We start from the raw sequence: 144179 nt of genomic DNA on the forward strand, positions 1-144179 counted from the left end.
TGAAGACGAAGGTTGCAGCGAAAAATGTGGATTGGCAGAAGATTGATCGAACTGCCCAAGAGGCTAAAGAGTCGATTCATGGTTACTATGAGAGGTTGTTGAAGGCGTTCAAGAACTACAGTGGCACGGAAACAATAGAGGTGAGGGACATGCTTCATTTTGTGTTTAGATTTGTGGAAGGGCTGAGACCAGAGATAAGTCAGATGATAAAGACGCATTTGATTTGTTGGCAGTCGAAACCGATTGATGAGGTGTTGAATTATGCGAAATACTGTAGCGACGAAATTGAAGTGAAACAGAAAAGGTTGAAAGAGAAAGTGATGGTGATGCAACTTAAAGCAGCTCAGACAGGTTTGCAAGGGTTGCAGGGGTTCCAACAGCAGATACCGCAGCCGCAGCCGCAGGGAAACATGGAGTTTCAGCCACAGGCGAGAGGCAGAGGCAGAGGAGGCTTTGGGAGTAATGGTCCGGATTTGAACACTGTTGCGATTCCGAATGGTGTGCAGGCAATGAAAAGGGTGATGCCGTGTCACGTGTGCGGAATCGTCGGACATTGGAAACGCGAGTGCCCGATGGTGGTGCAGGAAGGTGCAGGTGTTGGTCAGCAAAACAATGATGTCAATGCATTCCAGACAATGAGGGGACCGAAAATGAGAGGTCCAAACCCAAATTTTCAGACCATAAATCAGCTGCAGGGATTACAGCCCATGCAGCCGCAGCAGATGCAGATGCCCCATACGCAGATGACGCAAATGCAGCCAATGCAACAGCAGTTTCCCATGGTACCTAATCAGCAAATGCAAATACCTTTGGCACCAATGAGTCAGCAGCAAGTGATGGTTCCTCCACAGGTCTCGGGTCAGGTGATGAATACAAATGGCACAGTACAACAGTTCCCACTACACAGTGAGAATGGAATAAACAATGTATGGGAGAGTGAAAGTTCAGATGAGGAGGGGAATTGTGTGCTTGCAGCATCCTTGGAAGTTGATCAAAAGGGTCCATATGTGGAGGGAAGAGTTATGGGTCATCGTGTTTCATTCTTGGTTGACACAGGAGCCACACGTTCAACTGTTAGGAGCATTGAAGTACCAAATTTGCCACTCTCAGGGAGAACAGTTCAAGTAGTGGGAGTAGCAAACAGGCACCTGACGAACCCAATCACAGATCCAGTACAAGTCAGAATTGGTAACTATCAAGGGTTACATAATTTTGTGGTATGTGACTCAAGCCCGATAGCACTGTTAGGGAGAGACCTATTGTGCAAATTGGGATGTTCGATTATGTGTTCGAACGATGGAATTCGAATTCAGACGAGCAGTGATGGGGAAGAAGAGGACAGTGTAGAAGGGGATGAGATGGAAACTGTCGATGAAGAATATCCTCTGATTAACCTTTTTCCGATGATAACTGAAGAGGATATTCCAGCTGAATTACGGGAAACAGTCGGAAAGGAAGTGTGGGATATGACAGGAAAAGAGGTGGGATTGGTGAAAGGAGTGGAACCAGTGAAAGTGACCGTAAAACCCAATGTAACCTTTCCCCAGACCCCACAATACCACATGGCACAAGACACCCTCATGAAAGTCGCCCAACTCATTGACGAGTTTGTAAAACAGGGAGTATTGAAAGAAGTGTTAAGCAGTCCATGTAATTCACCAATCATGGGACTAATAAAGCCGAGTGGAAAGGCCCGAATAGTGCAGGACTTGAGGAAAATAAATGACATCGTAATTAAATGCTGCCCTGTAGTACCGAATCCAGCTGTGATAATGTTTCAAATCCCTTGCGATGCCGAGTGGTTCTCAGTCATTGACTTGTCACAAGCATTCTTTTCGGTGCCTCTTCATGAGGACAGCCAATTTCTCTTTTGTTTCAAATTCTTAGACAGAGTTTACAGTTGGTGTCGAATTCCTCAAGGGTTTTCGGAGTCACCGTCAATTTTCAATCAGATTCTAAAGAAAGACTTGGAAGCGTTAGAATTGCCATTCGAGTCAACCCTAGTACAGTACATTGATGACCTACTGATTGCATCTAAGACAGAAAGTGGCTGCACAGCCGACACCATTGCTCTACTGAACCATTTGGGAAGGAATGGACACAAGGTGTCTCCTTCAAAGTTGCAGTTCTGTCAGAAGAAAGTGAAATACTTGGGTCATCAAATAGAGAAAGGGTCACGGAGAATAATGAAGGAAAGAATAACAAGTGTACTTCAAATGAGTCCACCAAAGACGAGGAGGGAGGTGAGGAAGTTTTTGGGGATGGTGAGCTACTGTCGCCAGTGGATTCCCAACTTCTCAACTCTAGCAAAGCCTTTACTGAAACTGACCCAGAAGGATGCATTGGATGAAATTGAGCTGAAAGGAGATGAGATGGATGCTTTTATTGAATTGAAAGAATGCATGTGCAGGGCTCCAGCTTTAGGTATGCCTGATTACACAAAGCCTTTCACATTGTTTTGTCATGAACGTGATGCATGTTCTTTGTCTGTCTTGACCCAAGCCCATGGTGGCATAAACAGACCAGTAGCGTATTTTTCAGCTACTTTGGATCCGGTCGCAGCAGCACTTCCAGGGTGTTTGCGTGCCGTAGCAGCAGTTGGTATCAGCCTCACTCAGAGTGAAGGAATAGTGATGGGACATCCATTAACAGTCATGGTCCCTCACTCAGTTGAGATACTTTTGACCCGCTCCCGAACGCAACACATGACTGGAGCAAGACTCACAAGGTATGAAACAATAAATCTGGGCTCACCGAATGTGCAGCTGAAAAGGTGCACTACGTTGAATCCAGCAACCTTGCTTCCCGGTGAAAATGCTGAAATTGAGAACGCTGAAGACGTCGAGCACGACTGCCTTCAGGTGACTGAATTTTGCACAAAACCCCGACCTGACATTAAGGATACTAAGCTTGATGAAAATGACCAAATTGTTTTTGTTGATGGGTCATGTTTAAGAGATGCATTGGGAGTATTGAAAGCAGGATATGCTGTATGTACTGTAACAGGTGTCTTGGAAGCGTCCTGGCTTCAAGGAGTCTATTCCGCACAAGTAGCAGAGCTTGTGGCCCTTACAAGAGCATGCCAACTGTCTACATTGATGAAGGTTACCATTTACACTGACAGTCAGTACGGGTTTGGAATTGTGCACGACTTTGGGCAACTATGGTCACAGAGAGGTTTCCTGACCTCTTCAGGGTCCCCAGTGAAAAACGGGGAGAGAATAAGGGAATTGTTACACGCCATTCAGATGCCAGCCGAAATTGCAGTGGTAAAGTGTAGTGCTCATACAAAAGGACAGGACTACGTTTCCCTGGGAAATGCATATGCGGATCAGGTCGCAAGATTTTGTGCCTTGAACTGTATATTGCTCAGGGATGAATGGAATTTGATAAGTGAGCCAGAGCTCGAACCAGCTGAAGCCTTTGCCTTGAAGGTCGTAGATACAATAGATGAACTAAAAGCATTACAGAATAGCGTCAGGGAGGATGAGAGAGTTTCCTGGATTAAGTCACAATGTACAAAGAGAGAAGATGAGTTATGGGTTTCAAATGAAGGAAAATTTGTTTTACCAAATTGTCTCTTATCGCAGCTAGCGCGGTTCTATCATGGGCAGGCTCACCTAGGGAGAGATGCCATGAAAAGATTGTTCAAAACTGATTGGTTTAACCCCAGATTCCGTCAAGTCGCAGAAGCAGTTTGCCATCGTTGTGTCATTTGTCAGCAGGTGAACCCAGGAAAGGGAACGGTTGTGAACGTGAGCCACATTGGTAGGGCGGGTGGCCCGTTCAGCAGAATGCAGATGGACTTTATTGAGATGCCTGTGCATGGAGGTCTGAAGTATGTGTTGGTGATTGTGTGCATTTTTAGTTACTGGATTGAAGCATACCCCACACGTAGAAATGACAGCCTTACAGTTGCAAAACTATTGTTGAGGGAGTTGATACCACGTTTCGGATTCCCGATCTCTTTAGAATCAGATAGAGGAAGTCACTTCAATAACGAGGTGATAAAGTTACTTTGCGCAGCGCTGAACATTGAGCAAAAACTGCATTGTAGCTATCGCCCAGAGGCCTCAGGACTGGTGGAACAAATGAATGGTACACTGAAATCAAGAATGGCGAAAATATGTGCATCGACAAATTTGAAATGGCCTGACGCATTGCCTTTGGTGTTAATGTCAATGAGAAACACCCCTGACAGAAAGACTGGATTGTCCCCGCACGAAATTCTCATGGGCAGGGCCATGAGACTTCCTGCAGTTCCCGCAAACGCGCTTTTGAATATTACAGATGATATGGTGTTAGACTACTGCAAAGGTCTGGCTGACGTGGTTCGCTCTTTCTCTCACCAGGTGGAAGCAACCACCTTGTCACCGATCCAAGGTCCAGGACACACACTGAAAGCAGGTGACTGGGTCGTGGTAAAGAAGCACGTGAGGAAGTTGTGTCTGGAACCCCGTTGGAAAGGCCCTTTCCAAGTGATCCTGACGACCACTACCGCTGTGAAGTGTGCGGGAGTTCCCAACTGGATCCACGCCAGTCATACAAAGAAAGTGTTGTGTCCCACAGATGAGGAAGTTGAAGCGCTGAAACTGCCAGTACCTGATAACAAAGTGCCGAGCGCTGAGACAGAGCAAAACAGAACTAAGAGTGAACAAGCAGAAATAGAAGAGAGAGAAATATTATCTGAGGACGAAACAATCGATTCACTTGGGGAAGACCAAGGAGAAACCTCAGACAGCGACGAAGCAGCTGAAGGTAACAAAGAGCCTGAAGCAGCTGAAGGTAAGAAAGAGCCTGAAGCAGCTGAAGGTAACAAAGAGCCTGAAGCAGCTGAAAGTGACAAAGAGCCTGAAGAAAGTAACGGTGACAAAGGGCTCGAAAGAGGTGAAGAAGCCGGAGAGCCTGATCAGAGGAGGGCTTTCCCAGAAGGAGACGGTACAGAAAAAGAAAAGGAAAACCAGATTGACTCCCCAGAAAGAGGGGACAAGGCAGAACAGAACGAAACTGTTCAAACTTCCTCAGAAGAGATCGCAGGTCCATCAAGTGGACACAGTGCAAAGAGAAGACCAAGTATATCACCAGTAAAACTAAGAACTAGAGAAACGTTGAACGACAGTGAAGGGCCAAGAGTGAAAGAGAAAAGAAAGGGAGTGTCTGTCGTGGTACCAACATCAAGTGAAGAAAAAGACTTGGCCAAAGAGGAAAGTACCAGTGAGGCAGAATCAAAGAGAGATGCAAAATTGAAAAGGAAAAGGATACCAAACAGGAGATATTCCGGTCCAGAATGGGCATATGTAGTCAATGACGATTGGACCGACAAATTTGTATCTCTTAGCCTCGAGAACGAAGAAGAAGAGATACCAATAGAAAAGAAAAGTTTTATGGACACTATTGATTGAAAAAAAAAAACTGATAAATGACATTGCTTGCTATAATCTAACGTGATACAACCAGCTGAGACATTGCTAAACCGGATGAGACATTTGCTAACTTGATAAGACTTTGATAACCTGATTGACTCTTAAATCCGATTTGAGACAACGTTGCTAACTGATAAAAGACTGAGTTATTGCCGAATTGAGACAAATGCTGCTAACCGATAAGTGACTGGGCTCCTGAAGAAAACTGTGTGAACATTGCGCTCGTTCAGCTTTGTAACTAATTGCTAAATCGTTTCTTTATAGGTGCTTCTAGCTCTCTGATTCTATACAGATCATGACACAACACAGTAGAGTGAAATATTGTAAATATGCGTGTATAGGCTTGATAACTGCATGTGTACTAATAATAATGGCAATAGTGCTTGCAACGCGTGGTAAGGGTGAGAATGAGAAAATTGATGCTTCTACTTCTGCTCCTGTTACTGTCACTGAACTAACCACATTGAAAAGACTAGAATTAGATGAGAGACACTTGCATGATAAGAAGGAACTTTCGTATAATGTTTTCTATCGCCTACTAACAGAATATGTTGAGACTATGGATGCGAAAGATTGTTATGTGTGTACACAGGTACCGACATCGGTAACGGAAGGGGTGACTTATCACCACATGCCTCTTACATATGGGATTACATGTAGTTTAGTAACTTCTAGATTTTATGGTCAAACTAACATACAGTATTTTTACTCAAATTATGATGTTACCTTTGCATATGTTCCTATAATAACGCAACTAAGCCAGATTGCTAAAGATTGGGATGCTAAAATAATGAGGGAATTTTTCGAGCCAATGCAACCTTTTGAAACAGCTCACGCTCATAGGGAAAATCTTACCTGCTCGCTCTCTGCAGTAGAAATAAGCTTTTTAGATCGCACAGATGATAGAAGGGCACAAATGAATGCGAAATTAGAAAAGGAGCTAAGTAAGAGGACTTCAGTAGATAATTATGCTTTTGCCGCAATAAAAACACAAGGGAAAATAGCTTTAGATGCTTGGCATGTAGGGAAATTTTGTATATATCGTGGTGAATCTTATTATGATAACATTTTCGTGGGAGCGAGTGAATGTAAACATACGTTTATCTTTAAGGCCAAATGGACATTCATGCTGAACGGACTTGACCCTGTCATACCTGGTGTATATTACATTTGTGGGCATAATGCCTATTATCGTCTTCCAAAGGGATGGTGGGGGAGATGTTATTTGGGTATAGTGTTCCCAAAGGTTTATCAACTGGATGACCTATCGGTGATTCCAAAGACGTCTGGATCTCATCGTATCCAGAAAAGAGAGACCGCAGCTGCTGTGGTAGGAGATATATTTGGAGCCATGATTCCTTCATTGGGAGTTGTGTTGAATTCCATCAAAATAAGAAAGTTGTCTACTATAGTGGATAACATGTTGACAAAGTTTTCAGGTGCTATAATCCTGATGGATGCTGAACTTGCAGCAGAAAGAGCTATGACTCTTCAAAACAGGCTTGCCCTAGACATTCTTTTAGCAAAGGATGGCGGCGTTTGCAAAATGCTTGGTGCGCGTCACTGTTGCACGTATATACCAGACAACAGTGTGAAGATTAAAACAATGCTTGCAAATCTAACAAAAGAGAGTGCAGACTTGAAGGAATTGAAAGAACCAGGAGTTTGGGAGAAGGTTGGAAAGGGAATTGCTTCAGTGGGAAATTGGCTTGGTGGCATTTGGAATGGAATATTACTAAAAATAATACAGGGAATACTAATAGTACTAATTTGCATCTTTGGGATTTGGGGAATAAAGAGAGGAATACTAATGATCATGGCAAGAATTAAGAGAAGGAAGGAAGAGAAAATGATGAAAAGAATGGCAGAAGAATACAAGGCAAGAACAAGGGGAACTAAAAGGCAAAGAGAACTGACAGAATTTTAATGGAATAAAATTTGTGGGAATAGTTTTGTGTGATGACAAGTAGTCATCAGAGGAGGGATTGATGACGCAGAAATGAAGGTTTTACATTTATTAGCGCATAAACGTAGTGCCGCAATAATCAAGTGTGACTTTAACCGAACTAATAAAGATTGTACGGGGACAAATGTGCCCTCAGAGTAGTTCGCCAACATTTATAAGCGTGCTTTATATAACGTGATGTATTAGAATTGTACTAATCTGACATAACCGTAAACGTGTGCCATGATTTGCTTGTTTGAAATGTTTTAACTTAGCATAACTTTAGTGGAGGCTTCGGCCTAGTTGCCTTGTCTCACGGTTTAGATGCTCGTGTTTTTCTAATGTGTTAATAAAACGTGTATTCTTGCTTGAAGCTGTACTTTTCCAGTGAGATCGGTTCACATGCTTATCTTTAAGGTTTCGTGCCAGCCTGGCATCTTCTTCTTTGCTCCAAGGTCAATCTGCAGGTGCAGACAATGGAAGCTCTGAAAGTGAGTTAATTGGTAAAATATGTTGCAACTTACGTTCCCGACTCCAAGGATAATGTATGCCTAGGTAGAAGCTTGTGAATTGTTGTTTTTGATTGGACAATTTGAAGCCAACCTATGAACCCTCCAATGGAAGACCCTACTGGATTTGAACTGTTGTTTATAAAAACTTGGTGCACAGGAAGAAAGCAGCCATTACCCGCCATTTGCAGGACATTGAGACATTAGACATTAGCCATTAGCCATTACCCATTGCACCCATCGAGGACATTAGCCCATTGCAGCCATTATGGCCCATCTTGCCGACCTCGTCATTTTGCCATCTTCTACGATGCCAATTGATGTTCGACGCCCTTTTGAATGAGACTTTGATGCTTTCTCTAATCGAGAGAAAGAGACTTTAAGTAATTCTCGCCCTAGAGACTTTAATTTAGATTTGTCCCTTTGCATGAAGTAGTAGTTTTGTCCTTTTATCTTGCCGCTGTGAGGCAATTGCCCCGTCCACCCTGCCCTTTGCCCCGTCCCATGCTGATCGAAAACCGGTACCTGTGAGACGAAGACTTCCTTGAATGCTGATTGAATTTGGTAAATATGAAAGGAAAATGTACAATTGCATTGTGTTTCTTTTTAGGTAACCAACTGCTGATTTTTGATGAGAGCCCTAGTTAGGAGTTTTCCAAATTAATGTTGCTAAATTGTTTTTGCATGAAGTCCCACATGCAGATGCTAATTTGATGATAGATGAGGATTCATTTGTTGCACGATGCAATTTGAGACCTTGTTATACTGACTAATGTATGCAATTAGCCCATCACAGATTATAATTTTAGTGGTTTGCGTTGCTATTATCGAATGCATTGTTGTTCAAATGCTGCATAGATTGCATCTTTTTCGCTGTTATGGACAGCTATTAATGTTCATTTACATATATCATTTGGTGTTGAGACACATTTATATCATGCTAGCTTTGTTAATATAGGGAAATAAATTCATTAACTTTGAATGAACTGGTGTGGTTATTCATGGCCGAAAGGTCATGGTTCGCCGAAATGTTTTCTGGATTAATTGTGAAGTGTTATGTTGATCAGGGCATTGCTTATGTTCGTTATTGATTATTGATTTGATTAAATTGATTAATCTCGGGTGAAGAGAGCCCCACTTGGTCAAAAGATTCATCGACCCAAGAGCGTCCAGATACAGGTAATTTATTAGGACGGAACGCTCTATCACGTACATGAAACAATTCAGAGTATTTCCATCGGGCCCGCCCAGCTGCGTGGCCTTAAACTTCATGTTGTTTTTTCAGACCCCACAGGAAGGCTAAGCTAAGCCGAAAGCTTGATGTTTGCCACCTTGGCTGCTTTAGGTGAGCAGCAAAAAGGGTAGATGGGACCCCGGGAAGGAACAGAAAACACCGGCGGGGTCCATCCTGTGAAATGAAAGGAAAGCAGCGGTGTGACGCAGGTTCGCGGCACGCAGAAGAGCAGGTAATTCAGCTTTGGGGGTGTGTGTGTGAGGGAGTGTAAGGGCGTGCCTCCTCCTCCGGGGATGCTGTAGAAGGGGTGGTTACAAAGACCGAGTCCTCGGCTGGTGTGGGCGGCAGACCCCCCTCCTCCCGGGTTCTTGGTGGGGGGTGCCTCCGAGTGAAGCCCGCCCCTGGGGAGGGGGCCTGCACTCTTCCTGCTGGGTTTAGATGGACAGTGTGCAGCGGGAAACCCCAGTCCCATAAAGGAGGAGGTGTCTGATCACCAGGGGGTGCCAACGAGCTCGCTACAAACTCACTGGACGGGAAGTTCGCGGGACGAGGAAGTGCTGGCTGAGTGCACAGACAGCCTTCGCCGACTGACCGAGCAAGGAGGTAAGCGGAATTATTTGGTTATTCATTCTCGCAAGGTTTTCTGGAAGAGAAATGGCCCGGCCAACTATCTTTGGAATTGCTCTTGATATGTGACTGTACTCGGGAACTCCTATGAGGGAATTTTGTCAGAAGAGGGGTGAAGACGTGAAAGGGAGAAAAGTCGGAAGGTGTTGGCACGTTGAAATAAACCAGAAGAGCAACGTCTCTTAGGTATGTCAAGTATGGCCAGACAGTTTGTTTCGAATTGCGTGTAAGCAGACACCCACAGTATAAACACATTATTTTGTTGATGTGTCTGTTCAGTGCGCTGGGCGAAAGGTGGTGGTTTTGTGTTGCAGGCATTCAACGGTGCCAGTGCAGACAAAAGTTTTACCACCATGTGATAGTGGCGTCCAATATCAAATATTTCACCGTGCGACTGTAACCAGCCCATGAAAGTGTGACATCTTAGGTCTTTCTTAAGGAGAGGGACACTCACAATTGCGTCACATTGTGGCATGTACCATCCATTACATTTAATAGAGTGACATCACATCTGAGGGAGAGGGGTGTGACTCATTTTAAAGGTTAAAGTGTGGTACGTTGCGACCGTGTGAGTGTGACCTGCGTATCACTGGAGATAGGGTCATCCAACTAAACTAAAAATTAACCTTGCAACCTTGTGTAGTGTACTAGAGGGCAGTATACTAAGTTAAAGGATCCCTAGTTCCATTCCACGGCTTTCAACGAAACTAATCATCAGAAATTCAACATAGCGAAACCACACACCAGAGCCTCGACACACTTCATGGCTTCAGCATTTTCTCTCAATACCGCATTTACTTTCAGAAATTCTTAGATTTTTAGTAACAGATCGATCAGGACCAAAGATCAAAATGCTTCTTTATTAATTTACAGGAATAACAGTTAACTATGTCTACGCCTCCTGGCTGGTGAGAAGAAATTATTCAAGAACATAGCATTAACCCTCAAGCAAGTATCACATTAAAACATTCTTAACAATACCCAAACCCATCCGTTTTACATCCACAGTGTCCGTGTGGTAATTAACAGAAGTAGCTCTTCAACCATTTTTAAAAATACTTCTCTCCTTCATTGCCCTTAAATATCCGTGGCTGCTTTTCCTTAGTCTTACCTCTGTGACTTGGCGCTCTGCTCCGTTTGAAGTCGAGTACCACAAGAAGCCTTTAGGTTTTAAAAATCCTTAGGTTTTAGATACATTGGGCAAAACAGTGTGTTTCCTTTTAGGCTCCTCAGTGAGGGTCCGATTCACAAAGGTAAAGTTAGGCTTTTGGCCTAAGTTTAGACCAAAAGTCTAAATGTACCTTTGTGAATCGGGCAATAAATGTTCTGAAAAACACAGTCATTTGTGTGGAATGACTTTCTTAACAATGTGAATGCAAGGTAGCCTTGCTTACAATTGACCACGTAGCCATTCTTGTCCCTGAAAGTACCTATACTACAGGTATTGGTACGCACGATTTTTCAGATCCCTGCGAGTGAGCCCCCGAGAAATGAGGATTAATTTTCTGAGATCAGTGTTTTTGCACCACATAGATGTTTCGCCTGCCTTGAGCTCATGAAAAGTTGTGAGACCCGTACTCCCATTATACCTGCAATTCCTGAATGTTCCAATAATGAGACAGGGGCAGTCATTCATTTTCCTGTTGCAGCCTGTGATTTGGGGGCAACATGAAAAGGGACAGCTGCCCCTCTCCTCACACCTGAGTCTGTAAGTAAAATGTAAATTTAAATTTTGGACAGACAATATCAGTGGAAGACTTTGCTTCTCTATCTTCCACTAAGTTTGCAGAACTTTGGCCACATGAAATCCTATAAGCCCACTTCTTCCATGGTAATTTTGTTGGACTACTGTAGCAGTTTCAATTCAATAACAGTGTCCTATCTGACACATTAGGGAGCAAATTCAGGCATCCTCCTACCCTCTGTCCTGGTGAAGGCCCCATATTGATTACTGGTAGGGTTTGAAATGTCCACAAACATTATATCCAGAGATGTCATTATGGACCAGACAATAGACTAGATCACTGCAATCTGTCGATCTACTGCAGCATTATTGTGTAATGACCCTATATGACCCTATATCAACTATGTGTTGATCACTTTGCACTCAATTCCTTTACAGTTTTTACAAGCCAGAGACTGCACTGTCACGTTATCCAACATAGTAACAGCTTCTTTTTATAAAAACGAAATTTCTGAATATTTTGAAAACGAATTTGAGATAATCAAATCTTAATATGTATGTTATGATCCAGTCTGTTCTTTTCATTGTTTCATCAAAATATTGAGGTCAACTTTTTTTCACAACCTTTTGGTACAAGTGGTCTGATTGTTTACAGGATTACAAAAGATTCCACAGGAACCATTAATTTATATGTGTGTGTCTGTATTTGCCCATATTCAACACCAGCCAGGTAATATATAGCCATTCCTCTACCACAAATGCCTGTATCCAGAGCAAGCCTCAGATTGCCTGAAGTCATCCACCATGATTGATTGTATCACCCGTTCCCAGTGGGTCAGTGTCTTCAGGCCCTAATATTTAAATTAGACCTTCCACCAGGACTGCTTGTAACCAGTGCATACCATGGACAGCTCCACCCTCGTCAATGGATGAATAGCCAAGTGCAACCAGGAAGTCAATAATAAATTAATGTAAAACACGTCCTACCAGTCATGCCTCGGCACATCAATCTGAGACAAGATAGCAGCATCACTTTGGTCACTTATGCGCAGCATTAAAGAGCTTCCCAGGTAGGCCACCCTGGCGTTTCAAATTCAAAACTCTTAGAACGAACACTCCCCATCCATTAAGGCACTTTAGAGCCACTTTAGGGGTATGAAGCATTATATACATACAACACAATACTTATCTCTATCAGTAATTAATTCAAGTCTTTCACAACCCTTTCAATACCCTCAGAAAGTGGAAACATCATCTGGATGTCATTGCTGTACATATGGAAACCTGTGGTCGCTAGTAGGACATGAAGTGGTTTTAAGTACCAGGTACAGCAGTGCAGTAAGGCAGATGTTTCAGGGCAAGCCAATCATCATGTGCTCAATGTAATATTTCTTAGCTTTTGTGGTTGAAAGCTTGTGACTAAGTGAAAAAGACAGAAACAGAGCCACATATATTCCGGGATTTCGACATGCAGACAATTTATCTTATACTAATTGAGAAAGGCGTGAAAAATATATTTTTTGCTTTATCTAAATTTGAATGCCAATGTCTGCATTGTGCATCAAACCAGTCATGTACATAGTAAAGCTTTTTAAAGTTTTAATAGTTGTTCCTTCATTAGTCACATCCAGTGTATCAAGTGAGCTATAATCAATTTTATATCACACTCGGCTTCTGATCGAAAGCAGTCGAGCCAGAGCTGGATCTGAATAAAATGGCACTTTTTGATGTCCTTAAAAATATGTTCAATCTACCTATTCATTTAAGCCCCTCAGGAAATGGCTGGCAATCTCATTAAAATAATGCATTTCCCTTTCTTTATATTTTAAGATGTGGTTTCCGCCTATTGGTACCATCATGTGAACTCTAAGGGTAATTGAAGAACAGTACAATGGTGGGAGATAGAGTAATTTACTCCTGCCTCTTGAAAGGTGTTATTTCAATTTTTGACCATAAGTTATGCAGTGGTGCCTGTTTACTCTGTCAACAGGCATGTTTGAGAATCAAGATTTTTACAAGTTGACTAGCCAACAGATCCTTAAATTCTTACCTTATTGGTATGCAAGAAGCCAGTAACAAACTCAATAGTGATGACACCTATTCATCATCGTTCCCAAAGTTCCCAAATAATTTTCAACTAATATTTTTTTGTTACTTTTGATTTCAATAGTGATGATAAATGAAGATGATTTGACATTTTAGACCGAATGGTTATCCAAAATATGCCATCACCTTATATACTTAGCACAATTAGGCAGAAAAGGTCAATCTAAACCCATTCTTTGAAAAAAAAGATGATTTTAGACAAATTAGAAAAATAAAATTTGGATGAAAAGAACAGATCAGTCTTTTTTCTTTAATATTTTGTAAGTAACTCTATTTGTGGCATAAATAAGATCTCACTCATCACATTATTCCCAGTATATGCACAATTACGCCTGCTAGAAAACTTCCTGACCACTTCTTGTGGGCGTATTTTTAGTATCCCCTCTAGGGTGATTATCCATCAAAAGCATGTTTTGTTCAAATTGATTCCATGAACAGGTTCACCTAGTTCAAGGCCTTTTTCAGATGTCTCACTGTCTCTGTCCTTTGCCGTTTTCTATAGATAGTGTTCTTGAAATATAACAAATGTCCCATTATTCATGATCAGTGTTTGTTGGGTTAATAAAAATTCATAATGCACTGAAACAACTTCATCCCTAGACAGTCTCTCTCTGATAGTAGTATACCCTCATTGTTTTGTACATGACAGCACATTATCAGTATATTGAATGTAGCTAGAATTAAATTGCCTACGAGTATTATTAAACCAGCTATGAAATGTGCTGTGTCCTATCTGCAAGGGTATGTTGTTGGACTGTTGATTTTAAAAAATAACCTTTCATTTCCTTTCACAGTTTTTTACTGCCTAGTCCTGGGTATTGTCTCTGTTTATTTTCTGAGGAGTTTGTTGAGTAGGTGTTATGGCATAAGACCCTAATAAAAATAAATTTATACTTTCATTTTCCATTAGTCTACCAATGCAAAATCAGCCAACCATTTTTTTAATACATTGAATAGTTAGATCCGATTTGAGAGATTAATTTACTAAGTTTGGATACGTGGAATGTTTTATCATCCTGAACAAATGCAGCTCCATTATCAATGGGTTTAAATGATAGGGTGTCATTGCTGTATAGATTCCTTAACATCTTCCACGCGTAAAAAAGGTGTTAGGGTTTCTATGCTTATTTCTAAAAGTTATTATAGACTCCTTGCTTCTCCTAAAAACGTTTGTCATCTTTTTGGTGCAGAGCAGCGTGAAGGTTGACTTATTTTGAAATTCAGTCATTTCTGCAAGCTACATTGAAGCATCTGGTGGTTTCGAAAAATATTTCAGATTGCTTCTTAAAAAAGGTAAGCAATTCAATCTACGCACTGAACAGAGTTAACCGTTGCAAATTATAAACTTTGGTTCAAAACTTTCAATTTGTTGGCATGCAAAGTTTTGTCATAAATATGTAACTTCTATGTTTTCGTCATTGTCGACAGATACTTCTCCGTACACCTTTTTAGGTCGAGGGTGCAAGCACTTTGACCTGTTGTAAGTAGTGTGGGCTTTTAACCACGCTCACTGCACGCCCATCATTTTCACTTGTTCGTGGGCTTGCCTTTAAAAAAACCTTTTTATAATTGGTAAATTCTTTACGTTTGTCCCTCCTTGGGGCGGTTTTGTTACCGTCTTGCAGGCTGCCCCTATTACATGGATAGTAAGATCGCCGATACGTTTGACTGCAAGCCCAACTTCTTTTTCTTTTTGTGTCTCTCCTTTGCGTTCATACTCATGGTGGCCATGGTGCTTTGAATCAGCTCGCTTATGTTAACTGTTTTACTTTTCATTTTCAATTTAAGTGGCAAGAAAAGTCCACTTAGGAATTTACAACGCTAATAGCTCTGACTCAAGCAAATGCAGGACCTATTGTATTGCAAATACTTGTTTGTCTTTGTGACCCGCCTTCATCCCTGTAGAAAAGTCTTGGTGGACCGTCTCCAAATATCTGACTAGAATGTCCATTACATTTTTATGGACTTAGCAAGTTCAAGGGGTTGTGCGTTTCTAGTTTGGATCTATGCTGCTCACTAAAAATAAATTAAATAAAACCTTTTAATCTAATTTAAAAAATACATAAATCCCTTTTGAAGGCTTAGCATAGTGACTAAAAAACAAATTGACGAAAAAGTTTACAAAAAAATGCAGGGGCCAGGAGTGTGCTCCTTCCCCCCAAATGCTGCAGCCACACTGACTGCATGAGTCAGATGTTCTTTTTTTTTTTAAAGGAGTGTGCTGGAATGGAAACTTCCTGTTAGTTTATTTTACTGTAGACAGACTGCTTATTTCTGTCTGTTTGTGGCTGAATGGCGGAGGAGGAAAAGCTTTCGCGGAGTAGCTCAAAGAAAGCTCTACTATTTTGCTGCCAGCTGGGAAACTTGAATATATGTTCTTTTTCCTAATGAGTTTTTGTGAACCGGAAATGTAAAAATAGTTTGTAGCTTCCTTGCATAGGCAGGCCGCCACAGTAAAATTACTGCAAACGTTTTCCCAAATGCTTGTATTTATATGAAAGCACATAAACGCGGCCGTCGATTTATCAGTCTTAGAAATTAGTACTCATGTAAGTTTTTATAATGTGGTAGCAAAATGCAAGCCAGGGACACGCACCCAGTGCCGTTTTTATCATTCTTACTCAACTAAAATAAACGTAACCATGTGTGTTATTTCCAGTTTATGTTTAGCACTTAATATTGGCACGAGCCCTTGTCTAAGATTTCTTTCTTTGGCAGCTCTTGCAAAGCTTCTGCAATGAGATTCCCAGGATCATACAGTTTGATCCAGAGGGTAAGCTAGGACGACAGGTCTAGGTAACTCCAATTACAGTAATTGCATAAGTAACATTGCTCAACTTTTCGAAAACTTAATTCGTTTTGTCTAGATAAAATACAAATCATATAAAGGAGCATACTACGAACGCTTTCTTGCACATTTACATCATGATGCATTTATAGGTACTTTGTTACGTTATGTGTTATGAAAAGCGCTTTACGCATAAATATCTCAGAGGTCAAAGCACTTATAGTTGATGATCATCCGTAGCTTAACTGTCAGGTCTCGGATTCCTATCAGGGGCATTGGAGTTTATGGTAATGAATAATGGTTATGTTGTCTTTTAGTATAGTTGTTGGCACCAGATTATAAAGATTGGTAGTGGAAAGCAGATGATGCTACCACCCAACTCAGAGGGATCAAAGGTTGGGTGGGCCAGCCGTGATTCAAGCCTGAGCTGCCCAGGTATCAAAGTTTGAGTGGGCCAGGCGTCAAACATTAGGCGTGCAAAAGAGTCAAAGGATGAGTGGACCAGCAAGGATTCAAGTCAAACCTGAGGTGTGAAAGGGTCAAAGTTGAGTGGGCCAGACATGATCTGAAATCAAACCAGACGTCTGCAGGTTAATCATACATCTCTACAGTGGATGCATTTACCTCACGAGTGACCATGCAATAAACTTACTTTTCTACCTTCCACATCACTGTTATTAAACAGCTGGGAAGATTTTTTATTGTATCTGTATTTCATTTATATAGGTGAAACTTCATCCATCATGGTGTCAGAGTGATGTATAATGGAGTGGTGTGAGAACTGAGGCAGGGGTCAAGCTTGTATTGACTGGCGATATAACAAAGAAAATACGTTTTATTATTTTGGTGGATAGGGGTTTGTGGTATTGTCCTTACATGAGATGATACCATGTCACAGCCCTAGTGAGGGGACATAGTCAGAAGCTTTCCCGTGTGCGTATGTTATGTGAATCAGCCTGTGCATAAGTCCATTACAGGGATAACAATTGCGCCTGGTAAGCAGGCAGGGTATTGGTAATTAAGAGTTATTTAGCAACTACAACCAGGCTTGTTGTGCCTCCTTTGCAGCGCCAGCGCACCACAACACTGGTGACAAAAAGGCTGCCTGTTTGACACACATGCTTCTCTCTCACCTTGGCAGCCCGGTTAAGTGCACTTTTGCACCCCATCTCACAGCCGGACATCGCAGACTGCCTCCTTCCAAGACCCGGCACCCCAGCCACCCGACCGTGTGCACCTGCCTTTCACTCACAGCCTTTCAGCAGCCCGGCCACCACCGCCTGCCCCCAGTGTCAGTGCGGCTGCCGCCCATCGCTAGAGGCCTACTCACCCCAAAGCGGGAACCTTTATCAGGCTCAGGAGCATCCTTCTGCATCACACCCACAACCGTCTGAATCCTGCTAGCCTGCCTCCCGATGGCCCTCAAGAGCATTGCAGGCTATACATACTCACTGGCAACATCAGGCCTCACTTAACTCTGGCCACATCCTTGCTGGCAACGACAGGCCTTTCTGAACTTTGGCCAAGCTGGCACCCAGTCTCTCTACCTTGCATGTGCCTGACTCTTATGCACTGTTTCCCACCAACCAGGTTCACGTCCGGCTCCTACAGCCCAGTCTCACAGTCTAGGCCCAAGTTGTCACGACCAACTCCTCCAGATTAGCCTCACTGTCAGGGCACCCGATCTTCGCCAAGACAAAGAGCACACCTGCCGGACAATAACGCCACCTCAGAGGAGTCTCTGCAATCTGGGAGACAGGCCTCACGATAACCTAGCAACCATCTCTGCGATATAGGGAAAGCCATTACATGGACCACCTAACTCTCATCTAGCACCTGAAATAAATAACTGTCACCATGTCAACCATCCCAGCCCTTGAACCATTCACAATTACAGGAGCCCCGCCAACACAAGCTGCCCGGTGGAAAGTATGGGTTGAATGCCTAGAGACCTACTTTGATGCCTTTAACGTTGCTGCTGAAAAGAAGCAGCCCCTGCTTCTGCATCTGGGAGGGGCAGACATCCACAAAATATCCAAGATGGTCGTCGAAGCAGGATTTCCACAAATGTACACAACTCTAAAAATTGCCATAACTGCACACTTTCAGCCTTACTCCATCTGGGAATATGAATGCTTCCTGCTGCAGCAGGCATGCCAAAGGTCAGATGAATCAGTCAATGTCTTCTATAGTCACCTGAAAGAGCTAGTGTGCACCTGTACACTTCCAGCAGAGGAGGATGAAATAAGAGCACAATTCATGTAAGGACGTGCATCGTCCAAACTCTGTGAACTCATTCTCCAAGAACTAAACATGACCATGAGAGACATCTTGACCCTTGCGTGATTCAAGTAATTGTCCAAAGTGAGTGCCACCCACATGGACCTGGTGCAGCCACCTCCCCCGTCGAGGTTGAACCAACCAAGGCGATTCTTAAAGACAGTAACTAGTCTAAACCCAACCGTCCTAGGAAAAAAACAGAAACTGGCCATGCAGATGGTGTGTGGGCTCCCTTCCCCATGCTGGTGACTGCCCTGCATATAGAAAAACTTCCAGTGCCTGTGGCAGGCTAAACCACCTTTTCAAAGATTGCCATTCCATGCTAAAACCATTGTCAACAGCCTCGGAAACTCAATCAAGGTCCTCATCGCTCACCCTATGACTCAGACAGCGACATGGACAGTGATAACTAGGAGGTAGTCAATGGTCTGAGCACTAAACCCCAGCAGCAACACCCACCGTCTTCTTCCAACATGCCTAGTAGCCATGCGAGGCCCACCTGTGTCAGCCTTCAAAGACGCTGGAGTCTCCATAAACCTCATGCTGCCGAAATATATTGCAACCTGCCAGCCCTGAGAACTACAAGGGTCCAAGTCTATGCCTTCGGCAAACAATTACCCCTCCAGCTGGCAGGTGTGTTCACTGCAAACATATTCCATGACTCCAAATAGGATGTCCAGCTGCCCAGCCTGTCCGCCTACACGTCAACGACTTGGTGGCCCCTGTTTCAGTTCGACACCAGCGTGTAGCCTTCCACTTATGCCCCATAGTTGAGCGTGAGCTTCAACTCCTGGAACAAGCAGGAATTATTGAGAGAGTGACTGGCCCTATCCCCTGGGTCTCCCCAATCGTAGTCACCAAGATGTCAAAACAACCAGATGTGATATGCATCTACGTCAACATGTGGCTACCAAACCTGGTCATCAAGAGACAACGGCATCTAACTCTGACAATAGATGACATCTTTGGTGAACTCTCAGGCTCAAAGTGGTTTTCTAAAATGGAGCTTTGTTCTGGCTACCACCAGATCCCACTGTATCAGGACTCCAGGCCTATCACAACCTTTTCACGCATTTTGGCATCTAGAGATACACTCTGCCGAACTTAGGCATTTCAAGGGCTGTCAAATTATTCCAGCATGTAAATAAAGAAGTCGTGAGTGGCCTCCCGGGTGTGCTTAACGTCAGCGATGATATCCTGGTGCATGCCCTGACACTGGAGTGTCATCTCACTCGTCTCTGAGCTGTATTCGCCCAACTAAAAGAAAATGGCCTGACCCTTCATAGACAGAAATGTGAGTTCCTGAGAAACTAAATCTGTTTTTTCGACTGTTGGTTCTCAGACTGAGGAATTGGCCCCGACTTGGCAAAAGTCAGAGGTATCCAAGATGCGCCCTCCCCCTCCTCTGTATACGATGTCTGCAGCATCCTGGGAATAGTGTCATACTGTGGGCACTTCATAAAGAACTTGTCAGACTTCACTGGTCCCCTCCATGAATTGACCGAGAGCACCAGCTCCTGGGTGTTAGGCTAGGATCAAATGCAAGCATTCAAGAGAACCAAGGAGTCCTGTCTAGTCAACGTGGCGCTTGTATACTTCGACCCCAAGCGAGAATCCCAACTACCAGTGTACACCAGGCACACGGGCTTAGGAGCTGTGCTGGCCGAACGACAACATTGAGGTGAACTGGCGCCAGTCCCCTACGCCAGTAGAACTCTCATGCCTAGGAAACAAAGATACTCCCAAATCGACTGAGAGACCATCGCGATTCACTGTGGATGTCTACACTTTCGCATCTAATTATATGGCCAGCCTTCACGGTCCTCACGGATCACAAACCTCTGATACCACTGTTTAGAGGGTCTTCATCTAAACCACCCCCATAAATCAAAAAATGGATCCTGCAGCTGCAGGAATTCAATTTCAAAGTCGAATACCAACCAGGCATGCAAAGCCGAGGCGATTTACTGTTGTGGCACGCCCGCCCTGTCACTCCATCAGATGCCCAAGACACAGAGGAATATGCCTGTTCATGCTGGACAGAGTGAGTCCCATTCCTATCTTGCTCTTGGATGTAGTAGAAACAATCAAACACAGTGACTGATTGCAACTCGCCATTCAAGATCTCCTCTCAAGAGACTGGTGACACCTCCAGCGCCCTGTAGCATACCGCAGAGGCCAAGCTAACTCTCCAGTCATTCCACACACATCTGACACAAGTTGCCTGCCACAGAAGAAGGCTGCCTTATGTATGGTCCATGCCTCGTCCTCTACTCCAGCCTGAGCCGTCCTATTAGCACATGCCATCCATCAAGAAGTAGTTAAGTCTAAGAACAGGCTCTGGAGCAAAGTATGGTGTCCCAGCCTTGACCAACACATAGAAGACGTTGTTAAAAGCTGCTGTGCCTGTCAAGCTAATAGTCAGCCTGACCCACTGGAACCAGTCATCAATTAAGACTGCCCCACAGCCCCTTGGCAATGTGTCAGCGCGGATTTCTGGAGTTTTCCAGACTGCTCGCACATGCTCATTGTGATTGACGATTTCTCTAGTTATGCAGAAGTGGAAATTGTCCCAACTACCTCTGCGCTGGAAGTCATCCCAAAGATAGAAAAAATGATGGCCACCCATTGTCTGTTTGAAGAAATTCTTACAGACAATTGGCCCCCCATCAATAGCCATGAGTGGGGTGAGTACCTCCAATCTCACAAAATAAAACATCATTGCATCACACCCCAATGGCCCCAAACCAATGAGGAAGTTGAGTTTTTTTGTGTAAACTCTCACAAAAGTCCTCAACATTGCAGTGACAGAAGCCCACAACGTTGAAAGAGCCCTCCTCAACTTCCTTCAAGAGTATCACCTTACACCTCATCCCACCACTAATATTGCCCCAGGCAGTTATGTTTTGGGAGAGCTGTGACTGGCTCCATCCCACACCATCCCTTCTGTGCTATCCAGCCATAACATTGAATATGCTTTGCGGCATCGAATGGTGAAGGGGAGTGCCATACAGATCAGCGATGCCATACTTGTCAGAGATCGCCTCCCAGGAGGTAAATTCCAAACGCTCTTTGAGACAGACCCAAAGACAGTCACCACCATCAACGGCACCATGCTGACCGTGTAGAGAGAGGAATGGACATAATCTCCAGGAACATGTCCCAGGTCAAAAGAGTGCCAAGGCGACCCTCTGAGCGCTTAATAGACCCTGACCTGATAGAGGATGAAAACTGGGATAGTCCACTCGATCGTGAGAACACTCATGGCCAAATCACACCAAATGCCTTAGACATCATGAGGAGACCACCCACTCCAGAGATCCTGTCACCAACCTCCATGTCCCCATCCAAAGAGCCTCATCCTGCAGCAACAAGACCCCCTGAAGCAGACAAGGCTACAGTTGAATCTTCAGTGAGGGGTGACCAAGGGCAGTACTACCTGTGAGCCATCCCTAAACCATCCAAGCGCTAAGGTGATTCTCTGATTGACTGTACATTATTCACCAGAGGGGCTCACCCTGCAGCCATCCTTACGGTTTGCCCCGCCCCCCCATATACCCACAAGTTTCTTCACTTCAGCTGATTGTTGAGACATTAAGATTGTTCAGAAAATGTGTTCTCTGTTTCCTTTCAGTCCTATAGTATCAGAGGAATGTAGTGTTGTCCTTACATTAGGTGATACCATGTCGCAACCCTGGCGAGAGGACATATATGGGAGCTTCCCATATACGTGTGTTACGTGGTTCAGCCGGTGCCTGCGTCCGTTCCTGGGATAAAAGTTGTGCCCGTCAAGTGGGCATGATCTTGGTAATAAAGAGTTATTCAGCCAGTACAACCGGGCTCGCTTCACCTCCTTTGCAGCTCCAGCACACCACTGCATGGTTCACATATGATTTCAGGATGAAAGATACAGAGGTAAGCAGAGGTGCATCAAGTCGGTTGAAGTGCAATAACTGACAAAGCGGTTTCAAGTAGAAACGGGATACATTATAATTTATTTGTGCATAATCTGGTAAGAATTGCAGGGCAGGTAAAGTGTAGCAGTTCAAAATATGTCATAGAACAGCCAGGAATAGTGAAGAAAAGCACCAACCGTATGGCAAAAGGCACCCAGTTCCCAAATACATCCATAAGTCCACTCCCGTTGGCTCTCACTCTTGGAGCAGACTTATGCATTTGTTAAAATGAAAAGAAAGTGCAATAATACACCTGCGAATCTTTCACTGTCTTACCTTTGCAGAAGTACCCACCTGTGGAAATATTTAAACTGTGTAAGTGTACACTGTGTGCATGTGCACAATATGCTGAAGGAGGCGTGGTGTCCCCTCTCAGTGCACACCTTATGTGTTTACTTAACGCCCACACATGCCACCTGCAAATTTCCAAACGTTTCATAGTTGGAGATAGGCCATAAAAACGTTTGTGGATGGCCTAGAACTTTACATGGCATAGCCACGGCTGGGAGCAGACATACTGTATGACGTAATATTACACCATCCTTGAATAACATGTGCAAGTAAGTCAATTTATGTGCGTAACTATAATTTCCATCATAGTTTGAACTTAGGTTTGTGTATGGCTTTGTGGATTGGTTCTGTGCACGCAGGAATGCTTGCTAGGAAACCTTCACATTGGAGAGGGCATTTCCTAAGCTCCTATGTAAGTGTTCATTGGGGTCTTTCTGTCCACAGAAGGTTTGTGGAGGCAAGGAGTCTGCTTCCCAAATATTTAACTTTTAGTAACCTGAAGTGCAGATGATTGCTCGAGCTCCAGGGCGAGCTAACTTTAATCGGAGAATGACTGCTAGTGCTATGTGCTCATACTGTTGTGCATATGCAAATGATACCATCAAAGCTTTATTGGTCAGTCATGCCCTTTTCCAATATGTCCAAATCACCTTTGATTGGAACAGGCGGAGATAAGGTGATGGTGGGGTGAGCTGCATGTGTGCAGTGTATGAGAGTGGTGGATTTTTTGAGTGGATGTTGCCTGGACAGTGAGTAGATTAGTGCTGCAGCAGTTGTTCGAACAAGAAGGTTTCACATCTCTTGTGGAACATTTTCAGGGCCAGTGGTTGCTGGGGTAACAAAAGGGCCTTATTGTTGTGCCACTCAAGTTGAGGGGGTGACTTGGCCATTGTTTTTTTATTATTTCATTTTTTGAATATTATTTGAAATAGTAAGGGCAGGTGAGGGTGACGTTATTACACCCGTCCCTAAAAGTTACATTTCGTGGGCCGGTATGAGGTACTTGGAAGAAATGGGCGTTGCAGTGTGAAGATGTGCTAAAGGAGGTCTTGCGCGTTAAGAATAGGGACGGAGCTGGACTTTTCCATTAGGAAATCTTGGGATTTTCTAACTAACTTGTTACCTGGGAAGGGCAATAAAAAGACCCCAGCCCAGGGCTTTCCGCGGGGCTGGGATTTTCCAGTGCCCCCGCCAGTGTCTGTGTGGGCGTCGGGTGGCAGTGGAGATCAAAGGAAGATTTGTAGCAAACAGCCAATAGCATCAGGTGACAGAGAATACTCTTCTGGGTGGAGCCAAACCCCACTGTACGTCTCTTTTAAAGACTTGATAATAACAGGTATTGCTGAAACCTATGCTCTTTAGCCAGACCTAAACAATGGACCAGGTATGGAGCCCAATGGGGAGTAATACACATGCGCTTAGGGTGACCACCTGGCACTGAGACGAATTCTGGACAGGACTGTAAAAAATTCAGGACAAAGGGTCAAAATTCAGGACAAAAATTCAGGACAAAGGGTCAAAATTCAGGACAAAAATTCAAGAACAAACGTCAGTTTTACAGACACACGCAAGAGAGGCCATGCCTCACTATGTTGTCAGTGCATTTATTTACTCTTTTTTAACATAGCACTATTAATTCACTGTGGACCTTTTGTGATTGCCTCCTGGTGTGCTGCATTCAGGTGTCACATTACGTCCTTGTTCAGTAGTAAATTAATGCCCTTCACGGCAAGGCCATCACCCCTACCCAAATCTACCCGATCTTTCCTGAAGAGAAAATAACAGCAACATTTTGATTATGTTTCTGAACATTTCAAAACCCCTGGCAAACAGTTTGGGAAACATTAAGGTAATTAACCTTATGCTAGTTTAAACAAATTGAACAAAAACACCTGGCTTACCCCAACCGCCCATGGACTTTCAACCTAATTTTTTTTAAAGAGGCAGGGCAGATGGTGTGGGTGACAGTCTCACACCTAATGACAGGATGTGATGTACCCATAACTTGTCTGTAGTCTCACTGCACTAGAGTGTATGTTTGGGACTCTACATTTATCTCAGAAATGGGAGCCCGGACTACCAATCAAAGATAATAAAAGAGTAGGATGAAATCGAGATCAAATGGGAGATCCACAGCAAGTAATTCAAAGGGTTGTTGCGAACAACTGGATAAATAAAGAAGAGAAGAACAAGGTGGGACAATTCCTAAAATCAGACAAGATGGGTCCACCAAGGCTATTTGAAGGTATTGGGTACCTGGGGAGTTGTCTGCACACAGGAGCAAAACAGAAAGGGCACTGTCAAGTGGTTGAACAATCAACACCCATCCACCTTAGCAAACTCTTCTGGTGCAATGGTTCGCTGTTAGTGCTTGTGAAGGGTGAGCAGGGGTCAGACCCCTTGCAAGGTTGTGCAAGGCAATTGCCCACTTAGTCCATGTCTTTATATGGTTTTGAAATTGAGCAAAAGCCAAACTTGAGATCTGGGTTATCCCTAAGTGTCAAGTACACATAGAATCTTCAAAATATTTGGGATGTAAATTGCACAAACAAAATTTACAAATTTTAAAATGTAATTAGTGTTTCTTTAACATATGGCACTGTTTTCCCCTTCATACACAATTAGATCTCAGATTGAACTGGGAACCAGTTACCTTTCGATATCTAATGATTAATATCTACCATTCTTACACTGATTTCCAGGATGAAAATCTCGGCAGAGCGAACGGTCCCTCCAAGCCCAGTTTGCTTTTTGATCTTCTCTTCTGCTTTCTGTAGAGGCCATGTGGCACTAGCGAAGATGGTGTGCTACCCCAATGATAGTATTATTTTGCAAACCTTCCCCTGCTCGTCCTTCATTCCTTCTTCAGACATGCCACACATCTGATTTGGTCGCTGCGGCGCCATCTGGAGCTCTTTCCACTCTAAAGCTAACTGTGACTGCGGGTGGATTAGATCTTCTGGACTTAGAATGCTTTTATTCAGCTGCAGATGTCCAATGGGTGGCTCACTGGCTTTCTGCCCACCTCTCTGCATGAGATGGGGTTTACCAGTAAAGACTTTTAAGGAAGGCTTAATGCACTGCTCATCGTTTCCTACTGACCATTCTATGGATCACCATCCGGGGTTATCATGCATGGCTTTCTCTTGCCTTGCCAGAACCTGTAAACTCCCTGACACGAAGAAACCCTATGCTCCTGCACTACCTTTGCTAAGCCTTCCCACTCGCACAGGATGGCTGTGCTCAGAGCAACTCCATCAGTGGCATGTTGCAGGTGTCTTAAAATTGGGGACTTTGTTTCTGAACAGTGAGCTACTAAATTTCCAAACCCTTGTGGCAGACTACTATCTTCACCCGGTCAACTCCTTACTTACAACCACCTTAAATAATCATTAAATGCCCTATTTCATGTCTGCTACCTAGCCCTAACCCTACAAGAGGTGTGCCAGAAGCTCTGTACCGTAGGAAATGGTGGCAAACTGATGGAATGGGTGTACAGACCTATCCTGCAACATGGAAACCACTCCAGGTCTTCTTGTCATACTGCCTGGGTGAATGCTGTACCAAACCTCTGCAAGATATGGACTAAAATACTGGACTTTCCCCACAAAGTATCCCACAGCAGTCACTGTAAGAAAATTCATTGTGCTTCCTTGTGAATGCATTCTGCCCGTTGCTTGCCATTGGCCTTGTGGTTTCTAACTCACAATTTGTTGCTTTCAATTTGCTGGCTTTATTTGTTTTAGGCTATGCAGCTTGAATTCCTCCCTTCCCTTGCCAAAACCTTATTTACGGTATCCTGCTGAGTGCCCCCTTTCTGTAAACAGGCCTGTAAATCTTGTTCTTATCTTATCATATTTGCTGTGCATTCAAAGAACAAAGTCAAATGTCAGGCTCTGTTTTCGGTGGGAACTTAGTGTTTACTTTCCTTTCTCTGACTTCAAAGTGAGAGGATTTATGAAACAATCTTGCTGGATACTGGGGTTAGGAAAGAGTTTTTTCTATCACATGACAACATTTAAATAGACTTCAGAATATATCAGAATTTGAAGTACAAATCAAGCACATTTTTGTTAATTCTGAACTGTGCTGGAAACAAATACCTTTACATGATTAAAACAAATCATTGCATTAGGTGATGCAATTTCCACACATCATCGTCTCTGCACAATATAGTTTGATTTGAAAAACTGTATATCTGTGCAAATGTAATGGTCATTTCAATCAAAAATGTGTTGTCTGTAATGGCAGTGTGTTACCACACCATGCATGCTCCACTCCACTCTGCTCTGCTCTGCACCACTCCACACCACTGCACCCTACTCTGTATCACTCCACTTTACGCCACTCCATGCCACTGCACTCTTCTCCATTCGGAACCACTCCACATTATGCCACTGCTCTCTATGCTACTTCACACTATGCCTCTCTACTCTACTCTGTACTACTCTACTCTAAGCCACTGCACTTTACGCCTCTCTACACCACTGCGCTCTGCTCGTCTGCATGCCATACCACTCCAGTCTAGGCAACACCAATCTAATCCGCACAACTCCACTCTCTGCCACTCTGCAACGCTGCACTGTACGCCACTGCACTCTAAGCTAATACACTCTATTCTAATGCACTTTACTCTGTAACACTCAACTCTATGCCCCTGCACTCTACATCAATACACTGTACATCATTCTAATCTACTCTGCACCTCTGCACTCTATGCCCCGGCACTCTACACTACTTTACTCTATGCCATCACACTCTATGCCACTTTATGCAACTCCACTCTAACCTGCACTTCTCCACTATAAGCCACCTCACTCTACTGTGAAATAATCTACTTTATGCCACTGCATCCCATGCCACTGCACTCTACCCTGCACCTCTCCACTCTATGCAACTGCACTCTACTCTGAAACAATCTATTCTACGCCACTGTACTCTATACTACTCTGACCACTGCAATCTAGTTCAATGCACTCTACACTACTGCAAGCTGACACTCTGCAACACTGCTCTGGCCGCCACTATACTCTACACCACTCTGCTCTGTACTACTGCATTTTGCACCAATATACTCTATTCCACTGCATTCTATGCCACTCTACTCTGCCCAATACCACTCTACTCCACTGCACTCTATGTAACTCTACCCCATGCCACTCTATGCCACTGCACTCTGCGCCAATGCACTCTAAACAACTGCACGCCACTGCCCTCTACTCTGTACCACTGTACTCTACGCCACTGCTCTGTGCCACTCTACTCCACAAAACATCACTGCACTGACACTCTACTCTGCAGTATTGCACTCTCCACCACCGTACTATACACCAATGTACTATGTACTACTGCATTCTATGCCACTGCACTCTATGCCACTCTACTCTGCATCACTCCACTCTACAGCACTTTGCCCTACTCTGCACCACTCTACACTACACCACTGCACTCCCTGCAACGTGAGTCTACTCTGCAATCTATGCCACTGCACCACTCTACACTACTGCTCTCTCTTTCACTCTATTGTATGCCACTCTACTCCACTGCACTCTATGCCACTCTACTCTGTCCCATGCCACTCCATGCCACTGCACTCTAAACCACTGCACTCTACGCTAACGCACTCTAAACAACTGCACTGTACCCCACTGCTCTGTACTTTGCACCACTGGGCTCTATGCCACTGCTCCTATGCTACTCTACTCCACACCACACCACTATGCCACTAGCTTTAAGCCATGCTGAACAGTAGCTACTCTGGTGTATAACATGGCTTAAACACATTTGCAAAGCCAATAACTCTTTCGTAGATGAGACCTACTGGCTTTGCCAATGTTTGTTAGTACTATGAGGTACCCAGGTACCTGAAAGAACTGTAAAAAATACAATTACATCATAATAAAGGCTGCTACAAAATGTGCAAATACATTTCGGTTAAATAAAAAAAAAAGCGCTTCTCAAATACAGATTTGAATAATATACAGTTTCTACCTAGTGCTAAAAAAATGTTATAACACTCCATTAAAACCACAAGCTCCACAGCTCACCTTGGAAAACCATTACAATACCTCTCTGAAAGAAATATCTTTCCCACCAGAAAACTTCAAGTGGCTCCTTTTAGTAAATTCAATGCAGGTTTTCAAGCCCCTTTGTATTTGCATATTTACCAGTTGCTGACATTTGCATGTCTTTAGGGAAGGAGACCCCCTGGCAAGAAGGCCTTTTCTTATCTGTCTGCCCCCTCCCTCCCTCAGAGCACAGGAGACCCCCTGCCTTCCAGCCCAGCTGGGGAAACTCCTCTGCCCGTAATTTCGCCCTGCCTCCGCCTCCGTTGCCCTTTAGGTGAAAGGCTAAAATTACGGACAAATGCCGTCCGTTAAAGCTTTCATCACGGACAACGGACAGCAGGGCGAAATTACGGACAGTCCGTGAAATTTACGGACGGGTGGTCACCCTATGCGCTGCAGCCCCTGGGCTGCGGTAGTTCTCTCCCTCCGTGGTAGTTTTACTCACTGGTGACCATATATAGCACCAAACACTGGTCAAGCTGATTATCAGTGTGGTCTTTGCTCAGAGTGCAACATTTTACACACAGTATCATTAATCAAAGCTACATTTTTTCTGATACGGCTGCTAAGCTGTTCTGGAACACACGAGAACTTGCCTTTTTTTCTGTGTTGTCGACCGTCTATGAAAATCAAGACAAGTGCTAAACTTACTGAAATTTCCCGGAACAGGTGACGGAAAACCACGACTGTCGGTAATGGCACATTCCACATAACACCCCAGACACCAGACTAACCATCTGTACAGCTCGTGCAGGCTTGCCAACTGCGGCCTGGACTCGTAAAACCGCCAGATTCAGTCCGTGGGCTAAGAGAAGTTTCAGCACTGTACAAAACCCTTCAGTAAATCAATCGATGCCTACTTGTCTAACCAAAAACTTCAGTGTCGACGACAAAGCCTTATTTTTAACGTCTTTTTTCCTTTATTTTTTCAACTTTCGTGATGTCGACGAGGGATCAAGGAAATACTTGCCGCCCTAGTTTTTTCTCTCTTCTCTAGTCAAGCTTCATATTTAACTCTGAATACTATAGAGCCTGAGGGGTAACTGACGTTTTACTGTTTTTCCTTGACAGAGGCTTTGAAATCTTTTAAAACAAATATTGGCAAAGCCAATAGAGCGCATCTGACGTTTTACTGTTTTTCCTTGACAGAGGCATCGAAATCTTTCTAAAAAAGCATTGGCAAAGCGAACGGGCCCCTCCTTTCAAAGGCTTTACCTGCCCCTTTGACTATGCAAAATGTTTTTCAGATGCTGTTCTGCATCAGGAAAATGAAAAAAAATGCTTCTTTTCTGAGCCAAATCAGCGAAAGCCATTTTTAAAATTGCACAGGTCACAAGTTCGTCATCACACAGCTGTACACCTTATTTTTTGTGAACTCCAAAATTGAGCGAATCTTCAAAAAAATAATAGGTTACCAAAACATTGTTGTCATACTCATTTAAAAAAAAAAAATCGCCACCAAATTTATCAGATCGTATACGGCAGAGTAACCCAAGTTCATACCCCGGTTTCCTCATTGATCACTATGCGATACTTTGCAATTAGACTTATTTCTCTGACCTTCATTTCTGGTATCTTCTAAGAACAGGGTACCCTCAGAAACAGAAAAGACAATAGTATTGAATGGTATATTGAAACCAGACATTTATTTTTATATAACAAATACAAGAACTAGAATAGTATTGCCAGGACTACAGAAATTCTGCAAATATGTGGCTGCCGCATTTACCACATAATTATGGATTTTACACACTTGCCACATAATCCATCATCTGCAGCATAATTTGCAGATTTTAAAAACAGCAAAAAAATTGTATCTCGAATAGATCAAAAGCTAATTAGAGTGCTGCCACGCATGTTGCTGCTCAATGGAAGGCCCCGGTTAACTGAGCATATTTCAGTTGTTGATTGCTCCGTTTAGGTGTTAAACCTATACTAATAAGGCTAAACCTTTGCTTGGGTAGTGTTAACATGTGTAACAAGCATTTGAAATGCAACGGGTCTCGCGTTTGCTCATGTTAGAGCTGATAGCGTTGTAAACTCCTAACCCGACTTTTCCCCTATCGGCAAAAGTGCATTTATGTACGTAACCCGAAAAAGTGCAGTTAACTATGTAAAGCGCTCGACTTCTGCCAAGCGAAATCGCGCTAGTAAATTAGAGAAAAAGTAGTCCACGAGCCAGACAGAAAACAGCGAGCCTCGCATGTTTTCTGTACTTGGTCGATGCGCTCGAGGAGGGCTAGCCACCGGAAAAGGCATGACATATGCACGCCTTCGACTAATGAAAGCAAGCAGATTTTATTAGGCAAGCCCACGAACCAATCAAAAACACTAACGTGACGTCGACAGGGCTCCGAGTCATTTTCTAAACACTAAAGCGTCTCGCTGTGATACTCATGCATGAGTGCATGCAACGCAGGCTCAACCCTAAAAAGGATAAAATAATGAAGCAACACTGTTACAAATTGTGTCACAGCATATAACATAATTTGCCATTCATGCCCTGTTTCCTGCCCCACAACCCCGCTGCATAAGTTGGTCTTCCCTTACCCCATAATTCCATTGGCACTGACTATAGGTACATGCCAACCTTTCTCCTTAAAATCCCTTAAAACACCCCCCCCCAAAAAAAAATTGGGACACTCCTTTTGGAGACTTCAAACACGAAGCAAGATTACATCTTTTCCCGACATCAAATTAAACTTTTCATGTAGATGTCTGATGTCCTTTGGCACATCTAAAGTACTTCACAATAAAAACAATTTTGAAACATTTTGATAGCTTCCAGGACAGCAAATGACTCCATGGAGTCCCAACTGCAATGCATTCGTGTCTCTCTCTGCTACCAGGCTCTGACAGAAAGTACAAAAAAGTCCGACATGAAGAGAATTGCCATTATTATAAGATTGTAGTGATTTCTTTCAGACTATCCTTTTGACTGAAGTCGTATAATTGACTGGCAAAGAGGGAGTGGCTAGCCAGCAAGGGTGATTTAATGTCTGTCTGGATAATCTGCGTGGAACCGTTTGCTTGCCTCCTCTAGCTGGCTGGTGCTGGGCCTCTTCCAACACATGAACTGGTTGCCCCCATGGAGATTCCTGTGCAGCAGCCGTATTCCTCTCCTGGGTCCACCAATAAAACAGTTTAAGTTCCATCTCACTGTTTTACGTTAAAGTAGAGCTATTGCATTACCAACTCCCTTTTAATAAACTCAATTTTGAGAAATGCCCAATTACAGTTCGAAGAGTTTGAAAATGGAGGAGAGGGTATCGGATGAGCCATCCGTCTTTGGAAAGGCATAGTTCATAAAAGGCCTAGAACAATGCATAGGTATAAACTAAAGGTGTCCTCAGATGATAAGCATTACTTTGTGACACCAGCCTCCAGTAAATGTGTTGATTTACACAACCAATGTTAGAAATGGGGTCTTTGGTTGACAGTCAGGTTACCCCCTGTTCAAGCAAGGACCCTCACTCTAGTCAGGGTAAAAGAGAATCACCCTCAGCTAACCCCTGCTTACCCCCTTGGTAGCTTGGCAGAGCAGTAGGCTTAACTTCAGAGTGCTAGGTGTAAAGTATTTGTACCAACACACACAGTAACCTAATGAAAACACTACAAAATGACACACACCAGTTTAGAAAAATAGGAAATATTTATCTAAACAAAACAAGACCAAAACAACAAAAATCCGACATACACAAGTCAAGTTATGAACTTTTAAAGATTAAACTCAAAAATAGAGCTTAGAAACAAAAATGCTTCGATGAGATGTTAACCCGGCGTTGTGAAGGAGTCGTTCCCAACAAGCCGACACTAGCGGCGCCGGACACGGAGTCGTGTAGACCCCCAAGTACAGTACCTTTGGTGAAGAGTGAAAACAAGCCGATGCGCGAAGTCGGGAATCGCGGCGTCTGTGCGAAACGTTGAATCCGTGCACTTCGAGCGGCGTCGGTCACGATGTGATGCAGCGACTTCCACGGAGTCGTGGACTTCATCGGGGCTGCTGCGGCATCGGGGCTGCAAAGAGCGTCGCGTTCCAGCGAAGGTCACGGCGTCAGGTGCAGGCGGCGTTACCGGATTCAGCAGCGGCGTCGGTCCAAAGTCGTCCGAAGTCGATTTCCTTGGATTCCACCAGCTTTCCTTTCAAGGGCCCAGGGACTGGATAGGGCACCACTTGTCAGAGCAGGAGTCCCTCCAGAGACTTCAGGTGCTGGCAGAGAGAAGTCTTTGCTGTCCCTGAGACTTCAAACAACAGGAGGCAAGTTCTGAATCAAGCCCTTGGAGATTTCTTCACAAGATGGAAGGCACACAAAGTTCAGTCTTTGCCCTCTTACTCTGGCAGAAGCAGCACTGCAGGAAAGCTCCACAAAGCACAGTCACAGGCAGGGCAGCACTTCGTCCTCAGCTATCAGCTCTTCTCCAGGCAGAGGTTCCTCTTGGTTCCAGAAGTGCTTCTAAAGTCTGTAGATTTGGGTGCCCTTCTTATACCCATTTTAGTCTTTGAAGTCACCTTTCTTCAAAGGGGACTCACACCTACTTGTGAAATCCTGCCTTTTCCCAGGCAAGGCCTCAGACACACACCAGGGGGTTGGAGCCGGCATTGTCAGAGGCAGGCACAGTCCTTTCAGATGAGAGTGTCCACTCCACCCCTCCCTCCTAGCAGAGATGGCTAATCAGGAAATGCAGGTTACACCCCAGACCCCTTTGTGTCACTGTCTAGTGCGAGGTGAAAAACAACCCAACTGTCAAACTGACCCAGACAGGGAATCCACAAACAAGGCAGAGTCACAGAATGGTTTAAGCAAGAAAATGCTCACTTTCTAAAAGTGGCATTTTCAAACGCACAATCTTAAAATGAACTTTACTAAAAGATGTATTTTTTAATTGTGAGTTCAGGGACCCCAAACTCCACATGTCCATCTACTCTCTAGGGGAATCTACACTTTAATCATATTTAAAGGTAGCCCCATATTATCCTATGAGAGAGACAGGCCTTGCAACAGTGAAAAACGAAATTGGCAGTATTTCACTGTCAGGACATATAAACCAGATTACTATATGTCCTACCTTATCCATACACTGCACCCTGCCCTTGGGGCTACCTAGGGCCTACCTTAGGGGTGCCTTATATGTAAGAAAAGGGAAGGTGTAGGCCTGGCAAGTGGGTACACTTGCCAAGTCGAATTTACAGTGTAAAAATACACTTACAGACACTGCAGTGGCAGGTCTGAGACATGATTACAGGGTTACTTGGGTGGGTGGCACAACCAGTGCTGCAGGCCCACTAGCAACATTTGATTTACAGGCCCTGGGCACCTCTAGTGCACTTTACTAGGGACTTAACAGTAAAACAAATATGCCAATCATGGAGAACCAATTACGTACACATTTTAAACAGGAGCACTTGCACTTTTTAGCACTGGTTAGAAGTGGTAAAGTGCCCAGAGTAACAAAACCAGTAAAATCAGAGTCCAGCACACATCAACAACCTGGGGAACAGAGGCAAAAAGTTAAGGGAGACCACGCCAAGGATAAAAAGTCTAACACACAGGGCAAGCTAATCCTTGATGTACTCCACTTGTGGGTCTGTGTGGTTGACTCAGCATCATTGCTCTGGGCTTTCCACCAGCTGATGACAGCTGACTGAACTAATCGGGAGACGGCATGTTGATGTTCTGTGCAAGGGGTTGTTTGTTGCAAGAGTGCGGTGGGAGCACTGATGGGGGTGGGTGGAAACACAAAGAGGACAGAGTGCGAGACAGTTCTGTGGGGAAGTAGCACGAGCGGAAGGAGGAAGAAAACACATGAACTCCCTAGGAGTAATGAACAAAAAAGTAGTTCCTTAAACGTTAGCAGAGAAAGTATAGAACCCAACTAACCAGAGACACAGTGAAGAGGCTGTGCTCTAGGGAGGGAAAAACAAAAGCTGGACAAGCTAAGACAAGGACATTTATTGAATAAGCAGTGTGCTAATGAGAGTGACATTGAAGTTAACCAATGGTGAGCAGTGGGCGGGCAGTAAGGCTCTGTAAGCTCTTGTAAGTCTGCAATAAGTGTTCTACAATTATACAGCTGTACTGGCTGGTAGGCTCGGGATAATAAATGCTCCCTGTCACCAGAGTGCCGGCAGCCAAAACTTTGAACAAACACTTTTAAAGGTACTGTTATGGGATTGCCACTTGTACAGTGCTTTCAAACCTTGTTATGGCATATAGCACTTTTTCCCATCATAGTTTCCTTCCATGCTGAACAGGAGAAGCTACAGATTGTTTGTGAATGCTTTTTTGTTTGTGTTTATGTCAGTTAGGTAAAGCATTTGTTTTAAAACAATATTTTGGGATTTAGTGCGAAAATACAGCAAGTTTGATCTAGAATGACATTTTTAGTGTTTTTATGTGTAAGAGTGGGTGCAATTAGGCGGTTGAACATTGATCAACTACAGCAGAGTGTTTTCCATGTAGGCATTACATCCCAGTTCAGTGTCAAATGATGCAGTGCCGTGTGTTTCTAGGGTGTATGTTGGCAGACCTGGCTCCAGGATTTGGATCTGGGTGTGCCGTGAAGGAGCCTGGGTGAGCACCCATTTAAAGCAACAAACTTTTAGACTTTTGCTACAAGCTGTGATTTTGAGGGTGCTATGGTTAAAAAAAATGTGTCTTAGGCTATGCATCAAATTAATAAAATCCTTTTAGCAGTAGTTTCCAAGCTCATATTTCAGAGAAGTGATATACCGATGAATTTACTATTTCCGTAGTTTTCAAAACACACATTTCAAAGGAATGATATCATACCTATGAATTTAGTTTTTCCATAATTTGCAGAAATTACATTATTCCCTTTCCCACTCCCGAATTACTGATTTCAATCAATATATTGAGAAAACTGGAAAGGAGTATGGAGCGTTACCACATCCAGCATTCTTATGCAGTATAGTTTTAAGTGCTCACTAACTTGTTTTTTCAAAAACATTATACAACAAGCATTTGCAATGCAATGGGCCTCGCATTTCTGAGAGTTGGCGGTATTAGCAGCTGTAAACTCCCAACTGGAATTTTCTTGCCTCATTAAATGGAAAAAAAGAGCGCGATCGCTCTGCTACAGTTCACTCATAGTGAGACCTATCAGCAAAACTGCAATTAGCGACGTAACCAGCAAAAGTGCAATTAACTATGTAACAGGGTCGATGTCATGCAAAGCACTCGACTTCTGCCCAGCGAGATTGCGCTGCGAAAAAAGAGAAAAAGTAGCCCACAAACCGGACCGAAAACATCAAGCCTCGTATGTTTTCAGTACTTGGTCGCTGCGTTTCAGGAGGGCTAACCACCGGAAAAGGCATGACGTATGCATGCCTTCCACTAATGAAAGCAAGCAGATTTTAAAAGGCAAGCCCACAAAGCAATGAAAGACACTGACTGACGTGACATGGACGGGGCTCCAAGCCCTTTTCTAACTACTACAGCATCTCACAAGCAATACGCATGCGCAAGCGCATACTAGCGCAGGCTCGACCCTAACAAATAACCAAAAGAGGATATGTGTAGGAAGCTGGCTCTTTATATAGTGTAACAAAATGAGGTACACTATGCAAAGAGTCCAAGCAATCACCAGAGGTATCACAGATACACAAATGACATCCCAAATGCTGTCTTTTTGGGTACTGTGGTTGAGCAGTTAGGCATATTAGAGGGTAGTGTTAAGCATGTAAGGCATACACTCATGCAGTAAGTGAGACACACACTCAATAAAGAAATCCGACACCAATTTATAAAAATAACACATACTTTTATAAAACTTTGATACCAAGATCACCGGAGTCAAGTGAGTACTATTCGAGTTATGAATTTTTAGAGTTTTTAAAAGTAGACAGTGCATTTTTTCAGGAAGCTGCAATGTAATCCTATGGAGAAAAACAAAGACGGGAAACCAGGAAGAGTACAGCAACTTATGTGACTAATCTCCTGGACTTAAGCTGAATTTGGGGCAAGGTCCAAGGCCCCACCAACAGGTCACCTCGGGAAGCTCTGGTGCGTCTGGGTGTAGAGGTGTGATACTGCGTCGAGTGTCCCATTCCAGTCTATGGGGATCGGTCCAGTTACAAAGTTGCTGCAGGGATGGACTGGAAGGACAGTTCAGGGGATCTCATGGGGGAGGGGGGCTCGACCCTTGAGGTCCTCAGGCATGTGGGTACCCCGTTAGTCCACTCCTCCTCGGGCTGTAGGGTGAGGGGTAGGGATGTTTTCTGGCATTGGGTTCAGCACTGGAGTTTCTCACAGTTGCAGGGGGCCCTGCAGAAGCACTCTGCAGGTGTGGACTGATGGTCCAGTCCGACCAAGCCAACAAGTGGGCTGAGGTCTCTTGAGGTGGGGAGACGTGGGGACACCCTTGGTTCTTTTCTCCTGGGTCTGGGGCACACATGTGCAGAGGTGTCCTAGGGAGTTGGGTCTTTGTCTCCTGGTCACTCGCGGTTGCAGGGGGGTCTGCAGAAACAGTCTGCAGACGCCGTCGGGAAGTCCACTGTGGGCGAGCACAGGGTGGGCTGTTCCTGAAGGGCCTGGGGACCAGGCTGACACCGCTGGTCCACTTCAACACGGGCTGGGTGGCTCGGCTGCAGAGATGATGTCCAACGTCGGGTTCCTGGCAGTCCCTGTTCTCTCAGGAATCTCTTGGGTGCCTGCAGATGCAGGGAAGCAGCTCCTCTACTCCAACAGAGTTCCTCCTGGCAATTGATGAAGCACTGGCAGCTCTCCCAGTTTCTTGGAGACTGCAGCGGCAGGACAGGCCAGTTCCTCCTCAAGGGTCCGGTACAGCAGGCTGGCTGGTAGGGTTGGCACCAAGTTAGTCATGCTCGTTGGTTCTTGGGTCCAGCAGTCTTTATGTCCACTATTTCTTTTGGGTCCAGTGAAGATTTGAGGATTTGGTAACAGGGGTCCCCTAAATACATAGAGTATAGCGGGTGTTAAGGGGAGTGAAGGGTAGTAGCCAATGGGCTACTTACCTTTGGGGTCAATACATTCCCTAGATGACCTCTTCCTGTGGGTATCATCCTGTCTAGAGTTCTTAAATTCCATTACACGCAAGATGGTGGAATTTCGTAGGTTGGGGCCACTTCTAGCTGGTAATCCTAGCGGTGTTCCAAGTCTGTAAGTGTGATACACCTCCTGCAAAGTAAATTTTCAGCCTGTCCAGATGCCTGGTGGGCCCTGTGGCACAGAGGTTGGCATCTTCCTCTGAGGAAGGCCAGAACTGCATAGCACCTGCCTTGGAATGCAGGTCATCCTGTGGAGTGGAGTGGGTAACAGACCAGCCCAGATAGGCTTTTGTTTCTGACCTCTCAAGAGCGGAAGCTTTCACCCTGGGAGGTCAGATTTTTGTCTGTTGGTGGCAGGCTGGCCAGAACCTGTCAGTGAGCTCACCAGCAGTTTGTGGGTTTTTCAGGGGGCACCTCTACGGTGCCCTGTCGGTACATGTATTAATAAACCCATCCCTGGAATCAGTGAAGGGTTTATTAATATGAGATGTTTGATACCAGACATCCCTAGGTTAAGAGAAGTGTCCGGCACATGTATTTAAAATGGCTTCCCTGCACACTTACAATGTCTAAGAATCAACAAAGATATAGTAGGGACATATTTGCTCATGCATATATGCCATCACTTGTAATATAATGCACTGTGCCTTAGGGTTGAAGGCCTGCTGTACAGGTGACTTACAGCTCTTACAAGCAGTGTTTTAGGAGACATGGCACAGGAGTGTGTGCCATGTCTGTTCTCAATTTTGGGAGCACCTTGTCATGCAGCCTGCAGTGGCAGTCTGCATAAGGTTGGTGCTGGGTCCCTCAGAGGTGCACAAGTTGTGCTGCAGCTCTGAGGGCCCTCTTCCTAGGCCCTATGTCCCAGCAGTACCATTTACCAGGGACTTATAGAGGCGCTGAAGGGCCTGGTCACTTGGGGATCAGTGACCAGGTGTCTTGTTTTGGGGAAGGAACACTGGCACTGGGACCTGGTTAGCAGGATCCCAGTGCACTTCAGTCAAAATTTCATCTACAAAACAGGCAAAAATTTGGGGGTACTGAAACCAGAACCCAGCTCCCCAGAATATGTTCTAGAGTTTTGGTGGCATTTACAACAGTTTTGCTTCATGGCTTATTATAATGTCACTAGATATCTACATTGGCACAACAGAATTTCACCCGCGTAGGTTCACGTGACCCATCTAAATTCACTGTTCCCTGCTGTCAGTTGTCCTGCATGTAATCTGGCAGCTGCAAATTGAGTTCCCTGTTGTCACTCACTTATGCCAGCACTGAGTAAATTGGGGAAACAGAACAAACAGAATATTTGCCACTCGATAAGCTGCATAAGTCTCAATTCCTGCTGCAAGAAGACCTGCATTCCAATAATCACAGTATTGAGTATGGCATACAAAAGTTATTGCTTCCACTGCATCGACTTAACCACTACATCACAAGTTATGTATAGGTAAATATATGTGAAATTAAAATAGGTGTTCTTACCTTGTGATGTAGTGCTTAGGCTGACGTAGTGAATACAACATTATTGTAGGTCTATATTATTAATTTTGATTTAGTGTCATACAGCCGAAATATGTAGCTTGGCGAAACTGGCAAGAAGTAGCTGGCAACAGGAACATTACTACTGTTTGGAGGGAGTCCTTCTTTGCCGCTTTTTAAAAATTAAAATATCTTAAGCGTTTCACTTTGTGAGTCTAGGGAGGTTTTTGAAAATAGGCATAACTCCAAAGCACTAACCTTTGTTTGGCTAGGTTTGAAACCCGTTCTGCCTTATGTTTCTGACTTCAGTTCACCACATTTCATGTAGTCACGTGGGATGTACATGTCGTTACACGTATGACAGTGGATAATTATCAAGCTATTCATAGGTTTAAATATGTTTTTAGAGTCAGCTTTTAAGCACAGTTATAACATGGATTTTGCCATCAATCCCCATAAAGCACACATTTCGCAAAACTGTTTATATCAATTTCTCCACATTTGACATGCACATAAAATCCACTCAGTACACACGTGAAGCAATACATGGTAAAACGGCCTTCACCATTCGAGAAAGCACCTTAATCGTTTTTGAAAATGATCTGTAGCATGGATGATCACGGAAAGAACAAATTCATGTTTAGTGAGTATCTGAAAAACATTCTGAAATTTCGGTTCCTATTTGGTCAAAATAAATAAATAGTTCTTAAGAAGCTGGTACAAAGTCCGCTTGATTTACCATCTGGAATGCATGGAAATAATTGTATTTCAATATACAATCGTTCTGATGAGTGTACATTTGGATATTAGAGCAGAAATGAAGACACGCAAATGCATGTTTGACCCAGTGAAGAACATTTAAATATATAAATGTAGAATTGCATGACTAATGGATGTGTGTTTACATCACTCTCTGTATGTGGCGATATTTGTAAATCATGGACCTAGCTGTATAGGAATGGAGACCAAGGAATGTATGTTTATAAAAAATAAAGGTGCATTCAAACATCATCGGCACTACATCACAACTTATCATATTCTGGGGACCCACTCTAAAAGAGGCGTATTCATTAAATAAAATGCATATATGCATTCTCTACTGAGCAAACATGAATGATTTACCTATTCAGCATGGACAACTTCATCCAGTAATTATTGGGTGGAATAAAGTCTGCACCGTGTTAAATATTGGTAAGTCAAACCTGTCAGAATTTAACAGGCTAAAAAGTCCCAGTGATTATGTTGGGATATACACATTTTGGTGCAGTCAGCACTAACATTTACATGCAATTCTCAGTTATTGGAGAAAAATTGTAAGAGGTACTATTTACTGCAAATGCTAAATTCGAAATCCTAAGGTGTCAGTATTTAGTGAGTCTAATAAAAATAGAATAAACCTTTTGAGTGCTTGTAATGAGGGTCTTAGTCACTCTCAACAAAGTTTTGAATTGTAGTTCAGCATACAGTGGCTACAGTCTACAACACTTAGAAATATATATAAACGTACATACAAATATATAATTCAGTTGGTTTTGAAAAAATAACTGCTAAACAAAATCCTTAACTAATTGTAGATGGTCACAACATTACTCCCTGCATTACTCCTGAATAGCTAGGATATTTGTCTAGCCACATGATGTGTTTTAACTTTACAAAGACATCTTAAGTGATGGATTTCAGAAGCTTGAAACTTGTATTTTTTGTCTTACTGTACACCCGCTGTAACTTCTAACTTCTATCGTAATCTTTGTTTTTTCCATTAAACAAGTATATACTAGCTTTTTATGCAGAGGTTGATTTTTACCATATGTAGCAATGGAAATAATTGTTCCTATCACTCAACTCGAAGATGCAAATTATGTCAGTCTCAGAAGGATGAAATACTGAGATGCCAATGACTGGTCTTCAAACCAGTGGCCTGCAGGTTACATGGAGAAACCTGCAGATGGTGCAATACCTGCCACATAGGTTTATATGTATGCATATGAATATCATATGAATTAAGTAGAATGAGATATATTATAACCTTCATTTTACCCATTGTCAGACTGTAGTATTTCTTTTTGTTTCTTTTTCATTTGATTTATTTTCATATAGTGCTGCAACTTAGGAATGGCATTGTCATAGAAAGAAAACAAAGCAAAACATTACTAAGATGTTCAAATTGTATGAACATTTTTTATTTACTTTTGATTTGGAGTCAAAATAATTTTCATATTTTGTATTCCCTTTAGTGTTCTTGACTCCTATTAACTTTGTGATGGAAGCTTGCACTTACTGTCTTTGTAGCAAAGGTGGGGTCATAGCAAACCCTTGCTGTTCATTTGCCCATGGGGAGAGATGTGAAAACAGTTTAATCTTTTCTGAGTTCATCCCTATTCAAACATACAATTGTCTGTTATGGAAGTGTAGAGATTAGAATGTAATCTCAAGCCCACATGAAAAATTTAGGGTGGGCCATGCAGCTCCGCTGAGGTCTTCCTGGGCGCTGCCTCTAGAACTGGGCGAATATGTTATAGGGGTAATGACAGTGCTCTTCATTTGGCAGCTTTTGTGATCTATTTCGGTTTGGTGTTGTGTGTGTGATGGTGAGAAGGTTCTGCTTAGTGCAGAAGTACTTAATGTATGGCTTGGACCACTTGTGGCCCTTCAGCAGTTTTCATGCAAGCACCTGTTGAACAGTAGCATTATGCTGCTCTTTAACAGGTTGACTGCTGACAATTAGGAGAATGTGAGAAAAGCCCAAGATGGCTGTCCTAAACTTGTGAAATTTTGGCTCCATCCTGGGGGTCAAGCAATCCTGATATGGAAAAAAGATAAAATACTCCCTCTTTCACTTGTGCTGCTCCTCATTCCTCTCATGTGTTTGCCTGGACTTTCCCCTATCACCTCTCCCTCTTTCTCCTATGTTGCTCTTCGTTCTGTCTGCCCACACCTCCATCTTTTTCTGCCATTCAAAAATGTTTTCCCCCAAGTGTCACTTTTTCTTCCTCTTGCCTGCACATACCTATCTTGTTCCCTCTGTTGCACACTCTTTCTCTTGTCTAGCACTCCTAGTAATTCTTGCCTGCTCCTTCCTCCTGTAGCTTGCAGTCGCTTCTCGCTGTGCGGAAATTGGGGCAGCGCGTGGTTGTGGCGGGGGTGGCTCTGACGAAAAACAGAAAAAAAAAAGAAAAAAACTTACCTGACTTCCAGCGGCCACACTGCTGTTCTGGCTCCACTGCAGACACAGGCTCACAGCCTGCCCTGTGGCCAATTCAAATGCTGCTCTCATGCTGCTGGCTCGGTGCTGCCAGGCAGTCTAGGAGCCTCTGCCTGATCTCTCCAACCCGGCAACACAGTGCGCATTTGTGTTTGGCTGGCCCAATACAACTGTGCCCTGAGGGGAGTGCTGTGCACTTCCCCTCCATGCTCGTCATCACCATGGCCCCACCCTTTAAAAATAAAATGATAATGTAGGAAGCTGGCTCTGTATATACTATATCAAAATGAGATATAGAGTGCACGGAGTCCAGGGGTTCCCCAGAGGCTTAACAGAGGCTAAAGTAGATAATCCTGATGCTCTCTTTTGTGATAGTATGGTCGAGCAGTTAGGCTTACCCCCTGACTTTTTGCCTTTGCTGATGCTAAGTTATGATTTGAAAGTGTGCTGGGACCCTGCTAACCAGGCCCCAACACCAGGGTTCTTTCCCTAAACTGTACCTTTGTCTCCACAATTGGCACAACTCTGGCACTCAGGTAAGTCCCTTGTAACTGGTACCCCTGGTACCAAGGGCCCTGATGCCAGGGAAGGTTTCTAAGGGCTGCCGCATGTCTTATGCCACCCTAGGGACCCCTCACTCAGCACATGCACACTGCTTCACAGCTTGTGTGTGCTGGTGGGGAGAAAATAACTAAGTCGACATGGCACTCCCCTCAGAGGGCCATGCCAACCTCACACTGCCTGTGGCATAGGTACGTCACCCCACTAGCAGGCCTTACAGCCCTAAGGCAGGGTGCACTATACCGAAGGTGAGGGCATAAGTGCATGAGCACTATGCCCCTACAGTGTCTAAGCCAAATCTTAGACATTGTAAGTGCAGGGTAGCTATAAGAGTATATAGTCTGGGAGTCTGTCAAACACGAACTCCACAGCACCATAATGGCTACACTGAAAACTGGGAAGTTTGGTATCAAACTTCTCAGCATAATAAATGCACACTGATGCCAGTGTGCAATTTATTGTAAAATACACCCAGAGGGCATCTTAGATATGCCCCCTGAAAACATACCCGACTAATTTTTGCCAGCCTGCCACACACCAGACATGTTGCTGGCCACAAGGGGAGGGTGCCTTTGTCACTCTGTGGCCAGGAACAAAGCCTGTACTGGGTGGAGGTGCTTCTCACCTCCCCATGCAGGAACTGTAACACCTGTTGGTGAGCCTCAAAGGCTCACCCCCTTTGTTACAGCACCATAGGGCATCCCAGCCAGTGGAGATGCCTGCCCCTCTGGCCACTGCCCCACTTTTGGCAGCAAGGCTGGAGGAGATAATTAGAAAAACAAGGATGAGTCACCCACCAGTCAGGATAGCCCCTAAGGTGTCCTGAGCTGGGGTGACTCTTACTTTTAGAAATCCTCCATCTTGTGGATGGAGGATTCCCCCATAGGATTAGGGATGTGCCCCCCGCCCCTCAGGGAGGAGGCACAAAAAGGATGTAGCCACCCTCAAGGACAGTAGCCATTGGCTACTGCCCTCCCAGACCTAAACACACCCCTAAATTCAGTATTTAGGGGCCCCCAGAACCTAGGAAACTAGATTCCTGCAACCTAAAGAAGAAGAAGGACTGCTGACCTGAAGCCCTACAGTGAAGATGGAGACGACAACTGCTTTGGCCCCAGCCCTACCGGCCTGTCTCCCAACTTTGACGAAAACTGCAACAGCGACGTATCCAACAGGGACCAGCGACCCCTGAAGCCTCAGAGGACTGCCCTGCACCCAAGGACCAAGAAACTCCAGTGAACAGCGGCTCTGTTCAACCATCTGCAACTTTCTTGCAACAAAGAAGCAACTTCAAGGACTTCACGTTTCCCGCCGGAAGCGTGAGACTTTCTACTCTGCACCCAACGCCCCGGCTCGACCTGGGGAAAACCTACACTACTGGGAGGACACCCCGGCGACTGCGAGCCTGTGAGTAGCCAGAGTTGACCCCCCCTGAACCCCTGCAGCGACGCCTGCAGAGGAAATCCAGAGGCTCCCCCTGACCGCGACTGCCTGTAAAAAGGCACCCGACGCCTGGGACCAACACTGCACCCGCAGCCCCCAGGACCTGAAGGAACCGAACTCCAGTGAAGGAGCGACCCCCAGGCGCCCCTCTGCCTAGCCCAGGTGGTGGCTACCCCGAGGAGCCCCCCCCTGTGCCTGCCTGCATCGTTGAAGAGACCCCCGGGTCTCCCTATTGCTTTCAATACAAAACCCGACGCCTGTTTGCACTCTGCACCCGGCCGCCCCTGTGCTGCTGAGGATGTACTTTCTGTGCCTGCTTGTGTCCCCCCAAGTGCCCTACAAAACCCCCATGGTCTGCCCTCCGAGGACGCAGGTACTTACCTGCTGGCAGACTGGAACCGGGGCACCCCTGTTCTCCATTGAAGCCTATGTGTTTTTGGCACCTCTTTGACCTCTGCACCTGACCGGCCCTGAGCTGTTGGTGTGGTAACTTTGGGGTTGCATTGAACCCCCAACGGTGGGCTACCTTGGACCCACCTTTGAACCCTGTAAGTGTTTTACTTACCTGTGAACTTAACATTTACTTACCTCCCCCAGGAACTGTTGATTTTTGCAGTATCCACTTTTAAAATAGCTTATTGCCATTTTTTGTCAAAACTGTACATGCTATTGTGATTATTCAAAGTGTCTAGAATACCTGAGTGAAATACCTTTCATTTGAAGTATTACTTGTAAATCTTGAACCTGTGGTTCTTAAAATAAACTAAGAAAATATATTTTTCTATATAAAAACCTATTGGCCTGGAGTAAGTCTTTGAGTGTGTGTTCCTCATTTATTGTCTGTGTGTGTACAACAAATGCTTAACACTACCCTCTGATAAGCCTACTGCTCGAACACACTACCACAAAATAGAGCATTAGAATGATCTCTTTTTGCCACTATCTTACCTCTAAGGGGAACCCTTGGACTCTGTGCACACTATTTCTTACTTTGAAATAGTATATACAGAGCCAACTTCCTACAAGAGGGTAGTGCAAAGCTTTTGTTGTACACACATAGACAATCGAAGAAGCACATACTCAATGACTTAACTCCAGACCAATGGTTTTTTATATAGCAAAAAATAATTTTCTTAATTTAGTTTTAGAATCACAAGATTCAGGTTGCAGGTATATACTTCAATAGATTTATATTTCACACATGTATCAACAGTACTTAGTTTGAAATAGCTAAGTTATATAGCTCTTGAAATATTGGCAATAATCTGTTTAAAAACTTGACACAGAGCAATTTTAAGAAACAGTTCCTGGGGGGAAGAAAAGTTAGATCGTTTTACAGATAAATACAACACTTACAGTTCCAGTCTCCGAGGGTTAGGAAGTATACAGGTTGGGGTTCAAGTTAACCCCAAACACCCACCATCAGCAACAGAGGTCAAAGTGTAGGCAAAATTAACATGGGCTCCTATGGAGAATGGGGGCACTCGGTTTCAGATCTGCAGGCAGGTAAGTACCCTTGACTTTAGAGAGCAGACCTGGGGGGTTTAGAGGAGCACTGGGGGGCCTCAAGTAGGCACCAAACATACTACCTCAGCGGCACTGGGGTGGCCGGGTGCAGGGTGCAAACAAGATGTCGGGTCTCTAATGATTCTCCATGAGAGGGCCCCGGGGGTCACTCAGAGGCTGCAGGTGAGGTTCAGGGAGTCATCTTGGGCAAAACACAGGATGGATAGGGAGGAGGGCTGCCTGCTGAACGTTGCTGCACTGGGTGCCGATTTCTCCAAGGCCTGGGTGCTGCGAGCGCTGTGGGTGGTCCTTAGGTGTCAGATATCTTCGTCCAGAGCTTTCGCAGTCAGGGGGGCCCTCGGGATTCCCTCTGCAGGTGTAGTCGTGGAGGGGTGGAGAGATCAACCCAGGGTGGGCACTTGCTTGGAATGGGATCCTCTCTAGCTGGTTGGGCCACCAGGACACTGGCCGGGGGCGTCGGGTGCAGAGTGGTTAGGACTCACGCATTCGGATTGAGGTTGGAGTCCTTATTTGTTGGTTTCTTCTTGGACCAGGTTTCTTGGTCCTTTTGGGTGCCGGGCAGTCCTGTGGAGCTTGGCAGAGGTCTCTGGTCCCGCTGGATGCGTCGCTGTACTTTTGCAGGTTCTTTGAAGCAGGAGACAGGCTGGTAGGGCTGGGATCAAATCAGTTGTCGTCTTCCTTCTCTGCTGGGGGTTTCAGTTAAGCAGTCCTTCTTCTTGTTAAGTCGCCAGGAATCTGGTGAGCTGGGTTCAGGAGGGGCCCTTAAGTCCTATATTTAGGGGTGTCTTAGGGGTCAGAGGGCAGTGGCCAATGGCTACTGTCCCTGAGGGTGGTTACACCCCCCTTGTGCCTTCTCCCTTTGGGAAGGGGGGCACACACCTAATCCTTTTGGTCCCATGTCCTCCAAACCAAGATGGAGGATTCTGCATGGAGGCGGTCACTTAATCTCTGGACACCTTAGGGGTGGTCCTGGCTGGGTTGGTCACTCCTCACTGTTTTCCCACCGGACTAGCTGCCAAAAGTGGGGCTTTGTCTGGGGGGGAGGACAGCTCCACTAGCTGGAGTGCCCTAGACACTGTATTCTGAGGTTTGCGCCTTTGAGGCTCACTGCCAAGTGTTACAGTTCCTGTAGGGGGGGAGGTGTGAAGCACCTCCACCCAGGACAGGCTTTGTTTCTGACCTCAGAGTGCACAAAGGCTCTCACCCCATGTGGTCAGAAACTTGTCTGAAAGTGGCAAGCTGGTACAGACTCGTCAGTCCTACACTGGCAGTTTAGCTAACATACAGTGGGCATCTCAGTGCAAATGTGCTGGGTGAGGGGTTCCCTATGGTGGCATAATACACGCTACAGCCTTTGGGTACCTTCCCTGGCCACAGGGCCCTTGGTACCATGGGTACTTTTTACAAGGGACTTAACTGTGTGCCAGGGTTGTGCCAATTGCAGAAAACTAAGTGACACATTTTGGGAAAGAACACTGGTGCTGGGGCTGGTTTAGCAGGATCCCCGCACACTTTCAATCAAAGTTGGCATCAGCACTAGGCAAAAAGGTGGGGGGGGGGTTAACCATGCCAACAGTGGCTCTTTCATACTCAACCTTTCCCAAGAGAGTCTTTATTGTCTAAGTGAAAGAACCTGGAAAGCCCATCTGCATTGGCATGGGAAGTCCCAGGTCTGTGTTCCACTAAAAAGTCCCTTCCCTGTAGGAATATGGATCACCTCAAAAGTGTAGGGTTCTCACATTTTATTTGCGTTAGCCATTTGAGAGGTCTGTGGTCAGTTTGAACAATAAAGTGAGTACCAAACAAGTATGGTCTTATCTTTTTCAGGGACCAAATCACATCAAAGGCCTCCCTCTCAATGGCACTCCAACGCTGCTCCCTGGGGAGTAATGTTGTGCTAATGAGCGCAACAGACTGGTCAAGGCCATCATCATTCGTTTGGGACAGGACTGCTCCTATCCCATGTTCAGAGGCATCCGTCTGCACAATGAACTGCCTAGAATAATCTGGAGCTTTAAGAACTGGTGCTGAGCACATTGCTTCTTTCAGGGTGTTAAAAGCCTTTTGACAGTCAAGAGTTCAGTTTACCTTGTTTGGCATCTTCTTTGAGGTCAGTTCGGTGAAGGGAGTCACAGTGGATCCATAACCCTTCACAAACCTCCTGTAATAGCTAGTCAAGCCCAGGAATGCCCTGACTTGAGTCTGGGTTTTTGGAGATTCCAAGTCCAGAATTGTCTGGAATTTGAGTTGTAAGGGTTGTACTAGGCCTCCACCTATCAGGTGGCCCACATATATAACTGTGCCATGCCCTATTTGGCACTTAGATGCATTAATAGAGAGGCCTGCTGATTGCAAGGCCTGCAAAACCTTCCCAAGGTGGACCAGGTAATCCTGCCCGCTGGAGCAAAAGACAGCAATATCATCTAGATATGCTGCACTAAAGGACTCCAAGCCAGCAAGGACTTGATTCACCAACCTTTGGAAGGTGGCAGGGCATTCTTTAAGCCAAAGGGCATAACAGTAAACCGATAATGCCCATCTGGTGTCGAGAATGCTGGCTTTTCTTTTGCTCCAGGTGGAATCCTAATTTGCCAGTTCACTGCAGTGAAGTCAAAGATACTTGAAGGTTTGGCTGCACCTAATTTGTCAATCAATTCATCTGGTGTGGGTATTGGGTGTGCATCTGTCTTAGTGACAGAATTGAGCCTTCTGTAGTCCACACAGAACCTCATTTCTCTCTTGCCATCTTTGGTATGGGGTTTGGGGACTAAGACCACTGGGCTAGCCAAGGGACTATCAGAGTGCTCTATTACTCATAACTCCAGCATCTTGTGGACTTCCACTTTGATGCTCTCTTTGACTTGGTCAGGCTGTCTATAAATTATGTTTTTGACAGGTAAACTGTCTCCTTTGTCCACATCATGGGTACAAAGGTGTGTCTGACCAGGGTTCGAAGAGAAGAGCTCAGCATACTGCTGTAGGACTTGCCTGTAGTCAGCTTGCTGTTGGGCAGAGAGGGTGTCTGAATAGACAACTCCATCTACTGACACATCCTTTGGGTCAGTTGAGAGAAGGTCGGGGAGAGGTCCACTCTCTGCTTCCTGATCCTCATCAGTAATCATCAGCATGGTTATGTCTGCCCTATCATTATAGAGTTTCAGGCGGTTAACAAGGATCACCCTCTTGGGTGTCCTGCTAGTGCCCAGGTCCACCAAGTAAGTGACCTGACTCTTCTTTTCTAGGATTGGGTAAGGGCCACTCCATCTGTCCTGAAGTGCCCTGGGTGCCACAGGCTCCCGCATCCAGACTTTCTGCCCTTGTTGGAATTCTACCTGTGCAGCCTTTTGGTCATACCACAACTTCTGGAGTTGTTGGCTGGCCTCAAGGGTTTTGGATGCCTTTTCCATGTATTCAGCCATCCTAGAGCGGAGGCCAAGCACATAGTCTACCACACCTTGTTTAGGCTCATGGAGAGGTCTCTCCCAGCCTTCTTTAACAATTGCTAGTGGTCCCCTTACAGGATGGCGAACAGATGCTCAGAGGGGGAAAACCCTACTCCCTTCTGTGGCACCTCTCTGTAGGCGAAAGCAGACATGGCAGGAGGACATACCTTCTCCTTTTGCATTTTTCAGGGAGCCCCACGATCATGCCCTTCAAGGTCTTGTTGACTCTCTCACCAAGTACATTGGTTTGTGGATGGTATGGTGTGGTGAATTTGTAAGTCACCCCACACTCATTCCACATGTGTTTCAGGTAAGCTGACATGAAGTTTGTACCTCTGTCAGAAACCACCTCCTTATGAAAACCCACTCTGGTGAAAATATTGATCAGGTCCTTGGCTACTGCAGAGGCAGTAGTAGACCCAAGGAGAATTGCTTCAGGGTATCTGGTAGCATGATCCATTACTACCAATATGTACTGGTTCCCTGAGGCTGTGGGTGGCTCAAGTGGAAATAAAAAAGTGTGTGTGTGTGGGGTGGGGTGTTAGCCAGGCCAACACTGGCACTTTCCTACAGATACTAAACATAGTTTATTATCGTTTTATTTTTAAAATTTTGCAGCTGCTGCCGGGGGGGGAGCGGGGGGGGGGGGGGTGACACTCCTCTGCCATAGTGGAGGAGCCACCGCTGGTAGCTTGTCTCTAAAACGTCCAAACGGAAAGTCAGTTTATAATTAAGGCTCCCTTGCTTTCAGTACAGCCCTCTTGTTTCCATGTAAAATAATGAAGGTCGGATGGCAAGGGATCCTTTATTATAGTCTTTCATTTCTTGTTGTCATACAAAGAAACAAAGGATGATAATGAAGGCAATGGATGCTTAATTGTATGCAGCTGTATATTCTCTGGCATTCGAGAATGGCCGATGATGAAGCATAATACCCATGGTAGTGTGTGAGGCCATTCCTTACAATGTTTGTAAGTTCCTGGTCCTATCTATGACTTTTGCTTTAAAGGGACTTCTGGGTTTCCAGTATTAAGTCAATTCCCGAGGTGTGGACCCAGTGCTATTTTCATATGTAACATTTACCTGACTTGTGGTTTAGAATGTGACATGGGAGGATTCAAATGTTGACAGCCCATTCATTCCTTGTGTTCCATTGGCCCCCTTTTTTCTAGGGGGTCACAGGTTATATAGATTATAAAAGCAGTAAAGTCAGTGAAAAAGCATATGCTCGTTTTTTAATTGATGTAGAGTTTGTTACAATTAGTATTTGCCATTATGGGCAACAGAGTGGGCAACAGAGTGGTTCACAAACTTGACCCTGAGGGAGCAGTAACAAGTAACTAATAAAGACTCTTCAACAGCTTGGAGAGGCTTGCTGCTGGGATATGTGGTGATCAGATCACAAGTTTGATTCCTGACAAGGTCGAATAAAGAGATCTGTCCTTTGTGAGGGCAGTAAATTGATCCACCATTATGTTTAGAGTTCTCACACCCTCTATGTAGAGTGCTTATAAGTGGCAGACATGCAGTTTGCAGCACTATATAATGATTACAAGACTATCTATGAACCTCGTTCACAAACGTTTTTCTGAACCCACTTCACAATTGCATGCTGAAAATGTGAATTTGCAAGCGTAAATTCTATATTTTGTTTTATAGGATCAACACAGGTGGATGTGTACCATCACAAAGTTCTTTTACATAGGCAATAATACCACCAGACTGGTGGATTTTTGTCACTCATCCCCAGGGCTGAAAAGTATACCAATGGTGCCCACTTTCTTAGAAAAATGTACTTCAGCAACAACTGAGAGAGGGCTGAATATCTTCAAACATCTCCAACGCCAGTAAAACATTTTTTCCAGATACTGTTGCCCAAAAAGCAATCTGGAGTAGCAGAGTAACAAATATCAATAGTGAGTAAATTTCCAAAAGGGACATGAGTCTTTACCCAACAAGCAAGCCATGAATTAACAGCAAACAGCTATTTCCTAGAATGTAATGCACCATTGTATCTTTTTCAAATTTTTAACAACTTTGTACTCTCATGAAAAACAAATTTAGCAACAAACAAGCTTCCTCTCAGCTCCTTCTTCAGATGTTTGTGTGTGTGCACGTACCCATTCTTATTGGGTCTTATCAGTGGCTGTTAATGCCTCTTTCCCGCCAGTTTGTTCACTGGGATGATTATGCTTTGTGTGTGCTCTAGTTATACCTTACACAAGTAGGTAACATACTCAAACAATGAAGGAGCTTACTAATAATAAAAATAAATTATCTTCCATCATGTACGCTAAGATAACTCTTAAAAAATCGAGTAGCAAGGAGAGTGGCTCTTTTAGGTTCTCATTGGTATTCAGAGATTAAAAAAAAAAATCTAATGTTGCTGCATGGCGATAGGATTGTCATCATCATTTGTTCTCCGAATCCTACACCTGAAAGCTGGCAGTGCAGGCTTATCTTAGTTGAATACTTGTGTGCCGATGGGCACTGACTCGGAAATCCCAGTTTCAGAACCTTCTCATCCTCCTTGCCAAACCACAGATTAATCTAGGGTCATCTCGCCCTAGCAATGAGCTTCTGCTGGCCAGCATTTGCCCCTCCCTTAAAAATTGTATGTGAGATTAGAAATTCTGATAATGATCAGCGGGGATGCTACGAATATCTTTTCCAAAGAGGAGTAAAATTGAAGATCTTATTCCAGCCTTTCTGCTCATCCAGTGTTGGCTTGATAGTACACTTCAAAAAAGTAAAGGCAGAAGGATTAGTTGATGCCTGTCTGTCATGGTTATTAGCCCTACATAGCCAATTTTGGAGATACCAGTGCTTAGAAGGATGTTGTATATATATATACATATATACATATCAGTTGCCCAATGCGTTCAGAAATTAATATGTCTTTGCATGAGGAAATACATAAAAGTAAAAGTTGCTGCAAATTTTACACTGCAGCTAGAGTTAAACACAGGCCACATCCAAACATGACATTCATATTTTATTCCTGATTTTGCTTTACCTCCGCAAGTCTGCTACACTGCTTCAACATTTCCAGCTGTGCGTAAACGATGCCATTAATTCATCTTGCTACAGTCATTTCCAGAAAGGAGCTTTGAGTCCTAATGAAGGCTCATATGATCTGAGGCATGACCTGAAACGATAGGGAGTGGCCAGGTTTCTCTCTGCTTACCTACACTTGTTGGGGAGGGAGCTAAAGGAAACGAATGTGAAAAATGTGGGCATTGTCAAACAATACTAAAACCATTGACAAAACAGTAGCTTGCATATGCCAGACCTATTGGCTTTGCCACTACTTTTATTTCCTCACTTTTCTCGGGATATAGGGAGATATTTAGAAAATGTATTTTGCATTTTAGGAACTGACTTGTTTTTATAAAATACATCCTGTCGTAAATCTGACTGCACAAAATACCTGGCTGGCCCCACCTCCAGTACCTACTTCTGAGAAGCTATTTGCAGTCAGGGTCACTAGTTCTTGTTTATCACAGAAGAGCTTCCCAAATGCTCACTACGTGCAGATGTGTTTTTTTTGTATTTGCACCGTGAAACTGCTGGTTGCAGCTGTATTTGTGCAACCTCTCATTCCCTCATTTGTGGTCTTTGACATCTGGGAAGATGGCAGCTTTGGTGCAAATGCGGGTCCCTGTGCAAACTACGGTAAAAGAGCGGGGACAGGGGCAGTTTTTACACCCTCTTCATGCAATGTATGCTCTCTTTCTCCTAACTCAGTGGTAAAATGAGGACTTGCACATAAATTTAAGACTAATATCCCACCTGCGCTTTCATGCCTCGTTGCAGGGGTATGTGAGGGATTCCCTGCAGCATTTTGAAGAGCAAGAAAATGATCTGGGTCAAAGCCACAGAACAACATGCCAGAAAGATAAACTAAGAACCAGTACAGCAACATTGGTTGTTTGAGCTAGCACAAAATATTGCAATTCTGTATCTTTAACCACACGCCTGCTGCTCTGACCTGGGTTTATCAAACCTCATTCCTCTTTGAGTGCCTGCCCAAAAAATTGAAAGATCCCCCTTAACTCGGAGACAGTTCCTAAATGACTTTCACTGGCCGGGTCTCAATAGTGGACCTTGTGATCCAGTAATTGCTGATGCCTGTCAGGTCACATGCTCCAAACTATTTCTAGGAGTGGAGCCAAGACCCAAGGATTATTTCTTAGCATTTGGGCAAAAAATCTGTAACTCTTGTATACACTTTGTTTTTTGAGTGTGACTGTTAAAGAGCACAATAAACCACCATGCCCACAACCCAAAGCCCTTTCTCTATACTGTGCTAAAGTACTGAGAACAAAATACACATGCAAAAGGAGAGTGTCACATATTATTTGTCTGCACTTCTGTTTCTAGGGACTCAGTCAGTCTCTTCATAGCTAGACTATTCTTTTATTGTTCTTTTAAGGCATGCGGTGAAGCTGTTTGTGCGGGACAGACAGAGATATTGTTACTCCAAGAGACTGCGGTGGATGTGATTTGCATGAACTTGCGGTGGCAAACTAGGCCTTGTGCCTTACAAGGATTGTGTGCAGTAGATTAAAGGCACGTCTGAGAAAGAACTAGAGAAAATAGCTGATGTAACAATCATTGGCTGTAAAACGTTGTGACAAAACATTGACAAGTAAAATATCTCTGGTAGGGGAGACAGATTTGCTTTGTTAATCTATGTTACTCCGTTTACTCTTGCTTGGATGATGCCAAATCCTCTTGTAGGACAGATCTCTGTGTTAACAAATCCTGTCACAACAAAGGTATTAGAGACAGCAGGATGTCAGAAAAGGTCATTTTCTCGATTATGTGAAATATATACGTTAGATATGAAAATGTACAAGTGCTGATGGGCATTATATTTTAGGTTTAGATACAGCCTCTAAGTGATTGTTGAATTATTTGATGGTTCCAAAGTGGGTGGTGGAGCCCAAGTCCAGTACTTAGACTGTCATGACAAATATATTAGATTGTTGTCCAGTCCCTAAAATAATGACAATCAACTGGCTAAGATCTGTGTTTAATGGCTCCTATAACAACACCTCCTTTCCTACTTGGAAGCTATCAAAGTCTTATCTCTCTGGCATTGTAAATTGAATCTTGTCTGACAAGATTCTTATAGATTAGAAACTATTTTGTTGCCAACATTTGTTTGATTGCTTCACCCAGTTATTAAATCTTACAGCCTGCAGGCTATCAAGAACAAAACAAAGGTTTGGTGATTAAATTATCTGCGTTAGACTTAAATTGTTTTTAAGTAAGTCTCTCAGAAGACGTCAAACCTTTCTGTATCTGAGAATTTTGGCTCTCAGGTATCTGTCATTAGAGACACTGTTTGTAGTCCAGGTTAATAGGTGTTTGTGTTGCTCTGTGATTTTGTAAATTCCAGCAAAGACGATATCTCCGATAGCCTCCATCATTAATGTGAGCACTGCCCACGTAGCATTCACACTGGAAGATTAGTTGGCAGCTGTGTTTCTATCAGGGATCTTAGCATATCTCAAGCCACTAAGGGGCATATTTATGGTTTTGTGGCACAAGGCGGTTCAGCTTGTTACCTTGCTGCGCTGCCCTGCATCACAGCAAAGGGGCAGGAATGCACAGTATCTATAGCATATGGTGCATTCCTGTCATTTCCCTCTGCGCTGGTGCCATTTCAGCAGCCTTATACCAACGCAGGCATCCTTGCGCCTTGCATGGGTGCCAGCATTGCATTCAGGATTGTGTTTGTGCAGGAAGGGGCACTGTCCTGCACCAAAACAATCATAGGAGGCTTTTCCCTTCTGCAGCACACTTAGAAAGTGGGAAAAATGAAGAGAAATAGTGATATTTCTCCTTGTTGTGCTTCCCCTGGGGAGGCATAGGGTTTTGGCGCATCCCCAGGTTTACATGGTCTTGTAAATCTGGAGATGCTTCAAAGTCCATGGGTGTTGCATGGTAACACGCAATGCCCATGGAACGCTTCCCTAGCGTAGAGTAAGCCAATGCAACAATTTGCACTTCCTTGCATTACTCCAAAATTCTGAGACCATTCAGAACCACTCGAAGTGGCTTTGCGTGGCCTCATAAAAATGAGTTAGTGGTTTGTCCCCCCCGTTGCGTAAAAAAAAGTGACACATCTGCGGTGCAAGGGCCTTATAAATATGGCCCTAGGTATGTCAAAGAGTGTGTTGAAATGCAAGTTTTTTGTGTTTTTAGCAGCCTACACAAAGTTCTATTAATAACCTTCAGAAACTTTCTTTTAACTTTTGGCACATTTGCTTGAAAATTGTGACATTTTTTCCATTTTATATTGCTCATATCTTTTTAACACTGACAAAACACTTATATATACATACTATATAAATTACAGGAATACGCGTTATTGCTCTAATGCTTCACAATGCAATTGTGCATCGACAAGCTGTGCAATATATAAGAGAGAAAAAATTAGATTACATTTGCTATTGTGCATAGAAAATGAAACTTGCAAAGAAAATGTTGGCTTGCATTTTCTAGGTTTGCTGGGTTTGAATAGAGTAAACATGGCATTTTATTTGTAAAATGGGTTGTGCAATGTCTAGAAACACATTGCCCATAGAAAGGTTTTCTTCCTCGTCGGTGCTCACAATTACCCAATTGGTTAAAATAAGCGATTTACAAAAAGCCTTTAGAAATTAATAAATGGCGAGTCTGTGCAAAACTCGCCCAGGACAAAACTCAGAACCTTTGCCAAAGTTTTGTGGGCAGAAAAACACTTTGCACGCTACTTTTTTTTTTTTTAGGTCTCAGCTACAGACCGCTTTAGCTGTCTGAAGGTACACCTGTTGCTTCTTATATAGAATATTCTTTAAATGGGCTTAGACCAGAGTCTTGCTCATGAAGGGATGGCCTTGGCGTCTATATCATGTGCCTGTCTTTGATTTCATTGTTTGCTTCTTCTTTTGAGTTTCTCACACCCAGGAGCATGTTGATCTTATTCAAACATGCAAGGAGAAGAGTGTTCTTTGAAAGCTAGGCTTAAGGTTGCCACCCGCACCATCTTTGGGACGCATATTGGTATTTTTCAAAGATGCACAGATTTGGCTAGTTGGAACTCTGATTTTCATGGGGTAAAAGCATTGAAATCATATTTGACAACCGAAGCTTAAAATCTCTTCTGTACATGAAGAGCATTTGGAAGCAGTGGCATTGCCAACTCGATTTTGAGAAATCTGGAAGGTGAAGCACGTCTACAGTGTAAGTGAGACTGAAGATTTCGATCATATCCATGTGTTATTTCTATAAACAATCTTGCACTACTCAAGACCAGAAACTGTTAGAAAACATTTACTTGTCATCTTTTTATCTGTGACCTAAAATAAAGAAGAGATGCTGTACTTAAGTGTTGCCAGTTTGATGCACGCATTTGAAGCACAGTTTGTTGAGGAACAATAAGTGTCGGTCCCCAAAAAAAGAGTGCTGTGGGCCCCACCTGCAACCACCGGTTCAAATTAAGCACGGGCTATAGTGTATATGTTATCGTTCTTTATCTTTGCGTGTCCAATTAGTTACCTTGTACCCTTTCTTTCCCTCTTTGGCAGTCAGCAACATTTTTAAACTGCAGTTTACATCTAAAATTTACGTTGACTCCTTCGAGAGATAGATTTCATAATAAAATAATTTTAAAATCTATATCACTATATCTATTCATGTGTTGAAATGTGACTTCTTGAGAAAGCACTGTGAATGAGGCTGGCTGTTTATCTGAATATTCCACTAACAGTTGTATTAACCACATATTCACTTTTCCCCATGTGCCTTTTAAGCATAAAGCTAGCAGTGTGTGTTTCCCATGTTCAACCTCAACAAATATTCTCACATTGTCGCTGCTCTAAGATGTGGATCAGCATTTCACATTTAAACAACTGCAGTACAGTCTCCCCACCATGTTAATTCTGTGCCAAAGAACTCATGACACGCATTAAGGGTGGGCTGAAATCAAAGAGTAATTGTATGTTTGAAAAAAAAGAAACTTCAAAAGTAGAAACAGCTGCTAGGAGAGGGAGGAGAACTTAATAAGAGAATGTAACCGTAAAACATTGCCATCACTCACAGATACACCATGCAGCAGATGTGGCAGTGATGAAAGTACAGTGCGCAGGCATTTCTGGTTGTATTCGGGTGTTAATAGGATACCCATTTGGGATTGTAAATAACTGCTAACAGTGTACACAATTTAGGTATCAGTGGGTCTAACTGAAACATATATAGATAACATTGAGAATTAGTGCTAAAAGTGTACACAATTTAGGTATCAGTGGGTCTAACTGAAACATATATAGATAACATGGAGAATTAGTGCTAATAGTGTACACAATTTAGGTATCAGTGTGTCTAACTGAAAAGTATATAGATAAAATTGAGAATTAGTGCTAAAAGTGTACACAATTTCGGTTTCAGTGGGTCTAACTAAAAAGTACATAGAGATAATTGAGAATTACAAAAATATTTACATCAAAGTCCTTAGAAGTGTCATTGAACCTAGTGCTTTGCAACCAATTGTGTCCATCAAGTACTTGCGTTAGCGTAGATGTTTCAAGTCTGCAAGGTTGCTTGCTGTTTTTCTGATCAAGGTGACCTTTGGTTTAAGGTCATCTGGTCTATTAGCTAGAGTGAACCACATCATGGACAAGAAGAAGTGAAAGAAGACGTGAAGTACCCCAGGCTTTCGTTGGTGGTCCCAAATAGGAAAATATAGGACAATATGCTAATTCACACTGACATTTTGACACTGAGAATGGAAAGATTTGACTCATTAGGGTCTGGGACATACCCATGCTTAAGTGCAATATGGTCATCAAAGGGTCCGTTTAGAAATATCCTCAAATGTGAAAAGTCATAAGACTGGAGGATTAAGTCACGTGTGAAACAAATCAAGTAATATACCTAATCAGAGGTCCTTGTAGGAAATGTTAAATTGGTTAAATATCTAAGAAAATAAAAAGTAGGATTAGTAAATGCACACAGTTGAGTTGGTAGGGATTGTAAATCTACTTTGATTAAGTATTTTGTAGCAGCAAACTCCAGCACGTGTATAATTCCAAATCTGCACTGTTGTAAATATATATATATCACTGGAAATATCACTCTCTATTTACTTACAAGAGAAAAAACGATGGATACAATTCTTTAAAACTTTTAGTCCTTTGTAATAAAAAGAGGAATTTTACCTGTTGTGTTTTATATGAAAAAATAGTTGAGGTATTGGTTCTGAAGGCAGAAGTAAATAGTAGAAACTTTGCAAGAGGAAGTGTGTAGAGCATTAGATGATTTGGAAAAAAAGAGCTCAACAAGGGAGCCACCAGTGCGATTGCAGTAGCGAATCAACTTATGGATGTTGGAAGATGCATGCTATGTGAGTGTGGGTGTTTGTCAAGGCCACTCTGCACAGAATATTATATATTAAAGATCCTCAAATGTCTCCTGTAGATGATCACAGCTAGTAGGAAAAACCCACAAAAAAGCAATCAACGTCCTCATTCTTTGTGAATCATGATTGAAGATAGCGTTGGTAATAATAGTAAGGCAGGAAACTCCTCCTGCCATCAGGAAGGAGAATAAAGCTCAACAAGTCCAAGGAAGAGCCAAGGAGAATCCACATAGAATGTCTCAATCTGAATGAGGAAAAGGAAGAGACAAAAATGAATAGCAAAGGATGATGAGCATAATAAAATATCAGGGAGTGCATGTGTTGCAACATATCTTGTCTTTCTATTTGCTGCCTTACATATGCTTACAATGGTTACAAGTTAAACATCTGAAATTAAACTCCAGTACCAAAGCCCCACAGGAGGTGTCATAGTTCATATATCCAAACATACACCATAATTAGTCCAAATTATTTGATCTTCATTTTATTAGTTTGTATAGAAATTCTTCTTGATATATGTAGTTAATTGCATCCACAAATGCTCAACAGGCGCAGCCAGCCAACACTTGTTTCAAAGACCACCCCCCTTCATCAAGTGTGTGATTAAGTAAAAATATACATCCAGAAAACAAAATACTTAAAAACAATATGAATGAGAACACTTTACATTTCTCTAAGCTAATCCCGTTTGTGACAAGAAAATACCTATATATGAATAATTCTCCTTTGCTTTAAGTCATAAACAATTTCCCGATATTCAATATCCATTGAAATTCTACACTCATGCAAAGTAAGTATTCATCGTTAATATGTCTACAACATATTCAACCCCCTCCTTAGAAATGATTATGAAATGGAATCCCTAGCGCTTCACATATCTCTTGAATCGATATTCGAAAAACTTCTTATAATGATAAATCTAAATGAAAACAGACATTTATTCTTAATTAACTCAGATATTGTCATTCAAGACATCATCATTCAAGACATTATCATATATCCATTGACCTAAAGCCTCCAGGGTCGCAAACCATTGAAAATTCAATTAAACACTCATCCAATCACAAGTTCCTCTAGACAGTGTGGATATCTACTTCAATAAATCCTGCAAGTGCTTTCTTCCTAAACGTTTAGTTCCAGTGCCTGAAAACTAATAAAGAAGCAACAATAAACTGCCACTAACATATGAGGCCTACAAAGTTAAATTGCTGAGCAGTTAAAACAAGACACCAACAAATACGTTCTTGTAATTGATCTTTCTACTTTTTCTCCAGCGTAAAATTCTCATTATTGACAATGAAGTCCCCCACACTTAGCGGTATCTGCGAATCAATAGATGGAATACAGGGATCAAACACTAACAACAAACCACAAGCTAAGCAGTGGGAATGTCTTAATCAGCAAAATCCGAGACTCACTGGGACTACAGGGTTTCCACTTCATATCTTAGAGCGGCGCTTGTACGGAAAGAAATAAGCCGGGTTTGTCAAGCTCCTATGAATACTAACTCCGCAGAGCCCACAGAAAGATGCCATGTGTTTTAACCTCAGAAGTTCACATCGGCATAGAACCCATATTTTTGAAGATTTAATGAAAAAGAGAAGAATATGAGAGGTACCTCCCAAATAACATAATTTCATTTCTTTTTGTTATCTTATTCAATTTTTAAGTCTACTAATAACTGATAACAGCAAAAGGAAAAACATCTATAAAAAAATAAAGTGAAAGGAAAAATATATTATAAATATATATATAATAATGGATTAGTTCATTAAAAACAATCCTCAAACTTTCAGCAGTTCTTTTCTATTATCCTTAATACTCGAACCCTGTTCATACTCCATCATGCTGAACATCCAACCCCATTAGGCTAGATGAAAAAACAAACAATCTATTTGCCAATCAAGTATTTCAATTTAAAAAACTTATTACGTGTAACATTAGTTTTTCCTATCCAAAATATAGTGACAGGAAAGATCCTATGGGCCAGATGTAAAAAGTTTTTTCCAGTGTACAAAAGGCAAAATGTGATTTAGTAACTTTTTACCGAATCGCATTTTGCTTTTGTGATTCGGTATTTGGAAGGCGCGTGTTTAGGGTGAATCTGTATGATATGCATAACTGTTTTGCGACCAAATTCTGGTCGCAAAACAGCAATACTTTACCACCGGTTTCAAACTGGTGGTAACCCATTCGCCTTCCTCTCTGAGAATGTAAAAAATATTTTTTATTCCCATGGACCACTTCCTACTCTTAAAAAATGAAACTGTAAATGTTTTTATTTTTAAATGCATCCCATTTTCCTTTAAGGAAAACAGGCTGCATTTAAAAAAAAATGATTGCTTTGTTAAAAAGCAAGCACAGGTTTGGTGGTCTGCTGAGCCCAGAACCCTGAACCATATCCATACCAAATGTCAAGGTCTAGACCCACACCATAATAGTTTGTATATTAATCAGATATTATAATATAGCACTATCTAATATTCTCCTCCTGGACTAATACTAGGAAGATTACTATCTATTTCATATTACTACCCCACCGTATTTGTTTAACAGTATAGAATTCCGTGTCAACATTCAAGCCGTTCTTTAGAGCCAGTACTCTGACAATTCAAAAGATTTCCACAGATCTTAATTTTATCTCTGGGTCTCCCTCTCTTTCCCTAACATCACATGTACAATTCCCAAAAAATTGACTAGTATGTCTGAATGTGACCAATGTTTCTCACATAAATGTGTAACTAAAGGATACCTCTTATCCTTATTCTTAATGTCTTTCAGATGTTCCTTCCAGCTCTCTTTAAGTTTCCTCATCATGAATCCTACATATTTTATGCCACACACACATGATCAAACATATGCAACATTTTGAAATACAATTGATATAAGATTGTATTACATATTTTAATATTCACTTGAAATCAGAAAACTCCTTAATGGCATTCAGAACAAATTTGCAACAAATGCACCTAAACACTTAATTTAATGTATACATGTTTAAACCACAAGGGTAACTCAAGGGGGTTTCAGAGAGCTGCTAAAAAGAAAGTGACAAACAGTCACCTTATAATAGCCAAATTCTCAACAGTCTGTGAAACATCATGAAGAAGTTACAGTCCCAGATTTTTAGAGGGAGTGGATCCCATGGGGTGGGAAAGGCAGTAGTACCACCATCCCACCTAGCTAGTTTGAAGCAAGGCCTGTTAGGGAGGAGTTGACTCCCTCCAGCATCATTTTATTAGTAATATACCTAATGGTGTCAATTGGAAGTAATATCGTCTTCAGGGCCTAAAGTTTAATGTATGTTAATCTTGGCCACTTAGTGAGATACTTCTTTATGTCCTTATTGATCCTTAAGACAGACCAATGCTTTTCCAAACATTTAAAAACAAAGGGCCTGATTTAGAGTTTGGCGTATGTGACAGATGTCCCGTCTGCCGTATTACGATACCATTATATCCAATGGGAATCGTAATAGGCCAGATGGGATATCCGTCACGTTTGTGATGGAGTAACCTGTCCGACAAACTCTAAATCAGGCCCAAAATCATTATCCATGCTATACATGGTTATAAGTGTCACTACCTCCATTTCCTCTCACTTCAGTCGTTCTCTTGGCCTTAGCAACTCAGAATTGTTTACTGTACTGACTTTTTTCTTGGAAGACACTATGGGCCAGTTCTGGCTGGCAGTCTAAACACAGACTGCCAGCCCGTTGAGGCTGGGGGAACATAAGTTCTTTATCCTGCGGGCAGCACTGCAAGGATAAGGAACTCCGCCATCGTCAGGCTGCCTGGTGGCGGTAGCCTGGCGGTGGCGGAGTTCCGACTGTGGCGGTCTCAATGTGAACATAATATGGCGATCCGGACCGCCATGCCAGTGGTGGTAATTTCCGCCACTGCCGGCATGGCGGTCCGGACCGCCATGTTGATAATGACCGCCTATGTTTTTACTTTAATACCTCATTCTAGGAACTTTTCTCAAGAAATTTCTCTTCCTTGTCATAATCTGTCACACAGCTACATTTTTTGGCTCTCAGAAATTCTCCATAGCAAATATTACCCTTCTTGTTTCCAAGTGTCTGTGGGTTGTGAGTGTAGTATTCCATTAAGAGAGTTGAATTGAAGAACAGTAAACTGTTTTTTTTAAATGAGCCCCTGGATTGTTTTCTCTGACAATTGTTAATTTCTGCTTGTTTAAAGATGTTCAGGAATTGCCTTCTGATGAAGGAAAACTATTTTGCAAAGTGCATGAAGGAAATGGATTGTACTTCAAGTGTGATGATAGATTCGACTCTTATTGAAAAACTGGGTGTGGGGGCATGGCTAGGACACCAGTGTGAGTGGTGTGAGTCGTTGATCACGCCTGGAGCTCCTGTGCGGTCCAGCGTACCTGGGCCCCAAAACATGGACTCCTGCCGACCCTCAAGATATGAATGTGGTGTTTGGAAAGGAGCTGGAATGATGCAACTCTCACCCTGCACCATAGGTATCCCTCTAAGCCAGTGGACTAAATCTTAAGATAAACCTGCAGGACAAAAAGGTGCAACTCCACTGAATTCCTGGGTGAGCATATCAACTGGGAGATGAGTGCAAGTGGGTCACATCCAGGTCAGACCCACATCACGCTAGATAATGAAACAGGACAAAAAAAGCGGCCTCCAAACCAGAGCTATGAGAAGGCTGAACTGAAGTGGTGGGGAGATCAGCAAAGGAGACGAGGACTGAATCAACGAGCACCATGAACACCACATCTGTCAGAACATGTCAACAAATAGGGCCATCAGTTTCTCAAAAACACAGGCTGCAAGCCACTGAGAAGTTACTGAGAAGTAACATTCTTGTCTCTGTTTATGCTTCTTCTACAGCACCACTGCATAAGTGCACACCATTTTCACCTGCTGTAAATCTGCCTTCTATCCCTGCATGATTAGTCATTTTGTGCCTCTTAAGTAAACCTAGACATTGCAGGACTCAGCTACGGCTTGGGCAAACAGAATATACACTAAGGGGAGCAACATGTGCAGCTCCTTTATAGTGCTGCAAGGCCTAATGATTCTGAAATCAGTATGATCTCATTCCTGACTCTGGTGAAAACTGTAGATGGGATCTCTACAAGTCATACATTATTTAATGTCACACTAGAAAAGCACGCAGAGGAGTCCCTGATTATTTCACTTCTGCTGCATCTACTCTGAAGAGGTACTGAGCCAAATCAGTACAGGAAGTCTGGAGCTCCTCCCCACACCACTACAGGTGCTAACCAAGGAACATGTCTTTGCCTTCCTGCACACACTTAAAAAAGAATTACAAGATAAAAGTTTGATCTTGCCTCAGGCCCTCAGAAAGTGAAATCTAAACTAGGTACAAAAACTGACAATCTGCGTGCTGACATAAACTCTGTTAGCTTAAGAGTTGAAGAGGTGGGGACGGAACAACTGGAATGCTACATAGCTTCCACAAAACAGGCCACGACAAAGTCCTCAACAAAATGGAAGCAGCCACGATTTTTGCTGAACTCGTTTTTGTTGGCATTAGGACTCTTTACCCCTGCTAACCAAAGATGTTTGCTCTCCTTCATTTAAACCTGGTGAAATCGGCCTACAACTATTTGTCACATTTAATTTACTTGTATCTCCCTAGTAAGTGGTACTGTCTGTACTCAGGGCCTGTAATTTAAATGTTACTAATGGCCAGCAGCACTCATTCTGCCACCCACTAAAGTTGTCCTTTAAAACATGTTTCAGGACTGCCACTGGAGCGTCTAGTTCAGTTTTAAACTGCCATTTCAACCTGGCAAAATGTAACTCTTGACAGGCCTAAACCATCCTTTCTATTACTTAGTCACCTCTAAGGGAGACCTTAACCACCGCTACGGCAGGGTGCAAGGTATCTATAAAGTATGGGATATGGGGTTAGGTTTTACATTTCCTTACAGTAAAAAACTCCTAAAGTCGTTTTTCACTTGTGTAAGTCTTATCTCTCCCATAGACTGACACAGGGTAGCCTTATTACAGTTAATAAGTGCTAACTTCAGATTGGAGGCAGGTAGAGAAGTAATGTTCACACTTAAATGAATTGTAATTTAAAATCATCTTTAATGTTAAAGTCAGATTCTACTTTACAATTTAAAAAAAATGCCACTTTTAGAAAGTTTACATTTTTCTGTCCAAACCAAATGTGATTTTCCGCCAGTGACTATGAATGGCTTTGCTGCTTTGGATTGTGGATTGTTTCCAGACAGTGAGACAAAGGAAACCTAAGTGTGAGGGGAGAGGGTCTTCCAGACAGGATGGTGGTGAAGAGCTGCCCCCTGCCCTGATTACATTTCAAAGGGCCCTGCCTGCAGCATATACAAAGGATCCTGACACTACGCCTGCCTTGCCCTTTGTTACCCTAGACAGTTTAGAGCCAGGACCAGAGTTAGGACTGGCCAGAACCTGTTTTGAGGGTAGGCCCAGGAAGTACCCCCAAAGGCTGGCACCAGTTATAAAAACAGGACCTTCAGAACCACTCCTGGACCAGTGGATGATTTAGAAGAAGGACTGCCCTATTGCCAGAAGGACTGCCCTGCCACTAAAAGGACCGCTTTGCTGTCTGAAGAAGGAAGATTGGATCTGCGTGCCTTGATCCCAGGTTACACAGGGTGACTCCAATGGCCAGTTGGCTTACATCCTGTGTGAGCTACAGGGTCACAACAAGCTCCCAGAAACCTTCCTGCAAGTGCCCACCACCAACTGGACCTGCCTGAGCCCTGCTACTGGCCTCTGCTCGAGTGATTCCCTAAGTTCCAGGCCTTGGACACTTGGCTGGCATCAGAGAGAGCCCATCCTGAAGACAAAGGTGAAAATTGTGGAGTTTGGGCTATTTGCAATCGCAAACGGACCCTTTTGTGCCAAAACTTTGCCAATCTCAACATCCAGTAATGTGAGATCAGCACTTCATGCCAACAGCAACCATTTATGAAAATCCTCCAATGCCAAGCTTCATTAATGACTGGCTCTTCGCTTTATAGCGACAGCCACCTGCAATGTCCAACCTGCTCTTCATGCTGAAACCTCCTCCAGGGGGCCTCCTCCAATGTGAACAGAACTCTTCATGTCAGACTTGAGAAGTTACCTTTTAGTAGGTCTAACTTAGGGCCAGATGTAGGTAGGAAAATAATAGCGACTCGCAATTTGCATGTCGCTAACTGCAATGCAGGTAGAAAGTGCGCAGACAAATTGGGACTCGCACCCGGAGTCGCACCACAGATAGCGAGTCCGCTGTTTGCGAGGTCGCTTTTTGCGACCGCGCAAAAAACGGACTCACAATTTGCGAGTGGGTGTCGCAAATTGCGACTGTGCTGAAAATTGAAAGCAGGTGCTGCAGAACACTCTAGAAACCACTCCAGAACACTCAGGAAAACACTTCCTGGCACATGATGATGACATCACAGCCAGGAAGTTTACAAATACACCTGGGAGGAGGGAGGACCACACCCTTTTTACCTGCAGCACAGCTAACAGAGCACCAGCAACCATGGCTGAGACTCCCAGGAAGAGAAAGCTCCAGTTTGCTGAGAAGGAGCTGGAGGTGATAACAGATGAGTGCTGTCAGCACCATGATGAGCTGTTTGGCAAGGCAGCCCTCACTGTGCCAGACTCTGAAAAAAAACGAATTTGGCAGGATATCCAGGACAAGGTAAACTCCCTGGGGGTCAGCCACCGGAGTGTGGAAGAACTAAAGAAGAGATGGTACGACCTCCGCTCCCGGACCAAGGAGAGGGTGGCAGAACGGCTCCGGGAGATGAGAGGCACAGGAGGGGGACCATCTATGATACCACCACCCACACCCCTGGGGGAAAGGGTTGAGGAGACCCTTGAACCGGAGGCTGTCACTGGAATTGGAGAACTGGACACCTCTGAGCCCATACCATCAACTGGTGAGTACCATGTGATATGCTTGTACCCCCATCAATGCCATACCCCCACCCACCATGTACACAGGGGCATGCACAACCAAGATAGCTCCATTTCAGAGTAGCAAACACCAGAATGATGCATTATGGGCAATGTAGTCAAGTAGGCATTTCATAGGCTATTGTTTATTAGGAAGTTTTTAAATGATAGTAGACACTGACAGCGTGTTCCCCATGTCCCACAGGTCTCCCACAAGACACCCCCACCGGCCCAAGCAGCCAGGTGCCAATGGTCAGCCAGCACAGAGAGGAGACAACAGGACCAGCCACCACTCCCACCTGCACCATCAACACCATCCCCTCTCTGGAAACACCTGTTGCAACAGTGGTGTTGGAGCCTGCACCAGGTACAAGCCAGAGTGCCACATCAGACATTACAGGGCCTCCACCGCTGCGCAGGCGACGCAGGATGATGACAGCAGAGCAGCAGGCAGAGTCAGGGCTTCCCTCCACAACACCAACAGAGGCCCAACTACTACGGGGTCAGCGCCTGCAAAACCAACAGTTAAGGAGGATTAGTGGGGTTTTGCAGCGCTTTGAGAGGAACCATGCCAACAGCATGCAGCAGTTGCATTCACAACTGGAGGTCATTGGGAACAACACAGGTGACCTTGCCCTGTCTATGCGCGAACTGGTGGCTGGACTGCTAACGCAGAGTGACGGTGCGCGGCGCAGGGACCGCCAGCTGCTGCAACGCCTGGACAGGATGCGTCCTCTATCGTCAGGCTGGCAGTTAACACAACTGGGCTGTCTAGGAGAACAGTCAGCCTCCAGGTTGACATGGGCCAATTTGCGGGTGATGTGGCACGGGGACTGGGCCGGATTACCCATGCAATAGACCTCATGGAGGCACGGCAGGTGTCCAGGGGTACAGGTGACACCCCACAAGACAGTGAGGAGGCCTCCACTGTCAGCAGTGTCTCTGCCGGTGACACCAGGGTGCTACGGAGTGGGAGTACAAGGCAGAGCACTGCTGACCCACCTAGTACCAGCCAGGCTGGCCGAGCCCGCCGTAGGGTGTGAGCTAAACACTGTCCCTGGGGTTGGGGCACATGATGGCAATGTGTCCCCCATGCCAGGTGGACTATTGAAGTCCCTAAACAGTTATTTCTTGTATATAGTTTGGTTATTTGCACTTATTAAATTATTTGTTCTTTCCACTTAACACATGGACTGTTTGTTCTATTGGTGAGTATGGTAGAAGTTGGCACGTACCTTCCAAAGTATTGGTTTGCAATGTGTTCCCGTCTCAGTCTGCTTTGATTTGCGATGCTCCTATCCCCATGATGGCGATGTGGTAGCTCTTGCTCTTCATCCTCCGAATCTGGGTCTTTCGGGGTGAGAGGTAGCCCACGTCGGGTGGCAATGTTGTGCAGGATAGCGCATGCGACACCTATTTTGAATGCCGTTATTGGGGTATACTGGAGGGCACCTCCACTTCGGTGGAGGCATCTGAACCTTGCTTTCAGCAGCCCGAAGTTTCTTTCGATAATGTTCTTGGTCCTCTTATGTGCACTGTTGTATCGCCTTTCACATTCATTGCTGGGTGTTAAGTACGGAGTCAGTATCCATGGACGTAGTGCATATGCACTGTCACCTGTTGGGCACAAAACGTACACTGTTAGCAAGGCATGGGTGGTTTGCACATTGATGTGTGTGCATGTCTACAAGGTGTATTCAGCTCTACCTAGGAGGTATCCGTCTCCAAACTCCCCACGTTCCAGGCGTTGGTGTATCCCACTGTGCCTAAAAATGTAGGAGTCATGAGTACTGCCTGAAAATTTAGCAACCATGTCAGTGATGACATAATGGGCGTCACATACCACCTGAATATTGAGTGAGTGGGTACACTTCCTATTGCGGAACAGATATTCCAGGTTTGCAGGAGGGCATATTTGAATATGTGTCCTGTCTACACACCCTATGACATGGGGAAAGTTGGCAATCCGGTAAAAGTCCAACTTGGTGCTGTTGATTTCTGCCTCATTCCTGGGTAGGTATATGTATCGGGACATGTGTGTGAGTAAGGCATCTAGGAATGCCCTGAGGAACCTTGATGGTGCACTTTGGGATACCCCACCTACCACAGCAATGACCCCCTGATAGCTACCCGAGGCCAAGAGGTGCAGTGAGCATAGCACTTGCACATGCGTAGGGATGGCGCAGCCGCGCACAGTCTGGCGTTCTAGCTGTGGTTTGAGTAAATCTATTAACTCTAGTATAGCTGCCCTGCTAAGTCTGTATTTGTCATAAATTTCCTCCTCAGTTTGCTGGAAGAGTGTCTGCCTTGTTCTGTAAATCTTCTCCTGTCTTTGGCTCCTCCTCCTCCTCTGCTGGGCTGCGTGGGCTCTCCTCCTCACTGCTATCAGGTATATCTCCGCCATCTTAAGTAACCCAGATGCCTTCTGGGTCTCCTTTTATACTTTGGTAATGGTTACCACCTACTCTGAGTTAGTGGTAAATTGGTAGTGCAAAATGGGCTTTTTGCGACTAGTCGCAATTTGCGAGTTGCTATTGCATATGGTTTGCGACTCGCAAATTGCGACTTCCTATTTGTGGGTCGCAAAATGGGGTTGCAAATTTTGCGAGTCGGTACCGGCTCACATCGCATTTTGCGAGTCGGAAATGGGATTTTTGCATCCCATTTCCGATTTTGCGGGGTCGCAAATAGCGAATCGGGCCACTTGCGCCTCGCAAAAGTTTGCTACATCTGGCCCTTAGTCCCTTTATCCTATCTGGTCTCCTTCATGGTCCACCTGAACTTGTACTTTTGACTGGTCTAGCGCAACCAGATAACTGATAGAGGCACTTTATTCTTCTTTGCATCATCTCACTAAAAACTAAATATGCATATCTCCGATCTTACAGATTGGATTTTTGTCATTCTGGTATAATTTTACATTTTACTCTATTTTTCTAAATTTGCCTCTGAGTTTTCTTGTGTTTTCACTTTTTTACTGTTTATGTGTTGCATGCATTATTTACACATTGCCTCTAAGTTAAGTCTGACTGCTTCTGTTCCAAGCTGCTGGAGCAGTGTAGATTTAGCTACAACCCCTGATGTCACAATCATGATCTATATGTATTCATAACATGACATATATTGTGTGTTTAAAGGTGACACTAATGGAAAGTGGAAAACACCATGTACTTTGTGCCTCAGGTGGCAGGGGTAGCAAGTACCTGTTTTGGCCTGTTAAAAATGTTAACAATTTTCTGTATTTGCTTCTCCCTGTGCAGCAGAAAACAGCGATTCAGGCTTTGATCACTTCTAGGTTGGACTATGCCATCTCACTCTAATGGGGGGCTGCCTGTCTACCTCCTGAGAAGATTGCAGCTCGTGCACAATGCCGCTGCTCGACTCTTGCTGGTTCTCCTCAGGAGATCTAGCACTCAGACAGCTCTAAAACACGTGCACAGGCTGCCTGTGAAAGAATGGGTGAGGTACAAAGGCCTAGTCCTAGCTCATAGAGCTTTTTATTGTAAAGGCCCTCAGTACCTGTCCAACAGATTTATTATGTATCAACCGGTCAGGGCACTTCGGTCCTCGAATTCCTTGTTGGTGGTCATCCCTCGATTTAGAAGGAAAAATTGGGGCGGTAGCTCTTATTCTTATTTGACTTCCAAGGAGTAAAATGCTCTTCCACTACTACTCTGTGCCTTTGGGATATTTTGCTTTTCAAGAAACTTCTCAAGGCTTGGCTTTTCGGGTCAGCCTTTTAGTTCTTATATTCGTTGGGCTTTATTTTACTGTTATCACCAGGGCACTCTGAGTAGCGGTTGCGTTGTACAAATCCCCAAATAATAATAATAAAAAGTGATGTACTCAAATTTAATAATGAAGTACATTCACTGTAGTGTGAGGAACAGTGTACACTATGTGCTTGTACCTTAATAAATTAAGTGTAATTATTGTATTGAATTTCATAATCATCCTCATGTTAGTTGAGTGTATTTGTATTAGAAACTGAAACAATTTATGTGATGAGTACATTCATGTTTTATAGTGAATCTTGAAAAGCATTTCCCAACCATTTTTAAGCTCATGTGTTAGCACAGTCTGCATTTATTCTAAATGTAACATGAAGTTTCATTTGAATCTATGTATTTGAAATTTATATAAATGCTGAAATCAAAATGTGCACAATATAACCTGAAATCAAATGTGCATTAGTAAATGTTATTCTTAACTTGACTGAACTAGGCCTGTATTTTTTTTAACATGAGAAACTGTTTTGCATTTTCTGTTAATGTATCATTTTGTTGCATGTGCATTCACACAAAATGTCAGTTTGGAAATAGATGTGCTATTGTTTTACTAATAGAAAGTCTGAGAAAAAGTCCTTGATAAAAGAATATGAAGAAATCAAGCGTGAGATACTGTCTCTTATTCATTAATGCAAATTATATCTAGGGGACCAAGGACAGAACATTCTCAGGACTGCTCTGGGAGAGAAAGAAGTTGTAACAAGTTACACTGTGGGGCAGGGGAATACATTGAAGCTCTTGATTGTGTGATAGAGGGTGTTACCTAACAGAATTGTGTAGTACTAACTAGCATTGTCACTGGTTGACTTTAGGACACGTCCCCTGGACCTTTAGAGGTACAGACCTCTGACTTTCCCCTTTATCCCATTGCTTTGCTGCGTGTGGCTTAGGCTTACACTTAACTCTCTAATAAGACTCATGACCCAATTTTTGAAATGCTGACACCTTCACCTTCTATTTCTAATGTAATCCTGTCTTTTTCTAGAATTTTTCTTATGCCACATCTTTTTAACTTTTGAGATTTTTACTACCCTATATAGATTAACCTAGGTAGATGTCCTTGGTTTGTATCCATGTATAGGAGGGAAGACCAAAGATTATTTTCTGAGCATCAGATTTTGCTAATGATATTCTGTATCGCTGTTTCTGAATTCATGGTTTGCCTTTTGTTAATGTGCCTACATTTTCTCAGGAGATTTGGTTATCCTATAGTTATTTTTGTATCTTTATAGTATGTTTTTGAGATTTGTCTACATTAACCTGAGTGTTAATTTGTAAAAAATCCTTTAACTTTATTTCCAATTTGGGTCTTGAGTGTGTGGCCTAGTTGGTGACACTGTAACTTGATGATGACAGATTGTTACCTAATTTCCTAGAGAATCCATTAGAGGGAACACAAAAAAAGTTACTTCCTGAAAAGAGCATACAAATGCTTCATCACTACCATGGGGTTAAGCACAGTTAATTTTATGACTTTTGTGGTTTACCCTGACAGGAACTGTGCTTGTTACATTACTGGGACTTCTGCCTCATCGGCCAGTAACCCAATTTCTTACGTTGGGCTTCTTGTCCTCACTCCTTTGTTGTGATCATCCAGAGATCAAGTTGGAGAAAGTTCACTTAAAGGAAGGTAGCTCTCTCTGAGGCCAAATTCCATTGTTTCAGATTAAGGGAAGGGACCCCACGCCCTACTGCATCCCCAAATTCTGTGTCATTCCAAAACTGTGAATGCTCTGTTTTTCAGGATATCACTTCTGCCGCTTTACAGCATCACAACTTATTCTGTCCATTTACTGATAAAATGAGAAAGAATAAGAATAAATACAGATGAACATTCCTCTTTAGTATCACTCTTAAATACGCTAACAAAATGATGCTGACAAATAGGAAGTAAAAAGAGCAGATGATGAACAAAATGCTGAACAATGCAAACATTCACCCTCAGTCACAAAGATCTGGGTTTAATACATTGTTTTTTGCTCACCACGCCATCCCAGTTTGGACCCAACCATATGCAAATCGTCTTGACCCTGCTCCCCATGGGAACAGTCCAGCCTGAACTGCCAGGCCAGGTCCTCCCTGGACCGGTAACAAGCATCCTGTGCCTGCTTTCGAGGTATCACCCCTCATCAGCCAGGTTAGCTTGAATCCAGTGGTGCAGTGAGCACGGGACCCACGTCTGGGCATACCCTTCCCAATTAGGGCGACAAAAGGAAAAAGAACAGATGATGGACAGAATGCTGAACAATGCAAACATTCACCCCATCACAAAGATCTAGGTTTAATCCATCATTTTTTCCCACCCTGCCACCCCAATTTGGACCCAGCCATATGCAACTCAGTCTTGACCTTGCTCCCCATGGGAACAGTCCAGCCCAAACTTCCAGGCAAGGTCCTCCCTGGACCGGAAACAAGCATCCTGGGACCAGTTTTGGGGTATCACCCCTCATCAGACAGGTTAGCTTGAATCCAGCGGTGCAGTGAGCACGGGGCACATGTCTGGTCATACCCTTCCCACTTAAGGCGACAAAAGCAAAAAGAACAGATGATGAGCAGAATGCTGAGCAATGGAAACATTCACTCTCAGTCACAATGATCTGGGTTTAATCCATTGTTTTTTTGCCCTCCACGCCACCCTAGTTTGGACCCAGTCATATGGAAATCAGTCTTAATCCATTCCCCCATGGGAACAGTCCAGCCTGAACTGCCAGGCTAGGTCCTCCCTGAACCAGAAACAAGCAAACTGGGACGGGTTTTGGGGTATCACCACTCATCAGTCAGGTTAGCTTGAATCCAGTGGCTCAATGAACACAGGACCCACGTCTCACAGGTCCCACTTAGGCAAAAGGAACACTAAAGCAAAAAGAACAGATGATGGACGGAATGCAATCAATCATGCCCAGTCACAAAGATCTGGATTTAATCTGTCGTTTTTTTGCCCAGCACGCCACCCCAGTTTGGACCCAGCCATACTAAAAGTCATTCTTGACCCTGCTCCCCATGGTAACAGTCCAGCCTGAAAAAATATATAATGGATTCAACTCAGAACTGTGACTGGGCATGAATGTCTGCTCACTGATGAGAACTAAGTAGGTCGAAACCAGTCTGGGGTTGCTTGTGGCCTCTTTGGAAAAAGGTGTCATCTGACAGTTCGGTACTAACTAATCCCAGGAGAAGCAGGGTCAGTACTGATTTGCACAAGGCAAGTCTTTTTCTAGAGTGGCATGGTGGGTGAAAAACAATGGACTGGAATGTGGCATCAGCGACTGCAGTGGTTGAGATGAATTCAAGATTCCATCCATCACTTTGTGGTTGTTGCCTTCAGCCAATGACACCAACCTTTTAGGAGTACTTTCTTGGTTAAGTCAATGAGAATGTCATTGATTACATACAAACTAGCGGCATTTACACAGCTATTCCTTCTGTACACTGAGGACCCCACTTCCTTCCAGCAGTGATAACTTCAGAAAATCCTGATACTGGCTGAATCTCAGGTAACTGTGAGACTCAGCTCTGATTGTAAGTGGACACAGATCTCGATTCAGAGAATCTGTAGGCATTAAAACTATGCATACAACCTCAGTCATCTATTTTGTTATGTAGAGTGAAGAATTATGCTATATTTCTGAATCTATAGATTTAAATTGGATTGCCGGTGTACCAATGCAGTGTCTTTTACTGATCTGATGTGAGAGCATAAACTTCAGTTTGATGGTGTAAATGTAATTACGATAGGTTGCATTACTTTTTATTTTGCTGTCCACTGCCAGTAATTTCATTACGCCAAAATCACAGGAGGAATGGAAATGATGTTGCATGCAAGGTGACAAAGAAGTGCCATAAGTCAGATTAGACTTGGATGGGGATTTTTTTGAATTCGAAGGGACAGCATGACAAAAGTAGTGACTGTTCTCAGAAACAAGCACCCACCTGTTAAAACTAGTAAAAACTAAAGGCATACGTTATTGTAAATGATCACTAATCTGATGAGTAAATTTAAAGTGTTTGCATTGCTAGCTAACTCTGCCTACCCCTACAAGATGCCCTTGTGCACTGTTGCGTCATGTGTGATTGTACCAAAGTATTTTGTTTGTGTGTGTGCGCGCAATTATTGCAGATCATCACACATTCTACCAAATGATGTATTTGTATACATATAAGATCATGCATTGATTGGATCTGGCGGTCCCAAAGCCAAAAATGTGATAAATTTCCGAAAAATTAGTAAATTCATAAATTGGTTCTCATTCACGAAAATTTGAAGGACAAATTTCACACACTATGTAGAATGCGCTGTTGCTCAATAGTATGCATGCAAACTGCACGCATACCGCCCTGCAATTCCCGGTCGAAATTGCCTTCTGTCCATAAAAGCATAACTCGTGCATGTACAAAATCTGTATAAACTACCAAAGCAAAAAAGTGTTTGTGTTGAGCTTAAAAAGTCTTGCCTACATGTATGTGTCTTACCTGTATGTGCCTTAACCTTGGTCTTAATGTGAATGAGTAGGAAAAATACTGGGAGGAGACAGTGGTGGAGTATCAAACTGCACTCTCACTTCCTCTACATAAGCAGAATTGTCATTACAAAGGTGAGGTCGGTAAATAAAAATGCACACTTTTTTTTTGTTATTCACGTACAATAGCATGCACTATTTGTTGTGACCAGTGCAGACATCGTCTGAATAAAAATGTTTGTAACCGCCGCTATGCGCTATTTGCACTTGGCAAAAGTGCATGTGAGAAAATGTTTGACAACCAATAAACGACTGAATGATGCACATCAAATAAGTGCATTTAACCAGTTTCCTCAGAGGTGAAACTGATGTGTATTTCTCGCTTTTAAATTGTGATTTCTGACTTTTTCTGTGTATATATATATATATATACATGTGCATCCCTCTCTCTCCTGTTGCTTAGTACGAACCACTGGTCTGACACCGGTTCATTTGCGTCTACACTGCAGAACACCTTTGTCCTGGAAATGAACGGCTTGATCCTTTTGGGTTGGAGCAGGTTGTAATATGGGGACATTGGTATTCTTATTCTATTTACATACATTCACTTGAATGGTCTTACATTAGCAACTCACATTTTTCATGTACATGTGTGATAATACAGCAGTACTAGCACCTCGTTTACCAAGCCTTGCACAATTTGTAAGTAAACTTATATGAACTGCATATGTTTGAGAATTGGGTAAATTTTGCAAATGCGCAAATGTGCTAGACCGATGGTGGCATAAAACAATCGTGGTTAGTGTTTCTTGTTCTGTGTCTATAAATTAGTTTTTTATGCGGTGCACTTTCATAATCTTTCGAAAACTGCATTTTTAAACATAAAATAAATATTTTTAGCACTTAATCAAGGTACAATAAACCAGGGTTGAGTAGACAAATCTTAATTGAATACGATTGCTTGAATATCTCACCTCAGTACACTATCCTCTGTGAAATTAAAGACATTTTGTCATGAGTTGGTGCCTCTGAGAGCCTATTAGTGATGGCAAAGAGTCCTGCTTCCTTGTTATGTGACTGTCTTTTGTCCTATTACTTGTCCATCAGAGGCATGTTCTTAACTGAACATGTTTTTCTGTAGGGCACTCAGATTTTGTTGGCTAAGCTACAGCCTCACACCAATGTCCTATCAACATAAAATTGAAATATACAATATCTTAGTTACATGTATACTTACATACAGTTTATTTTCTTTTTAGAAGTCCTTAGCCGCCGAATGCACGCCTACCTTTTACGACAATGACACATGAAAGGGTAAATACAGAGATTGATGTTGAAGAAGACGACAATGCTGAAAAAGAAGAAGAAGAAGGGAAATGCCAAGCATGCACCTGTTGTGACAGAATCCACAAATACATCTCAAAGTGGATGCTGCCTGAAGAAGCTCGAGAGACCTATTTGGAGAGAGCGAACTGTATACCTCCCCCTGTCTTCATTATTTCCATAAGCATTGCAGAGGTACGTCCAACATCCAATGTCTAAAAACTGGCTAGCTCCAGTGGTTGCCACTGGGCCATTGCTAAGGGAGCAGGGACAGTGATCAAGACGCCTAGCCGTTCGCGTCAGTGCTGACGAGTAACTGCAGCATACCTCTGCGGCATAAAAAGGGAGATGTGTGCTGAAGAAGCAGGAGCTGACGAAGCACCTTTACTGCTTTGGTTCCCCTCGGAGTCATAACAGAAGTGTACGGTATTCAATGCTTTTCAGTTCTAAACAAAATCCACAAAGTCAATTCTAGTGCTGGTGTTTAAAATAAAAACCAGAAATGCAATTATTTTTTTGCCTAGGTGATATACAGTGCATAAGTTGTTGCAGCCCCACATCATCTTCAGATGACGTTATCACTCTCTGTAGGAGATTACGTAGACAAACTGGGATCCTGGTGTGGAGGCACAAATGTGTGCTTGTGACGTTATAGCATTGTAAAATCAATAAAGAGATATTTTTTTTTTAAAGTAGGGACTTGGGCCAAACGTTTTCACATACTTGACGTAAGAGAGGTTTTCATTTAATCCAAAGTAATGAAAGGGAAGCCCGTAAATCGTGCCAAAGTACAGGTACTACTAGTGAACAGAAGCCTACTGCTTGTAAGATATCAATTTAGAGGATGGGGGCAGCGCCTTCGTCAAGGGTAAACCTAAACACAAATGACAAACTTTTAAATTATATATTGAGTACCTGTTGTATGTATGTCGGTGTATTCCAAAATCAAAATTACATTAAAGGCTTAGAAATTACATGCACAAAACTATATAACGGTCAACGAACAAAATGATGAATTAAACTAACAGGAGTATGATATTTTATCTATTTTAGCTGGCAATATTTATTTATTATGCAGTTTGGATGCCACATAAACAATGGATTACACTTGACAATGGTGTGTGGAAGAGTCCTTATATTTACCGGCCTGACAAGAGAGAAGAAGCGTGGCGGTTCGTTTCGTACATGTTGGTGCACGCGGGGTAAGTACACAGATTAAAATGCCATAATGCAACCTTTAAGAGCTATCTCAAAGTTTTGCAGCATTAATCATTTCTGCATTCACATGTTGTGCATTGTTCTGCCTTCTAGTGTTTGGGTCCGGAATTATCTTTTGTAGTCTCTTCTTTCCTTTTCTTTCATGTGTATGTCGAAGACTCTTGGACCATTTGATCCTATGTCCCTCCCTGGTTGACATCAGCCATACGTCCCAGAATCCCTTCAACCTAGTCCCCACTTCAAATTACTTTTTCTGCTATTAGGTCTGGAAGAAACGCAGAGAGCTGTGGAGCTGAGGAAAAAGAAGCGGCGTCACATTCCACCAAAGACCACCCTTACATGTGGGACAAATTAAAATCAGACTCCCTAATCATGGAGAATGCCCCCAAGAGAGCTTAAAACCCCATCTGAATAGGCCCTCCTCTCTACAAAGAAAACAAGATGGTAGACATGGTGGGGACAAAGATTGAGATGTCAGCTTGTGTGCAGTGGTGCATAGTAACTCAAATGCCCTGCTAAACAGGCACACGCATCAACAATGGGACGAAATCATGCATCACCTACTAGAAGAGTTAAAAAAGGACAAATAAAGTAGACTTTGTGTGGACAAGTCAGAGGAAGAGGTAGTCCAAGTGGGGGTAGCGACGCAACCAAGTGACTCCACTGGAAGCACCCTCTTACACAAGTCACCAGTCGGAGGAAAGATCTTAGGTTTCCTATAGAAATGGAGAACGATCACCTCTGATAAACAGAAAAGGTATGGCTACTGCACGGAATTGATAAAAAACACCTCCTAAAACACAACCAAAGAAAAGGAGAAAGGGAAGAACAACACAGCCTACAACAGGAGGTAAAATATTTGTTAAGCAAGGGAGCTACAGAAATTGTGCAGCCAAACGAACAATTACAAAGGGTTCACTCCACTTACTTCCTGATACCAAAGTTGGACAACAAACTAAGACCAATTCTGTATCTAAGGACACTCAAGTCAATCAAAACACAAAAATTCAAGATGACAAGCTTTCAAGAGGTCGGTCCCCTTATCGGTCGATGATATATGGCAACCATAGAACTGCAAGGGGACTTATCTACACACATCAATGAAGAGATTGCATAGACAGTTCCTTGGATTTGTAGTGGACAAGTCACACTACCAATTAAAGGTGCTACCATTTGGCATAAAATCAGCTTTCTAAGTGCTTTCAAAATGTCTAACCAGATTGGCGGCACACCTCAAAAGAAAAGGAAGTCAGTTATACCCATAGCTGAACGACTGTTTAGGAAAGGTGAGTACGTTTAAAGAATGCAGAGATAGCATCAACAAGGTCTCAAAGACATTACATTAACTAGGGGTTTGCATGAACCACATCAGTTGTCGACTACTTCGCAGATAACGAAGATCTTTCAGGGCGCAATTTTCAGTTCACAGGTGTACAAAGCATTCCAGGTAAACAAGAAGATCAAGGCATTGTTAGACCATGCACACCTCTACCAGTAGTGTCAACATTTAACGGTGAGGATGGTGGGGAGAATGATGGGCATGATGGCCTCATGCATCCCCTTAATACCGCATGCAAGGCTAAACAAGACCACCACAGGACTGGCTGCAGCAGCAATGGTCATAAGCAACATGGAGTTGGGGAAAATCTAGCGGTTGTTACAGGCGAAGCACAGAAGGAAATGCAGTTCTGGAACCCACAGAACTCCACAATGGAAACATCCTTCAGGCCAGTGACCATCACAGTGGACTCATCTCACACAGTATGGGAGCTCACATGCGCACCCTAAATCTCAGGGGCCTATGGAGTCCAGCAAAAGTGGTACAGCATATAAATGTGTTGGAACTAAAGACAGTCTTTCCAGCACTGAAGTCCTTCCAAAAGCCCCTGAGGGAGACTGACAGTACTAACACAAACAGTCAACAAAACAGCGTTCTACCTCAACAAATGGGGAGGGGGGCAAACTCACATACCCTGTCAAAGTTAGCCCAAGAAATATAGAAACGGGCAATAGGAAACAAAACACCATAAGTGGCTATACATATGCCAGGAGAACTAAACACAGAAGTGAACAGGCTAAGCAGACAAGCAAACAGTACAACCAAATGGGAGTTAAAGCAGGAAGCATTGGTAAACATTTCCCAAAGATGGGGGACACCACACATAGAGCTATTTGCAATACACAAGATTGCAAAATGCCAAAGCTTTGCATTCAGTTTCTACCATCCAAGTTTGCTAGGGCCCTGGTGTTAAAGAGGTCACATGCGCTTTTCCTCCTTTTCTAATGATACCACAAGTGATACACAAGCGTAAGCAGGAACACTTCACCCTAAATCTGATAGCTTCCAGCTGGTCAGAACACATGGGTTTTAAGCCTAATTGAGGTAGCACAAGGGCAATTCATAAGACTCCCAACATACAAAGATCTACTAACAGTACATAGAGGCCAGGATTGCCACCTGGAGCCAGCAACCCTCAGTCTGCCGCATGGCTCCTGAAGACTTAGAGTTTGGCCACCTTCACCCACTGGCAAGATCAAAGGAGGCCCTAAAAGAAGCAAGACGACTAACAACAAGGAAAGTTTTTTTTAATTAAAGAAAGACCTTTATTTTAATTTTTTTAAATTTCACAACGTAACAACCAAAGCAAACAGTACATGTTATCCACCACATGTACCCCTCAGGGCATTTATAAAGAGAGGTTACAACAGCAAGTGGTACAGCAAGAAGTGAGACCAAAACCATTTATCACAAGACGTCATGGTGATAAGATACCTTACTCATCTACTTAATATGTGCCTCTGCTATGCCTTATTAAAGGTCCACCCAGCCATTGTGGTTTACTCAAGAGGAGTGATGTGGAGAGGTTTCTTTACCATACAGGCAGTAAAGCACATTTTAGAAGGGGCAAAGAAAGTATCCTCACCAAGAAGCGCGCCCATGCCAAATTGGAACGTCAATGTTGTGCTAACCCAGCTGATGGCATCACCCTTCTAATCAAAGCAGAACCTGCAGCTACAGTTCCTAAGTCTAAAAATAACTTTTCTAATTATTATCACATCGTGGAGAAGGGTTAGCAAAGTCCGAGCTCTGACCACACAAAAATCATGTCTACAACTACACAGATGCAAGGTGATAATGAGAGCAATTTCGGGATTCATACCAAAGGGGATAATTAGAAGCACAGAGAAGGTGATGGGAGGATGTTTGCAATAAGTCTAACCACTGAAAATCGCTCAGGGTAGCATTCAAGCACAAGCAACCTAATTGGGACTGTTAATTTGGGTGTTGGGTTGCATTTGTTCCGATTCAGGGGAGACCTGGTCTGGCAGTTCAGGCTGGACTGTTCCTAATGGAGCAGGGACATGAATGATTTGCAAATAGATGGGTCCAAACGGAGGTGGCGTGGTGAGCAAAAGAAGGATGGATTGAAATGCTAGTCTGAATGACTGGCTGTGGTTAGACAAACTTCAAGCATTCCTCCCATCACATTTTGTGTGTTTGATGTAACACCATAAGTGACAAGGACATGCCCAAATGTGGGTCCCTTGCTCACTCTGCCACTGGAACCAAGCTATACCTGACTGGTGAGCTCTAAACAGGTTCCAGTTTAGGGTTTCTCGTGTTTCGTTTCAGGGAAGACCTGGCCTGGCACTTTGGGCTGGACTGTTCCTATTGGAGAAATGTCAAGACTGAATTGCATATAGATGGGTCCAAACTGAGGTGGCATTGTGAGCAGAAGAACGATGGATTGAAATGATAGTCTGAATGACTGCCAGTGGTTGGACAAACTTCAAGCATTCCTTCCGTCACATTTTGTGTGTTTGATGTAACACCCTAAGTGACAAATACATGCCCAAATGTGGGTCCCTTGCTCACCGGAACCAAGCTATACTTGACTGGTGAGCGCTAAACAGGGTCCGGTCTAGGGTTTCTTGTGTTCCGTTTCAGGGCAGACCTGGCCTGGGAGTTTGGGTTGGACTGTTCCTATTGGAGCAATGTCAAGACTGAATTGCATATGGATGGGTCCAAACTGAGGCGGCATGGTGAGTAAAAGATCAATGGGTTGGGATGCTACCCTGAGTGATTGTCATGTTTAGACAAATTGTAAGCATTCCTTCCATCACCTTTTCTGTGTTTCATGTTAATCAGCCCATACATTTACCAGCCTTCTTCCAAAACCAAAAGACACTGGCAGAAAAAGCTCTACATTCACTGGACTGTGACAAGCAATAAGGGACTACCTAATAACAACAAAATCAATCAAGAAGGAGGAACAGTTCTTCATATCCTTAGCCCACTCAAGTAAGAGCTCCCCAGTCTAGAAGGGGACAATAGCCAGATGGAAAGTCCAGACAATACTGCTACAAGGCAGAGGGATTAATACTAAAGAAAAGGCCACTGGTGCACTCAAGAAAAAAGGGAGAAACACTCACATTTCTAGGAAGCGTAGCACTGGACTACATCTGTGCAGCAGCCACATGGTCTTCAGTTCACACATTCACAAAACATTACTGTGTTGACATACAAACTAATAGAGAGGCACAAATTGGGCAGAGAGTGTGAAAACATACATTTGGAAATACACACTATAGAGGACCCAGCTTCCCCACAGCATGTGAATCCAGATAAGATTCATGCTACAAAATGAAATGGTTACTTACCAGTAGGAGTAGTTTTGCAACTTGCAGAATTTTTCGGGTGCACATACGAGCCACCTAAATCCTGAGGTGTAGTTGCAAAGAAGCGCCATAGATAAAGAACAGAAGCAAATGAAACAAGGACATCAAAGTTGCCAAAAAGTGGAAAAGGAATCTGAAGATGTCAATGACATGGTAGGATTCCTGGGGCACACGACTGATGTCACACTAAAAGTTGTATAGCACCAAATGCTCGAAGAGTTGATAACGCCAATGTAAAAAAAAAAAAAAAGGTGAGAGAAAGGACTACAAAAGGCAATTCTAGACCCAACCACAAGATGATAGAATAATGCCCATCATGTGAATCCAGAATGTTCTTCAAGCTGCAAAACTACTCCTACCAGTAAGTAACCATTTTGTATTTTGATATATGCACATATGCACCACAAGAATGACTTTTATTAAAGCCTAATAGGCACCATCCAGTGCAGAGAAAACATTAAATAGTTCTCTTTATCCAATCCTGTATTGTGAACAATCGAAGATTACAGAGATCCTGAATGTTTCTTTGTTCAATGAAGTCTGCTTGGGTTTTCAGAGCTATTATGACATCATTCACTGAATTTCTATGTAATTTGCATATGGGAGTTTAGACATCTACTCATGAACTGGCTTAAACGTGACTTGAAAAACATCATAGGGAAATTGTAATGGTTAATTAAAATTATGAAGCCAGTGGACACCAACTGAAACTAAACAATCCAATTAGAACACACTTTCGGGATAAAACATAGAAAATAGGACTGTTCTATCATTTTACCTTTGTGAACAGCAAACAATCGTAAACTTACACAGTGGTTTAAGTTTATGTTTCGGAATCAGGCTCGCAACTGTCTGTGCCATAATGTTCAAGGGCATATTGCCGATCCTAAAATATACTATTTAGGTTTGTCTACACTTGGATTTCTTTTTAAATGTTTTTTTTCTGGTGTAGGAGGCACTGGGGTGTGCCGACTTACACGATGGATGCCTGTGTTTAGTGATCCTTAACCTGCTGTGTTCATGGTGCCTATTTCAGTACTCTTGGCGCAATATACTGCAACCATTGCAGAACACTCCAACTCAAGACTGCAAGGTTTCACACTGCTATCTTGGCAACTCACTTGCTGGGAGAAATAGTCCTTGACCGGCAAGTGGACAGATGTTCAGCAACTTTATTGTCTCTGCAAGTCAAAAGAGATGCAGTGCGGCTTTCAGCATTTAAGGATGCCTTCCTGATACCATAGTGCGACCACACAGTTCTGGGTGTAGGTCTGTCCTGTCTTGAGTTCTCTGTCAATAGGCAGGCTCACATTGCCTGAAAGTCGTTTTGAGCCAGCACTCAGGATCCAGAAACAACCGTGGATGAATTTCTCCAGGGTTGCTTTGCATTGTAGAAAGTGCACCAGCACAGAGATGCACCTAGTGCTTCCAAATGGACAAAAAAAAGCCCATTTAAAATGTTACGCTAGGAGCAATAACTCCCCTGGCACATAATGCCTATCATGGTTATGTGCCAGTTAATTGTCCATCGAGTATATCTGATGAAAATATATAGAACATTAGGGGAGTTCCAATATAAATCAGTGTTGCTCAAATATTCTAGGCTGTGGCCAGTAATGGTGTTAATTAAGTATTCTATGATGCTCAATGTGTCAGCTGCTAAGGCTGTTACTTACATAAGACAGTTTTGTGCTCAAAATCCCAGTGTGTTAGGAGGGTCACTGGTGTTGAAACAGGTCTGGACTTTTCCTTGCGCAAAGGGCTGCCCACTGTACAAGGGTTTTTGCTCATTGCGCTAGCACTTATGTTGGTCACCTATTATTTCATCGTAATGAAATCCCACCCTTGTAGGCTTTATAGCGGCAACCAGGGGACGTACATAACTTTGCCCTGAAGAGGCATTATTTGGAGGCCACCCTCGTAATTCGCTAGATTGTCACCACACCATTTTTAAGTTCAAAATCTCTTTCCTCTGGATCTATACTTTATACCACCAGAGTAACTTCTTCTCCAACGAATGGATTTATTTTCTCTTGAAACAGCTGCATAGACTTTAAGTGCTAGAACACTAAGCAGGTTTCTAGGATGAACTAACATTGCCATCATTTTGCTTCCCAGAGATGGACACTAAAGGGGGCCACAATAAGCAGGTAGCCATGTCTAGGTTTTAGCTGCCACTTTCTAGACAAATCAGACTGAATTCTGGCGCCCTTATTTTGAAATTACATCGTGGTTGAACTTTGAAATAATGAGTCACTTTAATAGGAATAATATTAACAATAATGATGATAATAATAATGTGTTTTTAACTTAGCGCTGTATACCACATTATGGCATTCATATGTGCTGTACATAAAAAGTGTTAATGTTACCCTTTTTGATGGAAGTCAGTGAACATAACTTGGCAGAATGGAAGGCTAAGTTGTTGGTGCCAGGATGCAGACTTTTGGTCTCTATACCTCAGCAGGTGCGATCTGTAATCATTTAACTCACTGAGCTAACTTTTTGCATCACCTTTTTTCTCTTTTTCTATGTGGTAATATATCAAAGTTGGATGTTCTGTACCCATGCTAACATCCTATCTTCTCAAAATCAAAGTTCCTAAAATGTGCCTACCTGGAATTTTGTAATGGGATCTGACGTGTGAGCAAAGAAAAATGGAAGATTAAAATAGATGTACCGCACCACAACTTTTTTTTTTTTGCAGTTGACAATATAACAACATACATGGTCCTAGTGACAGTAAGTGACTGCCCTTAAAGTACAGGCCTGAGACGGTAGAATTATACATGTTATAGAAACTACTGTGAAGCCGAATCCCTCATTTCCCCAATATTTAAAGCAACCTTTGACTTTCCAGTTTTTGCAATGCTCGGGCATGTAAAGCGCCACTGCCAAGACAGCATTCCCATTGCCCTGCCAATAATCCTCATTTCCGTAGAATCTGTGGCATCCTTGCTGGTCTGGTAATTCAGTGCCTCTCCCCTCCCGTCTTAGTAAAACGTGTTTGCCCTGTCATTGCTATTCAGTATCCACCTTTTGCCCAGCAGGTTAAGTCCCATTGTTGTGTCAGTTATCCAGTTCACCCCAGTAACTAGAGCGCCATTATCGTGCCGTTAGTCGTTAGTGCCCCCATGGATGCACCGCATCATGCATACTCCTCACAGGATAATGCATGCAGTAGCACTCCCTGCTTTGATGGGCTCTTTAAATGCTAGGGCCCATTCACCTGTGAAGAAAGTAAAAATGGTTGGAAGATACTTCTGCAGCTTTTGTATTGAGGCAGAACCAGCTCACTTTCTCTATTTTTGCAACGCTCAGAAATATGTGCTGTTCTTTTTTGCCTGGTCATTTTTGGTGCCTAAAATGGTTCACAAGCCAGAAGGACATACAACTTTGGAAAATGGTCCTTTGGCAGAGTCGAATTGGACAAGTGCGCTATGAGACTGTTCCATATAACCAAACCCCTCCAAGTCCATGGGGATATTCCTGTGTCAGAATAGTCCCTTTTGACCCAATACTATCTTAAGGATTGTTGGGGTCTTGGTCAGGCCTTATTTTGGGACAATTTTAAATGTTATTGGCCTTTCTGTTCCATTGGAAGCCCACATAATATGCCTCACGATATTAAGCTACAAGTTAAACGTTCATAAACAGGATCACTCAGAAATAGCCAAGGGCACTAAAAATCTTTATGATGACAGTGGAGAGTCGGTGAGGATGAGATATCAGAAATAGACAGAGGTGAGAGAGACCAAAAATCACTTTCCCAGCTGGCCCCTGTAAAACTTCGGGGCCCTGAGCAATTACCTAATTTGTTCATGCCTTAAAATGTCTGTGTTCACAGCTTTCCATTTTACAAATATATCTAAATTGGGTGTTTTTAGACTTCTCAAGTGGTAGAATCATCCACCATATATAGAGTGGCGGACTTCTAGAAATCTCATTTGAGTTGCTTCCCGGTCTACAAAATCTTGTCACACTGCCTGTGTATCCAGAATAGCTTCTCAGAGTGATTTGGTGAAAGGTGCCCTCTGTTCTTTTCGCTTTACCTGCCCACACTTCCAAAGATGCTTCAGCAGGGGCAGAGCCCCACTGCTTCTTTGGTTCTGAATCACATTATGTCTGCAGTATGTTTTGCAGTAGACAAAGGGTTGTTCTCACCCTGCCTCACCAGGGAGTAGTTTACTCGTGAGTGAAAAAGACCTGAGATTTGTGGACGTTCCAGAGACCAACAACTCTGAGTCATTTTCTAGACATATCACTTCACCTAAATGTATTGAGCATTGTTATAATAAAATACCTGTATGTAACAAATGCTTTAACTAGCTTGTTTTTGGAAACACCGAATGTCGAGTTATACGTTTTATCCATGGCTAATGCTGTGTCCAATAAATTGCACAGCTGAAGGTTGTCATTGGCTACTCACACTATAGAAACGTATGTGATGAGTTGGCTTAATGTGGTGGGAGTCTTGGTTTTAGTATCTGTGCACACAACACATTATTATAACATTAGCGGTGCTTAATTAGTAAATAAATAAGCACCAGCATTCTCGTCAGGAGGCTACTGCAGCTTGCACCACCCGTTGCCCCTGCCAGCGCTGCCAGTGATAGTACCAACACAACTACTAACCATCAATCACCTACAGGTGTGCAGGAGTGACATTTTTTACTATTCCAGGTCCCCAAAACTATAAGAATGGCTTGGGCAACAGATGGTATCAATTTTTAATGTATATTGAATTAATAAACAATGGTTGTGCTTCTGATCTCTAAATTAGATACACAGCAACACCACGTGGCATACTGACATAAGAGCCAGTGTTGACAATGAAATGCCGGTGCCAACCACTGGCTCAAATTAAGCACTGATCATTAGCACACTTTTACACGTTACGTGGTGGCGTGGCAGAAGTTGTGTTAAAAGGACAATCCTTTTCCCCTTTGGCAGTCAGCCTTCATATATTGGCCTATATTTTAGTTGAAACATAATAATTGGGCAAAATGCATCCACGCCCTCAGCTAGAATCAAAAATAGGTAAAAAGGCAATTACATTTACTCTTCTGCGATACGTTAGAATTATGTACGACCTGCGTGGAACATAAATCCAGCAGTAGTTTTTACAAAAATATTGCCAGTGTTTCACGCCCCTCTATGGATTGTAGTTGTGCTTCTCTCAAAGTATTTCTTGGCGGAGTGCTTAGGAGTGGTGCATTGTGAGGGTTGTTAATGATTTACACCTATGCCAACAGGTGAGTGAAAACAGGTGAAAGTCGTTCTTCATGTATTCAGGTGCATTTATTTAATCTTTTTTGGAAATATTTTTCTCCATCAGTTTTAAATGTTGCTAATGTGTATATCATAGTACCACTGGATCTGCTTCTCAGTTCTAAAATATGTTTTTGTTTACAGAATCCAGCATATATTGGGAAATGTAATTCTCCAGCTTGTTTTTGGAATTCCATTGGAGATGGTTCACAAGGGGCATCGTGTTGGCTTGGTGTACCTTCTAGGAGTCATAGGAGGTTTGTTACAATGTTGGTTCCTTTACTTGCTGTGCTTCATATGTGTTGATGTGGGCTGAAGAAAAAATAATTTTACGTGGGCGGAGAGATGGCAGAGTATGTGTTTCCCGCACAGTCAGCTGTCTGTTTTTTGTTTTTTTTTGTTTTCTAAAAGTGGTAAAATGTACGTTTTATATTTAGGCCTGCTCCTGGAAATGGCTACACTGCCATTGTTTTCTTCTTGCTCCAAAATGAGAAACATAGGGGGTTATTACAACTTTGGAGGAGGTGTTAATCCGTCCCAAAAGTGACGGTAAAGTGACGGATATACCACCAGCCGTATTACGAGTCCATTATATCCTATGGAACTCGTAATACGGCTGGTGGTATATCCGTCACATTTGGGACGGATTAACACCTCCTCCAAAGTTGTAATAACCCCCATAGTGCTTGAAAGGTGATAGGGCAGCTCATTTGACAGCTGCATTTTGATAATGAGAGCAGTCTCATGTCCTGTTTGTGCACTATACAGGGTCTCGTTCATGTTTCCAACTGAACATTGGTTAAGCTTCACTGCTAGCACCTGGATATGCTTTGAATATGCTGCCTGCAGGTATCCATCTGTGGTATTCTGTGCCAAATTCTGGCTGCTAGCTTTATTCCCCACTCCATTCTCCCTGCTATGTGTTGCATACTTTAGGTGCATGGCCTGACTGCTATTTCTTGCCCATGTTGGAATTTTCGTGCACCAATCACACAAAAGGTGATGGGAGGAATGCTTGCAATAACTCTAAACAGTGGAAATTATTTGGGGCAGTATTCCAACCCTTGATCTTTTGGTCACCATGGCATCTCAGATTAGTTCCAGCTGTATTCAAATTATTCTTCCTTCTGCTCCAATAGGATTAGTCCAGCCTGCACTGCCAAGCCAGGTCGTATCTGAATTGGAACACACGCGTCCCAAGACTGATTTTCTCCAGATTCGGGCTCAAAAGTTGGTTTCAGTTTGGTTCTTGAGATACACTGAGCAAAGGACCCACCTATGGGCATACCCTTGGCCGCTCAGGGCATTACATCAAACACACAAAACGTGATGGGAGGAATGCTTGCATTAAATCTTACCACTGCCAATCGCTCTGTCGCGTGAGACACAGCTGAAATGCCATGCTGCATATAATACATATTGCATGTGACACTTCTTAAATTCCAAATCCTGACTGGCGACTACTAGGGAAAAGAAAGAAGCGAAGGCCCCCAGTCCCTCGAAATCTACGCTATGATAGCCTAATTGTTCAAAAGAACATCATTCTAGGTGCCCTGTGCTTTCTAGGAGCGAAAAATAAGGCCCTTTAAACCTCTTTGAGGAATGCTAGTATATATATGACAGCAAGCACCTAATTATAAAAGGAAAATCAACAATTATTTGACAGTATTTCTGCTCTTTCAGCAGACCATTATGTGCGGGATGATAATTTTACTACCTTCATATTATTTTGCATTGTTGACAAAATAGATTTTATTTTCAGTAAGGATATTCAACATGTTATGCTTTTTGCGGCTTGCTGGCCAATGGGAAAAAATTATTGCATTTCTACAAATTTTTCAAAGCTAATATTTGAGAAATACTTAATATGTAGGTGTTAATGTCATGATTCTTGTGGATGCTTTCAAGCTCACAGTAACTCTAGTGCCTACGCCTGCGACCTCCAGCTGCCTGCTTTCTGACATTATGAGATGTGTGCAACTCTTTATTTTAAAGTAGTTTATTGGTCATAATGGAAGACTGGAATGCCAAAAATTATTTGCCATTACGGAGGCATCTTACTCATATGATTACTTTGGTGCCAGGGGCACTGCAGCTGCGAATGTGATGTATTACCCATGAAGAGGTATTCCAAATTGGCAAAGCATTTATTTTCATTTCTGCTGGCAGCCCTGAATTAATGAGTGAATGCTAGTCACCCTGCATATAATGGCCACTTATTTAATCTTGTCTAATGTGGTCACTGTAACAACACTAATAATATTAGTAGATCGGGATGATTTTTCATCCAGCATCGATAGCCCTTAATGCAGAAAAGGTCAGAGACCCTTGCTCTATTGTATTGTTCTGCTAATGGTCCAAATGCGTTTGTGAGTGGTTCTAGAATTATGACAGAGTCTGCTCGACTTGTATAAATGCAGACATCTTATCGGCCTGGCCTACTGTTGCATATTCAAGGTTGTGGGAGGCTGACCCTGGGATAAGTACCTCACACTCTTCTTTTGGTTGTTCGCTAATCATACCCATATCAAACCTTTGTGGTCCTTCCATGATTCTTTCCTAAGAAATAGACCTGTTTTAATCATATCTGAAAAGTGAAAACAGTTCTGTGTAGTTTTATCTGGCGCAAACTCTGCCCATGGGTATTGGAGAGATTTACAGGAGCACCAGTTGTTTGAGGTCACTGTTTTAAAAAAAGATTTTCAGGCATTGGGAGATTGATTGATTTCTTCAATATCACAGGATGCTATGCCGGCACCTGGAATCGAACTTAATATTGCAAAGTCGCAGCTCTGTCCTTAAGGCCACATCCTTTTCGGTGCTAGATATGAAATTCTGAGGATACTTGGTGATGCAGCATATACGGAATTTAATTATGTATATTTCGGTACAAAAGTGTAAGAAGAGGCTATGCAAAAATAAGTCTGCGCAAAATGTGTTTAAATGCGCTTTCTTCAGTTTGGAGCAGATTCTCCTTTATACTGGTACGGCAAGCAATTCTTATTTTCTGACTTGTAGTGCCTTCTAGTGGTACCTTGTGTGCAGTGCACTGATGCACAATAAGGAGGCGAACCCACAGGAGCTCTAATGCCCTTTCTACGCAAAAATTAAGCATTTGCAATGTCAGTCGATCTGGCTTTAAAGGAATGATGTGTGGTAATGTGAAGCATTATAAGTAAACATCATAGAAATGAATATTTATTTATGTAGAAGCAAAGAACTGCACAATTATGCTGGTGTAGGTTAAAAGGGTGGGTGGCAGTTGCACAGTCAAGGCAGACCCAAAAATCCATATATGTTAATCACTACCCTCCTCCCTTCTGTGATGCTTCCAAAGAGAAAACAGAATAAACTGCCTAGGTATCTAAGACACTTTGATAGCATTACAATGGCACGTGTGTGCTCCTGAGAAGCATTACAAGTTATGTCTGTGCTCCTGAAAGTTCAAACTCAGGCAGCGGAATAAATAAAATAATCACAGATGTGTGGAGGGCAGTCACTTTTTTTGTTGAAGTACACTACCTCCGCCCAACCAAAACGTACTCCTGGCTCGCAACATGTGGGCAGAAGCAACCCCCCTCTCTAGTGATGCTCACATAATTGACTGACGAGGGGTATGTTGTCAAGCCACGCCATAAAAATGCTGCTGCAACAGCAGGAAAATGACAGTAGTTAGTGCATCAGTTCGTCTATGTGAGATCTCATCTACAAAATCTTATTGAACACACCAACTCCAAATATATTTTACATTTACAATAGAAAGAATAAAATATAGTTTCTATCCTCTTATCCAGTAGCTTTCTTCTAACATTGTGCCTAGAGATGGCTTCAAGCCACGGAAAACATGCTGTTCTACCAGCCTCAGACATTCCTTGGTGTTGCTGCTTTAGCTTTTTATTTCATCTGAATTTTACTTAACTAAAATCCCTCGGTTTTTAAGCATTTGCTGATTTCAGATGCAGATTGTATTCTCTCTGTGATAGCCTTCCGTACGGCATCGAGGCAAGAGGCTGATTTGGAGTTGTGTACATGGAAGGCGTTCGTGCAGTCTCTGGGCTGAGGCCGCCTTCAGTCAGCTCCAGAGAGCGGAAACAAGTTCTGGGGACTCTGGTCATCGTCTAGCTCAGAATCAGCTAGGTCGGTGGCCTAGGCATTAGCCCTGACACCCTGCAGTCACACGGTCTCATCCTGCTATGGCGGCTAATTATGTTGTTTCTCTGTTTACTTAGTAGCTAGTAAGATGACTCAGTGGGTTGAACATTTTGAGCTCAGGTTTGGGTGTTGTGGCAGTTTGTAGATTCGAAACTGAGAATGACAAATCCACCCTTTCACCTCCTCTCTGTAGACAGCATGTGTTTCATTGAACTGAACATTCAGAAAAGCTCTGCACTATACGACAAGGGGGATTGAGTGTGTGTTGTGTACTATATGACTGGCCAATTTCGTGTATTCAGATTTCCTCTTATTTGCGTTTCTTGGTAATATAAGAAGCTCTTTAGTGTAGGTTTGGTGTAGGGGACCACAACCTGAAGGAGAGTAGATTCATCTCTGCAGTCTTTCATGAGAGCAAACGTTGCCCATATTTATTGACTTTGAGAGCCCCCGTCAGGACAAGTAACATTTACATGAGGTTGAACCTGTCAAGAGGGTATATCCTTACTATAACACTTGACAGAAATATAGCATCTTATCACATCGTCTACAGCTACGTCGATCTGAGTCCATGCGGAGTTAAGAATAGTACTAATAACACCTTCCTCGCTGATGTTGCGGTAGGTGATGATGTAGTGGATGCTTTTTCTGTTAGATCGGTATTTTCGTCCTCGAAATGGTGACATGCAACCATCAGGGGCTGACTCAACAACCCCCGACTTGGCGAGATTTAGAATAATGGGCGACCAGGTGTGTAATCATTTCGGCTTTTTGGTAGGGCATTCAAAAACAGGTAGAAAATAAAAATATGAAATAAAAAGACATCGAATGGTGCTAACTAGTTTCCCCAGGACGCAGCATGTGAAATGAATCAGCTGCGTAGATACGTAAAGGGGCCCAGATGTTAATACGGTTACTAAAACTAAGCAATGAGAAAAACATGTTAGATGAACTCAAGAAGGATCAGACTGAATTTGTTTTCCAATAGGGATAGTGCGTGTCCGAGAGAGGGAGGCTAAGAAAGCCTGAGATAACGATAGATTTTATCTTTTTTTTTGTTGCCAAATTCTTGTTGCTTATTTCCCTGTATTGAAGGAATCTAAGCTTTAAAAAAGGAGTCTACAGTCGACTGTTGCTTTCCTTTTAATTGCATTTCCATCCCGGTCATCTAAAAGACTCAGTGGTCCCATAGCCATGACTGAAATAAACACACAAAGTTAATTATTTTGCACCCCTCCTTGTCCTAAACACGCACACCTGAAATATAAATTAAAACCCCCATTCACCTTTCGCCCCTTTGATCCACTATTACTTCGTCTAGAAATCTACATGTTTAACTTATTTTGTAAGCTGGCCGGTTCAAAAAGAACGTAAACATACATTTTTACATACAAAACATTCCTATATAATAGGCTAATCGAAACATAAAAGAAAAATATTGTTATTCTCTTTTTTTGTATTTCTGAAAGGTATCCAGGATTATTGTACTTAGCGCATATGATAAACATTTCCTGTTTGGTGGAAGATTGCACATTAAAAAGAGTGGCCCTGATATGAATAAAATACACCATTGTCGTCATCCGGGGTTCTGGTGACAGTAACAATTACTCTTCAAGGCGATGGCTTTTATGATGTCACCAGATCAACTGCATGTTAGGCTTCTATTGCCCAGCAAGTTTTCATTTGGTTTGTTTCCGAGTTAGATTAGAGGTTGATTGTGAACACTGATTCGCCTAAAATTAGAGCTGGAATGTTTTAATTTGATTTCCACTTTCTAAAAACCTTTGAGTTCTCTTTGGGTCACGTCATGACTCTAGAGAAGGAGCTCAGTGATCTTTCATGAATCATGCTAAGATGATACTCCTTGTTCCCCCGGCACTTTACATTCATGTTAAGATGTGTGTATTTTTTGTTTCTAGGTTCCTTGGCCAGTTCCATCTTTGATCCGCTCTTTGCGCTCGTTGGTGCCTCTGGAGGAGTCTATGCCCTCATGGGGGGATACTTCATGAACGTGTTAGTGGTAAGAAACCATCATGTTATTGATCAAAGCACTTACAGTGCGCTTGCGTAGAGGAATGCTCAGGGCACAAGTGGAAACTGGCATAGTGGAGGAATTCCCCAACATAATCAAAGAGGTCTCTCCTACAGCCCATGGCAGTGCCTCCCAGTCTATAGGGTAGAGTGTATTGATAGCAGCGGAGGTGTTGCGCTCAAGGGAATTGGAGTGTGAGCTGAAAGGACAGGTAGTTATTCCTCTTACTCTTAGATGGGTGAGTTTTGACTGAGACACTGAGTGACTGAGTGATACTTATATATATTACAGCTACCTGTGGGTCTCTTCTTGCTGGTTTAAACCTGATTCTTACCCAAGCAGGAGAGCCTTAAACGTCTTTTTGGACTCCAGCACAGAGCTACAACATCTTACCTTAAGAGGGAGGGTGTCCTACAGACTAGGAACCCTGACAGAAAAGGGAAACTTACCTTTGGTAATGGTATTTTAGCATGGAACATTCCGGAGAGAATGACTGTAACTCTGGAGTCGAAGGGGATTATGAGTTTCAGAATCTGATCCTAAGAAAGTAGAAGCCAGATGGTGAAGAACTATATCTTGCAGTCTTAAAGTGGACATGTTTCTCTACAAGCAACTAAGGTAGGGCTGTCCTACAGCAAATAATATGTTCTTGTCTCACCAGCCTTATAATTGCTTTTACAACAACCTGAGGTTTCAGGAGTCAAAGGATGTGTTTTTAGAAGTCCACTGTTAGAAATGGGGTTTCTGGTTGGCCACGGTAGGCACCTCAGCCAGGCAGAATCCACCGCTCTAGTCAGGGTAAGTCAGATACATACACTAAATTAACATGTGCTCACCCTCTGGTACTTTCAAGCAGAGTAGTCAGACTTATCTTAAGAGGCAATTTGCAAAGTATTTGTGCAACAGTTAGACTACAGTAACCAAATGAGGACCCCACAAAAAGACTCCACACCGAATTAGAAAAATGTAGAATGTTTATCTGGTTAAAACAGAATCAAAATGACAAAAAATCCAACCAATAGATTAAGAAGTATGTGAGCTTAAAGTTATGAGGGTAGCCTCATCGAGGATCACAGTGCTAGGGAATTAGAGGGACCTCCCTGTAAGGGAAATTCGGTAATGTTTCTCAGTGATGAATGCGGGCAGGACACTCAGGTACTTGGGCCTCATCGCAGTCCTCCGACCAGTTGTAGAGTCTCTGGGTCCATGAGGGCGCAGGCTCAGGCCAACTCAAGAGGGCAGAGCGGGTGCCTCGTTGGGCGGGCTCACCCACTGGTGTTGAATGCAGGTAAGAGGTCCCTGAGCTGATGCGCCTATACCCCTCCCGCTTCACCTGGCCACCCCTGGGCTTCTCGGGGGCCGGATTCTCTTGGGGTGACGATGTGGGTGAGGGGAGACGCTGAGACCATTGCCCACACACTCAGAGGGCAGTGGCAATTCAGATCAGGTTTAAAGCACAACAGTTTTTGGACACTACACATGCTTCGGGGTGAGACAGCGATGCAGCAGAGTCGTGAAGTGCTGCATATGCAACGGGGATGAGGAGCGATGCACCCCCCACACACTGACATTGAAAGCGATGTAGTCAAGGGTGATAGCGCTACGCTCGTGCTAGAGTTGAAGAGCGAGGCAGGGGTGAAGTAGAAAGGGTTGAAGCACTTCTCACTCGATGAAGCCTCTGAGGTACTGGGGGACTGATTCCTACAAGGCAGCTTCCTGCAAGCGTGAGGACGATGAGAAGTAGTGAGAGAGGTCTGCGATGTAACTGAGACCTCAAGGAGAACAGGGGCAAGCCCTTGGAGTTACTCTGGGGTTCTCTTGGCAGGGTAGGGATCAGCATGCAGCAGGACAGCGCAACAAGGCAGGGCAGAAGTTCTTGAAACAGTCAGTTTTGGCGGAGTGGCAATCCTGGCAGCACCACAGTCTGTACTCCAGCAGAGATTCCTCTAAGTCCCGAAGTGAACTGTCTGAGTGGGTCAAGAGACCCAGTACTTCGACTTTAAATTGCTCAGATTCGTAAGGCCAACAAAAAGATACATCTACAAAACTGGATGTAAAGGCAAAAAGTCTGGGGTAGGACCACCCTAAGGATACCAGCTTGTGAGAAAGAGAGAGAAAGGCTGAGGAGAAGGTCTGAGCAAAGGATGCCAAAGGCTACATGTTAATAGAAGAAGGATAAAGAGCACCAATTTGATGAAGCATAAAGGCCGAGGGAAGGAAGAGAAGAGGGAAGGAGATTGCCTATAGTGATGTATGAGAAGGGCTGATGGAGGAAGAACTAGAGAGAAGGGCTGAGGAAAGGAGAGGGAAAGCTCATGTAACAGGGCAGAGAAGAGGGGTTGAGAATGGTGGGAAAAGACAACAGAGAACTAAAATGAGAGCAAAGGTAAGAGGGGAGAAGTATGGAGAGGAGAGGAAGGGTTGGGGGAGAGTGATGTGAAAATGTGGGTCTCAAAGAAGATAGGTGTGGAGAAAGACAGATTCTAGAGAGAGGAGGGAAATAGCTGCTAGAAGAAGAAGGAGGGGAATTACTGAGCAGTAAATCTGAGGTTTTGGCTCACGGTAAAAAGGATGCTGGGGCAATGTGAGTGGAAGAAAAAGGCATAAGTAGAAGAAGGGTGAGGAGCTGAGAGAAGGAGACTGGTATAAAGCAGGGGGAGTTCAAGTAGGAGGAGAGAAAGTGTTGAGTAATAGTCATTGAGGGGAAGAAATAACTATGAATAGAAGTAGGCTGAGAGGAGAAGGGCTGAGGGTAAAAAAAGAAGCTTTGATGGAGGGAGAAGTAGGAAGAATGGCTGCCAGGAGAAGAAGAAGGGCTTAGAAGACGTTTGGCCAAGAGAGTGGTCTGATGGCTGTGCAAGAAGGAAAGATGTGTCTCAAATCCTTATATTCAGGAAAAAGTAAGGGGCTTAGCATGATTAGTCCCAAAAATCTTTGAAAATGGAGCCCAATGTATGTATTTGATCATGTGTAGTGCACACCTAGTTAAAAAGCAACAGCGCACTGTGCGCTGAGTCTGGAGCAGGGAATGATTTAAGATCTTGTGCAGAAGTAGGCCAGGGAAACAGAGGTTAGGTCTGCATTGTGTGTCGTCATATGGTCTAATCCTTGGTTTTTTCCTGTTGGTGAATTAATAGTTATATAAAGGAATCAGACAGGGTAGTGAGTTCTAAATATATAATGCCCAAGTTTCACCTCTCACAGTATAATCAAAGTGATCACTGACAGCGAAGGAGGTGAACGTTTTTGCAAATATAACCAGAATGATAGCTTATGAAGATATTGTAACAAGCTTGTATGTGTAGCCCAGCACCCTTCTGTGTATGACTTGCAAGTCAGTTACAAAGGCGAGCATGAATTTGCTCAGCATTGTATCCCTCTGAATTTGATGAAACGCATACCGTTCAAGAGTCTGTCAGTCATGCAAGAGAGGAAAACTTAGGGAAGAATGTGTCAAGAAGTGCCCTGCACAACATAAAAGGGGACATAAACACACTTTAAGTACAGACTCTTGCGAAACAATCTGGGTTTTCTAAACAATTAATATCCATGGTGTGCTAGATAAAATACGGAGGGCCACATGTACCAACTTAAGAAATTACGAGTTCCTAATTGCGGTTTCCTGCGAATCGCAATTAGGAAATTGCTATTTCAAATGTATGAAACTCTTTTGAGTTTCATTTGCAATTGCTAGTGGGTCGCAAATAGACCCACCTCATGAATATTAATTTCAAAAATCACAGGGATGGTTGCCTGCTGGGGTCAGCAGACCACCATGGCTGTGATTCCTTTTAAATAAAGCAATTTTGTTTTTAAAATGCAGCCCGTTTTCCTTAAAGGAAAATGGGATGCATTAAAAAAGAAATCGAAAAGTTAGCTTTTTATGTTTTAAGAGTAGGCAGTGCCTGGTCTTAAAAAAGCTTTTACAAACATTCATGCAAACAGGTTACTACCAATTTGAAATTGGTAGTAAAATGCTAATGTTTTGCCACCAGATTTAGGTCCAAAACATTTCCACACCAATGCGATTCGGTATTACGAAGGGACACCCTCAACATGCCCCTTCCTAACACCAAACCGCAAAGCCAAATTCCTATTCCGTAACAGGTTTCCAAATCACTATTTGGGTTTGGAACATGTCAAAATGCCTTTTTGCATTTGCAAACGGCCCGATTCTTCGAATTGACCTGTTTGCGACCTTAAAGAGTCTTTGTACATGTGACCCTGTGTGTGGTAGCAAAATATCCACCTACAGGGCATTCACTAGGCTCTGTTTCTCGGATACATTTGGTGGCGTCAGGGGTAACTTAAATGAAACACTCAAAGAGGGCGAGAAACATGGATGTTGGTTGTCGTGCCCACAAACTCTGGCAATCACACATTTATTTATTTCAGTTTTGTAAAGCGCAGATACTACCCTAACTGGGTGGGGCAGGGTTGTGTGTTCTGCTGCCTGGGATTCTGACACATTTATTTCCGAAGGCTGTAACAAAGGATGGAGAACATAATACACAGCCATGATAGACAACGAGCAAAAACAATAGTGTGCCACAGGAAAGTAGGGAAGCAGACACTCATTTGCAAACAACCAAATACGGTATGCGAAGCTGCTCAAACCCAAGGAAGAAGGATAATGGCAATACGGAATCACCATAAGTAATGGGTGGTTGAGAAGCGTGAGGGACATGTTAAATAGCGCTGGTCAGGAAAAAGGTGGAATGCGGGTCTGACAGGATTTGACCTTCAGGATTAGGCCTGTAATTGTGGATCTGCTGGACTGAAGTCACGACACAAACTGCTTGTTTTGGAGTTTGGTGGAATACAATATGTCCTCCGCTCACCAAATGTAGTTTTGTCCTCCAGCCCTGCAGACAACTCTGTCCGCTAACAGGAACCATTGTCATGGCAGTTTCTGTCAATGTTGGAAACCATGGCAGACTGTACTATCAGCCATGAAAGGTGGATGCCAAACTTCGCAAAAATGTTCTTGTTTTTCAAAAACAGCCTCCAGAAGCAGGAGTTTGTTTCTGAAAAAAATAGTAAAACCAATGACTCATACACCCTGGGAGTTTTCTCCCTGAGTGGGGGGGTCCTTTTTAGGTTTTTTTTTCGTGTCCCTTACCAACAAGTGTTTCCTGGTTGTATTTAACGGGGAAAAAATACTTTACAGTGTCCACTCTAAAAAGGGAAGACAGTGCAAAGTCTTTTCACCCACGGCCCCTGCTCTATTGCATCATCAGAAAAAGTATTCCATCGACAGAGTCAGAGAGAACAGGTGGACTGAGGGATTAACAGACAGGGTAACCATGTTTGCGACGGGGTAACCTGTCCACCAAACTCTAAATCAGGACCAAAGATGCACTGCTAATCCATATGGGTTCTGAAAAGAGGAGCGCACCGCTAAACTGTGTTAGCTCTGAAGTAGGTGCTCTGCTAAACAGTGTTAGTTCTGGAATCAGAGAATTACTGCAGTGCAAGGCATGGAATTGAGGGTTTTTTAGAAACAGATGCCAATTTAACTGGAGAGCTGCATTCATGACCAAGCTGGAATGAAGCAAAATTATCTTAATAGGGCAGTGAAGGCACTTGCCAGCCACAGAGCTACTGAACGCCCCACTCGACCTTGGCCTGCAATGCTGGAGATAAAAAGTTGCCTTTTGGGTGAAAAGTATCTTGGGTAAAAGAAAACCCAATATGGACCTAGTCTAGAAGAAATATATTCCAAGAGAATGGAAATGTGTATGCAGACATGCCACTGGCCATGAATGACACATAGCCCAACGCTGGAAAGTTCAGCAGTCGTCACCTCTGTCAGCAAGCACAAAAGCATATCATTATTTACCATTGAGGTGTGCAATAAATATGCTTATTATTTCAGCACATAGAAGGAACTTGGGTTGTTTGGTGTGCTCTATAAGTTCACAGTATATTTAATATTCAGAAATCATCTTTCCCCAAATACTGCATAAGCTCCTTACTGAAGTCCACACCATGCTTCCTCCTCGACTAAATGTTTCCTGGTGATTAGAATGAAATGCTATAAAACGAGCAAAATGTGGTCATGTTGCCTTTTCAGTCCCTTTTCTGGAAGGGTCAAGATTGTAGGGGTGGATAGGGCTGCCACATCAATGGGTTGGGTACCAGCTGGTGTATACAAACAGACACCATTAATGCACAAAAGAAAGCCTGATGTTGTGTGTCTGTGTGGTGGTGTTCGTGGGAGTGGCGGCTGTCAACAGTTTTGGGGACACTTATCCTTATATTATCAAATGCTTTGGAGTTTGATAGGGTGGAGATGGTTGGAAATTTGAGTGTTGCAGGTGATCTCAAGGGGATGATACCAATTTACTTTGATTTTTCTTAAAGGAAAACCGATTATTAACCTAAGGGCCTCAGTCTGGCAATCTGTGTAATTATTACTCATAATACAAAAATCCAGATTTTTAGGTCGATCATAACAGAGCACAAGTGCTGCTCTTCTCAACATTTTGCTAACTATTCTGTGGGATTTAATCATGCCCATCTCACTCCCATCACTTTCATTCATTCCCGAGCCTGCCTTTCAAAAGTTCCTTGATGTCGTTGGTAAATGCTTTATGTTTGTCCCGCCTTGAGGTTGTTTTGTTACAGCCTTGGAGACTGGCCCTGTTACATGTATTCTTGCACGATTGGGCATGTACCTTAGTGTTGCGCACCATTTTTAATTTTGCCTCGCCCCTTCGTGCTCATGTTTCTTCCTTTTTCTTGTTTTTATGCATCTTGCTGGCTCTTTGCGATGTCTGCAAGTTTTTATTTATTTATTTATGTTTTGCAGTTTTTATATAGCACAAACTTGACATGAATGTATTGGAGCACTTTATTTATTTTTTTGCAGTTTTTTATAGCGCAAACTTCATACGAAGGTATTACAGCGCTTTACATGAGCACCGGTTATATTACACAAGAACACAATAATTTTTGAAAGCAAGGGGAGATTAAGTGGTTTTGCCCAGAATAAAAGGACGTTGAGCTGGCGTGGAGACTCGAACTATGTTCCCTAGCTCCAAAGTCGGCAGCTCTGGCTCTTATGCCACAACCTCTCCTCTAGGGTTCTTTGTCTGGTGTGTATTGGGGCAGTCTGGCAATAACTCATTTTTTTATATAGCGCTTGTTAATACAGGTTCTGCCAATTTTTATAGCGTTGCAAAGCAGGTGCCATCATTAACAAAATCACTATAATTCATTTGCATCAACTTTTCAGAGATGAATAGATGAAAAGGCTATGTCAGGATTGTAATCTGTGATATTCTCGTTCTGTCAAGACCTCTGCAGTGGGTGCATTAACCAACTGACTTGAGTAGAGCTTAACACTAGGCAATAGCACGTGCTCTTGTATACCTCCGGAGGGTCACCAACCAAGCACATAGGTTAGTTCTAGGCAAAAAGATGGCAAAAGGTGTTGTCTCGAGAGACATTTTTATTTGATGTAGATACGTAAGCAGGTTACTGCTTTTAGCACAGAGATTCTTTTGTTATATGCAGTTCATAACTTGTATTTCCTCTAATATAGCACAGTGAGCTATGAAGGACAATATGTGGCTCCTGCACCTTGTAACCCTCACTGTCTTATGTAACATATCCTGAACATTGATGTACATACTTGTGTGATTGAATGTGAATGTCATGAGTGTGTTTGATTTAAAGCACTCTGACATGCTGCATTTTGATGAGTAGCGCAATAACAGAAATTAAAAAAATAGAGTTATTTGAATTGTTATTTTGTGTAAATACCAGGACAGCCCAACACATCTGAAATTCTTACAGCAGTGCATGCATATCGCTTATATACAGGGAGTGCACAAAGTCAAAGCGTGCCTCTCAAGTACTTGTGAAGTACTAACAAGCTGTGAGCCTTTGTTTCCCCTCCACTGCATTTACATTTAGATGTTAGGCTCCAGATAGGTGCCAGGCAGGATATTCCAACAAAAGGAGGCCTGCAGGGTCCTTAAATTTGGTCTTTGTTAGTGATCCATCTGGAGCTTGAATTATGGAAGCCCGCACCCGCCTGCACGTTGTTGCTTGGATCAAAAGGAGACAACGTGCAGGCGGTGCTGGATGTATCTTGGTGTCTGAAAATTACACTGAGACACAGTCAGCATTTTACAGTAGGGCCCAGCTTCTTGTTGGCAGGGTGGACCGAGTCCACCCTGTGAATCTAGTGGGTGGACTTCATCCACCCCTGTGTACCCCCGACTTGTGCCCTGAACAAGAAGATGGTAAAAGGTGTTGTCTGCAAAATGGTGGAAAAGGATTTGTGACTCCAGACACAAGCGCTTCATGGTCTCAAGCTTGATAGCAAAAAACATCTAGCCTTTGGATGTAAATTGGGCCTCTTCAAATGGAGTTCAGTTAGTAGAGGCAACCATTTTCCTGACCCTGTAGTGTAAAGAAGCTAACACAAGGGTGCCACAGTGAGAGGAGCAACATATGATAGGGCACAAAAGTGGAGAAAACTCAATCACTTCCTCCTCTCAGAATTCACTGGTGTCAGGTCTTTGACAGTCCCCTCACATCTACTGCGACCTTGCAGATGCCAATTCCGGAAGCACTGTCTAAAACAGTGCTCAAATAGCACTACTTCCTGTTTGAAGATGCCCCACCTCGAATACCCCTCACAGTCGGTGTCACAGGCCCAGGGCGCTTCTACATCACCCTCTGGGCTCCTGTGTATAATGATCCACGCATTGTCTCTCACAGTCCAGTAATGTTTAACCTGCTCTCCTCTTTTCCAACCCCAGGATTTATGTAACCACTCCACTTCATTTGATGTAAACTTTATGCATTATTTCTGATTGCAGTGGTTACCAAGTACATGGAAAATCAATCCTAAGAAAATATCTTTCTGACCCTTTAAAGTGGCTTTTTTCTCACTCCTACTCTACTGGTGTTCCTCTCAGTGCTTCACCATGCCTCCCCGTGTCTATAGAAATATACATGTGTTTGTTTATATGGATACACACCCCAAGGACTACATCTGAAACTCAATCCTGGACAGTAACAGTAAAGGCTCCATGGGCAGGAGATGTTTTAAACAGGAGAAATGTTGTTTCACAAACTGTGACCACCAGGACCAGCCACTGATTGTACTTATGTAACCTAAATGTGTTGTTGTGACATAAGCTGCTTGTTTTTGTATAAGACAACAAAGTAAGACTACAAGTAGATGCTAAGACAAGTCCAGATTTGTTGCTGGCACAACATTGATAGGTTATTATAATATGGCTCACACAGGGCCACAGTAGAAAGATCCAAGGCAACTAAAATAGTGTACATCAAGTTTTTTTTAACATAATTGCATCACACATTTTGTTCACATTACAAATATTTGAAATTTGAGATCCCAGGATTTAAGTGAAGGAGCTTGATTATAGGCTAAGGTAGCCCAAAGGCCTAATGTGTCCTCTGCAAAGATCTGTGTGGCAGCAAGAATTAAATGTTTGATTCCCAGAGGGGGTAGCTTGGCCTTTCATTATCCAGGGTGATACCACCTGAGACTTTGAATGATATATCACACCATCACTGCATTGAAGGGGCTGCCCATAACTGAACTAACACACTGAGCACAGACCACCACTAGCTCAGTTAGTGAGAACTTTCGGAACCCACCGGAAGGGGTGATACAGCTTCAGATGACTCCATACAGAAGGCAAAAGTGTACAAAACAAACGGTGGGAAGATAATATCTTGTGTCTGTCTCTTGGTCCTTTCCTTGCCCTTTCCTTGTCCCGGAGTCATGTCTTGTCACGTTTTTTTGTGTGATGCCATGTGGTTCCTCAGGATTTTGTCAGCTGGAAACAGAAGAAGCTACTCAGGGAATTAGGTGGTAAAATCACGCTGCTGGTGGGACAATGCCACATACATGACTGATCACCTACCTTCTGTACTGATGTACATGGTTATAAATGTTTCACCACATGTATTTACCTGCCTTGTGCTGTGCATCTTTGTCCTCTCTTCAGAACACCTATTATCAGGGCCACTGGAATTATGCAGCAAATGGTGGGCAAAAGTATGTGGCAGAGGCACCTGAATTATGTGGCTAGAAAGTACAAATTATGCTGCTTAATGCTGCACATTCAGTGTCAACATTATTTTGCTGTTTTGTCATTTATCACACACATTAATAAGGTCTGAGCAAATAATTCTCTTTATTAGTACCAGTTTAATGCATGACCACTAGAGTCTGCAACTAAAAAGTGACCAGATGACCTCTGCAAAGGATCTGCCTCTCTGCATAATATACCAGTCACAGAACTGGATCATTCCAGTGGCCCTTCCTCTTACTAACATGCATGAAGAGGAGACACTGCATGCTTTATGTGGGCTACACAAATTATCGTTATAATTTTATTATTGGTATTGCATTAGTTGTGTGATGGGGTTATGAAGAGGAATGCATCTTTACGACTTCACTACGTATACATGATGCAGTCTAGGTTTCCAACACAGGAGTTAATATTTTCTCTAAAGTATTACATGATTCGTTTTCCGGTGGAAAATGAGGGGAAAGTTAGAAAATGTAAATGTCTTAGTAATCATTTTTTTCATATGAAATATGTGACTGTTGCAGGCTCTCAGGATAACTTCAGGAATTCTTCAAGAATTCCAAAATCAGAACCGAAAAATCTCCCTCTTAATATAGGAGTAAACTTAAGACTGTAGGTTTTCTTAGTAAATGTGCCCCTTTGTGTCTGAAAAACACACACACACAAGTGTAGAACATAACCGGAGGTGCCATGACTCTAGGCCTGGTGGCAGCCCAATGCCCCCTCCTCCCTGTGAATATTTATATTACTATTTCGCTTATGTAATTCTAACTTGCCATTTCAAATGCAGCCAGTGATTTGTAGTCAGACAGTCTTTGTTTGCTTCTATACAAAGAAGTTTGCCTAATCTTCTAGTTGCATGTCATTCTGAGACAGTCATCTGCGGCTCGGGTTGCAAAGCCGTGGCTGTTTCATAGCATCTTCGGGCTGGGTAACTTTTCACTTTATAATTTGTATGGGCCTATAGTACTTTCTTTTCAAATATTTTGAACATTGGATTTTTCTTCCAGTTGGAAATGCTTGCTTTGGGCCTCTGTCATCATTCTCCTTGCTCAGAGAGGAGAGGCGTCAGTGACCTCATGAGCTGATAGAGAGAGTGGCCTATTTATAGAACACGAGGTGACACAGGAACCAGTGCACTGCACAGCATTCATTTTTATATTGTGGTTCTTATGTGCTGTATACATATTATAGGTATATATTGACGCTATTAAAACACTTTATTGCATGACATTATAGAACAAGCATGTCCATTGAAGGACTTGGAAGGCAAGATCCATGGTAGGCGTGCAGGGTAACCACTGTGTCAGTAGGTTCCATATAAATTATTTTTATATAATTTATCTTATGTGGGTATCAAGAAACTCTGACATGGTTCTGGACCAAACTAGGATTCCCAAGAAAAACATACATTTGAATCTTTTTCATAACCCAAAATATTGCCAATGAACCAGCCCTGTAGGAGCCTCACTGGGCACCACTGGTCTAGGCGAAAAAACACTCTATTGTCCAAACCAAGGCTTCCTGCTCTACTCTGAGTGGTCCAGATGGCAAGGCCAAGGCTTCAGATTTTGAGTAGCCACCCCTACAGAAATAATTCACACTTCAAAACCATCAGCCAGTGCACAAATGTATGCACCCAAAAGGCACCGTCAAGGCCCAGGAGATTCAGGTACACAGAGTCCAGTTCTGAGCTGAGGGCTCTCATGAGACTATTAACCCAAGGAAGTGCTGTAAATGAATACAGAGTATCAGCCCTTCTGTATTTCCATTTAAAACACTGACCCAAGGTCACAGATGTCGCATCTCTGGAAGCTATCCTGTCGGCCCATCTACCACTTAAGCTCTGTTTCACCAATCTGCACACATTTGAATCCTCCTGTTCAGTTAAGCTGTTATACTCTTTGTAAAAGTCAATGTTTTTAAAAATTAGGCTGGGATTGTAGAGGAATAATTCTTTTAAAAAAACCACACAGAAATATATGGTTGCCCACTATTCGTTGCTCCTAACTCTTTTGATCCCCTCATTCTCCAGGTTAAAAGTCACAAAGGTGCCTCTTTGTGACTTATTTGGTGCTTTAAAAGATTAGGTCAACACACTAGAAAGGATTACATCTCTAGGGTATCATAGCCAGTCTGTAGAAATGAGGCAAAAGCACTCCCAAGATGGCGGCCTTGTTGTGTCCTCTCTCATGTTGCGACAGGCCTGGGAGGGTTGCTGTGGCACTTGGCATACATCCACTACAGGCGAAACCAAAACACATAGGTAAATGACATTGTCATTTACAGCGCCAATAGCTCTAACTCTCACAAATGCAAGACCTATTGCATTGCAAATGCTTGTTAATTCATGTTACTCTCTTTCCCTCTCCCTGAAGGAAAATTATACATGAATAACAGTTGTTCAAGCAACTAACCTCAAACCATAGTTACATGGTGATTAAAAAAAACATAGAAATGTTATGAAAGTTTGATTCAAGTGTTCTTTCAGTTTAGTAATAAGCCGTTTTACAGAATGACCCCAAAGCCAAAAAAGGTTGATCAGGTTGATGCACAGCATATTCATGCATTAGTCACATATGTGTTCATTGCATAGAATGAGTTAATTCAATGCATAATTTGGCTAGGGCCTTGCAAAGTGGAGCAGGTAATTGGAGCTAGGGTGTACATTGTTGCGATGTCCTAGAGCTCTCTATGTTGACATTTCTTTTAGCTTCACAAACCACTGAAGTTTAAGCACACATATGATTTGTCCTTCACTGTCAAATGTTTCTTGGATTGTAACAGTCTTTTCAAATTTTCTTTCTGTGTGCAAGAATTTCAGACAAATGATCCCTGCATTTGGAATTTTCAGACTAGTGGCCATCATACTTGTTGGTAAGTTTGTTCTAAACTCTATGCATCACAAATATGCCATACTATTGGGCAGGAATGTGTGACCCTCTGTGTAGAATATAAAAAACACTTTGTTTGACTTGTAGTAAATAAAAATAAGAGAATTATGTGTGACTTGATAACTGAACAGCAATATACATAATTATTTTGCTTTGCAATAACTAAAGACATTGTTCTACCTAAAGCACATCTCTTTAAAATCCATCATTCATTTCCACATTCTGTTTATTCTTATACTTTTCTTTTATTTATTATCCCACTTGCGCCCATTACAGATATTTTAAGTGGCATCCTGAAGTCGAGAAAATCATTTCTAGATTAGTATGTTTTGTAGTGTGTTCACAAAGAGGATCCCTGGGCAGAAAGAGCCATTCCTACAAATTTCATTCCTATTTTTTGATGATGTGGCATACCTCAAACGTCTGGTTGGAACTTAAGTAACAAACCACTTAGCAGGGTGCAAGCAGCCAAATAAGGTAGTTTTGGATGAGACAATGGGTTTTGAAATGCAATCATTCTTTTGAATGGAGCCAGTGGAGGGAGGCCTATGCCGATTTGATGTGTCAAGGCATTTCAAACTGAAAAAGAGGAAGATAACATGGTTCTGGACTTTGGCGCTTTAAAAATGTTTTAAGCCTTCTACAGAGGCTACTGCAGTAGTAGTTCAGGTAGGATGTTGTCTCACAGGACTGGCACAACTTTCTGAAATAGGTGAAGGAGCCCCTAACCCCTCTTTCAAGACGTACTGAGTGAAAAGCCCATTTAGGGATATGGTAAGTCTTGGTGTCAGAGGGCCAGCCTTGACTCTCAGTATACTGTTGCTTGCACGTCCCAGATCGAAGGTAGAGGCCCTCAATTCCAGATTGACTTGTTAGCAAATTCACAGTATTGGAGGCATTTATCCTGTATATGAGGGGCATTTAACAGGTATGTGGTACATGTAACAAGTATGTGATTCAGCATTTAACTTGTTTTACCATGTTTTGTAACCAAAACATAGAAACATATACAAATTTAAATAAAAACATATAGGGCCAGATGTAGGAAGCCGTTTGCATAGTGCAAACTGCAAAAATCGCAGTTTGCGCCATGCAAACAGCCTAACATGATGCTCATTCACAAATTGCGAGTCGGTACCGACTCGCAATTTGTGAATGCGACTCGCAAATAGGAAGGGGTGTTCCCTTCCTATTTGCGACTCGCATTGCAATTCAGAATTGCTTTGTGACCGCGAATGCGGTCGCAAAGCAACTCGCAGTTACCAACAGTGTCACACTGGTGGTAACACATTCGCAAAAGGGAAGGGGTCCCCATGGGACCCCTTCCCCTTTGTGAATGTCGCCAAAAATATTTTTTCAGAGTAGGCAGTGGTCCTATGGACCACTGCCTACTCTGAAAAAACGAAACCAAAAGGTTTTGGTAGTTTTTCATTTTGCAACTCGTTTTCCTTTAAGGAAAACGGGCTGCAAAATGAAAAAAATAAACTGCTTTATTTAAAAAGCAGTCACAGACATAGAGGTCTGCTGACTTCAGCAGGCCACCATCCCTGTGAGTGCAGGGACTCGCAAACTGCGACCCACCTCATTAATATTGATGAGGTGGGTCTTTGCGACCCCATAGCGAGTCGCAGACGGTGTCTGAGACACCGTTCTGCATCCGATATTGCGACTCGGAAATTGCGAGTCGGACAGACTCGCAATTTCCAAGTCGCAATATCGGACTTTGCTACATGTGACCCATAGTGAGGACCATTTAGCATAACTGTGAATGCCATTTATGTGTTTACTAAGGGAAGTATCCTGGAAATATTAAAACATGACTGTGGTAAGAGAGTCAAACGTAGATATGGAAAAGCGATTTAAGTGTCTGGGTAAACTGTTTGTAGGTGATGCTGGAGAACAACATGTTATAAGGAAATCTGTTATGGAGCAACATTGTTCACAAACATGTTTCTTCAATTTTCTTTTAATTAGTGGCATTCCAAGCATGTCAAGTCTGCTCAGGTGAATGCCCTTCATGTTGAAAAAATCCTTTTTTATTGAGTGAATCACCCCACACCCACCTTGTTCCCCACCTTTCTAACCCCTTTCTTCCCCTTTCCATGTCTATTCTCTTTCATTTTGTTTTCACTTTAGTTGCTTTTTCTATACCACAAATCCCCCTTCTTCTTTCTCATATTTCACTACTTTTCTTATTCCTACACTCTACTCTTTTCTTTACTGTAGGTTCTGTACCCCTGAATCTACCATAGTACTTCTGATTCTACCTATTTGCTACTAATGTTACCTATACAGCAGTGCCCTTAACCTGTATCTATATCCTAGTTTCTTTAATCTCTATGTAGATCATCCTGCCTGTACCTTTCTTATACCTCTGACCCTCTACTACTATTCGAGCACCTCCAGCCCTGATTTACTCTAGTACTGTTACCCCTTCCTATACCTCTACTCTTACCCTATCATCTCTAGCTCTGCATTTCCGCTGGTACTGCAACCTGTCTACTAGACAATAATACCTCTGTCTATCTGTATTCTTGTTTTGCTATCTTAATACCCTTTACAGCTAACACCACCTATACTATAGCACCACTACCCCACCTGTAACCTAGCTTCCTTTACCAACCCTTCACTATCTCTGCTGTTACCAGTGTCCTAGTAAGGGCCTGATTTAGGTCCTGGCGGAGGGAATACTCCACCACAAATGTAACGGATAGCCTGTCTGTGGTATTATGATCACCATAGGATATAATGGGACGGTAATACAGCGGACGGGATATCCGTCACTTTTGTGACAGAGTATTTCCCTCCGCCAAGACCTAAATCAGGCCTAAGTCTATATCTGTCTGTGAGAAATTGACTGGGTTGTGAGCCCTGGTCAAGCAGCAACCACAATTCTTGTCAGGGTGGGGCACAAGCAAACCCCAAATTAACCTATGCTCACCCTCTGGTAACTTGGCACACAGCTGTCAGGCTTAACTTGAAGGCAGTCTTTAAAGCATTCGTGCCACATTTCAAACAGTAACAGAGTGACAACACCACACAAAAAGGATCCCATGCCAGGTTATTAAAAATGAAAATGAATTTAATAAATAAAACAAGACCAAATTATAAAAATCCAATCAGTAGAACTTGAGTTATGAATGTTTAAAGAATAAAGTGTAGTATTGTGCTTAAAAGCACAATGGTCGTGCAGAATCAGGACATAATCAGAAGTTTATATGGACTGCGATAGAGTGTTGGCTGGCTAAAGGGACCCCGTGATGCCCGTTGAACAAAGTAGCTGAACCCTGGTTGCCGAGTGTTGCATGGATCTGAGTCAAAAATGTGTTGTGCAGCCGAAGCATTGGTTCCGAGATCCGGTGAGACTGCGATGTGAGGCCCTGGTGCACCAAGAATTCTGTCGACTGGGCTTGCAATGCAAAAGCTGGTGTCAGGAATGCGTTGCGCAGCTGAGGAGATACGTCTGTTCCAATGAGCGTTGGTATCTGCGTTGTGGAGCTTTGGCGTCCTCATTGAGGCTGCCATCAAGAAGGGATGTGAGGGCTTGCTCCAGGGAAGCGTCGTGCTACAGCGATTCCAAAGGCAATGCGTCAAACCCAAGATGTAGGATGTGGCGACAATGCGAGTGTTCTGTGCTGGGTCCCATCCATGCAGCAGCAGAGCTGCATTGGTTCTGCTTGAAAACGCGCCACTCAGCCAAGGAAATGTATCAGTTCTAAATGTGTCGGTTCCTCAAGGGAGCACCTTAGGCCACCTCCAAGTGTCTAGGACTGGGGTGGCACCACTTGCACTTCAGCAGCACAGCAGTCCTTCTTTCTGGAGGAGTATCCATAGATCCAGAAATGTACTGATGTGGTGGTGTCTGAGGTCCATTTTTTTATGCCAAGTGGGGCCTTTGATATGTGGGAGACTTCAAAGACATGCCTTTGAAGTGCACAAATGCCCTACCCTCCCTGTCCTTGCTCCAGACTGACTACAGGGGATATGCAGCCCTTTGTGTTGGAACAGGACATAGCCTATTCAGGTGTAATTAAGGCTGTGTCCAGATCCTCCCTCCATCCTGGCCAGGATGTCCCATCAAGTCACACCTAAACTCCCATTGTGTGTGGCTGTCTAGGAGGAACACACAAAGCCCAACTGCCAACTGCATCAAGTCACGTGACCAGAGATAGGCTTCAGGCACCAAGTTGCTAAGGGGAGAAAATGGCAAATTTTTAAAAGTGGCATTTTCAAAACTGCAGTTTAAAATCCAACTCCCCCATACAATAGGATTTTAAATTGTGATTTCAGAGACGCCAATCGTGAATAGATTGTCTCTTCTCATTTGATAGTTTCTCTTATAAAGTGTACTAGAGCAATTTCAATGTCACTATAGGAGAGATATGTCTTGCAGTGGTCAAAAATGAATGTAAGGGTGTTTCACCACTAGGCCATATAAAACTAAAAGGTACATGTCCTACTTTTTAGATACCTTGACCCTGACCTCTGAGCTGTCCAGGGCCTTTCCTAGGGGTGACATATGTATTAAAAAGGAAGGTTTGGGCCTGGCAAAATGTTTATTTTGCCAGGTCGAAATGGCAGTATAAACTGCACACACAGGTTCTGCAATGGCAGGCCTGAGGCATGGTTAGAGGGTTTCCTAAACGGGTGCCACAGTCAGAGCTGCAGGGCCACTGGTAGCATTTAATTAACAGTCACTGGGCACAGGTAGTGAACTTTACTAGGGACTCTTAAGTAAATGAATGATGCCATTTGGGTATATGCCAGTGTTACCATATTTTAGGGAAAACACACATGCACTTTAGCCTTGGCAACAGTGGTAAAGTGCTCAGAATCCTAAGGCCAGCAAAAACTAAGCTTGCAAGGACAGGAGATCTGAAGTCAAAACGTTAGGGAAACCAGACCAAGGATCCCAGGTCTAACACTACTCATATATCTATTACTGTATATATTACAGTACCTCGACCCCTGCTTATACTCAAGTACACTTGCAACTATTATGCCTGTTTACCACTGTCTTTTACTTCAACCCTAGTACCTCTTCCCCTTGATATGCCCTTGTACTTCCACTCCTATCTATACCCTTGTACCACCCTTCCATTTTTCCATTAATGCCAACCCGTTTCATCCTTTGTCTTGTGCATTTTTGTGCTCTTTCACCCGTTTCTTGGAGCTTTTAATCAGACATCTTTGCATTTTTTAGGTAAAATATTTTTCTTCATTTTTTTAAATTGATCAAAATAGAATTTCACCGGCCTGGGATAGTTAGGCTGGTGTTCTTCACTTTGTATTTTCCCTGAAATCAGGACAAATTGGTCTGACATTTTTATTCAGACTACAACTGGAAATTTGAAAGAGGAGGAGATAAAAGCGTCTACTCAGCATCTTCAAAATCATCTTTAAGTTTCCTTTTGTGGCAAACACTCAGAAATATACCTGTTGTTCAAGTTGCTTGCAACATTATATAGTTTTGAATGTACTTATCAATCTGATGCTGTGTATAAATCTAGTACCTATCTTTTTCTACATCTATACGAACTGAGTAGATTTCCTTTACTTCCAGATGTGTGCTCATATTTGTCTTCTTTTTGTTTTAGTTGGAACAGATGTGGGGTTTGCACTATACAGAAGATTTATATCTCATGCCACCGGCCCTCCAGTAAGCCCACTTGACTTTTACTGATCAAATACATGTTGGTGATTGATATTGTCCAGTAAAAGTTATTACACGTTTAAGTGGTTGCTGAAAAATTGTCAGGTATTCTGAAGTCACCATTTTGTGGAAAAACAATTCTTGGTTCTATGTTAAGGACCACCTCCTCTGTGTGGTAACTCTAGGAGGAGCTCCCTGTACATGCAATAATTTACCTACCAAATCCCGAATACATTGTCTATTCTTTTGACGTACCTACAGGTAGGAATATTTAACCTAAACCTATCTTGTACTAGTTGAGTGTAAAAACTGTTAGAGAAGCATATTCTGGTATCTGTTCGACCGTAACAAAAGCAGTTAAGTTTGCAACAGTACAGAGAGAATGGGATCTTGGAACAAATAAATAGGGAGTTTGATGTTTAGGTCAATTCATAGAAACATGTAAGAGTGCACATGAGAGTACTCCTAGGAGGTGGGGGCATGGCTAGGCAGCCAGATGGTGGATGCACTCTTGTAGTGCTCTGCACCGACCCTACCAATATCCCACTTAATCCTTAAGGCTGTCATGACCTTGCAGCTCCAACAGGACCACTGGAGACCACAGGAGACCCCGGGGAGATGAGGAGAACCTGAAATCTGAGGCACAAGCCACAGAAAGCACAGCAAAACCAACCTTGGTGAGGGTCAGCGGCAGAACCATTGCAGAGAGTGTGGGGTCCCACTGTGCAAGAAAATGACCGCTCCTGCAATGGGACAGCCCTGCTCTTTGATGTCTCTCCCCTCCATCCCCACTGCAATGGAAACAAGAGGTAAGGCAGGGGAATTGGAAACGAGAACACAGTCCACAAAAGGACCTGGGACACTGCCAGGTGAGCCAGGTGTGGTTCACAGCCCTGGTTAGGGCAGGGAAGAAGACTCCATGGCTGCATGTGCCCCCAGAGGCCCAGGGGTGAGGCAGACTGCACTAAACACCGACGGAAAATCGTCAGAAACTAGACTCCCATTGCTCGTACCCTCCTTGGCTCCACCCTACCATAGAGAGGAGAGGGAAGGTGAGTTGGATTGGGGGTGAGGACTAGATTTAGGGAACGGAAGACTGGGGGCCAAAGCCATGGCACCGATGCCGGGTGAGCCCGGTGGAGGAAAGAAGGACTGCAAGTGCCCCTGGGAGTGTGGGGCAAGGTGGGCCGTGCTAAACACCAACTACTGATGACTGGGCAGCCTACAGCCACCAAGGTGATGGACCTTGGAGAGCAGAGGGGAAATGGACCAACACCTCTGCGAGACATTAATGGCGGGGATTCCCCCTCTATGCACACACTACTCTGGACACACATCCCTGGCAGCTCCAAGAACTAGGACCTATTCCCATATTGCTCAGAAGAGAGGACTCCACACCACCTGGTGCCTGCCTTCTGGGTAGAATGGTAATGGAAGGAGGCATACCTGGCCCCTTGCAGGGTACGATAGACCACTTTGCACAGCTGGGAAGGGAACAATTTGCAACAGCAGAGAATTCACGCACACCACTGATGTCCCCGCCAGCTAAACCTTGGCCATACTCCAAGCTATAAAAGACTTGAGGATAGCGCCGGAGGGCAGGATAGAGGGCTCCAATCTGAGGTCACCCTACTATGACAGAACTTCTGCTAAATGCTATTAAATATTCCCTCTTTGTCTCTCTCCCCTTCTCTACTCAGTCAGCCGCTCTATCCATTCTATCCATTCTCTCCCTGCCCCTTTTTCTCTTATTCTCTTTTCCTCCGTCTCCCTCTCTGGTCTGCACTTCTTTAGTTTACATTCTCTTGCAGCGCTGCCCTGGTGGATTGAGATCGCTGGCACCGTCACGCCGTCGGCCGGCAAAAAAGTGCCAGACTCATAATGAGGGCCTTAATCTCCCCGTGCCGACCAAAAAATGAATGTGTTCTTGTCTAAAGTAATTGGTGCTCATGTAAAGTGCTCCAATAACTTTGGGGGGAGTTCTCTCTATATAATACCGCAAAAAAAAAAAAAAAAAAAGCAATCTGGAATCTTGGCAACTATGTGTTAGCCCCCCACCCCCAAGCACCCAAACCCCTGGGGAGTGTGAATGCAAGAAAGCTACCTGTGCTGCGGAGAAGACATCATCAATACTCAAACAGTACAACCATTCTCTCTGAAAGCTAGGAACAGTTGGTTTTCTCCAGTGCTAATATATCGAAGACAAATACTTTTGTAATTCTTGTAATATTGCCTAGCACTGTGTTATGTTTGCATTCTTTTTTATTTAATTAATATTTTCCGTCCCTGCAGGTGTCCTTTGTGGCTCACATAGGAGGAGGACTTGCCGGTATGACCATTGGTTACGTGGTCTTTAGCAGCTTCGACAAGAATTTGTTAAGAGATCCCCGTTTCTGGATTTGTATAGCAGCGTACGTTGTCTGCGTCATATTTGCTGTATTTTTTAACATCTTTCTTTCGCCAGCTGCCTAAAGGGAGAACAACAAACTAGAGACCTAAAATCATAAATGAGGTCAATAGGCAACAGTAACCATGTTTACAAAGGCAGTTGCACAACAACCATCTGTGTAATTAGAAAATGGCCCTCTTGCCTCATGAGCAATGACAGCGTGAAAGGACTATGGACATTTATTTTAACCCTCGAGTTACAGGACACTCGCACTTCTGAATCTCAGAAGCACACATGCCATAAACTTCGAAGTAAGATTCAAACTGTATTAATATTTTATTAGACATTTTGCAGCATTTTTTACTGATATGAGATCGTCTGAAACGTATAAAGTGTACATTTTTGTAAACTGAATAAACTGTATTTTTGGTGAGTGTCTGTCATCTGCGTCAGCATCAACTTCTGCTAGATTTGCTGGTCAAGTTGCTGTGGTTTTAGTACCTGCTTACACTTGAGTCATTGTTCCTATTTCACATTGTTGAGCCAGGCCTGATAGTGGAACTAATTTATGAGAAACTGGGTTATTCTTTGAGGGGTATGGGAGCTCTTCAAAGCCACAGTCCTTGTCAGGGTGAACCAAAAAAGCAGTAAATTAACTTGTGCTTCGCCCACTGGTAGCTTGGCACAAAAGCAATAAGGATTAATTTAGAGGCAATGTGTGAAGTATCTATGCAGCACATAAACAGCAATAAAGTGAAAACACAACACAAGAACAATTCAACACTAATTTAGTAAAGTAGAGTAACATTTAATAAATGCTCTGCATTCTTTTTAGTGCTTTTCGGCCACCATAGGCTGTGTCATCACTTAAAAGCCCTGGATGTCTGAGGTAATATAGAGGAGAAGACGGACAATCTTGTTTGTGGAAAAAGCAGGTATTGTTCACAGTTTGATGCTGGTTTGGTGTGTCACGGGGAAATGCGAATTGTTTCACAGAGACTAGACAGAAGGGGCTCTATTATCATATTTGTGCTAAGAAATAGCACAGGTGTAAGTTTGTCATTAACAGGACTATATTACGGCGGAATAAGAAATGTAATTTGAACTTCTAGTTTCTTTTATCCAGTTTAGTAGAAGAAGGGACCGGAAGTCATATACATCCATTCCATCTATTGTTATCAAGTGTGCAAACTTTTCATCATGTAACTCTACAAAGGACTAAGCATAGTAACCAAAACTCAGTATGTTCCTTTGTCACCATGTACTGGAGATTTACATGCCAATTAATAAATGACAAGTATTACTCAGAAAATGCTGAAATGTACATATATACTCTAAAGGGCAAATACATTAGTAAGCATTAAGGCTAATTTTTTGACGCAAAAGCGGCGCAAACTTACAAAATACAATTGTATTTTGTAAATTTGCGCCACTTTTGCGTCAAAATGCGGCGCAAATGCGGTGCTGAAAAAGTATAAATATGGAACTGAACTGTTCCGGGGATTAAACAGCAGGCGTAGGTGGTCCCGTACCCTTATCTCCACATCAAACCATAGTGGATTTTCAAAGCCTGAAGTCTCCCCGATGAGGCCCTACCTTGAATATTTGGAGGGTTTTTGGATTTCCGTACTGTGGAAGTCCTGATTACTTAAAGGATTAGGTATGTACTGTGGTCCTGAAGAATCGCATTAAGATCATTTTTTTACTTAAGAAAAAGGCGACAAACATGTTGACCAATGATATCGAGTAACACAGCGGATCCTGTGTTTACTTCCCTCTTTTTACTACTCTCGATTGTGAGAATTACTACTTTATTTATATGGGGAGTGTAGGCATTAATCTACCGTATCCCTGCGTATTGTTTTTAATCAGGCCAGAGGTTCCAGCATTAGAATAAACTTGCATAACTGTTACCTCTAGTCATTTTTAATTATCCTTACACCAATCCTTCATAAAAACCTTTTTTTGACCTGTTGTACATCACTTCAAAAAGATCTCCGGCAAATAGCCCCAGTGTGGGGCCCGTCAGGCATTGCAGTGCCGGCCTGACGAGGAGCTTGGCCCTATGATGAAGCATGCCACCGGAAGGTGAGTGAGGGCTCTTGCTTCGATCATTTTTTGGTTCCCATCAAATGCTGAACCATTGAGTGTGAAAGAAACCTTCTGGCGTTTTTTGGAACCGTGTGTACCTTTTTTGATTCATTATTGGCAGACTGCTGACAGGCCAGTCCAACACCAGACCTGCCAACTTCCATACCAGTCTCACAGTGTGAGAAGGGGGCGGGCCTTCTGCTGAGAATAACGTAAGTGGCACTTTGGACCACCAACCCGGCCCCAAGCTCCCCTCCAAACAGAAAAGGGTTGCTGAGGCTGCTGCTGATGTCCTGGTGTGTTTTCACAACCATTAAGGGTCGTCAAGAGTTTAAAGCCTCCGAAAATTACCTGAAAAACACTGTTTTCAGTGGTTTTCACATCATTTTCCCTGCCACCATGTGATTTTGGCTCCTCACCATGTGACAGTGTGATGGGAGCTGATATAGTGTGTCACACGAAGGCACCATGCGAGTTGGCAGGTCTGCAACACTGCCTGCCCTTACCTCTCAGTTTTTGTCTGAAGCTGAGAGAGAAACATAAATGACAATTATTGATGCCCAGGGTGCTTCTTGTCCTTTTGGCTAGGTCTGTGCTATACAAATACCGCATCCAGGCATGTATACATATTTACATACATGCATATAGACATACGTAATTTCCCTTTAGCCCAAATAAACCCGTCGTCCTTGTGCAGTTGCAGGCCAACCTAGGGTTGAAAGAGAAGCGTTGGAAACTTGAGCTCCCATCACACCATGACTGAGGGGAGATTCTTTCTTGAAGAAAGGCAAGGATCTGATGTCAGTGAAAACAGCTCGGTTGGTAAAATGTATTGATAATTATCCCTCCTGCAAATCATTCATAGTTTGCCGAAGGTGCGTTGTGATGAATTGTGTTTAATGTGATCTAAGGTTGGGTAAAGGATGTCAGGCAGCATGGAAATATAAATATAGGAAAATTCCAATAAGATGGCCAAAAAATAAATATGGATAAATACAGATGGAAATGTTTAAAAAAAAGAAATACCATAAAAGTGGGAGCCTTAGATGAAAATGGGGGACCAGAACAAAAGGGTAAGTGTTGCAGTTTAGTTGTGGCGAGTGATGACATGTATAACTAGGACGTTGACGCACATCTGTCATGTACAGTTGTGCAGTGTCCTGAGGACATGAAGGCATAATTGCGTCAGTGGTGTAGCCAGGAGGCAGCACGCCCAAATGGTACCCTCAGGAGCAGTACCTAGTTCAAAGTCTACTAGAGCAATCATGCCTGATCCGGGGTGAAGCTAACAGCAATTGTTGGCAGACATAAGTAAAAATTATTTGCCCTTTCTCAGAGGGAGTAGTATTTGGATCTTTTTAGGAGAGGTGACTGGAGGATAAGATCTAGCATTGTGATTCTGAACATCTCTAAGTCCATAGTCCGGTGGCTCCTTTTGTAGAAATATAGCACCCAAACTAAATGAGGCATTGCCTTCACTGAGGTGTGGCCTCAAAATGGTAGAGGCAACTTTTTATGGAAGGCAAAGTTGTTGCATAATTTAGGAAGAAAGCGAGAGTGAAACATCGACAGGCCAGGTCCTTCAGCGGTTCTCCCAAAAGGTAGAAAGTACTTCTTTCACCTTTTCCTACACAGATTTGAAACTGTATTCTGGTACCCTATTTACTAATGATAAATAGCTCCACTATCAGTGTCCCACCAGCAACTCACATTAGTTCCATTAGTCCACTGTTAATGTTCCTCCAGCTCCTCACACTGCCTGCCATTGTACTCTGGGTTGCCCACTTGTGTTGAGTGAACCAAACCCCAGCAGACAAAAATCCTGCACATATTCAAGTGCTTTGAAATTTGCAGGACCCTCAGACATTCTCTAAGATGAGGTCTGAGGTTGAGGAGAGAGAAGAACAGTTTGATTTTGTCAAGCCTTCTGGTTTGGTTAGAGAGCAGGCCATCGAAGGAAATTACAGTTTGTGTTTTTTAATTATTTATTTGCCTGCATTGCCAAACACCTTACACAAAATGTCCGTTCTGCCACCCACAATTCTTTCTCCCTGATCTTTTTACTACATACAGGGAGTGCAGAATTATTAGGCAAATGAGTATTTTGACCACATCATCCTCTTTATGCATGTTGTCTTCCTCCAAGCTGTATAGGCTCGAAAGCCTACTACCAATTAAGCATATTAGGTGATGTGCATCTCTGTAATGAGAAGGGGTGTGGTCTAATGACATCAACACCCTATATCAGGTGTGCATAATTATTAGGCAACTTCCTTTCCTTTGGCAAAATGGGTCAAAAGAAGGACTTGACAGGCTCAGAAAAGTCAAAAATAGTGAGAGATCTTGCAGAGGGATGCAGCACTCTTAAAATTGCAAAGCTTCTGAAGCGTGATCATCGAACAATCAAGCGTTTCATTCAAAATAGTCAACAGGGTCGCAAAATAACTGCCCATGAACTGAGAAAAGTCAAGCGTGCAGCTGCCACGATGCCACTTGCCACCAGTTTGGCCATATTTCAGAGCTGCAACATCACTGGAGTGCCCAAAAGCACAAGGTGTGCAATACTCAGAGACATGGCCAAGGTAAGAAAGGCTGAAAGACGACCACCACTGAACAAGACACACAAGCTGAAACGTCAAGACTGGGCCAAGAAATATCTCAAGACTGATTTTTCTAAGGTTTTATGGACTGATGAAATGAGAGTGAGTCTTGATGGGCCAGATGGATGGGCCCGTGGCTGGATTGGTAAAGGGCAGAGAGCTCCAGTCCGACTCAGACGCCAGCAAGGTGGAGGTGGAGTACTGGTTTGGGCTGGTATCATCAAAGATGAGCTTGTGGGGCCTTTTCGGGTTGAGGATGGAGTCAAGCTCAACTCCCAGTCCTACTGCCAGTTCCTGGAAGACACCTTCTTCAAGCAGTGGTACAGGAAGAAGTCTGCATCCTTCAAGAAAAACATGATTTTCATGCAGGACAATGCTCCATCACACGCATCCAAGTACTCCACAGCGTGGCTGGCAAGAAAGGGTATAAAAGAAGGAAATCTAATGACATGGCCTCCTTGTTCACCTGATCTGAACCCCATTGAGAACCTGTGGTCCATCATCAAATGTGAGATTTACAAGGAGGGAAAACAGTACACCTCTCTGAACAGTGTCTGGGAGGCTGTGGTTGCTGCTGCACGCAATGTTGATGGTGAACAGATCAAAACACTGACAGAATCCATGGATGGCAGGCTTTTGAGTGTCCTTGCAAAGAAAGGTGGCTATATTGGTCACTGATTTGTTTTTGTTTTGTTTTTGAATGTCAGAAATGTATATTTGTGAATGTTGAGATGTTATATTGGTTTCACTGGTAATAATAAATAATTGAAATGGGTATATATTTTTTTTTGTTAAGTTGCCTAATAATTATGCACAGTAATAGTCACCTGCACACACAGATATCCCCCCAACATAGCTAAAACTAAAAACAAACTAAAAACTACTTCCAAAAATATTCAGCTTTGATATTAATGAGTTTTTTGGGTTCATTGAGAACATGGTTGTTGTTCAATAATAAAATTAATCCTCAAAAATACAACTTGCCTAATAATTCTGCACTCCCTGTATGTAATAAACAGGCTGCCCTCTTGATCTCTAAAAGTTATCGAAGTGTAGTCTGTTTACTGTAGGAACGGTAAACAGATTATGGGCCTGATTTAGATCTTGGCGGTAACAGTCCAACCACTGGTTTCCTGTCTGGAAACGTGTCTGACACCTTGACGATCCGCTCACTCGATTTAGATGTTGACCATACCGCCAAGCCAACTGTGATGGTCTGACCTCCACACCTTAGATGGCGGATTGGAGGGGAAATGGGCTACAAGCCTACCTTTTTTCTCCATACCACTTCCGTTTTTGGCTGGACAACACCTTTGGTTGCTGCTGCCACTGGGTCAAGGAGAAAATACAACCCCCCATCGCCAGACTTAAAGGTAGGGAACCTACATTGGTTGTGTACGTTGTGTGGTCACCGCATATGAGCTCAGGACCACTGCAGTCATATACATGCCACAGTATTTTTGGGGGAAATACTGAATTGCATACTTTGGGAGCACATTTGTTTGGGACATAAAGGAGATGCACTGGTACATAACACATATTGCACACATACACAACTGTTATGTTGATATCGGTATTCATTGCCAAATGAGTGCTGGCTCCACACTCGTTAATTTCACACCCGTCAACTATGTCCATGTGTGCACATTGCAAGGGAACCTGTACCTGTGATGTTGTGCTTCCAGTTGTGTATGTGAGTCTTTATGTCTATGTGTGTGTGTGATTTAATTGGCTGGCTGAGGCAGTGGAAGCTGGAGTGGGTAATGTGGTGTGTCTGTATGTGTGCCACGTGCACGTCGAATTGATGTTGTGTATGTTTGGTTGTTTGTTTTCTTGCTGTGTGCAACATTCAGGTGAGTGTTGTGTGGTTGTCGTTGTGATGTGTGTAGTTCTGCTTTGTGTAGATGTTGTGTCAGTTGTGGTTGTGTTGTGTATGGGTGCAGTGTCAATAATGTGTGTGTTGTGTCATGGATGTATGACAATGTGTGATTTTGGCATGTACGTGCTGTGTGGTGTTGGAATGGCGATGGATTATAGTGTGTATGTGGTGTGTTGTGTAGTGTGTTGTGCAGGGGGACACATATGGCTAAGGTACAGTGTGTGCACATGACTTATCTCTATTCCATTGCCACTGCCATTGTACGATGTCCATTGGGTCCAGCGACTGGCTCCCGCTGACAGAAACCCGCCACCAGTACACCGGGTGGAGGTCTGTAGCATCTAAATAGGGTCAGCAGGAACCTTCCAGCCTCACGGGCAGGAAGAGCACTCCGTGGTGGTGGTCTGTGGCTCAGCTGCAATTCATCTAAATATGGCAGGCGGAACACCGTGGGCTTGACTGTGTTTTCAGGTCTCCTGCTGTGGTGGATTGGCGGTAAGACCATCAAGGTTTAAATCAGGCCCTATGGTGAAGGAGAGAGAAACAAAGCAACTCTCTTGCAATCAGTGTTTAATTTGTAAAAACAAAATGTGCAGCGGCCCAGAATCTTTTTTTATCTCACCATGGGCAATGGCAAATGTTGGGGGTTTGCCAGTTCCCAAGTCTGCCTAGTCTAGGCTTCACCCCATGTCTCCTTCTTCCATCAACCCATACTTCCTATCTCTTTATCTGGATATTTTTCATCCTTGATTTTTCTTTTTTGTCACTGTTTTCCTAGCTTTTTTCTTCTTTCTCTCTTTTCTGCCTTTCTCTCTTCCTCTGGGTCAAAGTATGTTGATGAAAAATAAGCCCCATCCCCAAAAATAGAGTGCTGATCCCCACCACCTGCAATCACACCTCAAACTAAGCATTATCTGCATATAAGCTAAGAAAGCTTTTCAAAATGAACCTTCACCGTAACGCTACAGAATCACTTTATAGGTCGAGCGTAAGCGTACAACCTCTTGTACACATTTAAGTATACTTCTGTGGGCTTCCAGCTATTTTATTTGTTAGTTTCTGTCAGTATCATTTAAAAATCCTTGCTTGCTACTGGTCAGTCATGCCTCTTTGTCCCTCATTCTTCTGTGTGGGAGCAGTGACCAACTCCTGTATAATTACACTTTGTCCTGTTTATCTGGTCTGTAGGGGACTTTTCTTTTTATTTTGTTTCCTGTTCAGGGAAGCCACCCTTTTCATTTGCAGAGCATTCTCTGAGTTTAGCTGTAAACAAGGTTATAAATCAAGCTGTTATCTTGGTCACATTTGGTCTTGGTGGGCTCTCTGCACCATCTCTCAGCTGCCTGGCTCCTGCCCTTCCTTGGCTTGGATTTTTTTTTACCAAGTGTGTCTTCCTGTGTGCTGAGAGCAACGGTGGAGGATCACTTGTAATTGCTTATAGCCCAAGCACCCAGGTCTACCAGAGGTCCACAATATGTAGCCACAGTGCCCACTTCTGCTCCATACTGGGATCCCACTCGCAGCTCTATCAGTGCACCTCAGTTCACACACTCCAAGCCCTGAGCCGTGCCAGGAACCCCCCACACGCTATCTTCCAGAGCACCACAGTTATTGCAGTCAGAACACTCAGCTGCTCTAGTACTGGGACCTTGGGCATAGCTCCCTCAGTGCACTTCAGTTCACACACTCCAACCCCTCAGCCGTGGCATACCAGGAACCCCACACACACTGTCTGCCAGAGCACCTCAGTTCTTGCAGTCAGCACACTCTGCTGCTCCAGTACTGGAACCTCAGACGCAGCTAATCATTGCACCTCAGTTCACACACTCCAAGCCCTCAGCAGTGCCATTGCCAGGAACCCCACACACTCTGTCTGCCAGAGCACCTCAGTTCTTGCAGTCAGTAACCTCTGCTGCTTCAGTACTGGGACCTCGGGCGCAGGTCCATCAGTGCACCTCAGTTCACACACTCCAAGTCCTCAGCAGTGCCAGTGCCAGGAACCCCACACATGCTGTCTGCCAGAGCACTTCAGTTCTTGCAGTCAGTACACTGCTGCTCCACTACTGGGGAGTCGGGTGCAGCGCCATCAGTGCACTTCAGTTCACATACTCCAAGCCCCCAGCTGTGCCAGTGCCAGGAACCCCACGCATGCTGTCTGCCAGAGCACCTCAGTTTGTGCAGTCAGTACAATCTGCTGTCTCCGTACTGGGACCTCAGGCGTAGCTCAATCAGTGCACCTCAATTTACACTCTCCAAGCCCTCAGCCATGCCAGAACCCCACACATGCTGTCTGCCAGAGTACCTCAGTTCTTACAGTCAGTATACTCTGCTGTTCCAGTTCTAGGTCCTCGAGCGCAGCTCCATCAGTGCACCTCAGTTCTACAACTGCAAGGTCACTTCCTTTCCTATACTGGGACCCCGCTCACATACAGTTCCATTACATAGCTCAATCCTAATATTCAGTCCTACTGCCAATCTAATACTGGACCCAAAAAAGCAATACACAGCTCAACCAGTGTATCTCAAGTCTGACATCCAACGCCACTGTTGATGGGAACCACCACAGCTCCTCCAGAACCCATCAATTATAACATTCAGTGCACCTTTCTTCTCAGTTTTGATGCTCAAACACACGCCATTCAGGACACCTTGCTTCTGTGGTTTAGAGGCAATGACATTCCCATACTGGGCCCAACTCATAGCTTCACCAGGGCACCACCAGGCTAACATTCGGCAACACAGGCACACCAATACTATGTTACATACATACCTCCATTGACATACCTCACATCTGACCTTATGTACTTGTTACTATTCCAGTACTGCAGCCCACATACAACTCTGTCAGTGCACCTCAACCCTAACCTCCAACGCCCTATAATTCCAATACCAGGAATTACACTGCTCCGTTTCTCATTCCTCATCCGCTGCCTTTCTGTTATTCCAGCACTGGGTCGGGACACAGCTCTGTCTATACCACCAATCCTGATCTGAAGCTCCCCAATATTGCTTTATTGGGGTTCACATACAACTCTTATGCACCTCCAGTTGTTCTGCAGTGCCCCTGCTATTCCACACTCTGACATCTGTTTGAGGATGTCGGGGAGCCAATTTAATCTATTCTTAGCTGCCATCTTTATTTGGGAGGGTCTGTTTCACCTGTCTCACTCTGTTCTTTTCTTTACTGTGTTTACTCTCTTTACTCTCAATGTTTTCTTTCTCCCCCAGTTTTCTCTTTCCAGCTCTTAAAATCCACACATTAACAGTTTCGCTCTTTCTTTCAACTGTTTATTTCTACTCCTCTCCCTTTTTTTTATTTCCCTCTTCCTCTTGCTACCTCCTCTTTCAAAGTCACAAAAACGTGATTATTTCTTTCCTTGTTTCGTTCCTCTCTTTTTTTTAATCAGACGTTCATTCTTTCACTATTTGTTCTACTCCCTTCATTCTTTCTTTGTTTTTTAATTTGCTCTTTCCTTTAACTGGGTATGTGTCCTTTCACTTTTGTTTTAGGTCTTTCTTCCTTCCTTTCTCTGGTGTTTTTCTTATCTTTATCTGTCAATTCACGTTTTACTATAAATCCCTCTTTTTTCCATCTGTATGTGGAAGCCACAAGTTATTTGTCGGGACCCAAAGTGTCAAAGTGGTTTTCCCATTCTTTCACCATCTCTCTTTTTTTCTCTAATGTTAATTTTTCTTATTCTTTTCACACTTCTTTCATAATTTTTTCCTCTTTATCTTCCGTTTGCTAGCTTCCTTCCTTTTTTCTTTTGTCTCACACGTTTGCCCTTTTTTCTTCTCCTAGTTGTGTTTTCATTTTCTTGTTCTTTCTTTTCCTTTTTTCTTTTATTTCTTTGGGACCCCTGCTCTTTCTTTCTTTTGTCTGTTGAATTACTTTTGCTTCTGTTTTTCTGCCCCATCCGCTTTCTCTACTGAGGCCTAGTTATTAATGGAGCAATAGGTACAGTGGTACCGGGGTACAGAGACCTATGGACCTCACTCAACTTACTACTGTATTTTCCTACCGAAATTTCAGCCAACCATTTTCCTTTCTTACTCCAGGACCCAAGGCACCATTACTACGTCACTTGTCCTTTCCATCTTTACTCCAACTCCCTCTTTCCTTTCACCCTCCAATCTGTCCCAAATTATAATTTTGTTATGGTGTTTTGAGCATTCCACTCTAATGCCAAACATTTATTTCTTATAAAGGTTTATAAGAAAATGTTATATGTTTTATTATAGAGTAAGAAGGTAAATGGAATTGCTTTAGTTAAATGCTGGGCCACTGGAATTACATGGCAGGAAAAGACGAAATTATGTGGCAGGTTTGACCAACATATGTGGAAAGAAAAGTCCAGTTATGAATTTACAATGCTAATAGCTCTAACTCAAGAAAATGCGACACCTATGGCTTTGCAAATGCTTGTCTTCTATTGCCTTGTCTTGTTACTGTGGAGGTGTGCGTATAACAGAAGCTCAGCCAACATGTTTCATTCCACATCAACTTTTTCAAGGCTATGGAGTCATATTAGAAAAGTGGACAGCAATGGTAGACAAAATACTGCCTTCCTAGTTAAGCTCTGTAATTCCAAGTAATGTAATATGAGGGAACCAGGAGAACAGCATGAAAAGTAGATCACCTCGCCTAGCTAGGTGAGTATTTTTCTGCCCTGGGCAGCTGTATTCGCCAAATGCAGGTATCAAAATTATCCCACGGGGCTTTTTTCTATAAGCACTTACAGCCTCGTTATAGTGCAGGACTTCCCTCCCCATTTAAGAGCCTAGCGGTTATGTCTATCCCCACTTCCAATAGGTTCCTCCCATTGTCCGATCTTGATAGCAATGATTGACTACCAAGTGTCATTATTTCTGAAAATAGCATTTGCAGCCCCACAATGGTTGACCCCTCCCCCCTCCATGTAAGAGATATTGTGGCACAGGGTGCTGAACTAAGGCTCCTATGTTGGAATTGTGTGGTCCTTCGGACTCATATTTCTGACCTTGAGTGGCTAACATTTATTTCTCAGCTTGATGTGATTTTATTCCAAGAAATATGGGCACAGGAGCTCACTGCTGTGGATGGCTTTGAGTGCCGTATAATCCTGGCTAACCCTTCACCTGGACATAGAGCCCAGGGGGGTTTAACTACCCTGTTTCGTATCACAAAACATCCTAGAGTCATACCAGTCCCTTTTGGTCATAGTGGGATTCAGATCCTGTGAATTGTTTTCTCCCAAGAGTTTCATTTTTTCTTAGTCAATTTCTATAATTGAGTATGTGACTTGGGTTGTCAAATTGAGACATTGGGCCTGATTTATACTTTTTTAGCGCCGCATTTGTGTAATTTTGTACGCAAAAGCGGCACAAACGTACACAATTTTAATTATATTTAGTCATTTTGCACAGTTTTTGCGTCAAAAAATGGCGCAAATGCGATGCAAGAAAAGTATAAATCAGGCCCTTTGTTTCAAGCAGTGTCCATCTTGGAGGCTACGTTTTGCTCCAAATTAGGTCATTTTAAAGGTCTCTTAGCAGGAGATTTTAATTCTAAACTGGGCTCGAGACCAACCACCTCAGATCCCTTCTTAGAAGGTGATGTTGCCTTTTGTTTTGAGGACCCCGATGCGAGAGGGAGGTATTTGCTTAATGCCCTTGGGTAGGCTAGCCTCTGCAATGTGTTGTATACGATGGGAAATTCATCCCATTGTTGGCCGACGTTTGTAGGTTGGGTTAAGGGGACAACCATTGATTATGTATTTGCCTCTAGAGCCTTTGGGTACCTCTTTAGCTCTGGGAAGGTGCACAAATGTCCTGTAAAGATCATAATCCTATTGAGGTTAGGAGATAATGCCAGCTACTGACCCTCCACCTGGAGTCCTATGTGTGGTAGGTTTGATTCCTAAAGACCAGGGCCGTAAGGCTTAAATGGTGCAATGTTTTAATCCCCACTTTTAGTTAGACCAAACCTAAATATGCTCCTAAACTCATTGTTAGCTTACAACGCCCCTTCCATCAATGTTTTGGCTGATTTCCGGGGTCTAAATTACATCCTAAAATCTACTATGCTTGATTTGTCTGGGCCATGTACAGCCCCTGTGACTGGTTGGTTTGATAGAAGCTGTAGAGTGGCTAATAAGCGTCTACACAATGCCCTTAGGATTAGGCCCAGGAATCAGAAGTTATTGATTACCTGTAAGCTGGGTGATGCGAGGGGCTTTTGGCACATGGTCAATGGTAAACCAGCTTACGATGCCTCACAGTGTGACATAGTAACTAATATTACCACCTTACTATGGGTGGCCCATTTTAGGAAGGTGTATGCTTTGGGTGCAGGTGTTTTTCCAGCGAAGGCAGGAGGTTCTTCTCTAGTCCCGTTGCGTATCACTTTTGCAGTTGAGGAAGTTCATCTAGCTATTGCAGGCAATCCTTCAAGCAAAGCACCTGGCCCGGATGGGGCCTCTATAGACTTCCTTAATGGAAACATCTCCCTCTGGGCAACTTTGTTGACAAATGTCTTAATGCTGCTGCATTAGCTGAAATTCCCAATTCATGGAAATCTGCTGTTATTGTTCCTGTTTTTAAAAAGGGCTGTAAGCAGGACCCAGGCTGCTATTGTCCAATCTCTCTACTTGATTCTGTTGTTAAAATTCACTCTTGTGTCCTCCCTATTGTATGTAGATGATGCTGTGTTAATATCTCGTACACTTAACTGTCTCAAAGGTTTAGTGGACCTGTCTGTTAAATTCATGGGTGAGCTGGAGTTGGATGTTAACAGCTCAAAGATACATTTTATGGTCTGTGGGAGACGGCCCCCTAAACTCAGACCAATTACAATCAAGGGGCAGGTTATTTTAAGGGTGGCCATATTTCCTTGCTTGGTGGTCGCTTTTGACCAGCAGAACAACTGAATCCCATGCCTCGCAAATTGCTGCTCATGTTTCATCCAAGCACGCAGGACTCTTTTTAGGTTTGCGTTAATGATGGCCAGTAAACCTATCCAACCACTACTTCAGATATACAAAATTAAAGGTCTTTCAGTTTTATCTTATGCTGCTGCTATTTGGAGATACTGCAACAGTCAGGCCATTCAACATGAAGAGAACCAATTTTGTAAAAGGTTGTTGGGCTTGGGCCCCACAAGCCTTATCATTCATGATGAGCAGCATCTTGATTATGTCGAAGTCCTTGTCAAAATTGCTCCGCTCCTTCTGCGGATGTCTGTCTGGAGTGGTGAGCATACTGCATTTAATAGGGATGTTATCGAAGACTGTCTTGGTTGTGAGCAAGGACATAAAATCCTGTGGCTAGATTACATCAGAAAGGTTGCTTTATCCCTAAGGCTCCCGGAGATGTTTCATAGTCCCCAGTTAATAAGTAAAGGAGATAGAAAGCTTGTCAAAGAGCAGTTCTCACAGCAGGCCAGATAGTGCAGAGAGAATCTGGCCATGGTAAATCCATTTATGACAGTTCTGCTACTCCTGAAAACCAATGTTGTCCCTGAAGCATATCTCCTTTTGTTAGAATTCCGTGGAAAAGATCGCTCCTTATTAGGTTTGGTCTGGGTACAATTAGATCTGATCTCTGCTTTCCCCCAAGACAATATGAGCCGTATTCTATTAAGATCTGTCCCTGTGATGATTGCTCACCCCAAACCCTAGAGTACTTGGTTTTGTTTTCTGGGTACTATGGCCCCCTAGAAAGATATATCTGTTGCCAGTTCTCAATGAAAGTTTTTTAAATCAATTTCAGCCTGCCTTTCTCTATTTGCAATTGTTAAATGATTATATGGTGGAAGTGGCAGTTTGTTTTTCTTGAAGAGTGCCCTTTACTGGATCAAAGTGATGAGTTATGGGATTTTATTGTAAATTGTGGGATTTTTATCAAGAAGATCAGGCTTCTCATTTATCGAGTAAAGTTATGAAATCTATCTATACCTGTTAAGATGAACTTTATAGAATGTGTTAACTTTTTATGCTGTGATCCTTTTTTCTCTGATTGTGTTATTTATATTGTTTTCTTCTTTTATGATTATATTTATAATCAGAATAAAGATTATTCATTCATTAATTCATTCAGTAAACTGGCTGGCAATCTACAATGGTTTAGCCAGTGTCAAAGCCAAAGTAGACGGACAGAATTGACTTGTTGGTCAATCCACTGATGTCTTGTTCAAATATTCATTCCTGCTAAGGATATTAAACTGTAGCCTTGAAAAAGTTCCATCTAGAACAGAAACAAGTGCCAGATTAACTTCTGTTATGTGTGTATCTTCACAACGCATGAATCTTTGGATCTATATTTTCTGATTCCACACTTGAAGTTTTCTAATTCAAAACTATAGGAACCTATTTTGTGTCTACCCCTCATGCTTGATGATATTAAGACAATCAGACATTGTGGACACGCTCACCACCTCTGGTGGTACTCTGCACACTTGCAGCAAGGCCACCGTCAGCCTGGAGACTAAGAAGTTAAAAAAGCAAGGCAGCTGGCCTTATTCATCTGTGCACTCAGGATCTGAACCAACATTCTTGTCTCCATAAGGACTGCCCTCACACTGATCCTAAACAGAACCAAATTAGATAAGAGTTAAATATATATTGCTTCAAAGAACATGACATCACGATGAAGTAACAGTTCAATAACCAGCTACCTCTCCCTTTCACTTGTTTGCTCTGTGATTGCCTTTGACCTTGTACAGTGCTCCACTGACTTTTTGGCTAGGTTTGTGCTTTATAACTACCAAATACAAAGTATAAACTGATGTTCCATTCATTAAGTTGACCACCAAACCTCTGCTTCTTAGATCCCGCATTGAAAAAGGAATAACTATCCATAGAGCAAAGATATTGAGTTAAACAAAAGCAGCTCAATTTATTGAGTGCTCAGTTAGTACCACAAGGCTGGATTGTTCTGTATCCTTTATATTTAATGTTGAACTTAATCATTCATGCAATGAGTTGCCATAGTAGATGATGCAGTACTGCATCCTTGACCTGGTGTTGAAATTAGGCTCCCTGTTTTGAATAAGCTGATTTCCCTGATAGATTTTGCTGCAAGACCATTGTAAAGCAAATTGTAATGATGGAGGTGCTACCGTGCTGCAACTCAAAATGTGATGCTCTTACGCTTGAAGCTACATTTCACAATAATCATGCCTTTTTATGCCATGCCACACAATATGACTGATGAAAAAAGCATCTCAACACCTGCTGAATACACTGCACCATAGGCAAAATCTAGCTAACCTTTAGGAAGATACTAAAAACGAAGTGCAGCACTCCAAGATGGGGCTGTTTTAAGACGCCAGATACCCTTAATGACTAAAGCAGAATGGCTGATGGGATCAAGCTGCCCGCAAGCTGAGTCCTGGGATCTTCAGGAAGGATTGTTTGCCCTGACTGCAGAAACTGTACATTGAGGACTGTGGAGGTTGGTGATGGAGAACAGGATCTAACACACCCAGTGAGAGGTGAGACACGGGACAGGCAGAAGAGTGTGGAAGGGCACAGTAGCAGAGGGCTCATTGGGCCAAGTGCTGGAGGAAAAGAAGGTCACCGGGGTGTCAAGAGAGGCCGCTAGTGCAGAGAAGAAGGTGAGTGGTGTTCCCAGTGCTGAGAAATACGTAGTTCAGGTCACCTGTCGCAGTTGTAACTGCTACTCTACATTCCCATATCCAGCTGCACATGGAAAGGCAAGGTTATGGGCCGAGAGACTCTTCACACTGATTTGGAAACTACAGGAGTCAATTGGAGACTGAGGCTATAAGCAGAACCACCCAGTGTTAGACTCCATATAAACTGACATATCAGAGAATGAGGAGGCTGAGTCACTGATTACTTAATGGAGTTTAAAAGCGAGTGTGAGGCTGACAGCAGGCCATAAGGCATGTCACAATGAGGACAAATTTACAATATGGGGCTAAAATAGTAGGCAGCGTAGCCCACAAAGCAAAGGTCCAAGACTGTACTCAAAATCATCAGCCTGAGCTGATTGCTGACCAATCACAATAAAAAGACTGCCAGTTTGGCATACAGCGAACTGTGTTTAGCTGGAATGTCACCCTACATCTCCCTGTCTCCACATTGCACTAACTAAGTTATTGGAGTCACTTGCATGGAAAGACATTTGCATGGCACTAAGATCATACTGTTAACAGCATACATAATCCTAAAGACAGACCATCATCTGTGCACTGGATCACTCCATTATGGGTAAAACAGATAATAAGCAACCAAAGCTGGTGCTTAGGTAGAATAAATCATCTTAAGCATATGATAACAAGCCAACAATGTCCTAGCAGGAAGACTGAGACTCATTGTACCAGGACAGTGAAAGTAGTGTCAAAACACTACTAATAAGTAAGCAAAAGAGACTACATTCTATTGATGCAAAAATCAACTCCCTAGAAATAATGATTGACCAACTCAAGGACAGACTAGAAAACAAGCTACAAGGATGAAGACATCATAATGCTGTATTTCAGACAATAGGGATCAGGTCGTATCTAACACTGCAGAAACTGGAAGACTGCAGAGACTGGAAAAAGAAATTGAAGTCATAAAAAACAAAAGTGAAGACATGGAGACACAATCAAGAAGGGGAAACTTGAAAACTGTGAACAGCTCTAAGTCAAAAGCTTGAGGACACATGAACCATTAGCAGAACCTCTGCTATCTGAAATGTTTGGGAGATGTCAGTTCTCGGCTATGGTAATGGTTGAAAGAGTCTACCTCACTCTGACTCAAAAAAATTACCTAGGGCATCAGCATGACCTATTTAGGGTGCTTGTTTAATAATCGTTATAGAGATATTGCATCGCCCTTCAACTGGCAGGAGAACATCAGCACTGACATAACAGGCAGTGAATGTCCCACTATAGCTGCATCTTACTCAGGTAGTACAGAAGCAGGTGCACCTTGCTCTCAGTCAAAAATAACCTACAACATGGCCACATAACCCATGCCCCTGTACCCTGCATGTCTTAAAATCCAAGTGCAAGAATAAAACATGTATATTTACTGCTCAACAGTGACCTGACACATTTCTCAACAAGCAGAAACGAGGTACAATGCCAGACCCCAATAACAAAATAACCCAGCCAAAGTAAAATACATGGGACATTTTAATAAAACTCAATGAGAAATAGAGGCATGTACAAGTCAGCAACAGCAGGTGGGCGATATGTTGATCCTTAAAACACTATAGAGATAAAGGGAACATAATGCAACTGAGAATGAAAACATTAGTTTTGTGTACAATTAACATATATATATAACATTATTGCTTAGGAACATAAAAATTGTATCCTAAGTGCTGATGTTAGCTGCAAGGGAACAGTGACACAGAACACGTTCTATTGCCCCCACCCAGCCACTGAAATATCTACTAAGGAACTGGACTCGAAATGTTGGGCTTTTCTTAAGAGAGGGCAATGCTCACAAATTGATTGAAGGTCTATTTTGGTGGGGGTTGCTAGGGTCACAAAGCAATGCCTACAATATGACCAGTCTGTGTTTGAACTTGGCACATCTTGTAGGACTAGACATGATGTCACACACCATCCTATAATGGAAAACACACAAACCAAAACCACGTACAGTAACAGATAAATACAGTCATCCAAAGTATTAGGCTACAACTTAAGATGCAAACATGGAATTCTAGGGATCTAAACATTTTATGGAAAACATGACAGGCAATCGTCTTCTTCGATAGACATAATATAAACATAGGGATGTTACAGGAATCTCAACTTCCTAAACATACAGAACACAAGTTTGCATGCAAATGGAGTGTCCATCAGTTGTTTGACATGTACTCAACATATGTGAGGGGCATAGCTATCCTGGTGAAAGAGGAAGTACCCTTCAAACCGACAATGGTCAAAGAAACCCAGAGGGTTGTTCATTGTTAATACAACTTATCACAGGGGACAAACACCTCACCTTAATAAACCTATATGACCACAATACAGATATCACCACCTTTTTCCAAAACGTTGCTATATAACTAGCATTAGCTTCACCTGGTCCTATAAAATGGAAGGTGAGGGGCGATTTCAATCTCACAATGGGCCTACATATAGACAGGCACACATCTACACCTATGTGCGCATGCTTCTGTAAACATTCTGCAACAAATAATGAACTATTCGCTGAGACCTTAGTCCATAACATAAGGGAATTCAAATGCTACTACCATAGTATCAAATGATATTAGGAGTTGGGTTTCAGCAATTGTACACTTAGAAAATGCACTGCTCGCTCCAAATTTCCTGGACACACATCCCAGATTTCAGCAAAGCACTACTGAATTTGGTATTCCATCAGGAAGTAAGAACAGCAATTAGAGAATCTTTCTTATTGAACGCAAAATCAGAGCCAACCCCAGGAGTAGGATGGGAGGCCTTCAAAGCCCATATTAGAGGTTTGTGCACTGCGAAACACGCATTTAGAATTAGAATCAGATGATCAAACTTTGAAGACACCCTAAGAGAATTCAAAGCAAAGCAAGGAAAAACAAGGAACACACAAAACAAACCCTAGACTGGTTAAAAGAATAGGCAGAGGAAGCATATAAGGAAGTACGCTTTTTATGACAATACCTGACTGCTGGACAATACCGTGAGAGAGACAGACTGGGAGAAATACTAGCAGGAATAATACATTGTCCTGAGACATCCTTCAAAATGACAGAAATATGCACAACAGCAGGGAATAAAATATAGGACAACGTAGAAATCAGCTATGGATTTGCAAACTAATATACAGATCTAAATGCAACAAATATAGACACTTCTACAGATGAGATAAAATAAAATAGCTCAATGAGATCGCCCTGCTGTGACTTGCAGCTGCACACTGGGAATTTCTGGCTGGACTAATCGCATTGGAAGTAATTAAGGAGCCAATACAAGTAATACAATGAGGCAAAACTGTGGGAAGTTATGACTTCCAATGGAATTCTACAAAGAATTTGCTGGGCTTATAGCCCCCTTAACTTTCTTCAGATTTACGAAAAATCAAAGGAAAAGTGTGCATTGCCAAAAACAATGCACGAACCACTTTTAGTGGCTACTTAAGCTTAATAGAGATCCCTCAAAATGAAGATTGTACAACCCATTGTCATTGATGAACATCGACAATAAAAGATTGGCAAAAACTTTATCAGATTGCATGTCACTACTTATTCCTAGCATAATCTTTCCAGAGAAAATATGATTTATTCTAGGTTGCTCGACAGCAGGCAATCTGTGCACAATATTTGCAATGCTACACCAACTAAACCCAAAGATGGAGACCATGGCTACATTTTTAGGTGTAGCCAAGGCCTTTGACTCTATTGTATGGAGTTATGTGCTACAGCGATTGGAATTAGGCATGGAATTCTTGAAATGTATACAACTGCTATACTCACAATCTACAGCACACACTAGAATTACTAATACACTATCTCTACCAATAAATACATCTCAATGGACAAGTCTGGGATGTCCTCTAGCCCCGTATGTTTGCTATGGGGATAGAACCACTAGCATGCCCACACTGACAACACCACTCACATAGAGGCTTATGCTTAAGGGCACGATGCATCCTCATTTCACTATATGCAGACAATACTACACTGTTTATTAGTGGTCCAAATAGCAGCTGGTCTCCAATAAACAAGGATAAGTATGTGCTCCACCCCAACCCCAACGTGTATTACATAAGTATATCACACACCGAATATCCATTAGGTTGGCAGACCTCAACATTAATATACCTATGAATCCCAATTCATGGAGGAACTGGCACAATTATCAGAGAACTATGGCAGACAAAATGTAAAAATTTTGAAGCTGCCGTGCAGGAGCTGCTTGTGGGGAGGCAGGTGATTAAAAATAAAAAATAGTCCCAGATAGGGAGGGTTGGGGAAAGCTGTTGAGGGAGGCAAGAGCAATACACAGAGGGGAGGAGGTTTGAGAGCATAAGCAGCACATGAGGGAGATTGGAAGAGAACACATACACTCCTATGGAGTGTTATAAGAAAAAGTAAATCCCTGAATGCGTGTAGCACAAGAATACAAGTCATCCAATCAGAACATAGTAAAGATGAAATGCTCGAGAGGCAGGACAAATAAACAAAACAGGGAGGAAAGCTATGAAATAAGAAGCAGGATCATTGCATAGGCAAGAAAGCCATGCCATCCACAGCAAGGGGCTGACCCAAAGCCCATTATATGTATACATTATAATGTATTAGAGACAATAAGGCCACTATTTCTGAAAAATGGCGCACAACTGCAATAACGGAGTTATGCATAATTTTTCTTAACGCAAGCTAACGCCAATCCCTAACGCCATCCGTGTGCTATATATATAAAATGACGCAGGGTGGCACTAAGGAATGCCTTGCGTCTCCAAAAAAAATAAGCTAGACGGTGAGGGATGGCATTAGGGGAAATTGCACTAGTGTGTCAAAAATGACATTGGCTGATTAGTGGCAAACAACTGCTACTATTCAGCCGAGCGTCATTTTTGGACATGCAGCCAAATAATGACTCCTGTCTATATATAGACAAGAGTCATTACCACTACCCCTAATGCCCACCACAGAGGACCAGTGTCCCCTTGGCAAGCCCTACATAGCCAGTGCTAATCAGGGGGCCCCACGTAAGGGGCACCTAATGGCACACCACACACATACACATACACTAACCTGCAACTTACCTGGGATGGGCTCCCTTTTCCTGTAGTGTCCTTGTAGTGTAGGTGGTGGTGATGGTGGGGGTTGGGGTGGCCATTTTTGCGCCCATTCCATGGTATTTCACCATGGAAATGGGCCTACTTTCACATTAATGCCTGGTCAAACCAAGCAAGCCTGGCACCATTGTTTAGGTCCACCTCCCACTTGCGCGTCATTTCAGCATCGGGTGTTAAATATGGCACAAGGGGGCTAGCGTACTTTTTAAGTAGGGAACACCTACTTTGCATCTCATTAACGCAAGGTGGGTTGGTGCTTCCTGAAAATTGAGCAAATTCCAAAATTTTGAAGCTAGATGGGTCTAGCATCTAAATATAAATACAGAGTTACGTTAGCACCCCTTTAGCGTCAAAATATATGGCGCTAAGGTGGCGCAAACCTTCCATAAATGTGGGCCTAAGTCTTTGACAACAGCTACCATAAGCTGTTGGGAGGTGAGACATAAAAAGACAAGGTGGGACCGACTTACAAAGCAGAGTTCCAAATGGTATGCTGAAGACGCGATTGGTATCTCCTTTTGCATGATTCTCTTGGAGAACAAACAAGATACACAAAGACGAGTTCATCTCATTTACAGTCTGTTAGAATATACCATCTGTTTGTTCATTCAAATGAAACAGGACAGATACGAGAAAACATCAGTAAAATAATCCTGCTGCTGAGGCTTTCCCTTAAGACAAGGTGGCCCCTGCAACAGATCTCCATTCGAACAACAATACGCGGCTCTTAACAGTTATATATATATTTTTAAATATATTTATTTTAACTCTGAGTGCTGTGTATATATATTAAGTTGAATCACCAGGCTCAGTAAAATATTGGCTAACTCTTGCATTGTGTAGAAAACATATGCAGCCCTGCCAGCCTTGTAATCTACTGTAATACCTTTGAGTTATTTTACTTCTCACCCTTAACATCTCCGTACGGATTGCAGAACATAATTAGCTTTAGGCCTCAGACATGCTCTGCAATTCTCGGAAGTGTCCCTCGTCTTCCAGTACCAGAGTACGCTTTTCGCTAGCTCGCCTATTGACTGATGACGTGTGCCACGCTGACATGGTGTTTCAGTATTCAATGCCTTCATTTCCATCTGCCCTGGAGGGCTGCCTCTTCTCGGACACCGTGACCATGTTCAGTCAAAAAATTTCTAGCATTTGCAACAAGAATTTTCAATTATATTAAGGACACAGAGGCGAGGATTATGCTATCTCTTTGTTTATTGTTAACACACCAGCCAATAAAAAAACATTAGGTCATTTCCCAAGAAAACCAACAGCCTCGATATGACCCCCCCTCAATCAGAGCTCACATGTACTATATAGTCCTTGACAAAGTCCGTCCTCTTTCTTTGCTCATCACTGTCCAAGATAACAATATGCGCCAGGCATAATGTATGCAAAGGGGGCGTTCCACCATTAGGGAGGCTGAAACAATGGCGCAAAGAAATCAAACAGATTTCTTCGCGTAATTTCTTTAGCCACTTTTAATGCCTGCTCAGAGCAGGCGTTAAAAGGAGGTATACCATTGATTACAATGGGCCTCAATGAGCTTTCCAGGATTAATGTCAAAATTATTGAGGCTAATCCCACCAAGCTCCGAACTACCATAAAAAATTCTGACGCTAGTCCCCTAACTACCGCCTTGGTGTGCCGTATTTTAAATACGGCGCACACATGGTGGAGTTAGGGGAATGCTAAAGGGCAGTGCCACTTTTCTTAAATATGCCACTCGGTGTCTCAATGCATTTGAACACTTACAATATTCTTGGCAGATGCCACTTATCAAACCATCATACTACAATTAAACGTCCTACTCTAGTATTGTGTACAACAAAGATTGTGTTTCCCTCACCTCATCCCTTGACAATGCAATGCAGTCCAATGGTTACAAAAACAATGATCTGCATTTTACTCACATGTTCATTATTTGGTAACATACTGAAATAGAAAGTTTATGGCCCTCATTTAAGAGGGCCTAGCGCCTCCTTGCGCCACATTAGAGTCATTTTCTTTATGCTAATGTGGCCCAACGAGGCCAAAATTGCAGCGCCAGATTTACAAAGTGGTGCAATGCATGCATTTGCTCCACTTTGTAGCCCTTTGCACCACATTATGCCCGTGCCAGACATAATGTATGCAAGGGGGGGCTGCACCCCCATTGGGGGGGGAAGGGGGCACAAAAATGGCATTAAGAAATCCAAAATATTTCTATGAGCCATTTTTTAAAACATTTTTAAGGCCTGCTCAGTGCAGGTATTAAAAGGGCACACACCATTATTTATAAAGGGCCCCTATGTACTGGTCAGGTAGCACCAAAAACTGGGTGCAATGCCCCCTACCCTGTGTCATGGTGCGCTGTATTCTAAAAATGGCGAACACATGGTGGCAATAGGGGGTATTAAGGGTAGCAAGCAAAGTGGGGCTGCACTGATTACAGCGCCACTTTTCTTACATCTGCTCCTATATGTGTTGTGCGAGGATACAGACTGCTCTGGATACCTTCATGCATGCATTACACCGGAAAGTAAATATTGATCATGGTACAAACAAATAGTAAGTGATATAGTATTGTATTATGGCCAGAGAATATTTATGGCAGTTTGAAGGACCAGTGCAGGACACATTATGGGTGTCAGATATTCTACTAGATTTGTCAGGTTTCAATTCCACGTTACTCTCAGGATGTTGATCATACGGGACTGTATTTCACCCTTCTAGTATTATCTGTTCCTGATTTTAAGGAGAGCAGGAAGAATGAAGAAGAAAATTTAAAATGGCAATAATAAAATAATGACAATCTCTGAACAAGTTTCATGTTTACCAGTGGTAGCACCTTACTTCTTCATCCTCTTTCATTGTGCACTAAAACACCTGTTGGTCTTGAATAAGGTTCAAGGTTAACGGCCTGTACTGGTTCTCCTCTAATCTACCCAACCAACAATAGTGCACTCACATGGACTCTTCCATGTTTCAGAGGATTCCTGTCACCTGTAGAGTCCCTCAAGATTTCATCTTATCTCCTTTCACCTTCAAACCACATGAAGCCCTTTTGGACACTACTGAAGCATAATAATACCAAATGTCACCAATATGCTGATAACCCACATCTTTATTTAACAATTTCCTCTACTTAAGACATCCAATGCCTCAAACACTTTGTGCACATCAGCCAGAACTAGATGTCCTGCACACGTGACAGAATTTCTCCTATTTGCGAAAAACAAAAAGCAACAGTTATTCGAAACTTGGTTCAATTACATGAACATGGACGGATTTGGATGCCAATTTTCACCCAATGCAATGTCAGTAAGATTCACCCTGGTTACCAACCTGATCCTCACATATAGTATAAAAAAATAAGATTACCTTATAACAGCTATGCTACTGAACAAAGTGAAGCCATTACTCCCAGAAAGTCACTTCAGAACTCTGGTTTGAGTCCTTGTACTCATGCATCTGCATGGTGGCAAAATGTTTACCCATAGTGTCCCATACTCCACATTGGCCTTTCTTTACGGGAATCTTCCAAGCTACAGCATGCCTCATTCAAGGCGTCATGACATGAAATCAACCCCCCCCTTTGATGAAGCTCTATTCCCCCCACCCTTGCTATCCTACACTATCTTCAACACTAGCTGCAAAATCCACAAATATAAGATATCCCAGCTATCGGGCTGAAAGCTCACCAAGGAAACACAGCAACTGATCTTCTTAATTTATACACCCAGGATCTGGGACCATACCTAGCTACATGGACCATCACATCTCTTATCCAATTCTCTTTAAATAACACTACATCATAACACATAAACAGCCCCCATCCACTCTCAGAACACAGCTTTACCCCCAAATCACTTATTGGCTGTTTCTTGCTTTTGACCCTGAACAGTATTTTGCTGCTGTTTGGATAGATTTGCACTACAAAGATACTGCATACGTTCATAGTTGACTTCTACATATCATTACCGTTAATACCATATCTACTAAGACGTGGTTTCCAAATACCAGTCCCATGTACCTCACCTCTACTAAACTTGGCTTTCAATTATTTCCAACAGTACATGGCTTGACATCATTCCCATGAATCACCCTTCCAACAAAAGTTGTCTTTCAAATACTATCCCCGTGGATCTCACTTCAAATTAGCTATGACTTCCAATAAAAGGTGCAAATGGGAGTGACATCTATAATTCACCATACCACCAACACACTGCAAATGAGTAAAACTAACGTCATCTTGAACTACATCACAGCTATGGTACCGTCAGTGATAGACAGACTCAAGAAGAAAGCTGAAACTTTCCCAACCGGCAGCTAAGGCAGGATTAGAGCTGTTTCACTCAGCTCCTTTTGTACCTCTAGATCTAGTGGCTCTGTTCCCCTGATGTACCTCTTATACATTTTTTCAATCTCTGGGTGTTTTGCTCATATCATTGCCTTCTGTCCTATTTATGTTTTGAATCTCAAACACATTCCTTGTATGAATTCTGATTGCAATCATTCACTGCTTTTACATTCTTTCTTTGAGTTTTGGTGCTTTGTCAGATTGGTCTTGTTGTAGCATTTTCATCCTTCACTGGAGTCAATGCTCTTCGAGGTGAATGAATCTTTGGATCTATCACGAAGTGTGGTAGAACCATGAACAGAAGCTCAACAACACCCCAAACAATTTAAACATCATGACCAATGTGGCCATGGAAGTTAAAACTCCAATCAGAATAAAGTTAAAAGATTTATTACAAACACAAGCTCCAAGCCATGTAGACAAAGTGCAAAACTAAGTTATAAAGATACATAATCACCAAGGGTTGCCCAAGTTATCAAAATAGATTTAGGTGAACTAACATTAATACAACTAAGCATTCAAGAAGAATAAAGAATATCTCCAATAAGAATATCTGAGTTACAGAAATGATACGTTGTTCAGAGTTAGCAAACATCAGTAAATTTAAATTAGCAGAGTCAATAATATTTGGCTCAGCACAGGTCAACCCTCCAACTAACCGAATAAGAGAAAAACATATGATGGGAGAAACATGCGGGTAAAATACAAAAAACATAAAAGGCCAAAAATAATTTGGAAAAAGATAATTTCGGACTGCAGGTCACTAGCTAAGTTAGGCAAAATAAAAACGAAAAACGTCAGCATCTCAGAAGCTCGGCCAAGAGTCTTCTAAAGGGGAAAATAAAAGGATTTCTAAATCTAAAAAGGGCATTTCAATGGTAATGGCAGAGAAGGAGATACCTCTTTGAAGGTACAGCATTCAGGGAATCTTCATCAGCAAAGCATCAGGTCAGCATCTGAGGATTGCAAGGGTCTGCCCGGGACTGCTCAAAGTACAAATGTCCATCGATATTTTAGAATTCACAAAGCATTCTGACTCATAAAGGATATCAGTTCATGTCACGCTAAATGGTCATCATCCAATAGTGGTCTATCACCACACTGCGAGTTGTAACAGTCCACTTCTTTCCAAGGTCTGTCATGGGAACACCTTCCATCTAGGTGACTCCACGCAAGTTTGAAACAATTTTATAAAATACCAGTCAATGTTCTTCCATCAAGGATGCTACATTCTCTGTATACTATATTACCAACTAGCTAAGCTTCTCATGATAACGTAACCTAAAATATCGCTCATACTAGGAAATGAATCAGCATTTCTAGCACTGTCGCAAATTACAAGCTTCAACAGGCCTTGCTCGTGCTGACACAAGAGAATTATAATAATGCATTTATTTAATATGTTTTAGTGAAAAACGTTATATGCAAATTTATATATTCAGCATTATTAATATTTAATTAATATGAATAATACATTTAATTTTCAACCAGAAAAGCTTTGTTACTGAATTTCATTAGGTACAACACAGAAGTGCATTTCTCTCACTTTGCACACATTTTAAAACATTCATCATTAAAAAATCAACATTGTTTCTATATGCGCTTTTAGGCTAGAGTCTAAAATACATTATTACATGTGTTTTAATTCAAATGCCTCCTAATCGAACTCTGAAATACAAGCAAGTGAACATTTTAAAATGCTTGTCAGTGCAGCTTTCCACGTTTAACCATTGAAACTACAATTAACATAAAACATAAACTGTCACATTCTGATGACCTTTGTGACATGAGGGACTCTACTAAAGTTTAAACTACATCAGTCCCCCCTTTGTTGGCAACTATGCCATCACAAATTGCCCCCACTCTCATTTTCAATGAGAAAGCCCAAAACTTCACTGGCTCATTTGAGGTAAGATCTTCTGAAACCATCTAACTGCTTGACATTAATGTAATATAGGCTTCTACTGGTCTCCATTTCTATTCCTTCCTGTCTCTGTCTACTCTTAGATCTTTTCTCCTTCAGGATTTTATATAACTTGTAAAATCTAACTGCAACTAGGACTGATAAGATCACTACCAATAGGGGTCTCAGAATGGCTCCCAAAATACCTATTTCCAGATTTCCAAACTATCTAACAATAGTTGTAAAACAATTTCCTATAGCTTCCCGTGCATCTCTTGCTCTTTCAGGCCTCCTTTCAAGTCGTTCATGTTTGAAATATACTTCCTTATCTCTTTACTATTGCCAGGAATGTATGTGCAATATTGTTGCACATTTAGCATTTTGCAAACTCCACCTTCTTTTGTGAGTAATATGTCAAAAACAAGATGATTTTACAAAACCATTGATCTCATAGCTGCCATTTCTGTTTCCATTAACAATATGGCTCCTGTGGTGCCTATAGATAATTTATCTACTATTGTTGACAACTTTATTATCTTGATGTCATTCAAAATCACACCTACTGATGGAATTATGGCAACAAAAATATCTCCTGTAATTTCGGAAGCACTTACTCACTTTTTAACCTGGAGTATGATTTCTCACTCCAAACTGGATTATTAAAATGTTTCACCTACAAGTCTTTGGAAAGACTACTCCCAGCTAACATGTACCATACCAGCCTTTCAGCAGCTTGTAATAAGCATTTTTCCCACTAACAAAATAAACACCTGGTATGGTAGGGTCTTGACCATTCAACATAAAAGTCCAAACTCTTCTAAACAAAAATACATGTCTACAATCACTAGTACCTACAAAGTGTGTGTCAGTCTTTGATTTCGGCCTATATATGCATAACTTTTAGATATGCTGCCAATCAGTACCTAAGAATCCTTGAATTCCAGCTACTGAATGTGTCACATCTATCTCCCAATTCCACAAAACTACTCCATTCTCTATTTTGGCTTTCATTGCTTTGCTTCTCTTCTCAACTTGTCCAATGAATTCCTTTTCTACAGGACTGAGAATGCAAGTTAAATTATTCTTGTGTATATATACCGTTCCAAATGTCAATGTAGGTTCAAAGAACTCTCCCACATAATCAATGTTTTTCGTCTTTAAAATGCTACTCAAATGCCTCAGAACAGGGAGAATTTAAAACACTAAGGGCCATATGTACGAACACTTTTTCCCATAGACACAGAATGGGTAAAAACCTTTGCTACATCTGGCCCTAAGGGTCATATTTAAGAAAAGTGGTGCTGCACCCAGTGCAGCGCCACTTTTTTTGCACCCCTTTGTGCCCCTCCAACACCTCCATTTGTCCGTCGTATCCAAGATACGGTGCACCATGGTGGTAGTTAGGGAACTCGCGTCAACATTTTTTATGCTAGTTCGGAGCTTTGTAGGATTAGAGTAAAAAATGTTGCCGCTAATCCTGCAAAGCCCATTGAGGCCCATTGTAACAATTGGCGTGCCTCCTTTTAATGCTTGCTCTGAGCAAGCGTTAAAAGTGCCCAAACAAATGACACAAAGAAATCTCTTAGATTTCTTTGTGCCAATTATTGGCCACCTAACAGCAGAACACCCTCCCTTTCATACGTTCTGCCTGGCGCAGGCATGATGTGGCGCAAGGGGTTACAAAGTGGATTATGGCCTCGTTGGGCCACAATAGCATTAAAAAAAAA

The 144179-nt window shown here is 42.9% G+C and overlaps 1 protein-coding gene across 3 annotated transcripts; it reads left to right on the forward strand.

The window, feature by feature from the left end:
• Window positions 1–9418: 9418 nt before the first annotated feature.
• On the forward strand, window positions 9419–115328 carry RHBDL2 (rhomboid like 2). Of its 3 annotated transcripts, none has more exons than XM_069223961.1 (9): window positions 9419–9714; window positions 14719–14821; window positions 76450–76708; window positions 77567–77715; window positions 87827–87939; window positions 93754–93854; window positions 106768–106828; window positions 112443–112504; window positions 114791–115328. In XM_069223961.1, exons 3-9 carry the CDS (start codon window positions 76490–76492, stop codon window positions 114968–114970), a joined length of 885 nt encoding a protein of 294 aa, XP_069080062.1. In that variant the 5' UTR covers window positions 9419–9714; window positions 14719–14821; window positions 76450–76489; the 3' UTR covers window positions 114971–115328. The 3 variants fall into 3 exon arrangements, with proteins under 3 accessions (XP_069080062.1, XP_069080064.1, XP_069080063.1); XM_069223963.1 differs by having other exon boundaries at window positions 14724–14821; XM_069223962.1 differs by lacking the exon at window positions 9419–9714 and adding an exon at window positions 9772–9924.
• The last annotated feature ends 28851 nt before the right edge of the window (window positions 115329–144179 follow it).

This window comes from Pleurodeles waltl, chromosome 3_1 (assembly GCF_031143425.1).
Source record: "Pleurodeles waltl isolate 20211129_DDA chromosome 3_1, aPleWal1.hap1.20221129, whole genome shotgun sequence".
Lineage (NCBI taxonomy): Eukaryota > Metazoa > Chordata > Amphibia > Caudata > Salamandridae > Pleurodeles > Pleurodeles waltl.

Excerpts from the sequence above, each read along its gene's own strand:
- RHBDL2 (XM_069223961.1), top strand. The coding sequence starts at position 76,490 with ATGACACATGAAAGGGTAAATACAGAGATTGATGTTGAAGAAGACGAC. Across the intron at positions 87,940-93,753 it reads CCTTCTAGGAGTCATAGGAG|GTTCCTTGGCCAGTTCCATC; the intron begins GTTTGTTACAAT and ends TTTTGTTTCTAG. Across the intron at positions 112,505-114,790 it reads CTCATGCCACCGGCCCTCCA|GTGTCCTTTGTGGCTCACAT; the intron begins GTAAGCCCACTT and ends CCGTCCCTGCAG.